At 42.2% G+C, this 120,625-nt stretch overlaps 3 protein-coding genes across 3 annotated transcripts; 1 reads left to right on the top strand and 2 right to left on the bottom strand.

The window, feature by feature from the left end:
• Window positions 1-5,227: 5,227 nt before the first annotated feature.
• On the top strand, window positions 5,228-6,570 carry ASCL4 (achaete-scute family bHLH transcription factor 4). Its single transcript, XM_003405646.3, has one exon. It carries the CDS (start codon window positions 6,049-6,051, stop codon window positions 6,568-6,570), a length of 522 nt encoding a protein of 173 aa, XP_003405694.1. The 5' UTR covers window positions 5,228-6,048.
• Window positions 6,571-30,667: 24,097 nt separating this feature from the next.
• Window positions 30,668-53,197, bottom strand: RTCB (RNA 2',3'-cyclic phosphate and 5'-OH ligase). The gene is made up of 12 exons (XM_003405316.4): window positions 53,017-53,197; window positions 50,916-50,994; window positions 49,435-49,502; window positions 48,240-48,339; window positions 45,900-46,056; window positions 41,657-41,813; window positions 39,907-40,066; window positions 38,507-38,682; window positions 37,807-37,995; window positions 36,788-36,898; window positions 35,317-35,436; window positions 30,668-32,524 (listed from the first exon to the last, which is right to left on the bottom strand). The coding sequence occupies exons 1-12, from the start codon at window positions 53,107-53,109 to the stop codon at window positions 32,417-32,419; spliced, it is 1,518 nt and encodes a 505-aa protein (XP_003405364.1). The 5' UTR covers window positions 53,110-53,197; the 3' UTR covers window positions 30,668-32,416.
• A 1,958-nt stretch (window positions 53,198-55,155) lies between these two features.
• On the bottom strand, window positions 55,156-111,369 carry BPIFC (BPI fold containing family C). Its single transcript, XM_003405317.3, has 15 exons — window positions 110,949-111,369; window positions 103,641-103,761; window positions 97,877-98,005; window positions 96,606-96,761; window positions 96,402-96,465; window positions 93,086-93,146; window positions 88,382-88,473; window positions 86,978-87,154; window positions 84,594-84,647; window positions 83,561-83,731; window positions 81,761-81,828; window positions 66,591-66,633; window positions 63,771-63,834; window positions 62,957-63,033; window positions 55,156-55,836 (listed from the first exon to the last, which is right to left on the bottom strand). Exons 1-15 carry the CDS (start codon window positions 111,070-111,072, stop codon window positions 55,714-55,716), a joined length of 1,524 nt encoding a protein of 507 aa, XP_003405365.1. The 5' UTR covers window positions 111,073-111,369; the 3' UTR covers window positions 55,156-55,713.
• Window positions 111,370-120,625: the final 9,256 nt, after the last annotated feature.

Here is a 120,625-nt window from a genome sequence, read left to right as displayed (position 1 = left end):
TTGTGTCATCTGCATATTGCAGGTTATTAATGAGTCTTCCACCAATCCTGATGCCATGTTCTTCTTCATATAGCCCAGCTTCTCAGATTATTTGCTCAGCAGATAGATTGAATAAGTATGGTGAAAGGATACAACCCTGATGCACACATTTCCTGATTTTAAGCCATGCAGTATCGCCTTGTTCTGTTCTAACTCTTGGTCTGTGTACAGGTTCCACATGAGCACAATTAAGTTTTTTGGAATTTCCATTCTTCACAACTTTATCCATAATGTTATGATCCACACACTGTAATGCCTTTGCATAGTCAATAAAACACAGGTAAACTTCTTTCTGGTATTCTCTGCTTTCAGCCAAGATTCATCTGATATCAGCAATGATATCCCTGATACCACGTCCTCTTCTGAATCCAGCTTGAATTTCCGGCAGTTCGCTGTTGATGTACTGCTGTAACCACTTTTGAATGATCTTCAGCAAAGTTTTACTTGTGTGTGGTATTAATGATAGCATTCGATAATTGCCACATTCTGTTGGATTACCTCTTGGGAATGAGCACAAATATAGATCTCTTCCAGTTGGTTGGCCAGCTTTCTTGCCAAAGACAAGTGACTACCTTCACTGCCGCATCTGTTTGTTGAAACACCTCATTTGGTATTCCATCAATTCCTGAAGCCTTGCTTTTCGCCATTACCTTCAGTGCACCTTGTACTTCCTCCTTCAATACCATTAGTTCTTGACATAAGCTTCCTCCTGAAATGGGTGAATGTCAAGCAGTTTTTTTTTTTTTTTTTGGTATAGTGATTCTGTGTAATCTTTCCATTTTCTTTTGATTCTTCCTGCATCGTTCAATATCTTGCTCATAGAAGCCTTCAAAATTGCAACCTGAAGCTTGAATTTTTTCTTCAGTTCTTTCAGCTTGAGAAATGCTGAATGGTTTCTTTCCTTTTGGTTTTCTAACTCCAGGTCTTTGCACATTTCATTATGTTGTGGTTGTCAGGTGTCGTGGAATCGGTTCCGACTCATAGCGACCCTATGTACAACAGAAGGAAACATGGCCTAGTCCTGCGCCATCCTCACAATCGTTGTTATGCTGAAGCCCATTGTTGCAGCCACTGTGTCAATCCATCTTTTTGAGGGTCTTACTGTTTTTCACTGACCCTCTACTTTACTAAGCATGATGTCTTTCTCCAGGGACTGATCCCTCCTGATAACATGTCCAAAGTATGTGAGATGTAGTCTCGCCATCCTTGCTTCTAAGGAGCATTCTGGTCGTACTTCTTCCAAGACAGATTTGTTCGTTCTTTTGGCAGTCCGTGGTATATTCAATATTCTTCACCAACACCACAACTCAAAGGCGTCAGTTCTTCTTTAGTCTTCTTTGTTCATCGTCCAGCTTTCACATGCATATGAGGCAGTTGAAAACACTACTTGACAAAGTACTATAATACATTTCAGTACAGTACTTTACTTTGTCTTCTTGAGCTGCCCTTTGAAATGTTCTGTTCAGCTCTTTTACTTCGCACTGGCTTGATTTAGCCAGTGGTGTGGGATACATCTTTAAATTTGGAGAGAATATTTATCTGCGTTAAAACTGACTTAAGGGTGATTGAGTGTAGAATAGCCTCTTCTGATGTCTTACATAAAGAAGGTAGGCCTCCCACCCCTTCATGTCATGGGAGCAAAACATTTCTGACTGGGAAAACCACTTATTTCTAATGCATTTATACCTTGAAAAAGCATAGGAAAGGTTCCGTCAGCATTCTTTGTGGCCATGCAGTGACATCATAACATTTTTCGGATCCTCTATAGGATATGACCTTTTTCTTAATTGTGGAAAAATACATAACATAAAATCTCCATTTAAAAATGTACAATTCAGTGGCATTTAATACATTCACAATGTTGTGTAACCATCACCACTATTTTCATCACTCCAAAAGGAAATCTCATGCCCATTAACCAGTCAGTGCCCTTTATCCCTGACCCTAGCCTCTGGCAACCACTAATCTAGTTTCTGTCCCTGTGAATTTGCCTATTCTGGGTATTTCGTATAATCATACAATAGGTGGCCTTTTGTGTAAACTGATCATTTTTGATTGTACTATTCATATATTTTGTAAAAACCCCTGCAGATATTTATTCCTTAAAGACAGTTTAATAATGTATAAGGAGCTAGAAAACCTGGTCAAAGGGCTTTAAATTATAATGATTGTTAAAACAAAAATAACATTAAACAAATAATGGAAATCGATTGAATTTCATTTAATACTTGATTTGCAAATTGGGGGCAACATTTCTAACTACAGAGTTGGAAATGATCCAAAGAAGAACAATTTTTCACAGATTTTTATACTCCAGTTTATCACTAGTGATTATACATTGCCATGGAAACAGGGCCAGATTAGTGCTTACATAATAACTACTGGACATGCAACATTTTCTTGAAGAGCAATTCAGATAATTACTGAATTACTCTAAAACATAGCTTCTTGTCTGACCTTTGGAATTGCTGCTTGTTGAAACTGACTGCACCTAGGTAATTCTATAAGAACACAGCGCCCAAGGCAAAACATCCTTTACTAATTAAGCTAGACAAAGATGATTTCAGGAAACCAGTTTCCTCAAGGTTTAAGGTTCAAACATTATGTCAAGGTGATAGTTTGGGTAGATCATTTCAAACTCCATGGAATCCAGAAATTTCAGTACCATGAGAACTAAAAACTTCATTCCTCGTAACACATTTGTTGGTTTGGGTCAGATCAGGGTGTCAGTTGAGTTTCTATACATTTTCTCTTACTATTTTAAACATTGTTAGATTAAAAAAATACAAAAGTAATACGAATTTTTTGTAATAAGTTAAACAGTAGAGAGATCTATAAAGAAGAAGTAAACAACCTCCCAATCCTAAATGCCACCCTTTTTAGCAACCAGTGACAAAAGTTTGGTGTGTGTCTTTCCACATTTTTCTCTGTGCTCACTCAAACACATATGAAGACATACACATCATATAGAACTGTTCATTGTTAAGTTCATGTTACATACATTACTTGGCTTTTTTTTGTCACTTAACACGTTACGGACACATCTAACTCATTTTAAGTATCTAAAAGTACTAACCTTCTCCCTATTAATGAACATTTAGGCTGTGTCCTTTTTTGTTTTTACTACAAACAATGCTGCAATAACTATTTTTGTACATACAAATTCATACTGGTGCTTTTATTTTTGTAGGATAGATTCCCCAACGTGGGATCTCTGAGTCAAAGGATATGTAACGAGCACTATAATTTAAATAGTTACTCTTCCAAAACCTTCTAGCAATTTGTGCTTTCACCACTTTTCCAAAATACATGCCTATTCTGGATGTTAGCAATCTTTTTCATTTTTGCCAATTTAAGGATGGAAAATAGTATCTCCTAACTGTTCTCCTAGCATTCCCTTTTATTGCGCTCCAATCTACTTTCCACTCAGCAGATAAACCAATCTTTTTTTTTTAATTTTATTTTATTTTGTTGAGACTATACACAGCAAAATATATATCAGCTCAACACTTTCTACTCATACAATTCAGTGACATTGACTACATTCTTTGAGTTGTGCAGCCATTTTCACCCTCCTTTTCTGAGTTGTTCTTCCTCCATTAACATAAATTCACTGCCCATTAAAGTTCCTACCAAATCTTTCAAGTCACTGTGGTCAATTTGATCCCAGATAAAACCAAAAAAACCAAACCCACTGGCATTGAGTCGACTCCAACTCATAGCAACCCTATTGATAGTTCTTAAAAGGGATATGCCCGAGGCAGACATTTATTGGTTAAGCTAAACTATTTGGTTTTAGGAAGACTTCAGGGGTTATTTTTGGTTTAAGGTTTAACGATTATCTCAAGGCAATAGTTTCAGAGGCTTATCGAACCTCCATGGCTCCAGAAAGTCTGGAATTCATGAGAATTTGACATCCTGTTCTACATTTTCCCCCTTTTGATCAGGATTTTCTATAGAATCTTTGATCGAAATGTTCAGTAATGGTAACAGGACACCATCAGACCAATCTTTTTGAAACATGTCTCACTATCACTTCTCTATTTAAAAACTTTATTATCTCCCGGTCACTCTTAGAATAATAGCTGAAATCTCTGACATGGACGGAAAGCACCTGCCTCTCCAGTTGGGCTTTTCTCCCAATAACCAGTTACTAACTGCCATCAAGTCAATTCGGACTCATGGCGAGCCCGTATGTGTCAGAATAGAACGGTTCTCCACAGGGTTTTCAATGGCTGATTTGGGGGAGCAGATCACCAGACCTTCCCTCCGAGGCACCTTCGAGTAAACTCGAACCTCCAACTTTTGGGTTAGCAGCAGAATGTGTTAACTGTTTTTGCCACCCAAGGATTCCTTTTTCCCAGTAGGAAGGGCTTTCTCCTAATTGTTCCCAACTCTTCTGAGCAATCAAGATGACATATTAGGGTGTTTGCCAGTACGAGCCCCATAGGGAGTTACACCTTTTAAAAGGTGACTTATACCTGAAAGGAGTAATTATTTCTATTTTTATTTGCCTTGATGTAAGTGTTTTTCCAGTTGCTCCAGGCAGATCATTTAGAGTAAACAGGGAAGCGCAGGACTTGTCAAAAGAGCATGTTAGGGCGACACCTTGGCTCACGAGGAAAAAACAGAAGTTCTGATCATAAACGTAGGGGGTTTTTGCTTCTCTTGTTTTCAAGCCAGACTTTGAAAGCAGAAGATGCCCTTAATGTGCTGGTTTGCAGAACAGGAAATCTGATTTTCAGGGCGATAACACATTCTCTGACCTTAACCGGTACAGTTGGATTTTTAATGACACTTTCATCTTCAAAGCCCTTTACCAACACTAATGGATTAATTATTCATTTTTGGTTGTGTGGTAAAAGATAAATCTTCAAAGCCATCATCCTTCTCCTTGGAATCAGGGCTCTCCAACCTTCAAATGTTGCTTTCCTGCCCCCAAGGGAGAAAATAAATGAGCAATGCATTTTTTAAGACAAAGAATACAATAGGCATGTACTCTTTGCGCTATGGAGAGATGATGTCCCTATATCCTGGGTGGGATTAGAGGAGGTCTGGAAGCAGGGTTTAAGCTGTGTGTACAGTAAGCACAGTGAGAAATCACTCTGGCTAAAAGTGTTACCGTTCGGTCTTTTGATGTGCTCTTAAAAAGCAGTACATATACCTGGAGCGCCCAGCATACATCGTAAGTTGGTGAATAAGAATGAGAACCCTTCTATGCGTTGCTTGAAGTAAAATTTTTCTGGTTCTCTTAAAAAGTGACTAATTGGGTTTTTTTTAAGGATTTGGTGATGAAGAAAACCTCAAATCTTTGCTGGGGTCCTCCTTGGCTTGACATACATAGCCACAAGGGAGCAGGCTTTCCTTTGATGACGTCTTCCCTCCACCTCCCCAGAAATGCAACAGCAAGCAGCAAGTGTAATTTTGCAAACAGTCTAAAAGCTCTTTCCTCTGGACCTGGATGCCAGAAACCACAAAGGCTCCAGTCAAGTTTTGATTTTCAAGGAGAAAGCCTCTGGTAAAAGTTCGCTCAGCTACCAGGAGATCCTTAGGTTCCTGGGAGGAGCTCTGCAAACCACTCATCTCTCGAAGACCCAGAGCGGTGGATTACAGTAATTGAAAATCTTTGGTGGTTTTGGAAGATTACTTGGTGTTTGGAGTGAACTCATTTCCAGGCTAGGGGACCGAACAGAGGAGCTCCTTTGTTACCTTTTGAAAGGTAGGGGAAGACGGAGTTTGAAGTGTGGTTTAGGGAGTCCTAAGTCTTTGCCTACCACCTCAGCCTGAATCTTTATAAAAAAGATCGAGGACTGCAATGAGCTTCGGAAATCATGCAGTTTCCTTGAAGTCTGTTCTGGAACCTAGCTTTTGAATCCAGAATCTTCTCCAAAGACGGGCCTAGCGTGGCAGAGTCTGGATCGGCCGGCATCAATCTCTGGTCTTAATATATTGAGGCCCATCTTATGAGAAATTATTTTCTTGGGTGACTTGTTTGCTTTTCGGCGAATAATGGAGAAACGTAGACCGGCTGGACTGCTGACCGCCTTGCCCTACCACCTCCGCGCTGCGCCTGTGGGCATACCAGGGACCCCGCCGCGACTCCCCCTAAGGGACCCCTTCAGGGTCTCCTTCCGTCTGGACACCGAGAGCTGGGACCGGGCGCACGGGGGCTGCCCACCAAGACGGCCATACCTGCCCCTGCCGCTGGATGGCGCCCTCGAGCCCACCTTCCTTCGCAAGCGCAACGAGCGGGAGCGGCAGCGGGTGCGCTGTGTGAACGAGGGGTACGCGCGCCTCCGAGACCACCTGCCACGGGATCTGGCGGACAAGCGCCTGAGTAAGGTGGAAACGCTGCGCGCCGCCATTGGCTACATCAAGCACCTCCAGGAGCTGCTGGAGCGCCACACCCGGGGGCAGGAGGGCCCGGCCGCCGCTGGTCCCGAGGGCAGGGCCGACTGCAATAGCGACGGCGAGTCCAAGGCGTCCTCGGCGCCCTCGCCCTGCAGCGAGCGGGAGGAGGAGGCCAGTTAGGGGCGCCCGCGCGGGGCCGGCCCCCAGGCGCACTACGCAGCACGCGTTTGCGGCTGGGGCCTAAGGGTCTTCCCGAAGGTGCTTTCCGTTTTTAATCTAGTTTCTTCTCCAGGCCTACGTTTTAGGAAAAAGAAATGAGTGCCACAGGGGAAAAGATATTTTGACATTTTGGTTGTTTTTCCCCCCTCTTATTTTTTTTTTTTTTATGTATGGGTTTACATGGAAACCCTAGTGGCATAGTGCTTATGTGCTACGGCTGCTAACCAAAGGGTTGGCAGTTCAAATCCACCAGGCGCTCCTTGGAAACTCTATGGGGCAGTTATGCTCTGTCCTACAGGGTCGCTATGAGTCGGAATCAACTCGACGGCAACAGGTTTGTTTTTTTTTTTTTTTTTTAAATGGATTCCATGCCTGCAACTTCAAGGTGCTTATTAAGGAAACTCTCCTCCAGTACTTCTAAAATGCGAACTGTTCCAAGTCAGATTTTTGTTCACTTTAATGTGAAAGTTTGTGTGTGTGGAGGAGGGAAGGGAAAGAATAGATTCGCAGACCCTCATTCTAAAAATAATTTTTCTGAAAACTCAAAGGGCAGTCACAACTGCGGTTTCCCACAGTCGGTGGTTGTGGCTAAATTATACACATACGTATTTAAATACATCCAGTCTTAATCAATGAAGAACTTAAAAATGACGGCCCTTAAGATGAGAGGAACATTTCCCTGCATTCCTTTCTTTGGGAATTGTATTAGGAATTTAATTGACACCATGCTTTGGCGTGCTTTGACTCTAAGCTTGCACTGGAGAACCAATTTGCCAGCGCCTGGTGCCACACTTCAGTGCTCGCTGTTGACTGAATAGGTGAATGGTGGTGGTAAACAGAAGACCACTCTATATTTGATAGATACTATTTTATCAAGAAGTGGACACTTGGAGACTTTATACCATTTAGCAGATTATAAAAAATCTTAGTGTTAATGTTCTCTTTGGAAGAGAACCCAGATTTGTATGAAAACTTATTTTTCTCTTCAGTTACTTTTTACCACTTTTTTTTTTTTTAATTTTCCTTTTCTTGACATTCTTCTTTGTAATTCTCACTCTAACCACCTTTGGTTAAATTAAAGTGACACTGTGACTTAAAAAAATTGGAACTACTTAGAAGTGCCTTTGATGATTGAACCGGGCGGGGAAGGATGTAAGGTAAGGGAGGTGAATTGGGGTTGGTACATTTTCACAATTTTTTTCACCTTAAGGGCTTCCAGGTATATTGAAATTACACTGGACTTAGGCTTTGTTTCTGGTATTTAAAAAAAAAAAAAGTTTGATTCTGATTATTATTTTTCTGAGAAACAATTATGAATTCAGTAGATAAGTCAACTGCTTGATGACATGTGAAGATAAATTTCCTCTCTAAAATTGTTTTCTGATATGAATTGCCCTTTCCATGAAGGCAACTTTGATATCTGGGGAAAGAAGAAAACGGACAAGGAGAGGGAACTAACATTGGTGAATGCTTTCCAGATATTATTTCACTTAACTCTCACACTTAATTCTCACGAGGTAGATTTATTGTCTCCTTTTTTTACAGATGTGACAACCAAGGGAAGCTGATGTTCAGTGAACATCTTTTATATGCCAAGAATTTTGTTGTGTGCTTTCTAAAAAACATTTTGTCCTATTTAATTCTCATAAATCTGTGAGAGTATTACACATATGTTATGGTTACCATATTTTATAGTAAACAAAAATGAGGTTCACGGACATCGTATACCTTGTCCAGGTTAGCATTGCTGGGATTATTTGAGTTGAGATTCAGTCCTGAGTCCTCCTGACTGCAAAACCAGTTGCTATCAAGTCAAAATCAACTCACGATGACCCCATGTGTGTCAGAGTAGGGTTTTCAATGGTGATTTTTCATCAGTAGATTGTCAGGCCTTTCTTCGGGGGTGCCTTTGGGTGGCCTCAGGCTTCAGACATCTCTGTTAGCAGCTGAGCGTATTAAGCATTCGCAGCAACAAAAGATTCCATTTGGAGAATGTTGTTGTTGGGTGCTGTTGAGTTGATTCCAACTCATAGAGACCTTCTCTACGACAGAATGAAACATGGCCTGATCCTGCACCGTCCTCACGATCGTTGCTAGCTTTGAGCCCATTGTTGGCAGCCACTGTGTCTGTCCATCTCGTTGATGGTCTTCTTCTTTTTTGATGACTCTCTATTTTACTGAGCACGATGTCCTTCTCCAGGGACTGGTCCCTCGTGATAGCGAGCCCAAATAAGTGAGATGAAGTCTTGCCATCCTTGCTTCCTGGCTTGGAGAATAGAGGCCAACTGGAAATGATGGGTAGGACCAGGTCCTAGAAGGCATTAAAAGCCTGGCTAAAAAGTTTGAACTTTATTGTAGGCAATGGAGAATTGCTGAAAAAAATAATTTGTTTTTAATTTGGGGAGAGGCTGAAATGTACAGTGCTGTGGTTGAGGATCATTTGGGTGGCAGGATGCAGCAGACCAATGGGATTTTGCAGTCATTAAGAGAGGAAGTGAGGGCTTTAAATAAGGCAGTGGCACTGGGAATCGAAAGGAAGGGATGGATTGGGAGACATCATGGAAGTAGAATTGGCAACTCAGCAGATGGGAATGGGGGATGAAGAAGAGGGAGAAGTTAAAGACAACTTCAGTGTTTTGGGCTCTGGTGAATTCCTATCAACTGAAATTCAAGAGTACCACTTGCCGTCAAGTCGATTCCAACTCATAGTGACCCTATATGGCAGAGTAGAACTGCCCCATAGAGTTCCTAAGGAGCACCTGGTAGTTTGAACTGCCTACCTTTTGGTTAGCAGCCATAGCACTTAATCACTATGCCACCAGGGTTTCCAAAATTGAAGAGAAGCATATTTAATAGGTACAAGTCTTGTTTTGGAGATGCTGAGTTTAAAATACTGATAGGCTGTTCTGTCCACAAGCTATTGTCAATGCTGAGGTCAGGAGGGAAGTCAAGGATAGATAATGATTTGAGAGTCATACACCCATAGGTAATAATAAGAGTTGACCAGATCTCCAAGGAAGAACATTATTAAAAACAGGGAAGAAATCTGGGGTAGGCCTACACTGAAGAAGTGGCAGGAGAAGAAATGTCTTTAAGAGGACTGAGAATCAGGAGCCTGAGAAATTAGGAGAACCAGGCTAGTACTAGGTCCTGGCAATTAAATGGGGATATAGTTTTATAAGAAGGAGGGAGTGTTTGATAGCATTATGTGAATCAGAGGTGTCAGGTAGTTTAGGTATGAAAGGAAGCCATTGGATTTGGCCATTAAAAGATCACTAGAGACATATGTAAAAGGATAAAAGAGGCAGTGGACTAAAGAATAAGTGGGAGATGAGAAAGTAGAGGTAAGGTGGAAGACTACCCTTTCAAGCGTTGTACAGTGAAAGGAGAAAGAGAGCTGGGGTGATGTAATAGGGAAGCTGGGTGGAGTTCCCAGCCTAAGGTCTCACCAGTTGTCGTAGACTTGATTCTGACTCATGGAGACCCCATGAATGACAGAGGAAAACTATGCTCCACAGGGTTTTCAGCTGCTGACTTGTTGGTAGATTGCCAGGCTTTTCTTCTGAGGTGCCTCTGGTAGACTCAAACCTCCTACCTTTCAGTTAACAGCCAATCATGTTAGCATGGATTAGCACCCAAAGCCACCTTGGAAGAAAACCTGGTAACTTACTTCTGAAAAATCAGCCATTGAAAACCTATGGAGCACAACGAAGGTCCTAGAATGGGAGAGATTCACCAGCTGGGAGGACAGGTGGTTGGAAGGCCAACAGGTGAAATCTGAGGTAGTTGCTTAAGTCATTGGAGAAGAGGGAGCAGGGTCTGCCATGTGCAGATGATGGTGATGAAGATGAGGAGAGGTAAGTTTTAAGAAGAATATGGCCGTATGGGCTTCAGATTATCCCATAGGTTGACTGGTTTCAGAAGCATTGAGTTAACAGTTTTTATTGACTGGGTTTAAAAAGTTGCATAAATCTCTGTGCTGACCCAAAATTTTCAATGATATTTATTTATTTATTAACCATTTAGTGCCTATAAGTAAGTCTGGAAAGTTCTGTGCTGTTTACCAAATGAGATTATATATATAGCACACCTTGCGTAAGAGTCTGGCAGCAAATAATAGGTGCTCAAGAAGTTATTAATTTTGTTTTGCTTGTAGCTTCAGGGGTCAAAGAAAAGTAGTCTTCTTGTATAGAAAAACTTCAAAAAAAGCAACAAGTACAGAGTAAATGCAGTGGACGAAGCAATAGAAAGGAAAAACATTTCCTTATTTTCTTTCCTTTGCGGAATTTCTGGAGACAGGGTAATAAAATAACCTAAGGAAGAAAGAACAGGGCTTGGAGGAGAGTAGAACTGAGACCACCCTTAGTCATCTAGATCTAGAGAGATGAGTCTGCTCCTTTCGCGAAAGTTTTCAATCCGTGGGCAACATAACTTCAGTCCTGGACTCTTGAACTGAATTTTCGTCCTCCTAACTCTAGGTGCTGTAAGCCTTAAATTGAATTTGAGAGCAAAGTCCCATCAGGCCAGGGAAAGCATTTCATAGGATGAGTCAGCGTTACCCAGCTACAACCAAGTCAGCAAAGGTTTCTAATGGATGGTGCATTTCAAAACCTTTCTGAGCTGGTTCTGTCAGGACACAGGTTTTCTTCAAAGCTCCCAAAGTGGATCATTGTCATCTCCAAAAATGGATGGCAATCCTACTTGTCACGAAAGGAATGAAACTTTCGATAGGAATGTGGACCCGCAGAATCCTCTGTAGAGTGAGCACTAAAAAAGCAGGCTTTACCCCTCGGCAGGCCCTCTCAGCGCTTCTCCGTCAGCCATTGCCAGCCCTTTCATCTCCACCTCAGGTAGACGGGCCGCTGGGAGAGGGCAGAGGGCCTGAAGTTGTTTTTTTATTTTCTTTATTGGGCCATGAAACCATAGAACTGTTTCCAGCTCTTTGATTAGTATCGCTGTGTTGTATGTGTGTGTTTTACTCGCAGGTAAGGTTGGTTTTTAATCCATCCCTCGCCGTTTAGCAGCATCCTTTGGTGAAGAGCTGTCGGTGGCCTTCTCATTTTGGGTTACTCATTGTCATTAACCGTGGCCAGAGTGAAACCGCAGGTACTGTAGAAGGAAGTGCATCCAGACGGGAAAACTCTCCAAACTGGTTTTTGCCCGTAGAGCAGATCTCAGGGTGGCCACTCCTGGAGATGGTTCTTATTTCCCTGACAGTGGAAAAATCTCTAAAGAAGGAACCCTACCTCACAGTCATAGAGCTAGAGAGGGTCTTGGCAAATGACCTGATCTGACCTGGGGATTTCAGTGAAATGATTTTTATTACCATTGTTTTTTTTTTTTAATTACCATTGTTGGTTGCTGTTGAGTTGATTCAGACTCATGGTGACCATGTGCGTTACAGAGTAGAATCTGATTCTTAAGATTTTTCTCGGGTGTAATCTTAGTGGAAGCAAATCACCAGGCCTTTCTTCCATGGTACTGTTGGGTGGGTTCCAATCACCAACCTTTAGGTTAGCAGTCAAGCACAAATCATTTGCGCCACCTAGGGACCCTAAAAGACCTCTAACAACAGAAATTTTCCTACCACCTAACATTTCCTAAGGGCCTACTGTGAGCCAGGCTAGCCCTTATAGTATTATTCTCATCAGATCTTCACATCCATCCTGCAAAGTGGGCATTATACATCACTTCCACTTTTAAAGCTGAGGAAACAGAGGCTTAGAGAGGTTAAGTACCTTATACAGATAAGTAATAGTAGCATCAGGATATAAACCCTGTCTAGTTGTAAAATGTAAAAATATATTCTCTGAGGCACTGCTGTGTCATTCATTTGGTCGTCATCTGTCCATCCATCCACCCATCCACCCATCCGCCCACCCACCCATCCATCCAGCAAATATTTACTGATTGACTAAAGGCCACCACCATCAAGTCAATTCCGACTCACAGCAACACTATAGGACAGAGTAGAAATGCCCCAAAGGGTTTCCAAGGTTGTAAATCTTTATGGAAGCAGACTGCCACGTCTTTCTCCCACGGAGTGGTTGGTGGATTTGAACCACTGACTTTTTGGTTAGCAGCGGAGTGCTTTTAACCATTTCACCACTAGAGCTCCTTACTGATTGAGTACAAGGATATTAATTTTAATAAGGGGAAGAGAGCCAATAAACAAGTATAAATATATAATAGTTCAGGTGGTGATAACTGCTGTGAAGAAAAATAAAGCAACGGCCTTATTTTCAACCAGAATCACTCCTTTCCCTGTTTTATACAGCTCTCTGAAAATTCAAATAACTAGATAACTTTTAATACTAGAAGCATGTATTTTTTAAAAAAAAATACTGTGTTTTAGGTGGTAGTTCACAGAGCAAATTAGCTTCCCATTCAACAATTTGTACGCAAAGTGTTCCATGACATGGATTGCAATCCCCACACTGCCAGGCACTCTCCTCATTTCCACCCTGGGTTCCCTGTTTCCTTTCCTCTGGTGTTCCTACCCCTTTCTGCCTTCCCATCTTTACTTTTGGGCAAATGTTGCCCTTTTGATTTCGTGTAATTTTTTGTTCTACAGATCATATTCCTTACAGGTATTATTGTTTATTTTATAGGCCTGTCTATCGCGTGGCTGGAAGGTGGTTTCTGGGCATGCTGTAATTCCAAGTCAGAGGGGTGTCTTAGGGCCATGGTCTCAGGGGTTCCTCCAGTCCTCTATCAGGCCAGTAAGTCTGATCTTTTTTTATGAGTTTGATTTATTCCGTTACGTTTTTTTTCTGCTCTGTCCGGGGCTGTCTGTCGTGATCCCGGTCAGAGTGGTTGTCTAGAGAAGCATATTTGAAGACTGAAATAAAGTCTCCCTATAAGTGTTCTTGTTTAGGCTAAACCAGGGGTCAGTAAACTTTCTGAATGGGCCACAGAGTATATATGTTGGGCTTTTGGGGTCACACAGTCTCTGTCACAGCTACTCAACTCTCCCCTTGTAGTGCAAAAGCAGCCGTAGATAAAACGTGCTAGGTAGTGTACACAAAGGTAAACTAATGACCGTAGCAAGGACCCTTGGTGGTGCAGTGATTAAGTGCTTAGCTGCTAACTGGTCGACAGACAGTTTGAACCCACCCACCGTGGTAGAAAGACCTGGTGGTCTGCTCCATAAAGATTACAACCTAGAAAACCTTATGGGACAGTTCTCCTTGGTCACCTGGGGTCACTAGGAGTTGGAATCAACTTGATGGCAGCCAATAACGGTAATACATTCTTCCCAATCATAGAACTTATCTGACCTCCAAGGCAGACAAACCTGAAACCTTGTAGAAGCACTGGGTGCAACTGAAAGTCCAGGTCCTATGGAGCGTGTGCAGTTTTTTCCATCAGATCCAAACCTGACTGCTCATGGTCCAGTGACTTGTAAACCAAAAGACAAGCTATCCTCACCCACAACACACATAGTTTATAATGATGCTGTAGGACCAGAATAGCCACAAAACACTCCCATTCAGAAGTAAAGGGCAGAATGAGAAACTGGGGACACTCATTGATCCATAGCAGTGATGGAATCCCACTGGGCAAGAGTAGCTGAGGCCTCTCACAGCCCTTGGTTTGCTTCTCCAGAATGATGTCACTCATCCTTTGTCCTCAGAGCCCCTGGCTCTGTCCTCTGAAAGATTCTTCCTCATCCATTATCTTCCATGGCCATAACGCAAATGAATTTTGGAGATTGTGCCCTGACTGGGGGCTAGATGACCAATCATAGCTTGCTTTCTGCTGGTATAGATTGGAAGTCTTGGGTTGTTTTAGGGACAGATCAATCTCAGACTTTTGTAAAGCCATACAAAAATGGTTAAGCAATGCACGTCCTTCAGAAATTCAGTAGGCTTCTGATCCGTTTGCTTCCAGTTACTTCCATGTACAAATAACCAAAGCAAATAGCTTGTCCTGATAAATTTTTTAAGCCTAAAAACTCTGGTGTTTTATCTGTTGGCCTTTGTGCTCTGTCCATCTTCCTGTCCTCAAATCAATGGTGCCTTCCATGAGGACATCTGAAATAGTAGGTTTGGGTGAAGGCCCTGACCCTTAATGTTGTCTCTGCCATAAATTTCTGCTTTTGTATGACAGAGCATTGATATTATCTCTTCCCAAGGCTAAAACTTAGCAGCCACCTCTTACTACTGCTTAGTTTGGGGTACAGAAACAATGACTTTTTGAATCCTGCATAGCTGCAAATTACAGGACTATTGGTCACTGTAGATTGCAGGCTTCAGGCAGAGAGCTCCTCTTTCCAGTGAACCATATGACTTCCCATCTCTGCTTGCAAACTCACTAGCCCTTGCATGAGTTCATCTCTGTCTCATAGGACTTGGCTAAAAGCATCAAGAAGCGGCAATCAGCAGCCACCGATATTCTGAATCATTCTTAACCATTCCCCCCTAATGCTACCCAACTTTGTTTAGCTTGTGGTGCAAACAGTTAACTCACTTGGCTGCTAACTGAAAGGTTGGTGATTCAAGTCCATCCACTGGTACCTCAGAAGAAAGGCCTGGGATATCCATTTGCAGAAACATGAAACAGGATCCATACCTCAAACCATACACAAAAACTTACTGAAGGTGTATCAAAGACCTAAATGTAAAACCTAAAACCGTAAAGATCATAGAAGAAAAAATAGGGGCAAACCTAAGGAGCCCTAATTTATGGCATAAGTAGATTATCAAATGTAACTTAAAAAGCACAAACAGCAGAAGATAAACTAGATAATTAGAACCTCCTGAAAATCAAATACTTATGCTCATCTAAAGTCTTTTCCAAAAGAGTAAAAAGGGAACCTATGGACTGGGAAAAAATTTTTGGCTACGATATATTTGACAAGGTTCTAATCTCTAACATTTATAGAAAACCCCAACAACTCAACAATAAAAACAACCCAATTAAAAAATGGGCAAAGGACATAAACATATACTTCTCCAAAGACATCCAGACAGCCAACAAATGAAGATACGCTCGTGCTCATTAGCTATTAGAGAGATGCAAATCAAAACTACAATGAGATACCATCTCGTACCAGTAGTAATGGCATTGATAAAAAAAACAGAAAACAACAAATGCTGGAGAGGCTATGGGGAAATTGGCATTCTCATTCACTGCTAGTGGGAATGTAAAATGGTACAACCATGATGGAAAATGATATGGCGCTGCTTCAAAAAGCTAGAAATAGAAATACCATATGATCCAGCAATCCCACTCCTAAGTATATATCCTAGAGAAATAACACAAGTGACACAAAGAGACATATGCACATCCATGTTCATTGCAGCATTATTTACACTAGCAAGTGGGCCCAAGTGCCCATCAATGAATGAATGGATACACACAATGGAATACTACACAATGTTAAAGAATAACAACGAATCCATGAAACATCTGACAACATGGATGAACCTGGAGGACATTATGCTGAGTGAAATAAATCAATCACAAAAAGACAAATATTGTATGAGACCACTATTATAAAAAGACAAGAGAAGGTTTTCACACAGAATCATTCTTTGATGGTTACCAGGGATGAGGTGGGGACTACTAACTAGATAGTAGACATGTACTAACTTTGGTGAAGGGAGAGATAATGCACAATAAGGGGGAAATCAGCACAACATAATCAGGATAAAGGAAGACACTGAGAGGTATGCAAGAGTAAAAGGCAACAACAGTAAATACTAATACAGTCCTGCAACAACAGTAATAACAGTAATGTACAAGTGGACACACAGATGTGTTAGCTAAACAGGGATGGGAGAGCATATGGAAGTACATCCACATATATATGTGTACATGCTACAAATATACCTATGTATGCAATAGTGCACACAGGGGACACAGCCATGAAAACTTCTTAGCCATGACCTTACACCTACAGGGACTGAGATACTGGGGTTGAGGGCTGGGGCCATAGTCTTGGGGGACGTTTAGGTCAATTGGCATATCATAATCCATACAGACAATGTTCTACATCCTACCTTGGTGAGTAGCAACTAGGGTCTTAAAAGCTTGTGAGATACAATTGGTCTCTTCCTATCTGGGGCAAAGAAGAGTGAAGAAACCTAAAGACTCAAGGAAACAAGTAGTCCAAAGGTCTAATTGTCCATATGAACCACGGCCTCCACTAGCCTAAAACCAGAACTAGATGGTGCCCAGCTACCAGTACTGACCACTCTGATCAGGACCACAATAGTAGGTCATGGACAGAGTAGGAGAGAAATGTAGAACAAAATTCAAACTCATAAGTAAGAGTAGACTTACTGGTCTGATAGAGACTGGTGGAACCCCCAAGACTATGGCCCTTAGACACTGTCTTAGCTATCTAGTGGTGCTATAACAGAAATACCACTAGTGGTTGACTTTAACAAAGAGGAATTTAGTCTCTCACAGTCTAGGAGGCTAGAATCTAAATTCAGGGTGCCAGCTCCAGGAGAAGGCTTTCTCTCTCTGCCGGCTCTGGGAGAAAGTCCTTGTCATCAATCTTCCCTGGTCAAGGAGCCTCTCAGCTTACGGACCCTGGGTCCAAAGGATGTGCTATTCTCCTGGCTTTTTTTTCTTGATGGTGTGAGGTCCCCCGTCTGTCTGCTTGCTTCTCTCTTCTATATCTCAAAAGAGATTCACTTAAGACACAACCCAATCTTGTAGATTGAGTCTTGCCTCATTAACGTAACTGTCACTAATCCCATCTCATTAACATCATATAGGTAGGATTTAGAAAACATAGGTAAATCACATCAGATGACAAAATGGTGGACAATCACACATTTTTTGGGGGGACACAATTCAATCCACAACAGATACCCTTCAAACTCCTGGAGATCACATTATAGCCATACAATAGACAGGCCTATAAAATGAACCATAACACCAGTAAGGAATGTACACCTTAGAACAATCAACTGTAAGAGACCTAAGAGGTAGCATTTGGCCAAAAACAAAGTTTAGAAGGACGGTAGGGGTAGGAAAACTGGGTGAATGGACACAGAGAATACAGGGAGGAAGCGGGGAGAGTGCTGACACCTTCAGGAGTTTGCAACCAATGTCCTGAAACAAGGTGTGTATAAATTGTTGAATGGGAAGCTAATTTGCTCTGCAAACTTTCACCTAAACAATAATAAAATATTCCAAAAAAGGAAGATGAAGAAAGGCCTAGTGACCTACTTATGAAAGATTTCAATCAGTCATTGAAAACCCTATGGAGTACAGTTCTACTCTGACACACATGAGGTCTCTGTGAGTTAGAGTCAACTCGAAGGCAACTGGTTAATGTAGCCATAGGACCTCACCTCTACAGAATTTATTCTAGCTCAGTAAGACTGGGGTGGGGCCCAGGATTTTTAGTTTGACAAGTTCCCCAGGTGACTCTGATGATCAGCCAGGTTTGGGGAATCCTGGTGGCATAGTGATTAAGAGTTATGGCTGCTAACCAAAAGGTCGGCAGTTCTAATCCACTGCATGCTCCTTGGAAACCCTATGGGGCAGCCCTACTCTGTCCTATAGAGTCACTATCAACTGGACTCCACTCGTTGGCAGTGGGTTTGGTTGGTTTGTTTTGGCCTAGTAGTGGATGAGTCATGGGTTGCAGAGGGTAGAAGGGGAGACAGGAAGGGTGGGTAACATGAGGGTGGGAGCTTGACCTAAGCACGAGTGCCTATATCTTATGCAGAATTCCCAGCAGCTCTGAAACTCCCCAGTGTGTCTGGGGAAAGGGAGCCAGGTAAAGGGAAGGACAGAATAAGGAAGTAGCAGACAAAGATATTAAGGTCCAGGCTGGAAGAGAAGTAATCCTAGGACCCTGGTGATTTATACAGCATAAACTATACCCAACAGAGATCTGTTATTGCTGAGAAATGAGATGCAGTATATGGGGACTAGGCTAAGTCCGCCTAAAGAAGCTAGTCAGGAGGCTTTGCGTGAGCACTTCTTCATTCACCCATCTGTCCATCCATCCATTCACCCCTTCAACATATACTTATTGAGTGTCTGCTATGTACTGGAGACTCAGCCTCATCAAAGAGATTTGCAGTACTGTTTTGCTGTTTTTATTGCACCTGTATTTTCAAAGTAAAACTGATTATGTCCCCTCTTGCCCCTAGTCCCATTAAAATTCTTCAGTGGCTCTGTTGTTGCTAGGGGCCATCGAACTGATTTTCAACTCATAGCCGTCCCACGTGAGAGAGTAGAACTGCCTCATGGGGTTTTCTAGGCTGTAATCTTTACGGGAACAGATCACCAGTTTGTTCTTTCATGGTGCTGCTGTGTGGGTTCAAATCGCCAACCTTTCAGTTAGCAGCCAAGCACTTAATCTTTTCACCACCAGGGCTCCTTTCAATTGCTCTGCTCCAGGATAAAAATGAATATCTTAACCTGGCCTGCTAAACTAAAAACCAAACCCGTTGCCATCAAGTCGATTCTAACTCATAGCGACACTAAAACAAAAAAAAAAAACCAAACCTGTTGCCACTGAGTTGATTCTACAGAGTAGAACTGCCCTGTAGGATTTCCAAGGAGTGGCTGGTGGATTTGAACAGCGACTTCTTACTTAGCAGCTGAGCTCTTACCACTGTACCACCAGAGCTCCATAGTGACTCCATACCTGCCTATTTGGGCACCTCCTATCTTTTCTGGCAGAAACCCTGGGGGTGAAGTGGTTAAGTGCTACAGCTGTTAACCAAGAGGCTGGCAGTTCAGATCCACCAGGTGCTCCTTGGAAACTCTATGGGCAGTTCTACTCTGTCCCACAGGGTCGCTATGAGTTGGAATCGACTCGACGGCAGTGGGTTTGGGTTTTTTTTTTTTTTTTTTTTATCTTTCTGGCTGTGACCTGCCTCCTAACCAGAGCTCTCGCTCCACTGGCCTTCTGTCAGTTACTCTAATGCTCTGAACTCTTTCTTGTCTCATGGCCTTTGCACATGCTATTTCCTCTGCCTGGAAATTTTTCCACCCCACTGTCCACCTGTCCTACACTCTTATTCATCTCTCAGGTCTCTGTTTCAACGTATTTCCTAAGGGAGCCCTCCATTACCCCTAGGCCAGGCTGTGGTCCTCCCTGGTTCTCTGTCATGGCACCTAACAACATAGCCATTTCTGTGGTTATTTGCTTTATGTGCTGCCTCCAATAGACTAAAAGCACCATGTGTGCAAAGACTCTTTTACCTACCACTGTAGACCTGAAGAAGGAGCCCTGGTAGCATAGCGGTTCAGTGCTCGGTTTTAACCTACCGGCTGTTCCGAGGGAGAAAGTTGTGGCAGTCTGCTGTAAAGATTTACAGCCTTGGAAACCGTATGGGGCAGTCCTACTCTGTACTCTAGCGTTGTTATGAGTTGGAATCTACTTGATGGCAAAGGGTTTTCTGGCCACCCAGAATGAATGAATGAATAAATGAAAGCCCTTTATGATTCAATCTCATTTTACTTTGGTGGAGTGGGATAGACAGCCTAGTGCGGGGGGAGGGGGGTGGAGTGGGGAGAGGATTGACACTGAGAAGTGAATAAAGTATTGAGCTCACATAGAGTGATTACTGCAACCACAATGGAAGCATCACGGTACACTTGGTCTTTTCTGTGGAGGACTCCAGTAAAAATAGAATAAACCCAAAACCTGTTGCTGTTGAGTCGATTCTGACTCATAGTGGCCCTATAGGACAGACTACAACTTCCTCCTTAGGGTTTCCAAGGCAGTAAATCTTTATTGAAGCAGACTGCCCCATCTTTCTCCTGCAGAGCAGCTGCTCGGTTCGAACCACCGATCTTTTCGGTTAGCAGCTTCACTTAACCACTGCGTCAATGGGCTCCTTAGAATAAACCACCTGGTTTCCTTAGAATAAAAAAAAAAAAAACCCAGTGCCATCGAGTAGAACCTTCTAAATCCCTCTGCTTATGCTCACTCTTGGTACACACCACCTAGTAACAAATTTTAAACATATAGTTTAAAAACATACCCCTTGTAACTACCTCTCCTCAGGGCAGCCATTTTTGGAGCCAAGTCCTTGTAAGAGGCAGAGTTATGTTTTCAGAATAGGCTAAGTAATGCTGAAGTAACATGCAACCCCCAAATCTCAGTGGCTTAAAACAAAAAGGCTTTTTTCTTCTCATTTATGCTACACACTCATGATGGGGCGGTGGCTTTGCTTATCATGGTCACTCAAGGTCCCTGGCTGGTGGAGGGTCCACCTCAACACGGGCTTCCACAGATCAGAGACAGGGAAATAGAACATTTGCCTGCTCTTAAATTTTCTGCTTGGAAACTTGGCACTTACCCTGACACTTCATGGGCCAAAGCCAACCATGTGGCCATGCTTGAGTATAACAGGACGGGAATAGGGTCTCAATATGGAGAGACAGTGAATATTTGTGAGTAATAATAGAGCCTACCATGCTTGTTGTTTGAGTGGAATAATGATCAATTTCAGAGGTGTTTTGGAGTTTAGCTGCAGTTATCTGGATTATTCTTAGTTCAAATGTTCTGGATAAAGGTTCAGCTTTCTCCTTCACATAGTTTTCAGAGCTGATCTGAGTGTGATTCTGAGATATTCCCAAGAGAAAAATATTATCTCTTCCAGAGAAAGCTCAAAAGAGCTTGGCCGAGGTAAAGGCTTTGAAATATAACAGATATTATAAAGATCCAAATTTCTTTCGCTTTCTCAAAAACTTTGCCGCTAGGTCCAAATCACTTTGACTTAATCTTTCTGTTTCCTTGTATGTTTGTCTCGACTCTCTGTTACGATGGGGTGTATTGTTGGTTAAGTAAATGGGACTGAGTTGAAAGGGGAAAGCTGAACTGAAGAACGTCAAGTGCAGTCATGTGGAAGAAGTAGGATAGCATACAGGATAAAACATGAACTTTGTAGCCAAACATATTGTGTTCAAATCATGACTCTGCCACTTACTTGTGTGTGACCTTGAGCAAGTTACTTATCCTCTCTGAGTGAGCTCCCTCACGTATGGACTAGAAATACTATGTACCCCACAAGTTGGCTGTGATGGTTTCATAGGACTTTGGTAAAGTGTCAGCATTTAATAGGTCCTCAAGAAGCATTAGGTGGTGGTGGTGTTGTTACTGTTAATTAAAGAGATTATGAAAATAGAAGATTCTGGAAAGGTAAAGTGAAGGGTGGCATCAACTATTGTAAACCTGGTGGCTCCCCTGATTAATTTTTTGCCTTTAAGGAGGCTGTTCACAACCTATAAAACAGGGAACCATCAGATGAGCCACTGCCATAATTGCATAAAACTCCCTCATGAACCAAGTTCCTGGAGGGCTGGGTCAGTCCAACAGAAAATTACCCAGGTCTGCTTATGATGTATGTGCCTAGTAAACTGAAAGACTCACAGCGATCCTGTTTCATGTGGGCAGGATTGCTGAGAAGGCAAGGTGATGGACTTGGAGGTAGAAGTGGTCTATTTTACTCAGATTGGCTGAGGCAGGATCTCAAGAGCTATTGGCATAATGTGGCTGAGCAAAATTCTCTCAGAATGAATAGACTCCAGAGAGGCCTGCACACCCGATGGCACTACTCCCCAACATCAAGAGTACCATTACAAGGTGGCTGATACTGTCGTTAGTTGCCATCATGTTGGCTCCAACTCATGACAGCCTTATGTATAACAGAACATAAAGTCGCCCAGTCCTGTGTAAGGTGATTTCTTGTTCAGTTGCTAGATATTATCATTTAAGGAATTAATAAAGAAGTAGAAATATTCAAAGGCTGGTCTTTCGCTGAACCTGCACTTAGCAAGTTCAGCTTCCTGGGGATTTTTTTATTGGGTTTGTACTGGTGTAGAATCTTTGTTAAGGGCATAAGTCATTTGGAAATTACATGCCTATCACCTTGAGAATCTTCCCAACTCCTGCTCTTAGAAAAACTTGTTAGAATAACGTTTATGGTGTTAGGGCAAGCAGTTGTAAAATGAAAATAATGCTGTGTAAAATAATAGCATCTACTTCGAAGAACTGGTCTGAGGATAAAGTGAGTTAATGTATGTAAAAGGCTTAGACGGTGCATGGTACATTGTAAATGCTAGGTAATGTTAGCTGTTGTTATTATTATTAAAATAGCCACTTGCCCACGTAGGCTAATCACTAAATTCAATGGCCCTTTCTTAGGTCTTCTTTTCTCTATAGCATTGAACAAGGTATATTGAGAAACTCCCTTTTTTTTTTTTATTAACTTTTATTGAGCTTCAAGTGAACGTTTACAAATGAAACTCCCATTTTTATGAGCTCATACACTTACCACATTGTTTTTTTGTTGTTGTTTTTAAATCTTCAAAAGGATTTTCCAGCTTTACAAAGTGTATCATGTGGACTAAGGACATAAATGTTTCCATTACATGGTTTGAATTAGAAAACAATACACACTTTCTCACATTCAAGTACATGAAGTCAAAAGAGTGTTTTTGGTTTTTAAAGTACATTGTGTATAACAAGGATAGGAAAATTCCCAGCACGTTCTTGGAATGAGAAAACAAGGTACTGTTTCTCCCATTCAAGTACATGAAGTCAAAGAGTATTTTTGGTTTTCAAAGTACATTGTATGTTACAAGGATATGAAACCACATTGTTTTTTAATAGTCTATGCATCTGTTTCCTCTTAGACCACCAGCTGTGAGTCCTTGGGGGTTAGCATGTCACCAGCCCCAGCATATAGGACAGGGCCTGGCTCGGTGGTGCTCAGGAATTGCTGAATGAATAAGTGATTGAAGCAAAAATGGTTCTGTTTGCCATTGTGTCCTTATCTTGGCTTCTCCTTCTCCTCCCTCCCCACAAAGAGAGCTGTACTAAGGTTCCTTCTGTCCTTCACTTTATACTGGTTCTCTTGCAAGTCTTGTTTGCTGTGCTATCCAGCGCTCCATTTAGAGCCTGTCTTCCTGTAACGCACCTTCCATTACCCCCTGGGTGTCTTGTAGTATCTTAAATTCAACATGTCTAAGGAGCCCTGGTGGCACAATGGTTAAGAGCTTGGGTGCTAACCGAAAAGTTGGTGGTTCAAACTTACCAGCTGCTACATGGGAGAAAAGACCTAGTAATCTGCTCCTGTAAAGATTACAGCCTAAAAACCCTATGGGGCAGTTTACTCCGTCACAGAGGACTGCTATGAGTCAAGTCTGACTCGACGGCACCTAACAACAACAACGCCAAATTCATGATCCCTTCGGAATCACTTTTTCTTAGCATTTCCACATTTATGATAGGGAAACTATCTTCTTTTCAGTAAACCAGGCTCAGAATCTGTAGATTACTATTGATGGCCTCTTCTTCCATACTTTCCTCGTCTTATCACTTCCATACTTCCCTCGTCACTGTATCACTGTATCTTTTGGTTGTAAGAAAACCCAACTCAAACTGACTTAAGCAGAAAGAGAATTTTCTTTTCTCATGTAATTGGGAAGTCCAAGGGTATCTTCGTTATCTAGTGCTGCTATAACAGAAATACCACAAGTGGATGGCTTTAACAAACAGAAATTTATTTTTTCACAGTTTAGGAGGCTAGAAGTCTGAATTCAGAGCACCAGCTTGAGAAGAAGTCTTTCTGTCTCTTTTGGCTCTGGAGGAAGGTCCTTGTCTCTTTAACTTCTGCTTCCTGATTCCTTGGAGATCTCCATGTGTCTTGGCATCTATCTTACCCCATTTCTCTTGAAAGAGATTGACTCAAGATACACCCTACACCAATCCTGCCTCATTAACATAACAAAAAACCAATTCCCAAATGGGATTATAACCACAGGCATAAACCAAAAACCCATTGCCATCAAGTCAATTCCAACTCATAGCGACCACAAGTATAGAGGTTAGGATTTACAACACATATTTTGGGGGGACATAATTCAATCCATAAGAAAGGCTATCCTGATTTCAGGCACAGATGAGTCCAGGAGCTCTAATTATGTCATAGGGACACCTGCTTTTTCCACCCCTCAGCTCTGCTTTCCTTTATGTGGGCTCCATTCACAGGTGTAATGGGCTATGATGATGGTCAACAGCTCTAGGCCTACATCATAGCCTCTTGGCAACACCAGAGGAAAGAGCACCTTGCTCCTGGGCAACATAAAAACCCTAGGTTAGCTTTCACTCTAAGTGAATCGTGTCCCATTCCCTCAACCAATTCTTAGGGCTGGGGGCATGGGGTGGGGGAGATGATGTTCTGAGTAAGCCTGAATCTAGGGGTGGAGTCAGCCCACTCAAATCACATGAACCAAGAATGGGTGTGGGGTGGTTCCTTAGGAAACACATGGGTTTGACTGCCAGAGGAAAAGGTTTATGCTGGGCAGGATACCAGCTAAAGAGACACTGCCATAGTCCAACTGGGAGAAGAGAGGTAGGATCTAAACTAGGGCAAACCCCCAAAACACAAACCCATTGCTGCTGAGTTGATTCCGACTCATAGATACCTTGTAGGAGAGTAGAATTGGCCCATAGGGTTTCCAAGGCTATAATCTTTACAGAAGCTGACTGCCACATCTATCTCCCACAGAGCAGCTGGTTGGTTTGAACTGCTGACCTTTTGGTTATCAACTGAGTGCTTAACCACTGTGCCACACAGGCTTAGGTGAAAACTAGGGCAGTATCACTGAAAATGGAGAGGGGAAGGCTTTAGAAATATGTAGGAGTTAGTAATAGCAAGATCTGAAGTAGGGTAAGGGAGAGGCAGGCATCAAAGATGACACTATTTTCTGGTTTAGGTGATAGGTGGATGGGAGTCTCAGAGATTTTAAAGGGATGAAGACAATGAGTTGAGTTTATGTGTTGATTTTGAGATGTTATGGGCTCTTTAAGTGGAGATGTCTGGCAGATGTGAGCTGGAGTAATGAATGTGGGGTCACCAGCGACAGGTGATGGTTGAAGTCATAGGTTCATGAGAGTGAAAATGAGCCATAAAGAATGTACATAAAGAGGAAAAGAGGGCCAAGAACTCAGCCCAGTGGACACCATGTTTTAAGGGAGTGTTCCAAGAGAGTAGCTAATAGTATCAAATGCTGCAGAAGGCAAATAAAAACTAAATTGGGTCCATCTAATGTAGCAAAGGTACGCCTGACCCAAGCCATGGTGTTTTCAATCACCTCATCTGCACATGACAGCTGGACAATGAATAAGGAAGACTGAAGAAGAACTGATGCCTTCAAATTAAGGTGTTGGCGAAGAATGTTGAATATACCACAGACTGCCAAAAGAACAAACGAATCTGTCTTGGAAGAAGTAGAGCCAGAAAGTTCCTTAGAAGCAAGGACGGCGAGACTTCGTCTCACATACTTTGAATGTGTTATCAGGAGGGACCAGCCCCTGGAGAAAGACATCATGCTTGGTAAAGTAAAGGGTCAGGAAAAAAGAGGAAGACCATGAACGAAATGGACTCAAGAATTACAACGACGTGAGGTTAGCGCAGGACTAGGCAGTGTTTCGTTCTATCGTACATTGGGTCACTATCAGTTGGAGCCAACTTGGTGGCACCTAACAACAATAACAACGATGTAACAACTGTAAGGTAACTGGCAACTTTGGTGAGGACAGCTTCACTGGAGTGGTAAGGGCATGAGCCAGGATTAAGGAGAACCAAGAATGGGATGGGAGCTGAGGAAGAGACGCTTTGAGGACACGCCTCTGAAGCAGGATGGCTGTGTAGGGAAGATGGGCCTTTTCTCACAGTGCCTTTTGTCTACAGACTTATTCTTTCTGCCTATTAATCAGTATCTAAATTGCTTCTGTTTTTTTTTAACAGCACAATTTAGTGACATTGTTTATATTCAAGTTGTGCAACCATTCTCACCCTCCTTTTGAGTTGTTCCTCCCTCATTAACATTTTTTACTGACCCCTAAGGTTCTTATCTAAGCTTTTGAGTGGCTCTTGTCAATTTGATCCCATATAGATAGTTCTTAGAAGAGCATAATGCTCACGGCAGACTTTACTAGTTAAGCTAAACTATTGTTTGGTTTTAAGATGACTTTAGGGGATATTTTTCATTTAAGGTTTAAAGATTATCTCAGGGCAGTTGTTTCAGGGGCTTATCTACCCTCCGTGGCTCCACAAAGTCTAGAGTCCATGAGAATTTGAAATTCTGTCCCCCCCCACATAACGATTCTTCTGTGGAATCTTTGATCATGTTCGCTAGGCACCATCCCATTCTTCTGGTCTCACAGCAAAGGAGGCAGTTAGCCACACATTGCATATCCTCCTCCTATTCCTGACTGCCTGTCTGCCTCTCTTGCTCCAGGTGCATAGACACCAATTGTTGTGCCTTGGATGGCTGCTTGCAAGCTTTTAAGACCCCCAGACACTACACAACGAACTAGAAGGTAGGACAGAAGCACTAAAGACAATATTAGGCCAAATAACTGGGACATCCTGTGAAACCATGACCCTTAAACCTCTAATCCAAGGAACCAAATACCATGAAATGTTTGGTTGTACGTAAGCAGCCACAGCACCTACTTTTTTTCTTTTTTGTCATTTTTGTAAATATACCTATCAACAACTTTTGCCAATTCAACTTTTTACAGGTATACAACTTATTGACAGCAATTACATCATCAGCTGTGGAACCCTACACCCTACTAATCAATGTGATTTTTCCATCACTCTTAACTCCCTTTTCCCCCTTCCTCCTGCCCCTGGTAACCACTAATAAACTTTTGTCTCTAATACATTTGTCTTTTCTCATCTTTTTATATAAGTGAGGTCATACAATATTTGTTCTTTGTGATTAGCTTGTTTCATTCAGCGTAGTGTCTTAAAGCTCCGTCCATACTGTAGCACGTATCAAGACTTCGTTTCTCCTACTGACTTAGTGTTGCACCGTATTTATGTGCCACATTTTGTTTATCCATTCCTCTGTCGATGGGCATTTAGGTTGTTTCCACCTTTTGGCTATTGCGAATAGTGCTGCAGTGAACACTGGTGTTTGAGTCTCTTTTTTAGTCTCTGCTTTCAAGTCTTTTGGGTATACACCTAAGAGTGGAATTGGTAGGTTTTTTTTTTTTTAGGAACTGCCACCCTGTTTTTCCCCAACGGCTGTACCATTTTGCATTCCCACCAGCAATGGATGAGGGTTTCATTTTCCCCACATTCTCACCAACATTTGTTATTTTCTGTTTTTTGTTTGTTTAGTCACCCTAAAACCAAACCAAACAAAAATGCAAACCCACTGCTGTTTAGTTGATTCTGACTCATAGTGACCCCGTAGGGTTTCTGAGGCTGTAAATCTCTATGGAAGCAGACCACCACATCTTTCTCCCATGGAGCTGCTGGTGGTTTTGAACCGCCAACCTTTCCGTTAGCAGCTGATAGCTTTAACCACTGTGCCACCAGGTGAAATGGTATCTCATTGTGGTTTTGATTGATGGATGATGACACTGAGCATGTTTTCATGAGTTTGGTGGCCATTTGAATGTCTTCTTCTGTTAAATGTCTGTTCAAGTCCTTGCCCATTTTTTGATTGAACTTTTTGTTAAGTTATTGAGTTTTATGTGTATTTTGGTTATTAGATTCTTGTTGGATCTATGGTTTCCAAAGATACTGTCCCAGTCTTCCCACTTTTTTGGTAAACTCTTTAGATGAACAAAAGATTTAATTTTTATGAGGTCCCATTTATTTGTTGTCTTTTGCTGTTTGTGCTTTTGTTACTAGATAATTGTTGAAAACTAGGCCTGACAGTGTTGCCCCTGCTTATTCTTCTAAAATTTTATGGGTTTAATTTTCTTATTTAGGCCCTTAATCCATTTTGAATTTGTTTTTGTGTATGGTGTGAAGCATGGATCCTGTTTCATTTTTCTGCATGTGGAAACCCAATTTTCCCAGCACCGTTTATTGAAGACTCTTCTTTCACCATTGAATGGACTTGGCACCCTTGTCAAAAATCCATTGACCATAGATGTGTGGGTAAATTGCTTTTGTTTTAAAAGCATGCACATCTGTTCCACATCCCCAATGACTGTTAAGTTCTTAAAGGCAAGGAGTAACTTAGTCTCTGTGAACCCCGTTAAGGTCCTAGCACAGTGCTTTGTCCACAGTAAGAACCAAGTATTTGTTGGTTGATAAAACACTGATTTGGAGGCTGGAGTAAAGGGTTTCCCTTCAGTAACTTGGACCAGTGTCTTGGTGACTGACTATACAGTTTTTCTTCCACTCTGGGAAAGAAACGTCTGGCAACTGAGGTGAAGCAAACCCCATAAAAACCTTGTGAAGCTCAATGTGCTTAAACTCTACAGGAGGGGCAAATGGTTCCAGGGTCCTGGGGTCCTCCTGTTTAGAGGGCTACCTGGAATTTACTGATTTGTGGAGTATAAAACAAGGCAAAAGGAGAGGCCTATGGAACAGAATAAAGCAGAAAAAAACCCTTCAGCTTGCATCACAGAATCCTAGTGGCTGTCAGCATCTCTGATCTGCCTCAACACGACCAAGCAACAGGACATAAAGTCTATCAACACTGTGTTAATGTCAGTGCTTTTGAGAATATTACAAACAACTTTAGAGGCCTTTAAAAAGGGTCCAAGATGGGTACAGTAAGACATGCTTCATGCTTGAAAACCCAGACAATGCTCCAACAGGACTGTTTGAAAAGGAAAAAAAAAAAAAAAGCTGTATGCACTTACACAGCCTGGGAATGCCCGCCCTTCTAAAGGCTCTGCGTTAGTTTTTTTCTGGTACTTGTATTGAATAGGAAAAACAGCCCACATGGTTAAATGAAGCTGTGCGACATCAGGAAAGCAGCATTAAACTTGACAGTCAAAAAGCCTGTCCCCCTTGCCCAACTTTGTCACTAGTTGGGTGCCCTCAGACAAGCTGCTAGGCCTTTCTGAGGCTCTGCTTTAATCTGTAATGAGGTGATAATACCTACCTTCACAACCTCATTAAATCCCAGTGAGTGGCTCACACAATCCTCCCTCCCTACTTCATTAAGGACCAAAAATGTTTGTGAAAATGTTTGATAAACTGCAAAGCACAAATGATGGTAATCTTGAACGTGTTAAATACCTGCAGTGTGCCTGGCACTGATTTACTGCCTACCTGCAAGGCCCAACTGAAATCATCACTCATGCTTTCCTTTCACATGCCCCCTTATAACATCATCTTTTTGGATCACCGGGGTTTCAGGTATCAGTTTTAGAGCAAGAATTTTTAATGATCAAAAATCTATCAAAAAAAAAAAAATCTATCAAAACCACCTGGCATCCTCTATATTCCCTGACCGACATTTAACAGCATCTTCAGACTCAACAGATCCAGACAGACGCAAAGGCTTCAGGCTCTCTGGACACCATGCGAATGCCACGTGGTCAAGCACTGCAGCACATGCCAAAAGGACTTAAGAAATAAGACAGAATGAGCTGAGTGGTGCACTGGAGTATCAGGGACAGAGTGGTAAATGTTTCAGCGAAAGGTGATGCTGCTTGCAGAGAATTTTCAGAAATGACAGAAAAGGTATAAAATGAACACGAGGAAAAATATAATCTTAAGCAGAATAGGAAAAGCTGAAAAAGCATGTTTAGTTACCTGGATTTAAGATTTCAAAGGTTACATGAAGTATAAAGACTGAAATGGGAGCATCTTAAGATCTGCAAGACACTGTTCAGTGTTACTCCCTTGCTGCTCCAGGAAATATTCGTGCACAATTAGAGAACGAATGAGTATCTCTATTTTTGTTTATGTCTCATGAACTGGTTTTCCCAACGATATGCTGATGACATGAATGGTAATGTCAGGGTTTTTGAGAATGTGAATTATAAACCAAACTTCAGAGGCCTTTAAAGTGGCCCAAGATGTGCAGTTAAGACACGCTTCATGCTTGAAAGACCGTGACAATGCCCTTTTGAGAGGCATTCCTAGGTCACACACATGTGTCCAGCCATGGAGTTTGTTTACATGGGGTAATAAAAACAATTTTACTTCAGCTTCAGTTGAACATTTATTTTTAAGTGGCTCCTCCCCACCCCCATGGGAAAATAACATCTTTAGAACAATTTCTTTTTTTTGAACTTGAAGTATTAGACATTGCTTTCTATGGTTATGTGTAAGGCCAAGTTCACTGGAGAAGCTACATACAAGAAAAGTTTATTGAAGCAGGAAACTCCATGGCATAAACCATTCTTTTCCTTATTTCTGCCTTCCTACCTGCTCCCGTCTCCAGTCCCCAAACAGTAACTTTCAGAGCACCTAATAAAACTCAGTTGTACGTATTTAAGACGATCTAAGCATTTCCCGCACTGACATCAGTTAGCTTTGGGCGGGCCCCTTGCTTTGAGTTAGGTTTGCCTGGTGTGTCATTAGGTAAGCCCAGCTATGCTGAACCTATATGCAGACACTCCAATCTTGCCTCATCTGTAGAAAATCTAGCGCCTGCTAGGGCCTGCAAGTGCCTCCTGGTGTTTGGTCGTAGGTTTGCATCCTAAGTCATCTGTGTACAAGTGGCTGATTCAGTATGAGGACATGAGTAATCCATAAAGATTGCATTAAAATTTCTAACTTACTTATACCTTTCAAACTCTACCATCGAAAAAACACTGAAGTTACTGAGTGCTCCGAGTAAAGAAATGGTATTTCATGTCTCATACAATTTTCTGGGTAAGTCTACTCTTCCCCAGCCTTCTAAATGGCAGTACCTAGAAGATACCTCAATGGGGGTTTTACGCTGAGGGGTAAGTCTTAGGAAAGAATATTTTTAGGCCGAGTCTCCAAAGGCAGCCTGGGAGAAAATCAGCGAAAAGCCAACACTGCCCAAAGTGAATCAAGTACAAATACTAATTTTCTTAAGCTATAAAATACTAAGCACAACATATAAATATATTGTAACTTTATTAGATTTTTCTATTTTACTGGCTGTTCAGACTCAACCAAAGCTTCAGTAACCTGTAGCTATGGTCCTTTAACTCTTCAAGGTGTCACAGTACGTAACATGAAATGATTAGGTGGCCCAAGACTAGTCGACCTAACGTAGACCAGCCATTAATGCCACAGCTCTGGTCACTTAATGCTTTTATAATAATTCAATCAGGAAATGTAAAGATACTTGGTATAACGTGTGGGTTCTCTGCTACTGCTGTGCATGGCATTATTCAAGAGGAGTTTGCCAGGCCAGGTCTAATCAATGACAGATTTTGATTAGGTGCCGTTTTGCAGGTAAGCCAAAACTCTGCCTTGTATTTAGAATGAGAAGGTAATAAGCCTCTGAAAAATTCCCCCCCTTGGGCTCCTATTCCTATGCTTCCACAACCACTCCCTCAATTTGTCCAATTATCCATTCATCTAATACCCCAATTATCATCTTACTTTGCAAGTGAGAGTGGTATTTAGAGTTCTGCTCAGCATGGGGGGATGGCATGGGTAGGTAGGTGGGTGGATGAATGGACAAACTGAAGAAGGGACAAGAAGAAAGTAAACATTCCAAAATTTTCTTGTTTACTAGGATATCTTTCATGACACTTCTTGAGATGTAAACAGAGCCTGGTGTAAGGAAATTAATTCTGACCAAAAATTTTATGACTGAGTAAAGGCAATTTCTTAACCCATCCCCAACTCCTAAGAGATTTTCCTAAAAATCTATGGCCAACCAAAGAAGAAGTTTATCTGCCCCTTTCCAAATGGGGGCGACGTGACTCCTCCAAGGTAACTTCCAACACTGGCCCCAGAGAGCAGCAGCCTCCTGTCAGCCATTTGGGTCAGGAAATTAGGGCTGCACGCTTTGGAAACGGCCAGGTCTCTCAAGTCTGAGGTCTGAAGAGCGTTTCAGTCCACTTCCACTTCAGGGCTGGTGAGGGTTAGGGTGTCGGGGGGCCCTGGTCAAGGTTCTAGCCTTTGATAACAGCAATTGGCCTCAGTTTGATGGTCTTCTTACTGATTCCAGCATCATGGCAGGTGTTCACCACATCTGTTACATTCTTATAGGATTCAGGAGCCTACAAGGGAGGAATTAAACACTTTAACAGTCCACTCAAAACGGAATCTTTAGAAGCATTAAACTTCGCTGGTAATTAAAGAAATATAAATTAAAAATACTGACTTTTTTTTGGGGGGGGCCTATCAAATTAACAAAGATTAAAATAATGATTACACTTAATGTTGGTATATCTTTTCTATTATTTCCCAAATTTTCTCCGAAGAACATGTATTACTTGCATAACTAGGAAAAACAGTAAATATTACTGAATAAAACATAAAACATACACACCAATACCTGACTGAAAAGAAATGCGCCAAACCATTATGTTAGTGGCAATTATCTCTGGATGGTGGAGTTACTGGTAATTTTAACGTTCTCTCTTTATAAATTTCTACAGTTGCCAAAATTACCACAATGAACATATACCCAAAACCCAGTGCTGTTGAGTCGCTTTATACTACCTCTATAATAAGAGAAATTAAAATATAAACTATTACTTGTGTGTGTTTGTGTGTACAGATAGATTTCTCTGGGTTCCTAACAAGACCCCCAACCCCCCTCCCTCCCACCCACACTCACTGTCTTGCCAACTTTAGAATTCATCTCATCACCCAAACTCTTTATCCCTCATGTCAACACAAGCAGCTCAGGCCTCTGAGACCATCCCAACAGGGCTCTGTATACACTCTTCTTGTACTATTCCATTTCCTTTCAGTTTCTGAAACTTCTACTGTGGCCTTGGGAACTCCTTCCAGTGAGTCAAGTGCAAACTCCCTTCCATCCTCCCCCTCTGCTCTGAACATTCCCTTCACCCCCCTGTTCCACTGAAACATGGCTCCCCTGAGAGTATTGCATCCCCCTCCAGCTTTTCTGAAGTGGTGGCTGTTTTCCTTCCCAAACGGGGTCATGCCGTTGGACTCAGAAGTGGGATAAGTGTCCTTGCTCTCCATGGTGGTTTCCAGGCCATTCTCCCTCCCTCCTCCCTAAGACCTCCCAGTTTTGAATCTTGTAGTCATCATATTAGACTACCTACCACCTCTTCTTGTTGTAATTATATACTAGACTGTGAATCACTCTCCATTACTATTTGAAGATGGTCAACTCTGGCTCTCTGCCACCCTCTCCTGCTCTAATTCTGAATGATTTCAATACCCAGGGAGCGGATCCTTCCGGTACATTGATTTTGCTCCCCCAACCATCCACTCTCAGGGTCATACCAGAGCCTGTCATTACCAAGGATCACAACTTCTCTGTCATCTCAATTCCAGGCACCCCAGGCTGGTGACCATAGCCTAGCTTTCCAGTGCACTCCCCCTTGTAGCCCATCTCCAACAATCCCTTTGTATTGCCCTCAAAAGCTTGCTCCTTTCACTGTGCCATACCTGCCTGGCCAAACCACACATCTGGTTAAAGCTAACTGAACCACCTAATTTATGCCTGCATCCAATCACTGAATTCAAGTGGGCTCTGGGTGCTGCCTGACAATCATTTGAAGTTCCACTGGGCCAATTACTCTCTCTCAGTTGACTGTTTCAGACCTGCTTGCACATCCCCTTAGGTACTAACACGTTTGCTATTGCACTGAAAAGAGTAGAAGCAACCAGAATACAATTTCCATAAACTTTCTCTCCATATCTTCCCTGCCTATCTGCATTTGTGCCTTCTCTTCTTTTAACAAGAAAGCACTGTCATACCATTTGCTGCAGTAATTCTACTTTTGGGATCATACTGTAATTATTGAACATCTGGAAAAAAGCTTCATGCATGAAGATACTCAGAGCAGTTTATATTTATAAAACAGCAAAAATTTATAAAACAGCAAAAATCCTTCTTCTGTCAGGATTACAGACTAGGAAGCCCTATGGGGCAGTTCTACTCTGTCATATAGGGTTGCTATGAGTTGAAATATTTAACTGCTCACTAACATGAACAGAAACGTATAGCACTCTGCTGGGTGGAATATTCAGCAATCATTAGAAAACAACACTTATGAAGTCAATATAAACTAATATACATTAAAAATGGACTCCAAAATGTTTGTAAACTACCATTACAACTAACTTAAACAGATCTTACAGGAAAAAATAGCAGTGAGTATCCCCAACCGGAAGTGTAGTTGCGTTAGGGGAGCCCTGGTGACACAATGGTTAAGCACTTGGCTGCGAACCAGAAGGTACGAGGTTCACATCCATCCAGGGGATCCATGGGAGAAAAGACATGATCTGCTCCCGTCAGGATTACGGACTAGGAAGCCCTATAGGGCAGTTCTACTCTGTCATATAGGGTCGCTATCAGTTGGAATTGACTTGACTGTGCACAACAACAACAGCTGTGTTAGGGCACTGAGCTTCTTGATGACTATCTTTTCTCTTAAACATTTTAGAAAGGAGTTATGTTGCTTCTAATTTAATTATCTGTATGTGTACATATACATACAGATAATTTAAATCTTTACTGCCCTGTGAATCAAACAAAACTACATTTTCCCAAACATTTCCTCTCCTTTTCAGAAGATTGCTTCCAAGCGTAAACAGTAAGTAAACAGTTATGCAAAAGGAGGTTTATAATGTGTTAGTTCAAACTACCTTTAAAGTTTAACATGTACACAGAGACTGTACATAGGCGGTAAACATTTTTATGGACTTGGCTTATAATAATCTCCAAACCAAAGAGCAGACAATGATAAATCCTAAATGAGGCCATTTTAAGAAACAAACCGTTTCTAATAATACCAAAAACCGTTGTTTCAGTATGCTGGCACAAACTGTGAGTAGTTTTCTGCTGAAAAATTATAAAAATTTCACTTACCTCTTCCATTACTAGTTTGGGTGAGGCCACACGGATTGCAATTCCCATATCTGCCAATTTATCCAAGACATCCTGGAAGTCTAAATTACGCCGAGATTTCGCTCGAGACAATGCACGGCCCTAGAATGGAAAAGGATGAACTTCACTTTGTACACGACAGCTGCATGTTATGCTCGATCCCAGTAACTATGGGGATCCTTAGGAGTCCCTGATCCGTTCAAGCTAAAAACAGTTAATAAAAAACAAATTTGTTCTACTGTACCAAACTTATTATGTGTCTTTTGTTGTAAATAACTTCATATCCTTTTGGAAAATAAATTTCTACTTATACAAAAGCATTTTGTATTTAAAATGAAGTTCTGTGTATTTGTAACTATTGTTGAATTAATGATGAATTCAATATAAATATAATTACTAATTATCAAGAATATGCCTGTTATTAAAAAACTTTGTGCTCTTTGCGGGTTTAAAAAGGTTTCTCAACCTCAGCATTACTGACGGTTTGGACCAGGTAATTCTTTGTGGGGGCTGTTCTGTGCATCCCTGACCTCTACCACTAGATGTCAGTACCAGCCCCCTTTGTGACAATCAAAATTATCTCCGAGGAGTGGGGCAAAACTCAGATGTTGTCAAATGTCATCGAGTGGCGGTGGCACAAAATCCAATTGAGAACCACTAGGAAAAATTATAGTTGGGAAGCAGCTGGAAATCAGAAGGATCAGAGAAAAAAAAAATGGTTAAAACGTATCTTTGAGGGTCTGTTCTATGAGAAGACTATTCTGGACGGTTTCTATTTCCCACTCCAGTACCAGCTAGGCACTCTGATGGCTTAGGACAGGGGCTGGCAAACTACAGGCTCGAGGGCCAAACTGGCCTGCAATCTGTTTTTGTAAAGGAAGTCTAACTGGAATATAGCCATGTCCATTCTCTTTATGGATTTTGTCTATGACTGTTTCCTTACTAGAATAGCAACGCTCAGTAGCTGTGATAGAGACTATATAATCTACAAAGCTTAAAATATTTACTACTTATCCTTTACAGAAAGTCTGCTGATTCCTGGCTTAGAAGGTAAGAGGCAACATGATGAAATGGGTGTGCAAACCAAGCCCAGTGGGCTCTGGTTTGCAAGCAGGGGACACCTCCCAGATCTTGAGTGGATCATCTGGTAGGAAGGAGCCAATTTGGCAGACGATCAGCTCCAGGGAATCACTAAGATCTGCAGTGATGTCAATCTGCACCCGCTGCAGCTGTATCAGTTATCAATGGTAAGCTCAGCTAGTGTGACAATTTTCCAGGCTGGATTTTCTGGACTTGCACAGATCAAGAACAGACCTTCGCTCTTAAAGTAGGAGACTCGACAGACCCAAAACTCCACTGTGTTAATGATCAGTCAGGTACATTTGCCTGTTCAAACACAAAATCATTACTAAACTGAAGAGACCCATTTCTAAGTAGCTTCCATTTTCCTTACCGCTCCGTGACAGGTGGTTCCAAAGGTTTCAGTCATGCCCTGTTCAGTGCCAGTAAGTACATAACTGCAGGTTCCCATGGTGCCACCGATGAGCACCGGCTGTCCAGTGAGCTGAGGATGCACACACGTCAGACATGTTAGATTTCAGAAAAGCCTAAGTTTTAATGCCTGAGATATGAATTTCTCCTTGCACTGTGGGACTGTAGGAGAACCCTGGGCCTCTAAACCCAGTGTCTCTTACACTGGTATTAAGAAGTTATGTTCATTCTTTGATAACTGGCAAGAGGGAGGGGAAGCAATAATGTGAGGACCAGCAAAGATGCAGAAGACGGACTGAATGTAAAAGCAAAGCAAAATACCAATGTGTAGTGAAGAGTTACTATAAAGACCATCCTGGGCAAGGCACCCGCCCTCGCTGGGCCTCAGCTTTCTCATCTATAAAATGTGAGGGCAGGCTAAAGGCCTTTCAACTCTGCTACAGCCAGACACCTGAAAGGTACGAGGAATTCAACAGACAATTCAAGTTTAACCCTGCCTTTGTAATATTCTAGGAAGTCATCCAGTAATTCAAAGGCCTTAAGAAGATCATCTGAATTCATTTCAACCCACTGCCGTAGAGTCAGTTCTGACTCACAGCAACCCCTGAGGGTTTCTAAGGCTGTAAATCTCTACGGAAGCAAACTGCCACATCTTTCTTCCTCGGAGCCACTGGTGGTTTCAAACTGCCGACCTTTCGGTTAGCAGTGGATTGCTTTAACTGCTACACCGCCAGGGCTCCTCCTAATTCATTTTAACACAGTAAAATATACCTCAACGGCAGTTTTAAAAGAGCACAATGCAAGCACAAACGATGCGGCGGGGGGAAGGGGGACAGTCACTGCTTCAGAGAATGGGAATCACGGTTCTCAAGGGAAGAGAGACTGTTTTCTTTTCATAACTGCTGTTTGTAAATTCATCCATATGTAGAACTATCTAAACCACGCCTCCAATCTTAAAACCACAAGTGCAGGGCTCTGTACCTGGTAATCCACGGCAATGAGGGGGTGGTGAGGCGGGAAAGCCCGGGTGGATCCCTTCCTGTGCACCAACAGCGTCCGCTCCTTTCCGTCCACAACGTGCTGCTCTATCTTGGCAATATTGTGAGAAACATCATAGATCACATGTAGGTCCAAGTCATCAGGGGTTGTGTTGAAGACCTTGGCAAAGGCCTAAGACAAAAAGCTTCAGTTAAAAGCAGCCAGAACTCTTCAGACTCTATCTTATTGATTTTAGCCAGTCTATTCTTGAAGGCAGTGAGGGGTTTAAGAGTTCAAATGTGTCGTACTGTTAACTGCATAAAGGACAAAAACTGCCTCTGAGACCATATAGTCCATTCTTGGGTCCATAAATTTCAACTATGGTTGAAAAGCTGCCTGGCTATTCTTGATCCCAGAGCCTTCTCAATCTCAGTGAATGGCACCTCTGTCTACTCTGTTGTTCAAGGCAAATTCTGGGAGTAATTCTTGATTTCTCTCCTCCGTTACACTCCACACCCAATACCAATATCCTGCTGATTTAGTTTATGAAGACACCAAAAGCTTGGACACCTTCCTAATATTCTATTTTGTTATGTATATTTCCAGAGCAAAATCCCACAGGCTTTGATTTGACTATTCTATGTTTTCAAGCACTTAACTTCACCATAACCAACTAGGACTAAAAGAGCAACTTCAGCAGCACCTGACGGGTTAAGAAGGTCATGGAGGAGCGGTTAACCCAGGCATAGTTCCCAGCTGCAGCCATTCCCTTCAGGTAGTCCTGACCCTCCGTGGAAGCGATTCGAGCACATGCCAGCTGACGGTCATTGACTATAATCTTGTCTCTCTTCATGGCTTTTTCCATGGCTACCAGTGCATCTGGAACCAGAGAGAACAGACCCACATCAGCCAGGTGTCCCTTTACAATTCAGATTTACTACACAAAAGTAGGCTACAGTTAAACCCATAATACAACAAGAAAAATACAACTTTCCCTGTAAAGTATTTCTGAGCCCATCTGTTTGCTCAGTCAAGATTTGGTTATTAACAACGTTCTCAGTTAGAGTCCTATGACACACGCCACGTGGGTTACAAAGATAACATCTGCCCTCCAGGACCTCTTGGCCTTCTAAGGGGAAGAATGAGATGTGTACATAAATAGCAATGACCTGGTCTTAGTTACTGTATTTCCTTCTGGATGAGAATGAATGAGAATAGAAGCAGTAAAATACATTTCATTACCATCAGGGTTTTAAAAAAAGAAAAATTTTTTTAGTGCCTTAATATAAAGGAGCTAGAGACCAGTTGCTAGATCTTAGCTCTTCTGTAGGAGATTCAAATCCATGATAAGGTGCAGAGCACTGTATTTGGGAGAATGTTAAAAAACACTAGTCAGTGCTCCCTGTATTTGCTAGATTAAATACTCTCCAGGCCCAGCCTAGCATAAATTATTGAATTCTACAAGGATGAAATGCACAAACAAGACTAAATGATAACATTAGATTTATTTAAGCTTACAGTAATTTCCATGTAAGTATATAATTTCATGTATTTCCAAACCCTCTCATACACCCTATGAGCCATCCAAAGTAACCTGCCCACTCTTGTCCTGTCTCCTGCTTTTGTTCATGCTGTCTTTTTGTCACAACTGCCCTTTGTTTGACTGTCCAAACTGCAAGGCCAGGCTCAAATGTTCTGTGCATGAAGCCATCCCTGAAATCTTTTTCTAAAGTATGTTATATTTATTTTCTCTCTCCAGTAGTACTAATTCCTACTTTCTTTTTTTTTTTTTTTTAAATAAGTATGACTCACGAGACAGTTTGAGGGCAGAGTGCTGTCTGAATCACTGATTCCATCATAACACAGTACCTTGCAGAGTAGGTACCCAATATATATTTGCTGAAGGAAGGTCTACTTCACAAACTCCATGATATCAGTATTTTCTCACTAAAAAGTAACCAGTAATGGTAAACACGACAACTGGAGCCAACAATTTATCCAGTGTTTACTAAGCATCAGGCATTGACTTAAGTGTTTTACACATATTACTTCATTTAACTTCCCACAACACCACTGTATGAAATAATTATGTACCGAATATACCTGTGGCTACTTGGTGGCCCAAGCCTCTGCTTCCGCTGTGGATCATCACACACACCTGTCCCTTGTGGTCGATGCCCATTTTCTTAGCAGCATACTCGTTGAAAATCTCATCCACAACCTGGATTTCTGCATAATGGTTGCCAGCTCCCAGGGTCCCCAACTGCAAATGTTAAGAAGGTCTGATAAAATGGCTTCTAGTTCAGTCAAAAAAAAATCATTTTAAAAACAAAGAGTTGTAAAAGCAAGACGTAACAATTCCCAAATCGTGTTTTACAGAACAAACACATTTCTAAGCTTCAGAAACGCCTCACTCATTTAAAGCAATATTCCACACAATGGAACGAATGTAGGCAAGCTCCTGAAGTTATTATAAATCTAGTTAGGGTACACATACATGAAATACGTCACAAACCAAGACAATAGCGAAGATCATCATGTGGCTCATAGGACATTTTAAATGACACGATGAGAAGGGTTAAATTTTGTGATCGACTCTGGTAAATGGCATCTTAGAAAAGGTCCAAGTTCAAATAGGATTTTTGAAACATCTGAGTTTAATGATGCTCACCATTACCCGTCACTGAAAAACTATATCCTATACCTGAGGCTGGGCACCCCTGGTTGGCACAAGTAGTTAAGCGCTTGGCTGCTAACCGAAAGGTTGGCAATTTGAGCTCACTCACAGGTAACTTGGAAGAAAGGTGTGGTGATCTACTTTTGAAAAACCAGCCATTGAGAATCCTATGGGGCAGCACAGTTATACTCTGACATACATGGGGTCACCATGATTTGGAACTGACTCGATGGTAACTGATTTGGTTTGGTTTTGGTTTAAAATTGAGGCTAATGGACGATTTGGAGAATCAGAGTGCCCTGCTGGGAGAGACTTTAGAAGCCAACTACTTTTAACTATCCCAGTTTCAGATGAGGGAGTTAGATCCAGAGAGACAAAGAGACACGCCAAGATCACAGTGAACTAGTGGCAAAGCCATCACAATTAGTTGGAGCCCTGGTGGCAATTTGGTTAAGAGCTCGGCTGCTAACCAAAAGGTCAGCAGCTGGAATCCACCAGGCACTCCTTGGAAACCCTGGCGGGCAGTTCTACTCTGTTCTACAGGGTTGCTATGAGTCGGAATCGACTCGATGGCAATGGGTTTGGTTTTTTTGGAGTGTTCTTATCTCATGAATACCACTCACTGACACGGTGTCCCACTTTCCATCTCAAATCGCAGCAAGCACTGGGCCCAATTTATACATCGTCAAAATCTATACTGTAAATACGTAATGTTGGCATAAGTTATAAACCTTATATCGTATCCCATTTTTTCCCCATTCACTTCTAACTCATGACATTTTGTTTTATTTTACAAACATTTCCAACCCCCTGTCATCTTTTTAGAATAAGAATGAGGCATAAACAAAATAAGTTTCTTCCTTCGACCCAGAAACCCTCATCCATTTATTTATTGTGGTAAAATACATATATATATATATATACACACACACCAATATATTTTTCACAGATACAGTTCAATGACGTTATGTTCATCATGGTCTGCAACCATTATCACTATCCTTTTCCAAATGATTCCACCAATTTGTACTCTTTTTAATATAACCAAGAAAACCAAACCCACTGCCGTTGAGTCAATTCCGACTCATAGTGACCTGGGGATATATGGAAAATAGAATTTTTTTCAAACAAAAACAAAGTATAAACAAACAGTGTGTTGCCCTTGAAGAGACTTACCTGAGGGAGGCCCCTTTTTTTGGCCCTTGCAGAAACCTTGTTGGGGTCAGCCTGCAGCATCCTTCCATACTCCTCACAGTGCTCCTTGTCTTCGGCCCAGGCATAGCCTTCTCTCAAGGACCAGTCCACACCCATCTCCAAGGCCTCCTCCAAGTCTCTGAAGTAAGTAATAAGGTGCTAGTCATTTCACAGCAAAGAAAGGTCAAAACCTAAGACTGCTCCAGAAGATAAGCTAGATAAGCGGGATCTCCTAAAACTTAAACACTTATGCTCATCAAAAGACTTCACCAGAAGAGTAAAAAAGAGAACCTACAGACTAGGAAAAAATTTTTGGCTATGACAAATCTAACAAAAGTCTGATCTCTAAAATCTACAGGAAAATCGAACACCTCTACAACAAAAGGACAAATCGAATTAAAAAAACGGGCAAAGGAAATGAACAGACACTTCACCCAAGAAGACATTCAAGCGGTTAACAGACATATGAGCAAATGCTTGCAATCACTAGCCATCAGAGAAATGGAAACCAAAAATACAATGAGATACCATCTCACCCTGGCATTACTGGCACGAATCAAAAAAACAGAAAATAACAAATGCTGGAGAGGCTGTGGGGAGACTGGAACTCTTACGTGCTGCTGGTGGGAATACAAAATGTACAACCACTACGGAAAATGGTATGGCTCTTCCTTAGAAAGCTGGAAACGGGAACATCATATGATCCAGCAATCCCACTCCTAGGAATATATCTTACAGAAATAAGAGCTGTCACATGAATAGACATATGTACACCCATGTTCACTGCAGCATTTTCACAACAGCAAAAAGATGGAAACGACCTAGATGCCCATCAACAGATGAATGGATAAACTGTGGTACATACACACAATGGAATACTACACAACGATAAAGAACAATGATGAAATCTGTGAAGCATCTCACAACATGGATGAATCTGGAAGATATTATGCTGAGTGAAATAAGCCAACCACAAAAGGACAGATATTGTATGAGACCACCACTGTAAAAACTCACGAAAAGGTTTACACAAAAAGAAAACAGTCTTTGATGGTTACCAGTACTTGCCCAGGGCAAGGTCATGGAAGCTCCATAGACACATCCAAACTCCCTGAGGGACTGAATTACTGGGCTTAGGGCTGTGGGGACCATGGTCTTGGAAAACATCTAGCTCAATTGGTGTAACAGTTGATAAAGAAAATGTTCTACATTCTACTTTGGTGAGTCGTGTGTGGGGTCTTAAAAGCTTCTGAGTGGCCGTCTAAGATACTCTGCTGGTCTCATGCCATATGAAGCAAGGGAAAGTGAAGAAAACCAAAGACACAGTGGAAAGACTGGTCCAAGGGACCAGTGGACTGCAACTGCCACAGCCTCCACCAGACTGAGTCCAGCACAACTAGATGGTGCCCGGCAGCACCGACTGCTCTGACAGGGATCACAATAGAGGATCCCAGACACAGCTGGAGAAAAATGTAGAACGCAATTCTAACTCACACCTACACACAAAAAGACCAGACTTACTGGCCTGACAGAGACTAGAGAAACCCTGAGAGTATGGCCCACAGACGCCCTTTTAACTCAGTAATGAAGTTAATATTGAGGTTCACCCTTCAGCCAAAAAATATCAGGCAGGCCCATAAAACAAAATGACAGTAAATGGGCACACTAGCCTAGTGGCAAGGATGAGAAGGCAAGAGGGGACAGGAAAGTTGGTAAGAGGGAACCCAAGGTTGAAAAGGGGAGGGTGGTGACATGTCGTGGAGTTGGTAACCAATGTTACAAAATGTGTCCTAATTGTTTAATAAAAAGCTAGTTTATTCTATAAATCTTCATCTAAAGTACAAAAGGAAAAAAAAAAAAAACTAAGGGTGATCACATCCCCAAAGGGCAATCACATCTCCAAAAGGCAGAGCAGAACACTAAATTTATTGACTAGTTCCAACAAAGCAAGTATTGCTAGGGGTTAGATAGAGCTTACGTACTCAGTAACTCAAGTTTATGGAGGGAAGCAGTTTGATGAATAATTGCAAAATCATTTATGCCCTTAAGGAACTCTGGTGTACATGTGGGAGTTAAACACATAAGTAACTGTAATATAAAATGGTAAATGCCATATTAGGAAGGACTAGAATTCTACCTGGGAAACCCTGGTGGTGCTGTAGTTAAGAGCTACGGCTGCTAACTAAAAGGTCAGCAGTTCATATCCACCAGGCACCCTTGGAAACCCTTTGGGGCAGTTCTACTCTGTGCTTTAAGGTCGCTATGAGTAGGAATTGACTCAGTGGCAATGGGTTTATAATTCTACCTGACATTTATAAACCCCTTGTACTTCTTAAAACATTTTTACATTAGATTTGCCTCTCTGATCCTGAATTCTGTGAGGTGGTTCTCAAGCAGCCAAAGAAAATTTATAAACATAATCATGTAGCAGTATCTACCATGAACTTTATCAATTACCTGCTTTCATTAATAATTTATGAAACATTACAGTCAAATGATAAATTAAAGGTATCTCAATTTCCTCAAGGAGCCCTGGTGGTGTACTGGTTAAGAGCTTGGCTGCTAACCAAAGGGTGGGAGGCTCAAACTCACCAGCCACTCCACTGGAGAAAGATGTGGCTGTCTGCTTTCTTACAGACTGCGGCCTTGGAAACCCTTCGGCGCAGTTCTACTCTGTCCTATAGGGTTGCTATGAGTTGGAATGACCCAGGTTTTAAGACCCACCCCCACTCTGATAGAAGCACCACGTGGCTTTATTGCACCCGCATTTTGAAGCTGAGGTAAGCATACATTAAACCGTTAGAGAGGAAAAGCTTTGACCTTCATTTCAGTCAAGGCCTATTCCAAAACACTACAAAGACTGTATTTTCAATGTTCTTTCCCCATGACCCCCACTCCCCCATATGACAGACTGTTTCAAACGCTGCTGTTGCTGGTTGCTATTGAGTCAGTTTGGGCTTGTGGAGATGGCGTGTTTCAAACGTTACTAAAATTCCTATCTAAAATATCTGTAAAGATGCTTGGAATTTATGTTCCATGTATGCTTTTCAAAGTGGGGCTGCACATCAGGGTCACATGAAGCCACAGAACAAGCATCTTCCAAATTTTCCAGGAGTGCAAATTTTACTTCTTTACGTTGCAGGGTGCAGCTGTAGTACGAGGTAATAGCACCTTGATAGAAAGGCCTGCCAATTTATTGCCACAGATTCAGCTAGTGAAAATCCCATGGAGCACTGTGCTACTCTGACACAAATGGGGTTGCCATGAGTAGCAGCTGACTCGATGACAACTGGTGGTGGTAGCTGAAAACATTCTAATGTTAGCATATGCCTATTTGAAAAAAAATGTAAAATTCACATGAATTTTAGAGATAAAACAGAAGACTGCAAAGGAACATACTTGTTGGGCACACTCTTTGCTATTGAAGTACCCTGCGAAGTTTCAGGTGCGCTGCTTTACATAAGCTACGACACAGCACAACTGTCAACGGCCACCTGAACGGTATACTGTAGCTTTGTGATTAATTCTCTACTTTAGAAATATGTAACACCCTAGCTGAAGAACAAGAAGTCCTGGTGGCGCCATGGTTAAGCACCTGGCTGGCAACCAAAAAGTTGGTGGTTTGAACCCACCCAGTGGCTCTGTTGCAGAAAAGACCTGGTGATCTGCTCCCGTGAAGATTTCAGGCTAGGAAACCCCACGGAGCAGTTCTACTGTCATATAGCATTACCGTACGTTGGAACTGACTCGACAGCAAACAACAACAAGCTGAAAAACACATTCTATCGTCTAAGATGGAAGGTTCTGGATGAATTTATCAGGTTGACTGACAAAAGGCAGTGGAGTTCAGAATACAGTGTCTCAAGTCAAAGGATCCTTGGTTTGAACTAATTAATTATTTCTCTAAACCCGTTTCCTTATAAATTAGGGATAACATTAGGATTATCTTCTACATGAAATATGATGCAGGTACACTATGGCACAGGGCCTTACATATAGCAAGTGCTCAGTAAGCATCAGTGGCTATTGTTCCATTACAATGAGTATCAGTTAACTAAAGTCTCTAATAAACAAGGTGGACCTAGCACTTAAACAATTTGTTACCACTTCCTAAAAAGTGCCTGAACACTCCACCACCTCCCAGGTGTCCCACACTGGCTGTGAATGCGATGGCCATTCAGTTATGACCGCTCTCATTCCATTTACTGGAAGCTTGTGCTCTTACTTGGCATTCATTGGGATGACACCTTTTGATCCCACCCCAACAGGAATGTGGTCAAACATAGCTTGGGCAAGTTGCTCCTTCACAGGCTGAACATCACTTTCATCTAAATTGGTTCTCAGCAAACGGACACCACAGTTGATATCAAATCCGACGCCACCTACAGAACAGAGAAAAGTCAGTCAATTAACAAAACCAAGCGGTTGGGAATTGCTACCTACAGCTTCTATTAATATAGGGTTAAAAAAGACAGTCATTTTAGTGAAGATAACTATGTTTTACAGTGCCCATCAAAATGGTTTTGTCGGGGAAAGTTTGATGACACCAAGACAATCAAAAGTAACAAACATATTAAGGGTAATTTATGGGCCAGGAAGGCAGTAATGAACAACCATTAAGGAACACCTAGGAGAGATGAGATCAGAATGTGATTTAGGTGCCTTTCTTCTTGACCACTCTTGACAGAATTATAAATTCTATTAATCTTTCCAAACAACCAACTTTTGACTTTGTTGATCTTTCTATCGTGTATCTATTCATTTAGTAACATTTGCTGTTATTTCACCCTTTCACTTTGCGTCTAATTTGTTGTTTTTTTCTCTAACTTTTTCAGATGAATGCTCAGGTACTGATATTTCCGCTTTTCTTTTCTCCATTTGTGCATGTAAGGCTATAACTTGCCACCTAAGCAGGGCATTAATAGTAACCCACAAATTTTATACAAAAGTATTTTTTACTAAAGGAGCCCTGGTGGTGCAACAGTTAAGCGCTTGGCCACTAACCCAAAGGTTAGTGGTTCTAACCCACCCAGTGGCTCTGGGTGATCTGCTCCCGTAAATATTGCAGCCAAGAAAACCCTATGTGACAGTTCTACCATGTAACATGAAGTCGCTATGAGCTGAAACCGACTCGACAGCACCTGACAACATTTTTTATTAATGGAATCTCTGGGTGGTGTAAATGGTTAAGTGTTTGGCTACTAACCAAAAAGCTGGCAGTTTGAATCCACCCAGAAGTACCTCAGAAGAAAGGCCTGGTGATCTACTTCCAAAAGATCACAGCCATTAAAAACCATATGGAGTGCAGTTCTGCTCTGCAACATTTAGGGTCACCATGAGTCTGAACCAACTCGACAGTAACTGGTTTGGTTTTATCAAACATTAGAAAAACGTTTTCTAATTTGTTATTTTTCTTGCACTACTGGTTATTTAAAAGCATACTGTTTGATTTCCAAATATATGACTTATAGTTTTTTTTTTTTTGACAATTTCCAACTTAACTCCAGAGATAACACCCTCTGTATCAGTGGTTCTTAGAGTGTGGTCCAGAAATGCCTGGGACGTGGGAGGGAAAGACCCTTTCAGCTCTGTAAGACTTAACTTTTATAATACTGCTGAGACATTATTTGCATTGTAAATTCTCATTCTCTTACGAGTGTAAAGTTTCCCAAAGGCTACACAATACGTGATGACATCTTTGTGCTGATGGATAACGAAACATGTACTTGTGTATTCTTGTTTTTATTTCTAGTATGGCAAACATTTATGTTCACCCAGCCTTTCTAGTTATCTTCAGTTGGGATTGGTCTGAAGGAACTTAGTCTACCACTGCCAAAGGCAGTACTCTCAAGATGCAATTTAAACTTTCATTTTTAACTCAGACCTTCAGAAAGCAAAGATCTCAGTTCTGGCATGGAATGCTGTCAGTGAGAGAACCCCACAGCAGAAAAGATGCACAGGAGATGAGTAACGATGAGAATAAACACTTACTGAACACTTCCTACGTACCTAGCCCTGTTCAACATATTTTACGTGTTTTTACTCATTCAATCCTCGCAATAATGCTATGTGGTAACGTTATTAGCCCTGATTTGCCCATGAGATAACTGAGACATGAAGGCAAATAATTTGCCAGAAAAGTGCTTCAGTTTGTTTTGTAGCCTGTACCTGAATGTTGCTGTTGTTGTTAGGTGCCACTGAACTGGTTCCGACTGATAGTGACCCTATGTACAAGAGAAAGAAACACTGCCCAGTACTGTGTCATTCTCTAATTGTTCCTGTGTTTGAGCCCATTTTTGCAGTCATTGTGTCAATCCGTGTCTGAACAATGCCTGGCATATAGTAGGAGCCCAATAAATTTTCAATAAATATATATGCTTTGTTTGATACTTAATAACCTCTGAGTGATCATAACCAACTCTCTCAGTAAATGAGAGGAAAAGAAATGACAATATGATGACACTGAGGTATACAAAAAGAGAAGCTGTGCCTTGTTTCAGAAAGATAAGGCTCATGGAGAGAGGCCGCAAACCTGACAGCACACATGTGTACACAGTGAACTTACCTGGTGAAACCACTGCGTCAGGGTCATTCATGTCAAAGGCTGCCATATTCCCAATAGCAAACCCATAGCCTGAGTGGACGTCTGGAAGACCAATGGAACGCTGAAAGAGAACCAGAAGATGAAACAGAACTTTCTCACTCTGGCACTGATGGACCCAATAGTGGTTCCCAAAAAGGCTGCAGGCTGAAGCTTTCCCAAAAACCAGATTCCATTTCCATGAAATCTCTATTGGAGGAAATTAGGTGTGAAAACTCCTAAGCACAAAGCAAAATATATGAGAAAATCCTTTCCATAAAGTCTGACCACTAACTAAGAAACCCCGAAACAGAAAAGCTTCAGAGTAACATGATGTAAGACCATATACCGACTTTAATGTATTATCACATTTTACAGGTGATCTTAAAGCACTGATAAATTGTGCTCATGTCAGTTAACAGAAGGGGAACAATCTGTGTAGGTCTGGAGCATTTAAACCATCACAGACAAATGTAACCCATTTGATCTTATGAATATACTTTCAAAATCTGGAGCCTGGAGAAGGATTCCAACCCAGGAAGAACGTGGGTCAAATACAGAAAGATATGGAGACATCTTAACACTTATGATTTCCTTAAATGCACAAGCCAGGTCATTCTATTTCCCCCACAAGTGGCCAGCACTGCAATTGGCCTAAAGACCTCAAAAAACTGTTTGCTGAATAGACAGATTCTTTTCCAACATCTACCTCTAATGGCAGAATGTGAATGTGGGGTTGCACCATCCAGCTGTCCACGTTATTGCCACCACGCTCCTTTTCCAATCATGTCCAGAAGAGCTATGCTGCCCTCTCTCCCTCCACTCAGACTTAACCCTTAAACCCTTTTCTACTTATTCTCCAACCCTCCTCTTGAACAGGGCTACAGTGAAACTTACGATAGCGATACACTGATCTAGGAGTAATGGTGTATTACGAAGAAACAAGAAAACCTAAGAACCACTTCTAAGTTCTTGAGAGTGCATAGGTTCTAGCCACAGGAACCAGAAACTGAGCTGTTATCCACACTAGATGACTTCTTTAAGTCCACAGTTATTTCAAGATATTCGAAGGTCACTGCCTAGGTGACACCACTATCAGTCAAGCATGACCTCATATTCACCCAGTTAACAAACTTTCAGAGTAAGAAATAAAAATGATTAAGACTCTGGACTGACTCACATGAACAATCCCAGGCAGGGCTGCCACATTGCCAATCTGTTTCATGGCTGGCAGGAAGCCACCAACACCTGGAGATAAAGATTCAACATTAGGAAAGAAGACATGTTTGATTTTCAGCATTAGGTATACTCATGCATTTCTAGATTGCATTAAATGAAGGGGAAGTGGATAGGGCCACTAAGGCAACAAAGCATAAAAAGATGTCTGACAGAAGTGGGAGGGAGCTTCTCGAAGGAGGAGTCGTATACCCAGGAAAGGTGGTGAGCGCAACCGACTAATCACACATGCTGCCAGGGTTCTGTGTAAGCCACAAGGAAGTCTGCAAATGCTGTCCTGGGAGATGTGAAACATAACTGTTAAACTTTACGTTGTCAATGTAAAAAAATGTAGTCATTCAAAAATTCAAGTTATTAAAAAACAAAAACAACGGTGGTTTGATCTGAAGTGACGAAGAAGGACAATGTGGCAGAGGAGGGGAATTGCTGGGGAGACAGCCGGGGATTTGGGTTTCACTTGGTAGCTGTGTCACCCTAGACCTGGGGAGAGGGGTGCCGACCTAAAATTAGTTTGTTGACCTAAAACAGAAAAGGGTTAAAACTAGATGATTTTTACTCCTCCACCACCGTTAGAAGGAACCCTGTGGCGAAGTGTTTAAGCGCTTGAATGCTGACAAAAAGGTTGGCAGTTCGAACCCTCCTCAGGGGAAAGATGTGGCAGTCTGCTTCTGCGAAGATTACAGCCTTGGAAACCCCATAGGTTTCCTGCTTTCCTACAGGGTTGCTGAGTCAGAACTGACTTAATGGCACACACCACACACACACCATTGCTAGAGCATATCAGAGCTTTATACACTTATCTCTAACCCTCGCTGCAGCTCTGTAAGGCTGGTGTAATAAGCCCTACTTCACAGATGACATAACTGAAGTTCAGTGAGGCTGGTGTAATCAGCCCTACTTTACAGAGTTCAGTGAGGCTAGTGTACTGCTGGGAATCTCTGGGTGGTGCACATGGTAAAGCGCTTGATTACTACAGGGAAGTAGTAATGGTTCAAACCCACCCAGAGGTCCCGTGGAAGACAGGCCTAACGATCTGTTTTCAAAAGGTCACAGATTTGAAAACCTATGGAGCAGTTTCCAACTCATGCACGAACTCAATGGCAACTGAAAACAATGGTATACTGGTTAAAAATACTGAAGTCAGACACTCCTAGATATGAATTCTGATTCTAAAGTGCTCACCACACAGTAAGCTCTCAGTAAACGGTAGTTCTTGCTACTACTGAGAAATAAACCACTAGGCACAAGGCCAAGTGGCTAACTGATTGTGATTGTAAATAGGTAAAGCTTTTTCGCCTCATTTCAAGTCTTGATCGTTGCTTGACAATATTTCCGTATTTTAAAATTGCATTTGAATTACTGTTTTCTCAGGCCACAGGGAAGACACTGCTTGTACCACCACACGTGATACTGTAAGGTACTCACCACCACCTCGGCAGGCATTCCGCAACTCCTCAAACATTAATTTTTCCAAGGCATCATTCACATAGAAAACTCCTTCCACCTGGCACCAAACAAAAAGAAAGGCTATGTTCAAGCAAGTGTACACAACAGACAGGCACTGGTTAGAATACAAACACTGCATGTAGTGCTTATTGACTTTTTTGCTTTACTCCTTAATAAAACACTTCCATGTTACCTTCAACAAGCACAAAACTTCTTATCAAAAACTACACGATGCTCCCATCTTTAAATATACCTTTAAAATGTATTCTGCAAAGTTCACAAATTGTTTTGTGTATAGATAACACTTTTCTTCCCTTTGTGATAAAGAAGTCTTCCAACTATACCCTCATCAAGGCAAAAGGTCTCAGTACTCTTGTGCTTCTAAACTATCAATGGGTTTTGAAGATACAGAAGAATTACAACTCAAATTCTAAAATAAAAACAAAGTCATCTGACCTTAGTGTGTTTTTTTCTGTCTTTAAATCAACAGCAAATTATATTTATTGTGTCCCACGCTGATTTACAAATCTATACTTACATAGGAAACCCTGGTGTCACAGTGGTTAAGAGTTACAGCTGCTAACCAAAAGGTCAGCAGTTGGAATCCACCAGGTGCTCCTTGGCAACTGTATGGCGGCAGTTCTACTCTGTCCTATAGGGTCACTATGAGTTGGAATTGACTCAAAGACAGTGGGTTTGGTTTTTTTGGTTTTATATTTACATAAATAATGAGTAAAAATTCTAACAGGTAGCTGTGTGCTCAGTGGTTAAGAGCTCGGCTGCTAACCAAAAGGTCGGCAGTTTGAATCCACCAGCCCCTCCTTGGAAACCCTCTGGGGTGGTTCTACCTTGTCCTATCTGTCCTATAGGGCTGCTATAGTTGAAATCGACTTGATGCTAATGGGTTTGGCTTTTTTGTTTTATATAAAAAACTTCGGTTTTTATATTAAAGAATTGCTGCTGGACAATGACAGTGTGTTATCACACTCTTAACATGGTGGTACTAATTCTCTTTTTCTTCCTTCAGGGACTCTGATTCCATACAAAGATCTGGCCAAATAGAAAACAGCAGAAAGGAGTCTTATCACTGTGGGCTTCTCTCTCCTCTCAGTATCTAGCTCAGTGTTTTTCACTCATAAGGGACATTCGCTAAGCGTTAAAATTGAATAAAAGTCAGGATTTTTTTCACCCAGACACAGAACTGCAAACTTTCAGTGCACTTGCCTGGGCATCTTAAAGGATTTCACAGGCCATTTAATAACACGTGCACCAAAACCTCACACCTGCTTTCTTTAACAGAGAATACTGAGCACAAGTGGTGATGAAGCCCAAGTCACACGGTGAGGCCAGGCTTTCACACGTTCTGGGCTTGGGTTCCCAAGTCTCCATATGGGAGGCATCATCAGTCGGAGGAACACGAGCTGAACTGGGCATCAGGTCCTGGCTGAGCTTCTTACTAAGCGGGGAGAGGATTGAGGTCGCTGTTACTCATCTGACCCTCAGAGTCCTTCTTCTGTAAATGTTTTAAAAAACCCACCTCTACCCTGTTAATCCTCTACGCTGCTGTAAGAAACAAAATACTTTTTAACAAAACCCAACTTGGAGCAGCGAACGCCAGTAACTTGGTTCAGCCAACAGTCTGTAAGCGTCACGTAAACGAGCAGCATGACTCAGAAGGCTAAGTTCCAGACGCAGCAGCTGTACCCCGATCGGCTGTGCCACTCAGGACAAGACTGATGACGACTCTGAAGCTCAGAGACATTAACACACCCTCCAGTGCTTTTATAACAATTAACTCCTGTGTGAAAACGGTTTGCAAGCGCCAATTCCGTATGTACTCGGATTCCCCTGACATATGCTGCTCCGCTTGTCCCTCGTGGCTTGGGGACCGCTCCTGTGGAGAAGTGGAGTCGCCGCAGGGTGCGCTACCCCGGGGTCGGGAGGAGCCGGGGTGGGGGCAGTGGCCGGCCCAGCTCAGGGGGGCGCGGAGGAGGCAGGAAGCCGGGCCGGGCCCGGGAAGGAGGCGCAGGGGGCCCCGAACCCGGAAGTTCCCGCTGCCGGGTCCCCTCCCCCACTTCACCTGCATGTTAGGCACGAAGCCCTTCTTGATCCTCCAGCAATTTTTGTTGATTTTATCCAAGAATTGCAGCTCATCATTATAGTTGCGACTCATGGCGGCGACTCCCGCGTCCGCTCTGAAGAGATGCCGCGCTATACCGCTGCCTCAGGAACAGCCTTCTGGCCCTCAGTGCGCAAGCGCGGTCGGCTCGGCCGGCAGGGTGGGCAACGGCAAGCGCCGAGGCTCGAAACTCTTTGCATCACTTTCTCCCGTTAGGTTAGACTGCCCTCTAGTGTTTATCTTTTTGAACCTCTTCTGGTTGTTTTCTTAAGCTAAATCGTAGTTGGTAGTATTCGCTAGTTACCCTTTGTTTTGGAAGTGCTTTTCTGAATCATGAAAACATATTAAATTTGGGTCAGGTCCAACTGCTCTAGTGAATATACGTGTTTGGAGTTTACATTGTAGCCGGCTCTTTCTAGCAGCGGAAGGAAAAGTATACGCCTGCCAGCTGTGAAAGAGAAAGGTTTAAATAAATATCACAACTGAAAAATTGTAATGTTTCAGGAGGAATTTGTGGAGATGCATGAAGTAACTTTTCTGTCCGAAGAGAGCATCCCAGAGAATGTAGCATGACAGTTTATTATCCGTTCCAACAAACACTCACAGAGACATCTATTATGGCCAGGCATATGCTGTAAAAATAGCAAATCACTGTCTCTGTGGATCGTCAGAGCTTCCCAGTCCAGCCTTCTTTGATGACTGAATCCTCCGTGATCATGGTTTCATACTCAGTATCTCTTGTTCATAGTTGGTAAATGAACTTTAAGTGATTTCAGCTTCCAGTTTTACCTCACACAAAAAGCAACAACTTCGGAATCAGAAAGACTTGGATTCAATTTCTACCTGTTATACTAGCTTTTTGTCATTAATCCCTCTGAATCGTCATCTATAAAATAGGATCATAGAGTGATTGTGAGGTTTAACCTCTTGGGGTAACCAGAATAGGGCTTGGTGTGTGCCTTCCATCCCCCCGCTAGATTTTAAGCTCTACAAAAGCAAAGTTTGTGTTTTCTATTCAGCTTTTACATTATCCATAATTGTTCCCCCTTCCTCTTCCCCTGACCTAGTTTCACCCTATTGCTAAGGTGCACTAACAACACAAATACCACTATCAACTATGAATTATCTAGGTTTAGTACTCTGAACTGCCATTTCGTTAGTCTCTGGGTGGAAATGTTACTGGAGAATGGCCTCGGTTCTTGTCTGCTGTGTAAGAAAGAATTCAAACACTGAGACAAACAGTGCCACATGAGCAAAGGTTTACTAGCAAACACAGGGTTAGCAGTAAAAGTACACTTGACTAGGGAGTGTCAAGCAGGCTACTCAGATACGGAGAGAATCTGAGAGCCCCATAGTTGTTTTCTTAGGGTTTTATACCCTTTTTGTCTTTTTATCTGTCTCTATTAACATTTAAAAGCCAGGACAAGACCCCCCTATGAAGACTATTTCCTTGGCTTAAGGTTTAATTACTAAGTTAGAGATCTTATCAAGTTAGGAACTTTATCAAGTTAAGGACTTTATCAAATCAAAGACCCCTGTAAAGATAATCTCCTTGGCTTAAAGTTTAACTATGTAGGGACCATCTTATTGAGGAATGCCACTACCCCATCTCTTCCTTTGTAGGGATTGTCTTATTGAGGAACGTCACCTCCCCCTGCCTCTTCCTCTTGCCGAGTGCAAGCTCTTCCCCTCCCCTTTACAGAAACACATCTAAAACCTTAAAAAAGAGCATTCCGGAAGTGATACGATTTCTAGAGTTTCCTATGATCACCCTGTTTCTTAGTGAAAAAAATTAAGAGGCATTCTTAATTCATTCAATTCTTTTAAACCAAGCCTTGAAATCTGTACAACCTCAGTTTTGGTCAGTGTTAAACCAAAACCGAACCAATTGCTGGGCTTGATACCAAGTCATGGTGACCTTATGGTGACCCCATGGGTGCCAGAGTAGAACCGTGCTCCGTCAAGTTTTCATGGCTGTGAGCTTTTGGAAACAGATCACCAGGCCTTACTTCTGCAGTGTCTCTGGGTGGGGTTCAACTGCCAGCCTTGGGTTATGTAATCAAGCACTTAGCCATTTATGGTGCCCAGGGACTCCTTTGTCGGTGTTAAAGACACTAAATTTCCTTCTCTTTTTCCCTGTCTTATTAAAAAAATTGGATCAGGAAATTCTCAAATAAAAAGACAAGGTAGACATTGATAGAAAACAATTTTTATTAAATAAAGGGCATAGTAACAGTAAATACAAAACATAAAATCCAGTATGCAGGAAAGCGGAAACCCGTAGAGAGTTGAAGAGGTCTCCACTGATAACAACCAATTCAAACGTGTACTAAAAGAGTTTCTTATCCACCTCGTTAGGTGGACATGCCTAGCCCTTGACCCCAGAATCTTAAAAACACAGATGGCTACATCATGCACACGCAGACATTCAAACACCCACCTCCCCACACACACACAGAGGTGCCTCCCTCCCCCATTCAGCTCTTTAACCCAGTTTGTCTCATTCTAGGTCCCGGAAGCCTTGAGAAAGAAACCTTTTTGCCTAAGCCATTCATAAGGGCTTTAAAATCCCAGGGCACACTGTCTTCCCCTTCCGGGTTTATAGCAGCTGTGGGGTAAAGGGCCATTTACTTCTTGTGGTGGTTTACAAACAGGAAATCAAGGGGCTGGCTTCCCACTCCAGTGTCCATTTATCAGGTTCAGAGCTTCCCAGCTATGGATTCTTGGCTCCTGCTTTAAGTTTGGTTCATACTTCAGGTCGGAGGAAATCAAAAGGAAACCCTGGAAAGGATGCAACAACGAAGACAATGTCAACCTTTGGGCACTTGCAGCCTCAGGATGTCTGGGTTTGCCTGAAACCTCCACTGCACCGCGCCTCTGCCAACCTCCCTTGAGAGTGCCTTAGACATAGAGCAGGCCTTTTTTTTTTTTTCTTGACTAATTTTATTTTTTTTTAAATGTGACCCTGATACTCCCCACCATGTTTTTTCCTTCTCAAAATGGGTGCCCGAGAGCTTGACATAACTAACGCTGTGATGAGCCTATAAATTTTTCTTCTTCCCCTGCCTGCTTCCTCCTTGGCTTACCTTTGTTAATGACTTTGTTTTGATCTAATGCTAATGATTCTGTTCTTATGCTGATGACTGGTTTTGTTCTCTCCGCCACCTGTGATTTAGACCCTCCAACATGGAGATTAGAGCCCGGGTGTCTGACATGAATATCTTTAGCCTGGTAAGGAGACTTCCGGGCATGTATTTTTTATCTCTTTAGTCTGATAGTCTCATGTCACTATCTTGTAATGAATAACTCCTCCGTGCTTGCCATCTGTGGGCTACAAAGACACTTCTAACCCTCGTAAAAATTCTATGTAAGCTCTAATGAAAAATTGCTTTTTGGGACTCAATAGAGACAGTCTGCGTTACTCTTGGATCTGTGGTAGTGTCCCTTCCTAAGTAAACCTTCTTACTCTTTCTGACTTGGAGTAGGTTTCGTTGGCTTGACTGCTCCAGGGCATGGACCCTAATAGGGCAACAAAAAATTTTATTGTGCTTTAGGTGAGAGTTTACAAAGCAAATTAGTTCCCATTCAGCAGTTTGTACATGAAGCGTTCCATGACATTGGTTGGATTCCCCTCAATGTGTCAGTACTCTCCCTATTTCCGCCCTCGTTCCCCCGGCCCCAATTCCTTTTATCTGGATTTTCTACCCCTTCTTGCCTTCTCATCTTTGCTTTTGGGCAAATGTGGTCTTTTTGATCTCCTATAATTGGTTGTTCTAAAAACACATTCCTCTTGGGTGTTATGGTTTATTTTATGGGCTTGTCTATTGTTTGGCTGAAAAGTGGTCTCCAGGAATGGCTTTAGTTTCAGGTCAGGAGGATGACTTAGGGCCATAGTCTTGGGGGTCCTACAGTCTCTATCAGACCAGTAAGTCTAGTGTTTTTTTGTGAATTTGATTTTTTGTTCTACCTTTTTTTTCCAACTCTGTCCGGGACCCTAAGTTGTGATCCCAGTCAAAGCAGTCAGTAGTGGTAGCTGGGCACCATCTAGTTCTTCTGGTCTCAGGGTCATGTAAGCTGTGGCCCATTAGTCTAGTTGCTCCCTTGAGTCTTTGATTTTCTTCACTCTTCTTTGCTCCAGATGGGAAGAGACCAACAGTTGTATCTTAGATGGCTGTTCCCAATCTTTTAAGACCCCAGACACTACTCACCAAAGTAGGATGCAGAACACTGTCCTTATGAACTATGTTGTCTCAATTGATGTGGATATCCCCTAAGTCTATGGTCCTTCACCATTGAGCCTAGGAACTTCATACTGTGTGGTGTTTGGTTATGTCTAAGAAGTTTCCATGATTGCCCCATATGTGCTCTATTGTCCAACTTAATATATGTGCAGCACCTACAATTATGTATGTAGAAGCATCCACAACTAAACCTATATCTACAGGTGGGTGTGCTGCCTTACACCCTCCCACTCTGAACAGGCCATTTTGGATTACTATCACCTGATTTGACTTAAGCTTTAAGTGTGTATGGGTGGGCATTAGAGTATGGGAGAGAAGAAGGGAGTCAGAGGGGAAAAGAATGTAAGAAATGTATGTTGTTGTTGTTGTTAGGTGCCGTCGAGTCAGTTCCGACTCATAGTGACCCTATGCACAACAGAACGAAACACTGCCCAGTCCTGCGCCATCCTTACAATCATTGCTATGCTTGAGATCATTGTTGCAGCCACTGTGTCAATCCGCCTTGTTGAGGGTCTTCCTCTTTTCCGCTGACCCTGTACTCTGCCAAACATGATGTCCTTTTCCGGGGACTGATCCCTCCTGACAACATGTCCAAAGTATGTAAGACACAGTTTCGCCATCCTTGCCTCTAAGGAGCATTCTGGTTGCACTTCTTCCAAAACAGATTTGTTCTTTCTTTTGGCACTCCGTGGTATATTCAATATTCTTCGCCAACACGACAATTCAAAAGCGTCAACTCTTCTTCGGTTTTCCTTTTTCATTGTCCAGCTTTCACATGTATATGATGTGATTGAAAATACCATGGCTTGGGTCAGGCGCACCTTAGTCTTCAGGGTGACGTCTTTGCTCTTCAACACTTTGAAGAGGTCTTTTGCAGCAGATTTGCCCAATGCAATGTGTCTTTTGATTTCTTGACTGCTGCTTCCATGGCTGTTGATTGTGGATCCAAGTAAAATGAAATCCTTGACAACTTAAATCTTTTCTCTGTTTATCATGGTGTTGCTCATTGGTCCAGTTGTGAGGATTTTTGTTTTCTTTATGTTGAGGTACAGTCCATACTGAAGGCTGTGGTCTTTGATCTTCATTAGTAAGTGCTTCAGGTCCTCTTCACTTTCAGCAAGCAAGCCTGTGTCATCTGCATAACGCAGGTTGTTAATGGGTCTTCCTCCAACCCGTTCTTCTTCATATAGTCCAGCTTCTCGGATTATTTGTTCAGCATACAGATTAAATAGGTGTGGTGAAAGAACACAACCCTGACGCACAGCTTTCCTGACTTTAAACCAATCAGTATCCCCTTTTTCTGTCCCAACAACTGCCTCTTGATCTATGTAAAGGTTCTTCATGAGCACAATTAAGTGCTCTGGAATTCCCATTCTTCACAATATTATCCATAGTTTGTTATGATCCACACAGTCGGATGCCTTTGCCTAATCAATAAAACACAGGTAAATATCCTTCTGGTATACCCTGCTTTCAGCCCGGATCCATTTGACATCAGCAATGATATCCCTGGTTCCACATCCTCTTCTGAAACCGGCTGAATTTCTGGCAGTTCTCTGTTGACGTACTGCTGCAGCCATTTTTGAATGATCTTTAGCAAAATTTTGCTTGTGTGTGATATCAATGATATTGTTCTATAATTTCCACATTTTGTTGGATCACCTTTCTTAGGAATAGGCATAAATTTGGATCTCTTCCAGTCAGTTGGCCAGGAAGCTGTCTTCCATATTTCTTGGCATAGACGAGTGAGCACCTCCAGTGCTGCATATGTTTGTTGAAACATTTCAATTGATATTCCATCAATTCCTGGAGCCTTGTTTTTCGCCAACGCCTTCAGAGCACCTTGGACTTCTTCCTTCAGTACCATCAGTTCCTGATCATATGCCACCTCTTGAAATGGTTGAATATCGACTAATTCTTTTTGGTATAATGACTCTGTGTATTCCTTCCATCTTCTTCTGATGCTTCCTGCGTCGTTTAATATTTTCCCCATGGGATCCTTCACTAGTGCAACTCGAGGCTTGAATTTTTTCTTCAGTTCTTTCAGCTTGAGAAACACCGAGCGTGTTCTTCCCTTTTGGTTTTCCATCTCCAGCTCTTTGCACATGTCATTATAATACTTTACTTTGTCTTCTTGAGACGCCCTTTGAAGTCTTCTGTTCAGTTCTTTTACTTCATCACTTCTTCCTTTTGCTTTAGCTGCTCGACACTCAAGAGCAAGTTTCAGAGCCTCCTCTGACATCCATCCTGGTCTTTTCTTTCTTTCCTGTCTTTTCAGTGACCTCTTGCTTTCTTCATGGATGATGTCCTTGATGTAATTCCACAACTCGTCTGGTCTTCAGTCACTAGTGTTCAATGTGTCAAATATGTTCTTCAGATGGTCTCTAAATACTCAAGGTTATATTTTGGCTCTCGTGGACTTGCTCTGATTTTCTTCAGTTTCAGCTTGAACTTGCATATGAGCAATTCATGGTCTGTTGCACAGCCAGCCCCCGGCCTTGTTCTGACTGATGATATTGAGCTTTTCCACCGTCTTTTTCCACAGATGTAGTCAGTTTGATTTCTGTGTGTTCCATCTGGCGAGGTCCACGTGTACAGTCGCCGTTTATGTTGGTGAAAGAAGGTATTTGCAATGAAGAAGTCGTTGGTCTTGCAAAATTCTATCATTCGATCTCCGGCATTGTTTCTATCACCAAGGCCATATTTTCCAACTACTGATCCTTCTTCTTTGTTTCCCACTTTCACGTTCCAATCACCGGTAATTATCAATGCATCTTGATTGCATGTTCGATCAATTTCAGACTGCAGCAGTTGATAAAAATCTTCTATTTCTTCATTTTTGGCCCTCGTGGTTGGTGCGTAAATTTGAATAATATTCGTATTAACTCGTCTTCCTTGTAGGTGTATGGATATTATCCTATCACTGACAGCGTTGTACTTCAGGATAGATCTTGAAGCATTCTTTTTGACGATGAATGCAACACCATTCCTCTTCGAGTTGTCATTCCCAGCATAGTAGACTATATAATTGTTCGATTCAAAATGGCCAGTACCAGTCCATTTTAGCTCACTAATGCCTAGCATATCAATGTTTATGCATTCCATTTCATTTTTGACGATTTCCAATTTTCCTAGATTCATACTTCATACATTCCAGGTTCTGATCATTAATGGATGTTTGCAGCTGTTTCTTCTCATTTCGAGTCGTGCCACATCAGCAAATGAAGGTCCAGAAAGCTTGACTCCATCCACGTCATTAAGGTCGGCTCTACTTTGAGGAGGCAGCTCTTCCCCAGTCATCTTTTGAGTGCCTTCCAACCTGGGGGGCTCATCTTCCAGCACTATATCAGACAATGTTCTGCTGCTATTCATAAGGTTTTCACTGGCTAATGCTTTTCAGATGTAGACTGCCGGTTCCTTCTTCCTAGTCTGTCTTAGTCTGGACGCTCAGCTGAAACGTGTCCTCCATGGGTGGCCCTGCTGGTATCTGAATACCAGTGGCATAGCTTCCAGCATCACAGCAACACACAAGCCCCCACAGTACGACAAACTGACAGGCACGTGGGAGAAACGTATAGGATTGGAAAATTCCATCAGAAACTTATTTCTACCTCCCCAAACAAAAACGTGCCAAAAAGGAAGAAAAAAAAAAGGTGGTCTGAAATTAATTAATAATGATAAACCTGGAAATAGCCTCTGACAGATCTCTGAACCCAGAGGAGGGAAAGTTCACGAACTGGGGTATCAGGAGAGCCAGTCTGAAGATGGAAACAACCTAAATGCCCTTCAACAGATGAATGGATAAACAAATCATGGTACATACACACAATGGAATACTGTGCAACGATAAAGAACAATGATGAATCCGTGAAACATCTCACAACATGAATGAATCTGGAGGGCGTTATGCTGAGTGAAACAAGTCAGTCACAAAAGGACAAATATTGTATAAGACCACTATTATAAGAACTCAAGAAAAGGTTTACACACAGAAAAAAGCATTCTTTGATGGTAACGGGGTGGGAGGGGGGAGAGGAAATCATTAACTAGATAGTAGACAAGTGTCAACTGCCGTGAAGGGCAGGTCAACACACAACATAGGGGAAGTCAGCACAACTGGACCAAAGCAAAAGCATAGAACTTTTCTAGACACATCCAAACACTTTGAGGGACCAAGTAGCTGGGGCTGGGGCCTGGGAACCATAGCCTCAGGGAACATCCAGGTCAACTGCCATAACATAGCTCATAAAGAAAATGTTCTACATCTGACTTTGGTGAGTAGTGTCTGGGGTCTTAAAAGCTTGCAAGAAGCCATCTAAGATACATCTATTGGTCCCATCCATCTGGAGCAAAGGAGAATGAAGAAAACCAGAGACACAAGGAAAGTATTAGTCCAAAGGACTAAGGGACCATGTGAACCAAAGACTCCACCAGTCTGAGACCAGAAGAACTAGATGATGCCTGGCTGTTCTGACAGGGATCACAACAGGGAATCCTGGGCAGAGCAGGAGACAAATGTAGAACAGAATTCAAATTCACAAAAAAAGACCAGACTTACTGGTCTGATAGAGACTGGAGGAACCTCTGAAACTATGGCCCCTGGACAGTCTGCTAACCCAGAACTGAAACCATTCCCGAAGCCCACTTTCCAGACAAAGACAGTCCTACAAAACAAAAAATAACACACATGAGGAATGTGCTTCTTAGTTTAATCAATATACGAAACCAAATGGGCAACTCCTGTCCAAAAGCAAGCAAGATGAGAAGGCAGGAAGAGACAAGAACGGGATGAATGGACACAGGGAACTTGGGGTGGAAAGGGGGAGTGTGCTGTTATGTTGTGGGAATTGCAACCAATGTCACAAAGCAATATGTGTATAAATTTTTGAATGAGAAATTAACTTGAACTCTAAACTTTCACCTAAAGCACAATAGGGAAAAAAAAGATGAAGACGAGCCAGTCTGGTCACTGCTGCACCCTTTCCAGCTGCATGACACTCTTCGCTTTTCTGAGTCTTAGTTTCATCGTTTATGTTGTTATTGTTAACTGCCATCGAGCCAACCCCCAACCACCTGGTTCTGGGCCATCCCCATGATCGGTTATGGATAGGACTGTTGTGGTCCATAGGGTTTTTAGTGACTGACTTTTGGAAGTAGATTGCCAGGCCTTTCTTCCTAGCCTGTCTTAGTCTGGAAGTTGCACTGAAATCTGCTCAGCATCATAGCAACATGCAAGCCTGCACTGACATGCAGGTGGTGGCGTACATGAGGTGCACTGGCTGGGAATTAAATCCGGGTCTCCGGCATGGAAGGTGAGAATTCTACCACTGAATGACCACTGCCCCCTCCTCATATATAAAACGGGACTAATAACCACAGCCTTACAAGCTTTCTTGTGGAATAAATGAAATAAAGCACCCAAAAGTACATCTTCTTGTACTGTGGAGTGAATAAATTTGGCTGCTAAGTGAAATTGGACTTGGTCTGATTTTTAAACTCAAGTTTAAATGCTATCCAATGTTAATTGCAAGTTTTAAGAGCTAAATGCTTTGTTTATGAAACTCCCTGAGCTGGAAAAAAACGAAAGTAAATAAAACAGGAAGAGACTTATCCTACTACGAAAGGAAATTGGTAAGTTCAGAGGAGATCTGCGTTCTTACCTCAAGAACCTCGATATCTGAATTGACGAATGAGATTTTGTACGGGTTGGGCAGAGGAAACCCTCGCTGCAATTTTGCTAAAACAGAAAAAAGACGTAAAATAACCGTGTCTGGGCACAGAAGTTTTGGCAAATTTTTAGTAAGAGACTAATAAGCAGGTTTTTAGTAATTTTTTTTTGTACTCTTCCTCGCTCTGTGTTTTCCTTCTCTGAGTGATATGTCCCTAGCATTTTCCTGGAAGAACTGTTAGTTAATCATGCTTCAGAAGAATGCACTGTAATTATGTGAAAAATCTTGGCAATTTGCCGATTTATTGTTGACACTTCTAAGGGGCCCCTGTTGGCAATTTGATTTCCAACATAAAAAATATTTTAAGTGAGCCATATTCAATAAGCTACAGTTTGTCAACAATGGCTGTGCAGGGTAAGGCCCAGGATTGCCATTCATTTAAACTATTTCTGCCCAGAATGTGGTCCCTGCATAAGAATCACAAAAATACCCCCTAGGGAGAATAATCTCATTTCCCAGGTGATCCGAAGGAGGCTTTTTACTGCCTGAGGAGAATGATTTCAATTTCCTTCACTCAACCAGAGTCAGTCCTTCTTGCTGAGCCTGCAGATAGTGTTGCTAACAGAGCTTGGACCTGGAATAACTAATTTCGCAACCATATCGTTGATGATACAAACTTCATAATTTCTGGCTTTTGCCTGGGCTCACAAAAACACTCTAGAAGTACAAGGTGTGGAAAGCCAAAAACAATCTCCTCTGTTTAGCCAATATCCCTGAGATATGTTGTTTTCCAAGAATGCCTTACCGTTGACCAGTGGAAGCACTCCAAAGTGAAGAATTGAAGACAGAATATTCTCAAACCTCAAGACCTAAGATGAGTAGGGGAAACTGAGTCATTTATCAAAGCAGGGCACTACGAAACTATATTGCGTGGTTTTAACATGCACTTGTCCAGACCTTGTCAGGATAGAGAGCAATAACTAGAGTCTCCCCTCGTGGGTACACTAACTTTGCAGACCTCTTTTCCCTCTTGTTCCCCTCTGTACTGGATCATGGTGAAGGCAAATACAGAGGGATGACATGGTGGCAGCAAACAGCTTAGATATCTACCAAATAACACAATCCAGAGCACCTAATAAATTCCCCAATTAGTGCTCTTTATTTATTGGGAACTCCTGCCACAGGAGTTCCTTTGCATTTTATTATGCTTTGAAATTAAGGGTAATACTCAATCTATCTTTAATAAACTGTGGGAGCTGTGTAATCTAAGCAGAGCATTGGTTCCCAGGAAGAGTCATGTATTAAAAATAAATGGACTATGATGAACAGCATTTCATTCAACGAGTATTTTTTGAACATCCTATATGCTTAACAATAAGAAAAGCCTCTTTGTAGTTTAGTAATGCTGGCTCCGAAGCTAGACTTCCTAGGTTTACCTCTTGGTTCTATCACTTACTGTGTGCTGTTGGGAAAGTAACTTAACCTCTCTGTGCCTCAATTTTCTCCATTGTAAAATGAAGATAATAGTACTAATTTCATAGGATTAAACAAGTTAATACTAGCAAAATGCTTAGGCCAGTGGTTGGTATATATTATTTCTGTTATTTTTTCACCCTGGTGACACAGTGGTTAAAAGCTCCACTGCTAACCAAAAGGTCAGCAGTTTGAATCTACCAGCTGCTCACTGGAAACCCTTTGGGGCAGTTCTACTCTGTCCTATAGGGTCGCTATGAGTTGGAATTGACTCGATGGCAACGGGTTTGGTTTTTGGTTTGGTTATTTCTTCAGAAATGTCATGGTTAGCACAACTTGTTGTCGATCCTAAGCAGTTTACTTGGGTCTTCTTGGAAGACTTTGACTGGGAAGCCCCTCTCTGGGCTCAGGAAATACCATTTATGAGAAAATCAGCTATGCATTCTCATTGACTATCATTTATCATCTACCAAATGGTTATGCCAGGGGACAGTGCATGAAACAATACTGGTATTTTAGACCTCAATGTTGGCATGAAAGGTATGGCCTATTTCCCACCTGTTGACACTATTGCTATTGAATCCTAATTTTCCCAACCTGAAACTCAGGATGTTTCTGTAAAATTAAAAAATAAACAAATATTTTGTTTGGGATTCTGGCTAAATTCTCTGACTTCTTGCCTATTTTCCCCAGATCTAGCCTCATCTTATAGCTGTTCTGGTGGAACAGGGTAATAATTAAATTTAGTATTTGCCATATAATAAGCCCTGATGTGTACAACGCCATACAGCCAGTCAGTGGGATTTGAACTCACACAGTTTGGCTTCAGAGTTTGGATATGCAGCCATTATGCTATACCATCCCCCAGACATACAGATGACAATAATTGAAAGAATTATTATAAATATAAAAACAATGGCCATCATTTATTTAATATTTACCATGTAGAAAATGTGCTAAGTCCATTTCATATATAATCTTAGCTAATTCTCTCAACAACCCCAATGTTATAATCCCTTGTTCCATATCTACCTGGCTGTCTATTCTCTTGCCCTGCTTTATTTTTCTCTTTATTTTATTTTCAGCACCTACAATACATATTTGGTTGTTTATTGCGTGTCACACATGCATACACGTTCTAGAACAGGGTTTCCCAACAGTGGCAGTATTGACATGTTGGCCCAGATAATTCTTTCCTGGGGTGAAGATTGTCCCACGCATTGCAGGATGTTTAGTAGCAACCCTGGCTTTTACCCACTAGATACCAGTAGCACACCACCTCCCAAGTTGTGACATAAAAAATGTCTCCTGGAGTGGGGGTGAGGGGTAAAATCTTCTCTAGTTGAGAACCCCTGCTGTAGACTGTAAGCACTGTAAGAGTAAGGGCTTAATCTGTTTTATTCATTATATAGAATGGTGCCTGGCTCAATAAGATTTGTAAAATGAATAAATATTGATGCAATTAATAAGTAATATTTGTATAAGACTGACCATGAACTAGGCACTGCTCTATCCTGGAATTCTGACACTAAAATCCATGTACTTAACTTCTTTATGGTAGTGTCATCCATGAATAAATTAAGTAGACCTATACCTGGATCAAAATACCACTTAGTGTTTTGACTGATCTTTCTGAAAACTAAAGGGTGGGAATTTCCAAGTTACATGTTAGGAGAGGGGGTCCTTTTCTAACAGGAGGTCACTAGGTTGGGATGATATCTACATTACCAGCCTTGATCCAATTTTAGAAGATGGGTAGAGGGCCTTCAAGGCCAAACCTAATCGTGGCCTGATAATTTACATTCAGCCTCTTCCTTTGGGATTCTGGACCTTAAATTTAACAACGGGGGATTGTTTTAGCTAAAAAATGAAATCTTTCTGAGCATTTCTGTTCTTCTGGCATTACACGTATCTTAAAAGCTCTTCAAATTATTTCTTAAGTCATTCTACCTAGGTAAAAGTGAATGGGAGAGTTCCTTTCTTGCTTAACATTAAATGGGCTTTGCAGATAGAAACCACATTAGAAGCTTTAAAGTTAAAACCTATACCCATGGAGAAATTAAGTGCTCAGAGACATAGAAAACAACCATCCAGCATAAAGGAAAATGAGATTCTTCCCTTTCCAGGGAACTCTGAGAGCTCTGATTCCTACCTCAATACTGCTGCGATTGGATTCTGGCAAAGAGAGGCGGAATCTGAAAGGAAACAGGAAGAGGTTAAAGGAGGGTAGATGGAAAAACAACGACCTTAATAGAAATAGGAAAAATAGAAAACGATTTCTTTAGGTCAATAAGTCACTACCAAAAAAACACACAAACAAACTTGCAAGGACACAGTATTCTACTACACCTTCCACTATATTTTGCTGCTTAAGGAGTGGAGCAGGAGTAGAAGAAGGCTTGGGTTCGTAATCCGGGTGGGTTCACCAAGAGCATTAGTTATGCACTACTTATTGTTGGCAACTTGGAATGAATGCTGAACAATATTAAGAACCAGTTTTCCGGTCTTCATGCTCTGAATTCAACCTTATAACTTCAATGAAGCAAGCTAGTCCCTTGTGAATAAATACGACAATAACGAAGACAATGAGGATGATGGTGGTGGGGTTAATGGTGATGGTGATGATACTTTGTGACATGTACTTGTCTAGGAACTTTATAGACATTTTTAAAATTTAGTCTTCACAATACCCTTTGTGATGTTGTCGTTGTTGTTAGGCACCGTTGAGTTGGTTCCAACTCACAGTGACCCTTTGTACAATAGAACGAAACACTGCCCATTGCTGCAGCCTCTGTGTCAGTCCATCTCATTGAGGGTCTTCCTCTTTTTCACTGGCCCTCTACTTTACCAAGCATGATGTCCTTCTTCAGGAACAGGGTGCTATTATTGACTCTTATTTTCAAGGTGAGGAAACCGATATTTAGAGAGGACAAGTAATTGACCCAAGATCACAGAACCAGCAACTACTGGATCCAGATGAGAAATCCCAGTTGGTTGTTATTAGTTGCCATGGAGTCAACTCTCACTCAGTGACATTATGTATAACAGAGCAAAATGTTGCCCAGTCCTATGCCACCTTCATGATCGTTGCTATGTTTGAGCCCATTGTTGTGGCCATTGTGCCAATCCACTTCACTGAGGGTTTCCCTCACTTTCACAGGCCCTCGAAAATCCTGATGGCGTAGTGGTTAAGTGCTACAGCTCCTAACCAAAAGGTTGGCAGTTTGAATACACCAGGCGCTCCTTGGAAACTCTATGTGGCAATTCTACTCTGTCTTATAGGGTCGCTACGAGTTGGAATCGACTCAACAGCAATGGATTTGGTTTTGGTTTTCATGGGCCCTCTACTCTACCAAACATGATGCCCTTCTCCAGTGATCAATTCCTCCTTATGAGGTGAATCTCAGAGAATGTTCTGTAATCCATAAGGTTTTCATTGGCTAATTTTCAGAAGTTGATCTCCAGGCCTTTCTTCCTAGTCTATTTTAGTCTGGAAGTTCTGCTGAAACCTGTCCACCATGGGTGACTTGGCTGGTATTCAAAATACCGGTGGCATAGTTTCCAGCATCATATCAACATACAAGTCACCACAGTATGACGAATGTATAGATGGTGGTGAAGTCCTAGTTTACTTGGTTCTAAATCCCATGCTTAGTGTAGGCTACACTCCCTTCCTCAGGGGGCCATATTACCCACGCTATATATTTTAGCTGCTTAGTTCTAACACATAAATGCAATGCTAGTTATGATAGCTATCTGACGTGAGAGGCAGGGCAGAATAATTGCTATAGGGTCACTATGAGTTGGAATGTTTACCTGTGTTTTATTGACTGTGCAAAGGCATTTAACTGTGTGGATCAAAACAAATTATGGATAACATTGCAAAGAATAGGAATTCCAGTACACTTAATTGTGCTCATGAGGAAACTGCACATAGCCCAGAGGTAGTCCTTTGAACAGAACAAGGGGATACGGTCTGGTTTAAAGTCAGGAAAAGTGTGCGTCAGGGTTGTATCCTTCCACCATACTTATTCAGTCTGTATGCTGAGCAAATAATCCAAGAAGCTGGACTATATGAAGAAGAACGGGGCATCAGAATTGGAGGAAGACTCATTAACAACCTTGCTTGCTGAAAGTAAAGAGGACTTGAAGCACTTACTAATGAAGATCAAAGACCACAGCCTTCAGTATGGATTACTGAACATACATCATTCAACATAAAGAGAACAAAAATCCTCACAACTGGACGAATAAGCAACATCATGATAAACGGAGAAAAGATTGAGGTTGTCGAGGACTTCGTTTTTACCTGGATCCACAATCAATACCCATGGAAGCAGCAGTCAAGAAATCAAAAGACACATTGCATTGGGCAAATCTGTTGCAAAAGACCTCTTTAAAGTGTTGAAAAGCAAAGATGTTACCTTGAAGACTAAGGTGTGCCTAACCCAAGCCATGGTATTTTCAATCGCCTCATATGCACACGAAAGCTGGACAATGAATAAAGAAGATTGAAGAATTGACGCCTTCAAATTGTGGTCTTGAAGAATATTGACTACACCATGGACTGCCAAAAGAACTAACAGATCTGTCTTGGAAAAAGTACAACCAGAATGTTCCTTAGAAGCAAGGATGGCGAGACTATGTCTCACATACTTTGGACAGGTTATTAGGAGGAATCAGTCCCTGGCAAAGGACATCATGCTTGATAAAATAGAGGGCCAGCAAAAAAGAGGAAGACCCTCAATAAGATGGATTGACACAGTGGCTGCAACAATGAGCTCAAGTATAACAATTGTGAGAATGGCTCAGGACCAGGCAGTGTTTTCATTCTGCTGTACCTAGGGTCACTATGAGTTGCAACCAACTTGACAGCACCTAACAAAAACAACATGAGCCGGAATTGACTTGACGGCAACGGGTATGGTTTTTTGGTTTTTAGGGACTCTTGGCAGAAGGCCTGGGTTTGAATTCCATGTCTACCTCTTACTAACTAGACAGAGTTACTTAATTTCTCTGAATCTTAGTTTTCTTATCTATAAAATAAGAAAACGAGTAGTACCTGTCTTATAGGATTGTAGTGAAGATTGAATGAGATAATGCACATTAAATGCTTAGAGCTGTGCCTGGCATATAAAATGCTAACAGCTAGGCCAGGACATAATATTCATGATATTCTTTGTGGAACACCAACGAAACCGTAGGTCCAAGTAGTAGAAGCCGTTCTACGTGGCTCAGCAAGGCTGGGTGACAGCGTGTCCTGGTGCATATTTTACGGGGTTTTCTGTAAGAAAGCTAAAGATCAGCATTGTCTCTTTCCCAGTTTTGCCAAGGGCTGATCCATTCGCAGTCCTCCTAATACACACACCAGATTTTTCTATGCTCCTTATCAATGAGGCAATAGTAACCTGCAGGTAGACTCCTTCATTTTACAGATGGGGAAACTGAGGTCCAAAGACAGAAAACACTAAAGGTAAGTTGGGAATGAAACTCAGATTCCTTGATGTCGAATCCAGAACTCCCTTCTGTTATGGGATGCTTTCCCCCCTTATCCTTCTACGGCTCACTTTGGCCCCGATCCAGAGCCTTGCTTTTGCATCAGCCTTCTAATGAATTACCCTACTCTGGTTTTGACCCCTCTAATCCACCTTCCACACCATCCCTAGAGTGAGCTATTACAGGCATGTCTCACCATCACTCTCATGTGCAAATTCTTTAATGACTCATGATGAAGGCAAGGTCACTTTATATGGCATGTGAGACTTTCCATACCCTGGCTCCCAGCTGCCCCTTCATCCTCATCTCATTTTGTTCTCTACTTTGGATTTTATACTTAGGAACCCTGAACTGCTTAATGTTGCACTGTTTTATTTATCAGGCACCTGAGAGAGAGAGAGAGAGAGAAAAAAAAAAAAAAGTCTATTGGTTTCAAGAAGCCCTGATGGCGTAGTGGTTAAGAGCTCGGCTGCTAACCAAAAAGATTGGCAGTTCAAATTCACCAGCCACTCCTTGGAAACTCTATGGGCAGTTCTACTCTGTCCTATAGGGTCGGTATGAGTCGAAACCGACTTGACGGCACCTAACAACAACAACATTGGCTTCAAAGCACATACCAAAAAATCCTGACAATTGAAATGAACAAATACCTAAATAAATGTATATGTAAAGTAACATTGTGCTCACTAGTTGCTGCAACCATCTTACTCATAATTTAATATAAACTGTATTTAATATGGCATACATTTTAACACATGCAATATATTTTGGGCTGGAGCCTCCAAAAACTAGAATGACTAGGGCTATAAAGATCTTATGATCTAAAGATCTTAAAGATCCAGAAACAAGGTACGTGTAAAGTATTTCCTTGCAAATACCCTGATGCTTCTGGTGTCCATACTTTTGCTCATGCCGTTCCCACTAGAATTGCCCTTCTCCTTCCTCTTTGATTAGTTAACTCCTTTTAGTAACTTAACCTTAAACACAGTGGCTACCTCTTCTAAATTCTCTGTCTTCACATTTAAAGAGCAGATATTCACAGAAGAGGTAAGTTTGGATATTATCAGCCAATACCACTTTAGTATAAATTAGGTTTTGAGATAGTTTCGAATTGAGAACTAAAAGTAAAGACCTGAAGGGCAATTAAGTCTGACAAGGATTGGAGATGATATCAATAACACTGGTTGAAACTGATCAAAAGATCACTGGCAAAAAGTGAGGACCAGAACCCTTAGAGCTTCTTTAAAGGAAGTAAGCTGAGCAGCTGAACGAACAGCTGAAGGCAATGCTGAGGAAATGTGAAAAGGACGCCTGTCCCTGGCCACACCACTCCTTGTGATGGGCAAATCTAGTCCAGTTTAGGAATTCAGCTTCTATAAAGGTGGAACACACCTGTGAGTTTCCTTTCTCTTCTTTTAGCTCAACCCCAAACCAGGACTGCTGCACCTTAAACCACCTGCTGGGCACCTGCTGTGAATGAGCTTGTCTGGGGTCTCCCATGAACCAGAGTATCCTTTCCTCCAAAGGCCATCTTCTGTCTCTTCCCTTGGTCCCAAGGCATACCTGCCAGGTTAATTTGCTAATGTACACGTCCCACTAAGAGAAGGGACAAATGGAGCAAAGAACAAACTCCCTGCCTTGGTTCTGAATTGACTCAACATAGTGGGTTCAGTTTTTTGTTTTTTGGTTCTGAAAAGCACACAAACTCAACTCAGACCACTAGGTGGCGTCCAACTTCGGTCCTCTGACAGTTCCAACCTCCACCAGCTGCCACTGCGTCTGTTAAGACTCATGACGACCTCATGAGTGTCAGAGCACAACTGGGCTCCACAGGGTGTTCAATGGCAGATTTTTCGGAAGTGGATTGCTAGGACTTTCTTTCCAGGCGCCTCTGGGTGGGCTCCAACGACCAGCCTTCAAATTAGCAGCTGAGTATGTTAACCATTTCTACCACCCAGGGACTCCTTTCATTTCTACCAGGTCCCTAACCTGTTACTTAGAGCCCTGCTACTAGGAACTTTCAGTTTCTAGTGGTTCTTACTACAGAACCACCGAGTAGTTGGGGATGGGGTGGGGTGGGTTTGGGGGAGGAAGCTCAAACAGCCCTACCTTGTAGACATGAAAGTACAGCCTATTTAAGAAGTTTAGAGAAGGTTTATTGGCCTGGTTGAAAAGCAGAACTAAGGTACAAACTCTTAAGCATGGGAAAAAGCCCTTCGCGATCTGGGTCAAGATAGCAAATACAACATCATGAAGGTCAAGCCGATCAGAACACAGACGCTAACGTTGCCAATCCTCCAACCTAGTGACCATGGCGGACACTGCAAATAAATCCCACCATGATAATTGTTTATCTCTCTGCCCCCTGACTGTGAACTCCTCAAGGGTAGGGGTGCAGTATTAATCATCTTTGTATTCCCAGGACTGAGAACTGTGCAAGGCACATTCTAGACACTTGGTGTTTGTTCATTCATTCGTTGATCCCATCCAGCAAATAATCTATTGAACACCTGTGTCAGTGTTGTGACAGGTGCTGGAGATATGATTGTGAGCAAAACCAGACACAATCACTGCTCTCTTGTTGCTTACAGCCTAGTGGGGAGGCAGAGATTGATAACAGAGTCCTGCTAATGAAAGTATAACTACAACTTGAGTTAAATGCTCTGAAAGAAAGAAGCAAGTTCATTGAGGCTAATGACAAAGGAACCTGACCTAATTTGGAGGGCACAGGAAGGTTTCCCAAAGAAGGGATCCTCGAGCTGACATGTGAAGAATGAGTAGGGATTAAAAGGCAAAAAGGGGAAGGAAGAGAGGAGGGGTCCAGACAGAGGTTGCAAAGGTCCCATGGAGGGAGCAAAGACCTAGGGGGAGAAGGCGTACGCTGTTGCTAGAAAGGCAGACTGGGGTTGACCAGGCAGGGTCTCTCATACCACATTAGGATTTTGATCTTTATCCTAAGAGCAAGGACTCTATTGAGGGTTTTCAGGAAGGGAGATGATGGCTGTCTTTTGTAAAGCTCACTCTGGCTGCAGTGCAGAGAACAGACGGGCAGGCCGGGAAGTTTTCCAGGTGTGCACTCTATGCTCCGTAATGTGCCAGGCAATGTGAAGAATTTAGTTTATATTTATGAGCGATGGACAAGAGTTATACATACAGGAAATAATCAGAGAACAATACCAACAGTGTGTATTCAGGTGCTACACACTTGTTACACACCACATAGGCTTGCTCCTGTATTCTGAAAAGGTGAAGAAACTAGGGTGGGCTGGAGTAGTATGTGAGTGTGTGAGTGAATGTGCGTGTGTGTGTGAGTGTGGGCATGTGAGTATGGGAGTGTGTGTTTAGTGTGTGAACCTGTATGCATGAATGTTTGTGTGTGAGTGTGAGTAGGTGCACGTGAGAGTGTGTGTGTGGGGATGTGTGTGTGTGAATGATACGGAGGATATCTTGGGGGAAAATAAATTGCCCCTTGAAAGAAGCACTAGGTACACATTTCAACCACTATATCCCTTAGCATCTAGTATTATAATTGCCCAGTAATCTGAGTGTTTCCCCCCTAGGCTGTTGACCTGGAAGGTAGGAACTATTCTCTCTACTCTCTGTATCAAGAACAGTGCGTGGCATGTAAAAGGTGCTCAATAAATTCTCATTGACTGGATACAGGAATAAATGGATGGATAAAAGAGATGGGTGGGAGAGTGTTGGTTGGAATTGGGGTCACTTTGGGGATGAGCCACTCTCAAGCAGAATGTCCATTTTAGGAAGCTGTGGGAGATAAGGTTGGCTCGCTTGAAAGGTAGGACCTGGAGATGAACAGCTTAATCTAATGATGAAAGGTTTGGAGGGGAGGAAAGTGATGAACCATCCCAGTATTAAAGGACCCTCTTTATGAGAAAGAGTCCCCCATCGTTTTAACCTCAATGCCTCATGCAGTATATAAATTCCCCCGATGAGTTTGGGAGAAGGATCCATTAGGGGTTTCCTCTTCCAATGGTGATCACCCCACTTGGAGAATTCCTGTGGCCTGGCTTCCACAGTAGCTCAAAGAAAGGGTGGAGGGGAGGCCAGTCCAGGTGCCAAGCTCCAGCTCTGCTGACTTGGCTGCCAAAGCATGGCTCCAGTAGAAACCGTGATTTCGTTCTGCCCAAACCTGTTCTCCTTTCCAAGTTTCTCTCCGGATGGCTCACTTTGGGAAATGTTTATCTGCCTCTGCTATGAGGAGTAGAGTTAGGTAGTGATTCCATCTGCGTGAGGTCAGATGTATTTGCATTTTCTGTGTTGCAGGGCTTGTGAGCATGCATGTTTATGACAGTGGGGTGGAGTGCAGTTTGGGAGCGTCCAAAACCTCAATTATGGCAATGTTAAATGATGTTCCAAACTTCTAAATGGTTCAGCAATGGTGTGCATTTTATTGCCTGGAGCTTTGCACACAATTAAAAAACAGAAGGTTAGAATTAAGTCAGCTGGATGAGAACCAAGAAAGGAAAAGTGTTGTCTAACTTGGCCTCTGAATTAATCTCAAAAAAAATTTCTACTGTGTGGACCAACTCATAGTGGGATTACCTGTGCTTGGAACAAAAGTCTCAACTTTAAATGGCACAATAAGAATCTAGTTTATCATCTCGAGGGCCAACTCTACAGCTTTTGAGATCACTCTGACTTGTCAGGTCTCTTGGGATCAATTTTTTTCCTTTTATTTTGGTCAAACTTTGATCCTCAGATGGGAAAAGAGAATGAAATACTACTAAGAGTAGTAACAAATATTTTTTGAGCACCAACTACATGCTGGGCATTGCGCTACGTGCTTTACGTACCTAATCTCATCTACCCAAACATCAACCCTATGGAGAAGTACTCTGTTTTGCTGATGAGGAAATTGAAACTTAGAGGGGTTAAGTAAGTTGCTCAAGGACACACGGGTAGCAAATGGCTGAGGGAGAATTCAAACCTAGATGTGCCAGACTTCAGAGCCTGTCCTTTTTAGATTTACCCAAAGAGGCCAAGTTTATTATTAAGACTTCTAGTTTTGCTTTCTTTATCTTTTCCTCCACTCTGTTCCTTAAGACAATGAGAAAAGGGCTGTGTGCTTTTTCTATTTCAAGACACCCATTGCTGGTGTCTTTTCTCTTTTCTATCAAGACTTCGGAAACACTGGTGGCATAGTGGTTAAGAGCTACAGCTGCTAACTAAAAAGGGTCGCTGTGAGTCAGAATTGACTGGACAGCAATGGGTTTTGGTATCAAGACTTAATACACACACACACACACTTATTGTAGTCAAAATATATATGGGACAACGTTTGCCAATTCAACATTTTTTACATGTACAATTCAGTGACATTGGTTACATTAATCATGCTACACGATCATCACCCATATCCATTGCCAAATTTCCTGTCACCATTAACAGATACTCACCACTTCCTAAACAATGACTCCCCCCTTTCCCTGCTCCCAAACCCTGGCCTCTATACATTTGCCTATCCTAGGTATTTCATATAAGTGGGGTCATACAGTATTTGTCCTTTTGTGAGTGACTTTCTTCTCTCAGTGTGATGTTTTCAAGGGTCATCCATGTCATAGGATGTGTCAGGACTTCATTTCTCTTTATGGCTGAGTAATAATCCATTGTATGTATGTACCACATTTTATTTATCCATTCATCTGTTGTTGGACATTTAGATTGTTTCCACCTTTTGGCTATTGTGAAAAGTGCTGCAATGAATATTGGAGAACAAGTGTCTGTTTGAGTCATGGAAGATTCAATCTTGAGAAAGGACGTGCTGCCAGTCAGCTTGAATTTAGCATGGCTCCGTGCTCGTCAGTTTCTTCTTCGAGGCCAGGCTACTTGATGTCTATGTCTCAGGTCTAAGTCTTATTTTCTAGGTCTTAACCCTTCACTATATCAAAAGGTGGCATAACGAAATGAGGAGACACTCATGGCTTTGGAAACAGACTCACCAAGGTTCGAATTCTGGTGCCATCGTTCAATAGCTCTGTGGCTTTGAGTAAGTTATTTTACATCTATAAACCACGGGGATAATGGTACCTACCTCCAGGATTGTTAAGTACTGAGCCAAATCCTGGGGATATGGCATTATAAGATTTAAAAGAAAGTAATATATGGAAAGTGCTTGGCACAAGACCTGGTAGAGAGTACAGGCTCAATAATAACGAGTTTCCAGTTACAGTCAAGTTGATTCCAACTCATGGCAACCGCATGTGTGTCAGAGTAGACTGTGCTCCATAGGGTTTTCAATGGCTGTGTTTTTTTTTTTTTTTAATTGTGCTTTAAGTGAAAGTTTACAGTTAAGTTAGTTTCTCATATAAAAATTTATACACACATTGTTATGTGACCCTAGTTGCTCTCCCTATAATGTGACAGCACACTCCTCCTTTCTACCCTGGATTTCCTGGGTCCATTCAACCAGCTCCTGTCCCTTTTTGCTTTTCATCTCATCTCTGGACAGGAGCTGCCCATTTCGTCTCACGTATCTATTTGAGCTAAGAAGCACTCTCTTCAGGAGTATCATTTTATGCCTTATAGTCCAGTCCAATCTTTGTCTGAAGAGTTGGTTTTGGGAATGATTTCAGTTCTGGGCTAACAGAGAGCCTGGGGGCCATGTCTTCTGAGGTCCCTCCAGTCTCAGTCAGACAATTAAGTCTGGTCTTTTTACTGCAGTTTGAATTCTGCACCCCACTGCTCTCCTGCTCCGTCAGGGATTCTCTGTTGTGTTCCCTGTCAGGGCAGTCATTGGTGGTAGCTGGGCACCATCTAGTTCTTCTTCTCTCAGGCTGATGAAGACTCTGGCTTAGGTGGTCTTTTCTGTCTCTTGGAAACAGCTGGTTTTTAAGAAGTAGATCACCAGGCCTTCCTTCTGAAGTGCCTCTGGGTGAATTCAAACTTCTGGCCTTTGGATAATAGCTGAGCATGTTTTAACTGTTTGCACCACTCAGGGACTCCAAAGCTAATAATAAAGAGTAGTAATAATTGTAGAACAAAAGGCTATTGCTCTCATAGGCATCGCTGGGTAGGTGACAGAGGAATGAGGTGTCTTCTGAATGTGGGGACTCTTGAAATGACCCCCTCCTTTTTCGGGCTGAGGCCATTCCTGACTTTCAAATAATAGTAATAGCAAACCATTCATTGAACACTTAACATAAACTTTACATATACTAATTCACATATTCTTCACAACGACCCCCTGAAGTAGGTTTTGTTAAATCTTTATCTTATAGGTGAGGAAATGGAGGCCCAGAGAAGTTAAGTAACTTGCCTAAGTTAAGACCCCATGGGGAACAAATGGCAGACCTGGGATCTGAACCCAGCTAGTCTGACTCTATCACCCCTCTCACCCCACTGCACTGAACTGCCTCTGAGTCTGGCCTCTCATTTCTATGGAGGCAGCCCTGAGCAGCCCCAGGAAGAGATGTATTCAGGTAGAATGAAAAGGCCGTGGGTTCTAAGAGTCCATTTCAGAGACCCAGAGCCCCTATGTCTCCACTTCCTTTCAGGGACGTTCCATTGCTCCCCACCCACTTTATACCCTTTCCTCCTGTGTCTCTGTGACATCACCTGAGACCAGACCAGCTCATCCTGAAATGCAGCTCCTGGGGAGCCGAGCACTTGAAGAGCTGGCTGGGGCAGCTGGCTAGGACAGCCTGTGTGGGCGAGAGGGCTGCTGCTCTTGCTGCCAAGGCCTGAGGCCTCTGCTTGGCACAGCCTCTGTGGCTCCTTCGCACACTCTTGACTCTTGGTTTGGCCGCTTTAGGCCTGGGTGACACACGGACCACTGCCTTGCTCCCAGTCGGATCACTGCCTGAGTTTTGTAGTATAGTACCTAGTGCAGGAGACACCCTCAGACTCAGGGACCTGTGCTCAGAAGGGCCCCGTGCCCCATTAAATGCTCTGCTGTTGCCATCTTGAAATTCTTAATATTTGAGCAAGGGGCCTGCCTTTTGACTTTGCTAATTACGTAGCTGGTTGTGCTCAGGCTCCACTCAGGCACTGGGGGCACAGGGAGCCTCCCCAGCACACAGATCTAAAGGAGACCAATGGGAGCGGGGAGCCAGCAGAAGGGCAGGCGTCCTAGTTCAGGGTTAGCACTCGCCAGGTTAGTGCTCAGCATGCTTGTGGACAGCAGGAAACTGGAGAACGGATTCACACATTCCTTAGGATGGTGTGAATTTAGCAGATTAAAATCAGTTTTTTTCAGTTACTCTCACATAATACCCACTGAACGTGCCGTTTCTTACTAGCAGGAACATTAGCGATGAGGGTCAAGGTGAGCCTGGTCTCTCTGCTCCCTGCCTGAGGTCACTGGTGCTTTGCTGGTAGTGTTCTTGCCCTCCATGCGGGAGACCTGGGTTCCATTTCGATCAATACACTTCATGCTCCGCTGCCACTTGTCTGTCAGTGGAGGCTTGTGTCTTGCTATGATGCTGAACAGCTTCCGGTGGAGCTTCTAGGCTATGATGGGCTGGGAAGGAAGGCCTGGCGGTTTACTTCTGAACATCAGCCAGTGGAAAACCCATGGGTCACAGCCGTCCGATCACAACTGATCATGGGGATAGTGGTGCAGGACCTGGGAGCATGTCGTTTTGTTGTGCGTGGGGTCTCCATGAGTCAGGACCGAGTTGACAGCAGCCAACATCAAAGACCTGTCTGATACAGTCCTGAAATCCTGTCATTATGAAACCCTTTCCTTGGATCTTGCCAGTTAATCAGATATCTGTTCAAATCCAGACGTAGCTCCTCTAGAAGCTTGCTGCCTCAGTTGTCAGCCCGTCCCCACTCTGTCCCCGTCACTCTAGATTTCCGGCCTTTCCTTGCCGACTGACCCTTTCTCCCCAGCATCCAAACAGGCTGAGGTCTCCCTGTACTCACAGTCCTGGTGCTCAGGCAAACTGCAATCTAAATTCTCTCCTTCCTCTCCTGTGCTACCTCCAATGGCGCCAGTTCCTTGCCCCTCATGCTCCTGCTCTCTGGCGTCCATCCTCTCAACTCCATTAGAACTGTGATCTCAAAGATCATCCGTCAATGGTCCACACTTTTGTGAGCTTTGATCTCCTGGGGCCATACACAATTTAGGGCCACATTATGACTTTGATGGCTTGAGACACTTTTGCCTTTGGAGGCCCTTCCCCTATAAAAAATATTGAGAATGGTATTTTATGACTATAAAGGAGTCTCTGGGTTGTGCAAATGGTTAACATGTGCAGCTGCTAACTGAAAGGTTGGAGGTTTGAGTCCACCCACAGGAACCTCTGAAAAAAGGCCTGGCCATCTACTTTGGAAAAATTGGCCATTGAAAATCTTACGGAGCACAGTTTTACTCTGACATACATGACGTCACTATGAGTCAGGCTTGAATTGATGGCAACTCGTTACTGGTATAAAGAGTCTGGATTGTATTGGTTTTTTTTTTCCTTATTTTAAAAGATATTAAAACTTTTTCATGGGTTCTTAAAGTATCGTGGGCCCTAGGCTCTGAGCCCACTGAGCCTAATGGAGAAGTTGGCCCTGCTTTGAAGGGCTGGGTAAAGTTGAGTAATGCTTTCTTGAAGCTTTTTCTCTCTGGAAAACCTTTTTTTGATTTTGTTCCTCTTACTGGTAAAAGAATATATTTACAAAGAACATTTTAAAGAATTAAAAAAAAAACCCACTGTATACTAACACAGCTCTTTTTGTTTGTGCGATTCAATTCCTTGTCCAGCTGCAACTATTTTCCACAGCTGACCACTGTCATGTTCACGCAGTTTTGTATTCTGCTTTTTCCATTTAACATAGTTTCATTGGCAACATTCCTAAGTTTCTGTAAAAGTCTTCATAACCATCACACTGACTTGTAGCGTTAGAATAACTTTTTCCTCCTGTCAGTTTCCTGTTCAGACTCTGCTTTCTTTGTTTTATTGCTTCCTCTTCTTCTTTTTTAAATAATATTTTATTGTATTTTAGGTGAAAGCTTACACAGCAAATTAGGTTCCCCTTTAACAATTTTTATACAAACTGTTCTGAGCCGTTGGTTACAGTTTTTATAATGTGTCAGCATTTTCATTATTCCCATTCTGTTCTGTTTCCATTGATCCAGCCTCCCTTCCCCTCCCTGCGTTCTCACCTTTGCTCTTGGGTAAATGTTGACCGTTTGGTCTCATATAGTTCATTGTTTAAGGGAGCACATGACTCATGGGTGATACCGTGTTTATTTTATTATGTTGTTGTTAGGTGCCATCAAGTCGGTTCAGACTCATAGCAGCCCTATGCACAACATAATGAAACACTGCCCAGTCCTGCGCCATCCTTACAATTGTTGCTATGCTTGAGCCCATTGTTGCAGCCACTGTGTCAATTCATCTCACCAAGTGTCTTCTTTTTCACTGACCTCTACTTATTTTATAATAGCATCTATTACCAGATGCTATAATAGATATTATTTTATAATAGTATCTATTATTTGGCTGAAAGATGCTTATAGAAATAGCTTCAATTTCACGTTCAAAGGTTATCTTAGGAAGATAGTCTCAGGGATTCCTCTAGTCGCTACTGTTCTACATTTTTTTTTCCCATTCTATTTGGAGCTTTCTATTGCGTCCCTGGTCAGAACAGTTGGTAGTTGTAGCAGGGCATCATCTAGGGCCTCTCTCAGGTTAGAAGAGGCTGTGGTTTGTGTGGGCTATTAATCCTGTGGATTAGTTTCTTCTTTGAGCCTTTGATTTCCTTCGTTTTCTTTTGTAAGAAAGACCACTGGAAGCATCTGACTACTCCGCCATCTTGGCCCTCCCCTCATTCTCTTTTGATCCTTGAGAGAAGAGACCAATAGTCGTATTTTAGATGGTTGCTTTCCAGCTTTTAAGACCCTAGACTCTACTTAGCAAATTAGGATGTAGAACATTATCTTGTGAGCTATGTTTTGACAGTTGAATAAGCTGTCTCCCAAGACTCTGGTCTCAAGCCCTTAAACCCAATAAACCAAACACACAAGTTATTTGGATATGTCTAGGAAGCCTCTGTAACTGTCCCTCTATGTGGTTTGTTATGTGTGTGGATATATGTTAGTGATGTCTCTTTTTCTTTTGCTAGATTGAGTCTGGTCCATCTGATCTTTCTGTATATTCTCTCCCCAGAGTCATGGCTTCAACTGTCAGCTTTATAGGGCTGTGGAAAATGGGCCTTGAAGATGGTTCTTCTGAATGGCAATTAATGTTCAGGAATTTGTTGTATTTGACCTGCTCGAATCCTTTCCCACCGAAGGGCTTACATTTGGGAGCCATTGAGGCCATGGGGCAGGGTCTTGTTAAACTCTGTGTTCTAGTAATGGGACCAGGGTATCAGAGACTGAAGCCTCCTTAGAGATGATCCATTCCAACTGCATTATTTTACAGGTAAGAAACTGAGGCTCGAGGTGGTTAACAGACTTGATCATGGTTACAGCCAGTGAGCAGGGACTTGAAATTTGGGTCCTTTGATTCTAAAGCTTTATACTCTTTCCTCAACAGCATGCTTTCTGAATTTGTTAAAGAAGAACTTTAGTTTATATTGTTGCACCATTAGAATGCACATTTATCTTATACAGTTATATTTATAATTATTTTGTTCCCCATTTTATTTAAAAGTACGTTAATGGGAGAAGAAAATAAATACTCCACAACACAATCCTTAGCTAAGTTCACACTTTGAAATTATCTGGTCTATTACAGGAGTACTTCAGTGATTCACGTCCTAGACAATACTACCATCACTTGTTTTCTTAAAGTTGGCTTTGTCTCCGGGGGCTTGTTGACTTACTTATTACTAAGGTTTCTAACAGTCAAAGTCAATTAATCTTACCTGTTCAGAGATAAGGAGCAGACCAGTCTTTGTCCCAAAATCACCAGGCCGACACTGGTACTAGCAACCTGCAGACAACAAAAGCGTTCACTACTAAGAGGAGTGAATCTGTCCATTTTTGGCCACAAATTGGAGCCTTGGTGGTGCAGTGGTTAAGACCTCGTCAGCTAACCCAAAGGTTGGCAGTTCGAATCCACCAGCTGCTCCTTGGAAATTGGAATTGACTTGATGGCAATGGGTTTGGCTTGGTTTTATAGTGGAAACATCATATGCCCCACTTTCCTTCCCATTCTGAGAAATACTGGAAAGAAATAGCTCTAAAAATGCTGTCTTGCACATCTAGGTCAATTGGCATAATACAATCTATTAAGAAAACATTCTGCATTAAGAAAACTTTGGTGAGTGGTGTCTGGAGTCTTAAACGCTACCAAGCGGCCATCTAAGATGCATCAATTGGTCTCAATCCACCTGGAGCAAAAGAGAATGAACAACACCAAAGACACAAGGTAATTATGAGCCCAAGAGACAGAAAGGGCCACATAAATCAGAGACTACATCAGCCTGAGATCAGAAGAGCTAGGTGGTGCCTGGCTATAACCGATGACTGCCCTGACAGGGAACACAACAGAGAATCCCTGATGGAGCAGGAGAGCAGTGGGATGCAGACCTCAAGTTCTGGTAAAAAGACCAGACTTAATGGTCTGACTGAGACTAGAAGGACCTTGGAGGTCATGGTCCCCAGACCTTCTGACAGGGATTGGACTGGACTATAAGATAGAAAATGATACTTGGCTCAAGTAAGACACATGAGACTATGTGGGCAGCTCCTGTCTCAGGGGTAATGAGAAGGCAGAGGGGTACAGGAGCTGGCTGAATGGACATGCAGAATAGGATGTGGAGAGAAGGAGTGTGCTGTCTCATTAGGAGGAGAGCAACTAGGAGTACATAGCAAGGTATATGTAAATTTTTGTATGAGAGACTGACTTGATTTGTAAACTTTCACTTAAGGCACAATTTAAAAAAAAAGAAAAAAAATGCTGTCTTGCAGGCAAGAAAACTAACTGAAGATTTTTGTTTGAGAATTTCCTTTAAACGATTTTTTCTTTATTCCTAATCTCTTTTTTCCATGTACTCTGTGTGTGTGTATGAGAGAGAGAAAGACATTTTGCTTAGATTCATCATATTAATATCCTTCTATCAAATTGCACTTGGCCTTCATTGGCTCAAATAAACTTGAGTTCCACCTTGGTTGACTCATTTCAAGCTATCAATGTAATGAGAGCAGTGGGAAGGGCATATAGGAAGGGGAGAAGGGTGAGAGAGATATTTTACAACATATGGGGGTGTGAGGGAGCCCTGGTGGCACAATAGTTAAATACTCAGCTGCTAATCAAAAGGTTTGTGGTTCGAACCCACCCAGCAGCTTTGACGGAGAAAGACCTGGCGATCTACTCCTGTAAAGCTTAAAAACCCACTGCCGTTGAGTCAAATTCTAACTCACAGTGACCGTACAGGAGAGAGTAGAACTGCCCCACCCCATAGGGTTACAGACTGGAAAAACCCTATTGGGTAGTTCTACTCTGTCACACGGAGTCGCTACGAGTCAAAATCAACTCAATGACACCTAACAACAACAACAACATGGGGGTAGGGGTATTGGCTTCCTATCCTCCATCCTCAAACTGCCCTTCTCACTTTTAACTCATGTATCATCCCCCACCCCTCCAAGCAGTTGGAAGCTGCTGGTCAGTCAATGGTCCAGGACAGGAACAGATTGCCCTCTTAGCTCCACCTACTTACAAAGTCCATGGAAACGATGGTTTCAACAGTTGAGTTCTTGGGTTGGGTGAGCACCATGATGGAGGCAGGGATATCCAAGGTGAAATTACCCGGTTGTAAATTGATCACAGGAGGCTCTGTTGCCATGATCTGGACCATGAAGGGCTGGGACAAGATGTAGATCTCTGCAATCTGCCCATCCCGGGAAAGAAAACAAGAATCAGGAGCTGTGAGTTGATGGAGGAAGACATAAATTTGGGGTGACACTTAGTAAATAAATTTTACATCATGGAGAATAAGAACTATTACTTGGAGTTAGAATAGACAAAAAAGCTCTTTAATAATAATAATAATAATAACAATAATACACACAAACCCCCCAATAATAACAGCTGACATTTACTGAACATATACTGCATGCCAGGCACCACACCAGGCCTTTATGCCTTAGCTCACTTCATCTGCACAAACTCCCTGTGAGGCAGGTGCTCTCAGTATCTCTGTTTTGCAACAGAAGAAAGTGAGTCTTGGAGAGGTTAAGTAATTTTCTCAAGGTTCCAGGCATGAAAGTTGTAGAACTGGAATTCAGTCAGGTCTGTCTGACTCTCAAATCAAGATGCAGCACAAATATCTGTTGTCCTCGAAGGCAAAGCCTGTGCCTCTCGGTACATTATGTCCAAAACTTAGCTATGCTAAGGCATAATATGCAATGAAGGCAGAATATTAATAGCTGCTTTTTGGTTTTACCAAAGTCACGAAAGATGGAAACTAGTCCTTCACTTTCTGTTTAAACCAATTATTTCTAAAGTGGTAGAACCATGCAGGTAAAACAGATGATTTATTTTGTGAACTTTCAATGCCCTGGTGAGTAACTTGTACTGCTCAGTGAATAGTTATAGATATTTGATTAAAAGAAAAAAGAAAAGAACTCTTAAGAATATAAAGATGGACTCATGCTTGGACCAAAGAGGGATATAAAGAACCTACAAGTCTTTTGGAAATACCTGTAATGAAACCAAATTTAGTACCAAGGAGTCAAACCCTTAGCACTCACCCGGGACAGCATGTTGCCAAAACCTTGGGAGTTTTGAACTAAATGATTGGAAATCTGGAAAAAAAGGATCATCATATTAGTGTAAGATTTTTTTACCTGACTTTGTTTTATAGTGAAAATGAAGTGTTCCCTATAATTTTATAAATTATGAAGCTGTTGTACCACAAAATGTTTAGTATTTGAAGGCAACCTATCATCCTATAGCACAACTACAGGAGATCTGAGACCCAGAGAAGTAAAGTGACTTCTTCAAGGTCACATAGGAAGTTACTTCCTTTTCAGTAAGTGTCTGTTAACCTTGGGAACACTGTATATCTCATATACGTATCATCCATGTATATAAACATTTTACAGTTATTAACAATAAGCCTTGTATTACTGTCCTCATTTTTAGATATTATTGAGGTACACGATGCTTAAGTAATTTACCTTCACAGATGAATGGGTTTCAACTGGGAAGTTAGAAGTGTCTAATCCTCACCACTGCAAGGTAGCTGGTGCTACCACACTTAGAACGTTGAACATATGGTTTATAACTACTCGTATAAGTGAAACCAATAGAGCTGAGGTGTGATAGATCACTTTCGTGTGAGACCTTTCTAGCCATGGTCTTGTGACTTCCATCCAAGTGACGGGGCGGGACTGTCTGATAGGGCAATTGTAGCCCACCAAAGGGGTCGGTCAGTTTTGCCATCCCTCTGGGCTTGAAATTAGCCATACCAGAGGCAGGAAAGGAGGAGAACCCTACCACCACTAGGGAAGAATAGCCGGGAGCCAGAGCATTCTTTGGGCCTGGGATCCCCGTACTGAGAAGCTACTGGAACCAGGAGACTGAGAGAGCGAATGAGCTGTAACCCTGAAGATGCTGAGAAGTGGTGGCAGGAGAGACTTGGCAGGAGAGACCTGGCAGCAGAGGCCTGGCAGCAGGACAAGGGGCAGTGGAACTCCCAGCCCGGCCCAATGAGAGAGAAAGCTGAGCGCTTTTGGGCAGAGCCCTAGGGCCAGGGAGAGACATGTCTGCTCAACTGGGAAGAGGCTGTCCTGATGGAAGAACTGTATCCTTGAGTGTTCCTGAGCCTGTATGGTCTGTGAGTTCTGTGTGGCTGTTGCAACGAATTATCAAACTCAGCAGAGAAGTAGAGAATGCTGTAGGAGGAACAGTGGGTGTCAGAGCTAGTAAAGATGGCAGAGAGAGTAGGTATGTCTGACTTCCACCGCATGGGAATCAGTCTTGGGCTATTGATCTTGATTCTCCTTCCCCCTCATGAAGTTAGAGGAGATCAGATGCCACCCCCAAGACTTTTTTACAAGAGTGAGAAGAATTATAAGGGATGTCAATAAATGTTGTTGGTTGACTGGCGGGAGAAAGTGTTCTCTTTATAAGAAGGAGGCACATGGCAAAGAGAAATCAGTGAGTGTCTGAACTAGTACTGGTCACTGTGGATAAATCAGTCGCAATTGCCAACAGAAGAGTTTTTTTTTTTTAATCTGGTGTGAAAATGTATATATATATACATACAAAACAGAATATTTGCCAATTCAACAATTTTTCCATGTATAATTCAGGGACATTGATTATGTTCATCATGTTGTACAACCATCACCACCATCTGTTTCCAAATTATTCCACCACCATTAACAGAAGCTCAGTGCCCCTTACGCAATGACACCCCTTTCCTTCTCCTCCCAGCCCTGGCAACTACCAATAAGCTTTGGTCTCTATACATTTGCCCTTTTCATATAGGTGGGATTATATAGTATTTGTCCTTTTATATCTGACTTATTTCACTCAGCATAATGTTTTCAAGGTTCATCCATGTGGCATGCATCAGGACTTCAGTTCTCTTTATGGCTGAGTAATGTCTTATTGTATGTATACACCACATTTTGTTTATCCAGTCATCAGGAGAAATCTTTATGTTGGCATAATGTAATGATAAGCGACACTTATTTAGCACTTACTATTTGCCAGGCATTAGTCTTCATGCTTTACATGTATTTAAACCTCTTTAATGCCCGTATTAGCTCTATGAGTGTGGAACTATTATTATCTCCTTTTGCCAGATGAGGAAACTGGCACAGAGAAGGAAAATTTAATTGAAATTGCTCATGGTCACAGGTAATAAGTGGCAGAGGGGGAATCTTGACATTCTTTAAGGTCAATCTAGAAAAGTCTCCAGGTATCACGAAAAAACCTGACATTAGCAGACCTGGAAACAACTCCTCAACTAATAACAATATTCACTTCATAATTCCTCAATTCACTGTCCTGCTAGGAATGTCAGTTCACAAATAGAAACCATGACCTGGAAGTCTTATGATGGTGTACTTATAAAAAGGATAAATAACAGTGCCAATTGCCATCATCTGTTCACTCTACTCACCTCCTTTGTGGAGAGTGTGACATTGAAAGCCCCAGCTGTAAAGTGAGCAAAGGATGCAGATTTAAAGAAATAGTCGGAGATCCCAACGTAGAGCATAGAGTCACTGCGTTCAGGAAGTGTAAATGGAACTGGTGAGAAGGGAGGGTCAGTAAGGTTTTCCAGTGGGTAGAATGTGCCCTGTGGGAAAACACAGAAAGAGCGATGTATCAGGTAAAACCTCAAATGTGCAGGATTAAAGAAGGTGGAGTCTCTCAAGTCAGAACAAGGGAAATTCCAGAAACTTGGTAAAAACAACAACAACAAAAATAAACCAGTTCCCCGTGGAGTCAGTTCTGACTCATGATGACCCTGTGTGTTTCAGAGTAGAACTGTGCTCCACAGGGTTTTCAATGCCTGTGACCGTTTGGAAGTAGATCACTAGGTCTATCTTCTGAGGTACTTCTGGGTGGACTCGAACCTCCAAACTTTTGATTAGCAGCTGAGCGTGTTAACTGTTTGCAGGAATGGCCCAGGGATTCCAGATACTCAATAGGAATGAGAAAATGATCAGGTTTTCTGTCTTCTTCACCAGTTATTATGTTTAAAAGCTTTGATGACTTCTTGAGCATATTTGAGCATGTCTGTCTACCCTGGGGTATAGCCCAGTGGGAAAATCTTTGTCGGTACATTTCTCTGAGAGAGGAAAGTAGGGGCATTTATCTGGAAAGGACCAGTTCTGAAAAGCTCCTACGGTGCCATGTAGAGATGTCAAACTCTTGACCTTCAAAACCTGTGACTGCTGAGCACTTGAGGAGTCAGAAACTCAGAAGGACCCAGGACTCCAAATGGTTTAAAGCTTTTTTGTGGTGTTCCTAACTCTGTTTTCATTAGTCTTGGGTGTTATTGCAAAATGTTGTCTTGTGTAATATTTAGCTGATTTGAATGACTCTGAATGAGTGAAACATAACCCAACGTGCATTTTTAAAAGCAACATTAGCCTTGGGACTAAGACTAAACATAAACACAATTAATCACTTTGTCAGAATCAGCAAACACATTTTCATGTGCTAATGGCTCTGAGAGTTAAGAATAAAAGTATTAGTGTGTGTAATCTCTTTATGTATCAAGTTCTAATACATTCAGACTACGCTTCTCGCTGTTTTCTAGCCTTGAACTTATTCCTAGATGCAAAGATATCCTGATCCTTCTTGTGAAGAAGGCAGACATATGTTGTGCCTTCCAAATAATGCTTTGCTGATCAGGAGAATGTTCCAGAGTCTTCAGAAAAAGCATAAACATGAAGGAATTACTTGAAAGGAAACAAAATTACTTGAAGAGCATGTGTGTTGATTTCCTTATTTCCTTTTGTACATATTGCTCCCCAAATACTGGCTATTGACAATCAGGATGAGATGATAAAGTTACCTTCAAATTCAGGTCCATGTAATTCTCAGTAATTTCTGGAGAATTGATCAGGGAATAATCCAGCAGAGTATGGTTGTTGATCTTGGTTAGAACTAAACAACCAAGGGAAAAAGGTAGTCTAAATTCAGTAAAAGCATAGTATAGTATTAATATGTAAATAAGGTCTATCCATGGTAATGTAATTTTTAATCCTGTTTTTAAAATAACAATTCTCCCCTCCATAAGTACTTTTGGAAAACCCAGGAAAAGCAGATAAGTCAAAAGAGAGTGAAAATCCTTCATAATCACGTTACTCTGAGAAGCATCAGTAAAACTTTGGAGTATTCTCCTAGACATGTGTGCAGGTGTGTGCACACACTCAACATATACTGTTCTTAAAAAAAAAAAAATCAGCACAAAGTCCCTTATCAATACCAAGCCATATATATTGAGCTGGTGTAATAAGAAACTTTCAACCTTTCAAGCTCTATGTTATAGATGTAGCTAGAACTTTTTTTTTTTACAATGAGTATGCCTTACTGTTTTAATTAGAAATACTTTTAAAAAGGAGATATTGTATGTGTGTGTGTGTGAGACAGAGTATAATCCACTAAATTGGAGAGGCCAAGAAAATTCCCATGCATATAGTGCTACTAATTTAAGAATTTTTTAGTATCATTTTTAGTGCAGAGCAGAAGGGGACCAGGGAATAGTGGTAGAGTTCTCCAAAACAAAACAACAAAACGAAAGGTTGCCATTAAGTTGATTCCAACTTATGGTGACCCCATGTGTGTCCCTGAATAGTGCAAATGGTTAATGCACTTGGCTGCTAATCAAAAGGTTGGAGGTTCAAGTCCATCTAGAGGCCCATTGGAAGAAAGGCCTGGCAATTTGCTTCTGAAAAATCAGCCATCGAAAGCCCTATGGAGCACAGTTCTACTCTGACACATGTGGGGTCACCAGGAGTTGGAATAGACTCCCCGGCAAGGGATTTTAGAGTTCTCAGGAAGCATGAATCTCAGGGTCTGAAACAGGTTGTATGTGGGGTGGTGCAGTGCTTGGCTTTCCAACTCGGCTGGGGAAGAGTTGCTTTCCTGATCACCACCACGTCTTCTGCGATAAGAAGACTTCTTCCCTGTTCTAAAGGAAGGTACCTGAGTATCACATTTTCTTTTCTTGTATGTCATGTTTGGTTTTTGCTATTTGATCGAGAGGAGAAGCAAGAAGAAGTGAAGAGACTTGCTAAGGTACAGGAGTAACTGGTGGCACAGTGCTTAAAGTGATCAAGTGCTAACCTAAAGGTCGGCGGTTTGAAACCACCAGCAGCTCCACGGGAGAAAGACGTGGCAGTTGGCTTCTGTAGAGACTTACAGCCTCGGAAATCCTACGGGGTTGCTATGAATCAGAATCAACTCATGGCTGCGGGTTTGGTTCTTTTTTAGTTTGATTTATGTCACTATAGTTTTAAAACTGCTTTCAAATCTCAACCTCAATGGACCCCCATTGTCACTCTATGGGGGAAGCAGGACAGCAGCCCTTTCACAGGCAAGGAGACTGACATACCCAGAGGTAAAGAAATTTGCCCAATATGAACCATTGTTGTTAGGTGCTGTTGAGTCAATTCTGACTCATAGTGACCCCATATGACAGGGTAGAGCTGCCCCATAGGGTTTTCTAGGTTGTAATCTTTACAGAAGCAGATAGTCAAGTCTTTCTCCTGTGGAGCTGCTGGGTGGGTTTGATCTGCCAATCTTTTGGTTAGTGGCCGAGTGCTTAACTATTTGCGCCACTAGGGCTCCTCCAAGGCAAACTAGGACATGGGAATCCTTGTCTAGTTCTTTCCGCACTATATCTTCTTTCTGTTTCCCTCCCTCCCCAATCCATTCATTTTCTTTCATCCATCTGCATTCACTCATCAGTGTTTCCCTCCATCCATCAGTCCAATATTTATTGAACTGGTAGGTCCCTAGATGGCACAAATAGTTTGTGCTCGACTGCTAATTTAAAGGTTGGCAGTTTGAACCAGGGCTTTGAACTGGTTGGATCCTCTTCGAACCCCTGTTAAAAACTTGCATTTCTAACAAGCTCCTTGTGAGAATTCGCATTTCCACCCCAGATATACTGAGTCAGAATCTACATTTTAACAAGATCTCCAGGAGATTCTTATGTATAACCTCCTGGGAACTTGTTAGAAATGCAAATCCTCAGCAGGGGTTCGAACCAGAAGGAACCAATTCTAAGCCCTCGTTGCAACACACCCAATAGCATAGTGGAAGAAAAGGCCTGGCGATCTGCTCTGTTTCTGTTAAGAATATAGCCAAAAAAATGCTATGGGGGAAGTTCTGCTCCACAATGCATGGGGTCATCCTGAGTCAGAACTGACTCCATGACAACTGTCAAGAACAAGAGTATGGGCTAGGCACTATGCCTGGGCCTGAAAACATGGATGAGTTGGACCAAGTTCCTGCCCTCAAGGAACTCGTAGTCTGATGGAAGAGACAGAACATATAAGTTGGACATTATAATACAGTGTGGTAAGTGCAGATCTAAAACTGATTTCCTGATAGTTCTACAACAAATCCATTTTTCTTAGTCTTCACCATCTCAGTAAATGCTAATTCCACTCTTCCAATTTTACAGTTGCTCAGGGTAAAAACCTGGCATCATCCCTGACTCCTCTTATGAGCTACATTCAATCTGTCAGAAAATACCACTATCTCTACCTTTATAGTATATCCAGAATCTGAACGTTTCTTATCACCTTCATCACTCCACCTAGGCCAGCTGCTATCATTGATCATTTGCATTGCTGCAGTAGTCTCCTAAGTGGCTCTAACCTTGCCTCCTTCTTCTATTAGTAACACAGAAGCTATAGTGATCTTGTTCAAATATAAGTCAGATCATGCCAGCCCTTGCTCAGAACTCTCCAAAGGCTTCCCGTCTGACTCAAACTGAGTAATAGCCAGTATTTGCAGTAAGTACAGACCTCTGAGGAAACCCTGATGGCATAGTGGTTAAGTACTACGGTTGCTAACCAAAAGGTCAGCAGTTCAAATCCACTAGGTGCTCCTTGGAAACTCTATGGGGCAGTTCTACTCTGTCCTACAGGGTCGCTGTGAGTCAGAATTGACTCAACAGCAATGGAATGGGTTTTTTTCAGAGCTCCGAAGATCTAAACACGCTGTTTCACCATCCCCTCTCTGATCTCACCTCTGACTACTTCCTCCTCACTCCCTCTGCTCCCAATACTGGCCTCGTCCCACTTCCCAACACACTTACCATGCCCCTGCTTCTGGGTCTATACACTGTGGGTTCCTCTACCTGGAAGGAACATTCTCCATGCAGATCTAGGAGAGGCTCACTCCCTACTTTCTTCAGGTCTTTACTCTAACATCACCTGCTCACTGGTGCCTTTTCTGGTCATGCTATCTAAAAAGAAAACCTCTCCCCAGTTCCTTCCTTACAATTATTTTTCTTCTTGGATATTATTCATTTATCTTTCTTGTTGACTGTCTCCTCCCATTAGTGCTTTGAGGGCAGGGATCTTTGTCTCCTAGGTTTATTGCTGAATCCCCAGACCTAGAACAAACTAAAAAAACCAAACCCGTTGCCATCAAGTCGATTTTGACTCATAGGACCTTATAGGACAGAGTAGAGCTGCCCCATAGGGTTTCCAAGGAAGGGCTGGTGGACTCCAACTGCCAGCTCTTAACCACTGTTCCACCAGGACTCCAGACCCAGAACAGAGCCTGCCTATTATAGGTATGCAATACATCATTGGTGAATGCATAGAGGAAGAAGTGCAAAGAGAGAGATGCTTCCAAAGTATCATGGGAACATCAGGAGAAAGAGGTGGCTGTCTGCTCCTGTAAAGATTACTGCCTTGGAAACCCAATGGGGCAGTTCTACTCTGTCCTAGAGTGTCACTATGGGTCAGAATCCATTCGACAGCAACGGCTTTTATCATGGGAACGTAGAGGAGGTGTGACTTTTTGGGGTGCAGGCTGTCAGGTAAGATTTCTTGGAAGAAATTATGGCTGAGCTGAATCTTAAAAGATAAAGAGGAGTGGACAGAACAAGAGAAAGGTGAGGGGTAGAGAGTGGAAGGACAGGGCTTACCACAGTACTGGCACAGAAATAGGCACTCATTTAACATCTGTGAAATCAATAAATGAGTGGAGGGGAGAGAAAGCTCTGCCAGGCAGAGAGAAAAGGCAGGAGATGTGGGGGGCAGGAGAAGCAGCTTGATTGCTGGAAAAGTGTGAGATGTAGCCCAGAGAGGAGCCAGAGCATGGTGAGTCTGTAGTCCATGCTAAAGCCTTTGGACTTGATCATGAAGACAGCAAGGAACCACTGAAGGGGATAGAGCAGGGGAATAACCTGGTCAGCTTAGCATTAATCATTCTGAAGAGGATGGATTTCGCGTCAGAGCTGGGATTAAAGCTCATGAGCATTTAATTCCCTGACTGGTATCTAGTCCCCAGGAGCCACCCTCTCCTGCAGCGGATGTGAAGTTGGACTTGCAGTTGGTCAGTAGCAGAAGAGAGCATACCCCATACACAGAGCGTGTCCTCCCCAGGCACCCTCCTGAGGCTCCACTTGGCAGAAGGTAAATAAAGCGTGATGAAGAGCTGGAGCTGTACTGCATTGAAAAGCAAACCTAGAGACCACAAATATCTGAAGGTGGGAAGAGAACCATGCAGAAGAGACACTTCTAAGACTCACCCTCCAGCATGCTGAGATTAGCACTTAGTGCTTCGACCTCATTGGTGATCATGGGACAGAGCTGGCCACAAATGAAAAAAAAAAAAAAAAAAACCAGGTTATCATATTGTACTAGAAACTAGAAACCCCTACTTACGGCCCTAGACTCTGCAAACAAAGGCCATCTGTTTAGGAGACGATCTCCCTTTGGTCATCAAGACTTTCCCTTAAATTAGTTGATGCCTGTGGGCCTTAAATTACTTAAGCCACACGTCACTGAATCTTCATAGCAACCCGGACTACACCCTGCTAGCCCGATAAAAGTGCGAGACCTTTGTTTTTCTCTCTGTGGCATGACAGGGCACGTGTCCCAGTCCATTCTACTGCTGTCACACCTGAGGAACCTGCTGCCCAACAAATGTGCCTTTCTCCTCTGCCAGGGGTGCTGCCCGTCTCCTGCCTCTTCTGGCAGTGGCCCCACACCCAGCCTGGAGTATTTAGATCAGGTGCCTTTCCTTTTCCCCTGGGCTGGTTTGAGAGCCATTTTGTAGCTTCCCTCGCTTCGGAATCAGAAAATTAGCTTTTAACAGATTAAACTGTATTTGTACAAGGGTGAATAAAGAGCTTGGGCGGTGCAAGCAGTTTGCAGTCAATTTTTAACCTAAAAGTTGGTGGTTTGAATCCACTAGCAGCTCCACGAAAGACAAGGCCTGGCAATCTGCTTCTGTAAAGATTACAGCCAAGAAAACCCCATTGAACAGTTCTATTTGGTAACACATGGGTCGCCATGAGTTGAGGCTGACTTGATGGCAGCTAACAACAGAAGGGTGCTAACCAAATAATGCGCTCAGCTGCTAACAGAAAGGTTGGAGTTTCGAGTTCCACCCAGGGGGAACTTGGAAGAAAGGCCTGGCAATCTACTTCCAAAAAACCAGCCACTGAAAGCCCTATAGAGCTCAGTTCTACTCTGATGCCCAGTCTACTCTGATGGCTGTCCACGAGTCAGAGCTGACTTGACCGGCAACTGGTGTAGAGGGGTGAAGACCACCAACACTGATGTACCTGCTGTGTGCCAGGTGTGGTGCTAAGCATTCAGTGTAACGATTAGGAGCAGAGTCTGGCTGCCTAGGGCTGAATCCCTTGGCAAGTTACTTGTATTCTCTGTCCTCAGTTTTCCCATCTGTGACATGGGGATAATAACTCTAACTACCTAATTAGATTGTTAAGAGTGGAAATAGAGGTAATTCACGTGAAATTGCCCAGCTTATAGGAAGCATTCAGCAAATATTACCTATTGTTGTTTTAGCCTCATTTCATCCTCATTACAACCTTGAAAGGCAGGTACTGCTGTCTGCTACTTACAGATGGGAAAATGGGAAACTTAGATAAAGCAGTAGTACGCAGCTATATTACTAGAAATTGAAATTTGATCTAGCGCACCTATACAGCTGAGGGCTGAGCCTTCTTTTCTACCTTCTGGTGGCACAGAGGCCATTCTCATCAGTACAGTGGTGAATATCCCAGCCTGTCACGTGGGAGACCAGAGTTCGATTCCCTGACAGGGAGCCTGAGGTCAACTTCTTGGAGCCCTGGTGGCACAGTGGTTAAGTGTTGGGCTGCTAACCAAAAAGGTTGGCAGTTCGAATTCACTAGCTGCTCCTTGGTGACCCTATCGGGCAGTTCTACTCTGTCCTACAGGGTCACTATGGGTTGGAATTGACTTGACAGTAATTTTTTTCTTTTTTTTTTAATGACACAGAAAATTATAGAAGCAAAGCATCTATTCTCTCTAAGCAGTATATTTAGACTCCACGCAAACTTTACTGGCTATCTGTGTGTGTTGGATGCCACTGAGCTGACTCTGACTCATAGCGACCCCACGTGACAGAGTAGAACTGCCCCATAGATTGCCAGGTCTTTCTCCTGTGGAGCCACTGGGTGGGTTTGACCTGCTAAATTTTCAGAGCAACTGTCTGAGGCCATAGAACCATGCCTCCTTTCAAACAGAGGAATGATTTAGTGTGGGGTCCTTGAAGGTGACAGCACACTGTTTAATATGGCACTCTATAATACGCACATTTACAGCCCTCAGCACCTGCCAGGTAAGGAAGGAGAAAGACTGTGGGGAAAAGAGCAAGCTCTAGAGTCCCCTTTCCAGCTGTGTAACTTCCTTGGACAGGTGCTTAGTATTTCTGCGTATTGATTTTCTTGCTGGGTTTCACGGAGCGTCTACTCCCTGCCAAGGACTAAGCTGAGCGCTTGGGAATTGGGAACAGCCAGACACTATCCTTGCCATCCAGGAACACCGAATCTCCCTCCTTTTCCAGTCCTCTTCATCCCTGTCCTTTTCTCCCCCAGAATGCAGGGAAAGGGTTCAGGGAAGGTATGGGCAGCATTGGGAAGAGGGCACACAGACAATTATGTCTTCTTCCCTGACTTCTAGAATTAGATGCTTATAGCTTTGGAAGGCATCTGAATTTACATTGTTTCTGTTTGCTGGAAATATTCTTCCTTCTTCCCCACTCCTTATGTATGCAAACCCTACTTATGTTTCAAGGCTCAGCTCAAGTCCTGAATTCTCTAAAAAGTATCTCTCCATGAAACCTCCAGGCCCTATTTCTTTTTTGTTCGTTTGTTATTGAAACAATAACAAATATAGCACCATGTTTGCCAAGTCAACATTTTTCACATACACAATTTAGTGAGATTAATGACATCAGCCATGTTAGGCAACCATCACCAATATCCTTTGCCAAACTTTTTATCTTTATAAACAAAAACTTGACCCTTCCTAAACAATAATTTCTTCTGTTACCCTCCCTCTAGCCCCTGGTAACCACTGTTAAACTCAGGCCCTATTTCTGTAATTTTTTCCATTTCTGTGTTCAATCTAGTGATCATGTCACCAAGTACCAAATTGAAGTGCTTGTTCAGTCATTGTTTCACTAACCTGAGTTTGTTTCTCCAACATAGATGTTAAGTTTATTCTTTTATATCCCCATAAGACCCTATCCCAAAGCTGGGCATGCTTAGGCAAATAATAGATAAGGTCTTGTTGATTGTGCACCACCCTACAGTGAGCAACTAAAGGGAAGGAATGTTGTTTTGTTCATCTCTGCTTCCCTTGTCCTACCACAATGTTTGCACATAGTGGGCACTTGAGAAACTAAGTTGCAAAGGATACTGTGTGTGAAAGAGCCTAGTATGGTGCCTGGAATGCAGTAGGCACTCAATAAAGATTTATTGACCAAGAATTGATTAAAGGATGACAGGAGAGCTGCTGATGGCATTTTACGAATGGCATTTTATCGTGGTTGTCTAACCTCTAAAGACTTACCATTTCATTTAAGTTCTTTAAAATGGGTTTCTCCATGGGCTCAGCAAAGGGGTTATACAGGACACTAAGAAAACAAACAAACAAACAAATAAATAAAGGCACTTACTCAGAGACCAAAATCTGCAGGTTATAAACCTCCCGCAAGGGACTGCCTGAGAATCTAGCCCCAGGCCAGCCACTGCCTGTCATGATTCTCTTCCTTACCTGAGTTCTCCAGAGAACGAGACATGGGCGTGGCTCACTTGAGCATGGCAGTCTTGGAGCTTCAGGGTTGGGTGACCAAAGTCATTTCGGGACAGGATGAGGATACCAGTGAAGAAGGCCCCAGAGAGAAACAGATCGGCTCCTCCTGCATCTTGGCTGTTCAGAGATAAAGTGCAAGGTTATCCCATCCTGGGCAGGGGGTGGAGCTGGATCTTGGTTCTTCAATTACCCACAGGATCTATGCTTCTTGAGGGCAGGAACTTTGACACGGCCACCTCTGGATTCCTGGCACCTACCACAGGGTGTGGCTTAGAGTAAGTGCTGAAAGAGTATTTACTGGATAAGTAAAGTAATGAATATATGAATGAGGACAGCTCTAGGGACCCTGTGGTTACTCCATTCTGAGTGCTCTTGCCCTCGTGGTGGTTGAGCACATATTGAGCTGCATACATATACAATGCTTGCTTGGAGAGAGAAGGTCAGAAGTAAGGTTGGCAGCACCTTCCTTATTCAGGAGGGGCATAGTCCCTGGACGGGGAAAGTGACACTTAGATATGATCTGTGAACTCCTTAAGGGAATGGACTGTGTGTTGTTCATCCTCATGGCCTGACACAGAATAAGCACTTGATATGTGGTTGATGGCTCAGTGAATAATGAATGAATACATTCATTTTCATATGTTGTTTATGGGGTGGGGGAAGGAGCCCATGTGTGGCACAAACACTTAGGTGTTCAACTACAAGCTGAATGGTTGGCAGTTCAAACCTACTCAGAAGTGCCTCAGAAAACAGGCCTGGTGATCTGCTTCAGAAAGGTCACGGCCTTGAAAGCCCTATGAAGCACTTCTACACTGCACACATGGGGTCACCATGAGTCAGAATCGACTCTACAGTAGCCAACAACCACCACACAGATGGGAAGTGTATTGAACGATGTGCTCAAGACCATTCAGTGATTCACTGCTGCATCTAAAATGCTGAGGCACACGTTCGTTGCTCTGACAGTCGGGGATGTCTAACTTTTTGAGAATCTTAAATGACATTTTGATCGATTGTTCTGCCTGTAGGGAAAAGATGCTTTTCAGAACCACCAGAGTGAGGATACTCTGGTTTAAATCTCTCCTGGAAAAAAAAAAAAAAAAGCTCTTGAGAAGGATTGTTAATGACTGAGGGGAAGAACCCTAAAGTCAAAAACATTGGCAAGTTTTTAGATTTTCCATTTTTGCTCTATGTCTTCCCAGGACTTTAGCAGACTTCAAAGAAATACTTACAAAAGTGGAGACTTGACTTCCCAGTGTGTGCTGATGTTGGCTGTGCCGTGATTGGTGAGCACTTTGATTCCCACTCCAGGCACAAAGGCTAATGAAGTATTTGGAAATGAAAAGGCCTTGATTTTTATGCTGTAAAACAAGAAACAAAACAGAGGAGTTAGTGCAACTCTTCTAGCACTTCCTTTGCTTTCTAAGTAAAGCAAAATTGGAAACATGGTTGTAGAACTCCTGATGGTCAACTGTGAATTCCTATAGAGGAAGGACCACTACCCATCTGTCAATTGGTTGCACTTTGGTGGCTTGCCTGTTGCTATCATGCTGGAAGCTACACCACTGGTATTTCAAATACCAGCAGGCTCACTTGTGGTGGACAGGTTTCAGTGGAGCTTCCAGACTAAGACAGACTAGGAAGAAAGGCCTGGCTATCTATTCCAGAAAACTTTATGGATCACAACAGAACATTGTTTGATTTGCTTGCCTTGGGCATGTCACTGGGGGGATCAATCATTGGAGGAAGACGTCCTGTTTGGTGAAGTAGAGGGTCTGTGAGGTTGAGGGAGATGGATTGGCATAATAACCACAATGATGGACTTCAACACGCCAGTGATCATGACGATGTTGCAGGACCAGGCAGCGTTTCATTCTGTTGTACATAAGGTCGCCATGAGTCAGAGCTGACAGGATGGCAGCTATCCATCCATCCATCCGTCCGTCCGTCCATCCATCCATCCACCCAATCTATCTCATCTGCAGTGCCAGTTCTGTGCACCACCTTATAACTCCCCTCAAGCCCTTGGCAAGAAGCCCCTTGTGCCAAATTAAGGGAAGAAATGAACATATGTTGAAATAAATTCACAAATAATAAAATAATCTAATTCTTTATAGTCTCTTTAAAAACAAAAATGTACAACACTGCCACCATTATTTTTTTCCTTCAGCTGTTCCAGAGCTTCTTAGTGGAGATGATGTTAGTATTTTGGATGGGACTGTTTTTGTAGAGGACCATCATGCACCTTGCAGGTTTTTTGACATATATGCCAACTAAATGCCAGCAGTGCCACCTCCCAGTCATTGGGACAACCAAAAATGTGACCCCCTTCCTCTTTCCAAATGGCCTCTATGTGAGCAGCATCTCCCTTAGTTGAGAAACTTATTTTAGAGACTTAACTTCTCCTAGGATTCTCTAGATTGTTGAACAGGTAACTAGGAGGCCATAGGTTGCATGTAATCTCCATAGATAGATAGCCACATGCTTTATGATAACTTATTATTATGGACATCTGTTGAATGATTACTTCCTGCCAGGCACTGTGGTAAGCACTTTACATGCCTTACTTCACTTTAACCTGCACAACAACCCTCTAAGGTAGTTGCTGTTTTTTGTAATCTCCAGTTCGTAGATGAGAAGATAAGGAACTTGGCTGAGGTCACATATAAGCAGTAGAAACAGACTTGCAACCCTCCTCAATCAATCTCCAGACTGAGCTCTTAACCACCAGGCTGTGCTACTTCATGCGTTGGGCACTTGACATGGAGCCACGTTTGGTACTAGGTGTGCAACCTTGGACAAGGTACTTAAACTCTTTCAGTCAATCACTCAGAGAAAGTATTACTCACGGGTAGGTTGGGAAGATAAAATGAGATCATGTGTGTGTAAGTACTATATAGGAGAAAAGCATTGTTATGAACCAAGATTAGGAAATTTTTTAACATAAATATGATAGCTGGTAAGAAACGATTATTTGCTATTTCCACTTTTATGCATCCCTTCCTACATATTCCCTGTCACACGTTGTTTTAGTCATCTAGCGCTGCTGTTACAGAAATACCACAAATGGATGGCTTTAACAAACAGAAATTTATTCTCTCACAGAGCTTCTCTGTGCAGGAACCTTGAGTCCAAAGGATGCGCTCTGCTCCCGGCACTGCTTTCTTGGTATGAGGTCCCCATGTCCCGGCTTGCTTCTGTCTTTTATGTCTCAAAAGAGACTGATTTAAAACACAGCCTAATCTTGTAGATTGAGTCCTGCCTCATTAACATAAAAAAATTTTTTTTAACTGCCACTAATCCCATCTCATTAACATCATACAGGTAGAATTTACAACACATAGGAAAAACCGCCTCAGATAACAAAATGGTGGACGATCACACAACACTGGGAATCATGGACTAGCCGGGAACACAATTAAATCCATAACACACGTTCTGAGTCCCAGTGTCAGAATAGCATGGCAGATATTCACTTAATATTTTTCGGAAATATTTTCATTTTGAAAATGTAGATCTAATCCATTCTTTGTAACTGCTACAAAACATTCCAAGCTGTGGATGTATCATTAAAAAAAAATTATTCCCTTGTTGATGGACATCTAGGTTGTTTGTGATATTTCTGTACTATAAACAATGTAGCAATGAACATCCTCATACATGCTACTTGTGTGCATGTATTTATCTAAAGAGGTGCTGAGAAATGGTCAAAGGTCATGCAAATTAAAAAAAAAAAAAAAACTAGTAAATCAAGTCCTAAAACGGTATTGTCCAATAGAAATACAATGCGAGCCACATCCATAATTTAAAAATTTCTAGGAACCACATAAAAAGGCCAAGAGGCAAAATTAATTGTATTAATATTTTTCATTTAACCCAATATATCCAAAATATTATCATTTCAACATACAATCATCTGAAATTATTAATGAGATAGTTTCAAAAATCTTTTCCAAAATAAATCTTCAAAATCTGCCATGTTTTTTTTTTTACTATTTTACACTTATGATACACCTCAATTCAATGGATTTTCATTGGAAACACTTGACCTGTATTAAGATTTTATAAAATTTACAGTTGAAAAAGCCTATTCACATACCAAAATTGTTCCAAACATACTTATATGTTTTCCACTAACTGAATTGAGCATCAGTTTTAAATTAAAATCAAAATGAAATAAATGAGAAAGTTAGTTCCTCAGCTGCACTAATCACACTTCAAACACGCAATAGCCACATGTGGCTAGTGGCTACGGTTTGGACAGCACACACCCAGAATTATTGTACCAATTTATCTACTCTCACCTGCGATGAACGAGAGTATGTGCACTTGGTATTATATAATTCATCCTATATTTTACTGCTGTGGCGTTATCATCATTTTAATTAGATCGTTTAATGTCCATCTCTCCACTGGACACCCAGGGCACAAGACATACCTGTGTTGTTCACTATGCTATCCCTTACACCTAGATAAGTAGGTGCTCAATAAATACTTGTTGAAAGGCTGACTTTATACAAATTAGGATATTCACTAGGAGCTTCCCCTAGGTCACTCTCCCAAGAAACAAAACAAAAATGCTTGGTTTTACAGAATGTCATCCCTGACAGCAGGGAAATAATGACTCCAAAGGGTTGGAGTGGCACGGAATTATCACTGGGTGGATAAAGCGTTGGGGCAGATGGTGAGTCACAGTCACAGAGGACTCCTTATACAGGCCTGACTCTCCCCTAACCTTTAAGGCTGAGCTCAAGATGGGCAGAGGCATTTCCTCCCTGCACTGTCTTTGGGAATCTTGTTGGCAACTATGGCAGAGGCTGCCAGTTGCTGTATGAACATCCATTTCCCTTCTTCTTTCCTAAAACATCCCTGAATTTGTTGGGGATGAAAAAGTTGTCTGGTTGGAAAACTAATTTCCCAGTCTCCCTTGCAAATAAGATGACTCCATATGACTAAGCTCTGTTTGATATATAAACAAACAAAATCCAAACAACAACAACAAAAATATACCTGTTGCCATTCCAACTCATAGCGACCCTTATAGGACAGAGTAGAACTGCCCCATAGGGTTTCCGAGGAATGACTGGTGGATTTGAACTACCAACCTTTTGGTTAGCAGCCGAGCTCTTAACCGCTATGACAAGAGGACTCCATTGACACACAGGCCTATTAATACATTAGCAGAATATTATTATGGTGAAGCTTCAGGGGGAAAAAAAAAAAACTTATTAAAGAGGAGGTTGATTCACTTTATAAGAGCCTTTACTCTTGTCTTTTCCTCCTTCCAGCTACCTGAAACATGAATTTGATGGCTGGCACTGCAGTAGCCATATTGGACCATGAGGTAACCAGGAGGATAGAAGGATGTTGGAGGAGAAAAAGGTAAGGAAACTGTACTCTGATGAAATTATGAGGCTTCCATAGGACCCCTGGACTGTTTCATTTGAGTCTCTTATATGTGAGAATAAAATGAATCCCTGTTATTTCTAAGTCACTGTAATTTGTATTTTCTGTTATATTTAAGTGCACTTTATTCCTAATTGATAAAACTTCAGAGCTGGGCTGGATGAAGCAATGTGATAATTCCATTGTTCTTACAATGATGTCCTTATGTTGTCACTATGGATATCAACTAACACTTGTCCAGTAATTGAAATTTTATGAAGTACCTTAATATTTATTACTTTGTTTTTTACTGCTAAATATTTACATTTGATTTTATTACTATAACATGGTAGAAAAGATTCTAAACTTAAACAGGATTATTTTTAGGAAGAGAACTTTACTGGTCGGAAAACTATGTTGAAAATCAGGTAGGGTAGAAAGAGAAATAGTTTGATGCTCAGGTGTGGACGGAATTACTTTGCATGATACTAGGAAAAGAAATTTTTGTGGCTGTAGAGAGGGAGAAGGAAAATGAAAGATAAAAAGCGAGGGGGTTATCTAGAAGACCATGTGCCCTGTGGTCCATTCATATGACCTCTGAAATGTAGACTAAATTACTAAGATTAGGAAAGGCTTGATGAGAGTAATTTCTTTTTGAGACTGTGGTTGAATTCTACATCCAGGTTTACAGGGGTAGGAGGTGGGTGTGATGGATTGAATTGTGTCCCCCCAAAATGTGTGTCAACTTGGCTAGGCCATAATTCCCAGTGTTTTGTGGTTGTCCTCCATTTCGTGATCTGATGTAATTATCCTATGCATTGTAAATCCTTACCTCTAAGATGTTAGCGAGGCAGGATTAGAGGCAGTTATGCTAATGAGGCAGGATGCAATCTGGAAGATTAGGTTGTATCTTGAGCCAGTGTCTTTACAGATACAAAAGAGAGAAGCAAGCCAAGAGGAGAGACACCTACTATCACCAAGAAAGAAGAGCCAGGAGCAGAGCGTGTCCTTTGAATCTGGGGTCCCTGTGCTGAGAAACTCCTAGACCCAGGGAAAGATTGCTGACAAGGACCTTCCTCTAGAGCTGACACAGAGAGAAAGCCCTTCCTGGAGTTGGTGACCTGAATTCAGACTTCTAGCCTCCTTTACTGTGAGACAATAAATTTCTGTTAGTTAAAGCCAACTACTTGTGATATTTCTGTTATAGCAGCACTAGATAACTAAGGCAGTGGGGATGAAATGAATAAGACTTTCATTTAGAACTCAAGAGGCAAGGTGGCCTCAGCTGATATCTGTGTTGAATTAGAATGTTCATCTTAGAAATGAGGACTGAGTTTCAGAGCTGATATGCCAGGTACACACAAGGAGTGTGCAGCCAAGAGGCAACTTGGACTCTGGTGTTCTGACCCAAATGCCACACTCTGTCAGTCGCATGACACTTTTTTCTTGGGTTCTTTATCATGTCAGCCAACTAGCTGAGAAGCCTTTCCCAAAGGTTAACTGGTACTCTGCAGGCCTAGACGTGCTACCAGACCTTATGGTAGTATATCCACGACCCTGAGATTTTAAAGATTAATTTCACTGCTAAAAATGCTCTCTTCTTTTACTTACGTTGAAAAATTGTAGCCCACATAATCAACCTTCAGAAATTCAAGAGATTCAGAACCTTTTAAATCTGGGATGCTCTTTTCCATTATCATTTGCTCAATTGTCTCCATCCCAGCTTGAATGCCTGTGAAGGAAACAAAGGAAGTGTCCATGGATAATAACAAAGGTGGTAATGATGTAATAGCGTTAGCCACGAACGTGTAATTTACTGGTGAGGTATTCTCTCAGATACTTAGAAAACAGCAACTTTGCAAAGAAGGTATTATTGTCTTTGTTTTACAGATGAAAAAAATGGATCCTCAGTGAATATAAGTCACTTACCCAAGACCACAGAGCCAATACGAGAAATTTTCATTGTGTGGCTAGCGCTAAAGGACTTGATCACAGCACGGTGTAATAGGAAAAGTATAAAATATTCTTCAGTGGATAAAATTATTATCATCATCAACATTTTACAGATGAGGAAACTGAGCCTCAGGGAGATTAATTCTACCCCAAGCCACATGACTAAGAACTGGGCGAGCCAGTAGTCAAATCCGGGCAATTTGGCTCCAGAATCTATGTGCTTTGGCCAGTTCCAGAAAGTTATCCCACATTCTCTATTTCTCCCAGATTCTTTAAGCTCAGGAATTTTTAGCCTGAGGTCCAGGGGCTCCAGAAGACTTCTGAACTCCCTGAAATTCTAATGAACTACTGTGAGTGGGTTATACGTGTATGTGGGTGCGTGTGTGTGCCTCATTTTTCAGGGGAGAACATGTACATTTCATCACATTTTCAGAGCATCCTAGGACTCCAAAAAGTTAAGGACGATGCTTTTGTTTAATTCTGGAACAACTCATCAGGCTTTATATTATAGTGCCACTGACTACCTTCCTCTGAACTCAAGGGGATAAAGAGCCCTCTTTCACTTTAAGGAAACCCTGGTGGTGTAGTGGTTAAGTGCTACAGCTGCTAACCAAGAGGTCAGCAGTTCAAGTCTGCCAGGTGCTCCTTTGAAACTCTATGGGGCAGTTCTACTCTGTCATATATAGTCACTATGAGTCGGAGTCAACTTGATGGCACTGGGTTAATTTATTTATTTTTCCACATTAAAGAGCTTGAGAAAAGTAACTGACACAATAATAATAAGTGGTATTTTAATTTTAACCGTGGTCCCTTAGTGGTATTTGTCATGGATTGAATTCTGTCTCCCCCAAAATGCGTGTATCAATTGGGTTAGGCCACAATTTCCAGTATTGTGTGATTTTCCTAAGTTCTAAATCCTGCCTCTATAAAGTTAAAGAGGGAGGATGGGTGGCAGTTGTGTTAGTGAGGCAGGACTCAACCTACAAGTCTGGATTGTGTCTTGAGACAATCTCTTGAGATATAAAAGAAAGAAACAAGCAGAGAGGTGGGGGTACCTCATACCACCAAGAAAGCAGTGCCAGGAGGAGAACGCATCCTTTGGGCCCAAGGTTCCTGTGCAAAGAAACTCTTCGTCTTGGGGAAGATTGATGAGAAGGCTGACATATGGAGAAAGCCTTGCCCTGGAGCTGACACCCTGAATCTGGACTTTTAGCCTACTTTACTGTGAAGAGGTAAATTTCTCTTTGTTAAAGCCATCCGCTTGTGGTATTTCTGTTATAGCAGCACTAGATGACTAAGACAGAATTGTACTGAAATCCTGCTTTCAGTCCTTTCTTTGCAACTTAAGCTCATTTCCATTTATTCTATCTTTGTTGGAGACGAGGAGGGGCAGATTTTATCCTCTATAATCCCATGAATAACTCAAGGATGTAAAAATAGAATATAAAAGGTATAAAGATAGAACCAAAGGTACTATCAGACAGCATGGGTTTCAATCCCAACAGTGTCTACTAGCTTATGTGACCGTGCAATTTACATAATCTCGCTGCCCTTCACTATCCTCGTTTGTAACACGGGACCAATAGTAACTGCATGGGTCTGTTCACACATGTGAAAATAACAGTAGCCAAGATTTGTTGGGTACTTGCTATTGCCAGACCCTATTCTAGACCTTATAGGACAGAGTAAACTGCCCCATAGAGTTTCTAAAGAGTGCCTGTTGGATTTGAACCACCGACATTTTTGGGTAACAGCCGTAGCACTTAACCACTACACCACCAGGATTTCCATTCTAAGTGCTTTATATGTGTTCATTCATTTATTTCCCACAACAACCTGGGTAAGTACTATTATTATCAGCTGCATTTGAATAAATATCTTGCAGGTACTTCTAATGATAATAGAAAGGGGGCAGTGGTGGTTCAGAGGCAGAATTCTTGCCTTCTAAGCAGGAGATCTGGGTTCGATTCCCAGCAAACGCACCTCAAGTGTAGCCACCAACTGTCTATCAGTAGAGACTTGGGTGTTGCTATGATGCTGAGCAGGCTTCAGTGGAGCGTCAAGAATAAGACAAACGAGGAAGAAAGGCCTGGCAATCTATGTCCAAAATCAGCCAGTGAAAACTCTATGCATCACACCAGTGCGATAAGATGGAGGGTGACTCGCCATGAGTTAGGGGCCAACTTGATAGCAGCTAACAACAACAACAAGAATAGCCATGTCAAATCTTTTTCTGGAAAAATATGGGGTCATAAGTAATTGGTGAAATAAAAATAATAATAGACATTTTGTATTGAGTGCCTGTATGTGCTGGGACTGTCTACACTCTCCATATATTCTCTCTTTTGATTGTCACAGAAACCGAATGATATAGGTATTATTCCAAGTTCACGCAGGAGGCAGCTGAGGTTCAGAGAGGTTCACTAACTTGCCTGAGAGCCCACAGCTAGTGGGCATCATTACCTAGGGCTTGGAGGACTCGGGAGCAGAAGACAGAGCAGAGGTGTTGGGATCAGGCAGAGGAGACCTGAGTTCATATCTTTCACTGGGGTGTGACTTGGGAAATTCAGTTCAGCCTCTCTGAGACTCAGATCCCGCCCCTGTGAAGCGACAACACCTTCTTCATAGGGGGAAAATTGGAAATAAATCAACACAGGTCCATAAAGCGCACATCACAGTGCCTGGCTGTAGCAGACTGTCAAGAAATGGTTCTGACTTCAAAGCCTGTCCTTCTCCATCCCATGCTATATTCACACAGCTTATCTCATTTAATCCTCACGTTAACACTAGAGGTAGGCACCCTTATTATCATGACCCCCCTTTTCCAGATGAGGGAACAGGCTGGCCCAAGGTCATGTACTAGGAAAGGGCAGAACTAAGATTCGCACCCATGCGAACTGAATTCAGATCTGCTCTTTTAACTGTTCTGCTATAGATAATGGAATAAAATGTTTCAACAACTTTAATGTCTTCACAAGATTTCTATTTTTGATATATATTTCTATGCACATCAGCATATCAATGCAGTAATCATCAATAGAGTACCTATATATATATATTCCACTGATCATTTTATAACTTTGCTTTATGTGTATTTCTGTTTAAAGACACCTTACTTAATATGTATTGTTGATTCATTAACATTGAACTCATGGCCAAGAGCATTATAACTCATTAATGAACCAGAAGAATGAGATTTGGACTCCCTGGTGCCTGATGTGATCTTGCACAAGTCATTCAGACTCTCTAAGCCTCAGTATCCACCTGTCTAAAATGGAAGTAAGATGTTGTGAATTTTGTAAATGGTTGTTGTTGTTAGGCTGCCGTCAAGTCAGCCCCGACTCATAGTGAACCTATGTACAATACAACAAAACACTGCCCCAGCCTTGCGCCATCCTCAAAATTGTTACTATGTTTAAGCCCAGTGTTGTAGCCACTGTGTCAGTCCATCTCATTGTGAGTCTCCCTTTTTTTGATGACCCTCTGCTTTACCAAGTATGATGTTCTTCTTCAGGAACTGGTCCCTCCTGATAACATGTTCAAAGTACATGAGATGAAGTCTCCCCATCCTCACTTCTAAGGAGCATTCTGTGTGTACTTCTTCCAGGATCGATTAGTTTGTTCTTCTGGCAGTTCATGGTATGTTCAATATTCTTCACCAACACCATAATTCAAAGGCATCAATTCTTCTTCAGCCTTCCTTATTCATTGTCCACATTTTACATGACTCTGAGGCGATTGAAAATACCATGGCTTAGGTGAGGCACACCTTAGTCCTCAAAGTGACATCCTGGCTTTTTAACTCTTTAAAGAGGCCTTTTGCAGCAGACTTGCCAAATGCAATATGTCTTTGGTTTCTGGACGGCCGTTTACACGGGCATTGATTGTGGATCCAGGTAAAATCAAATCTTTTACAACTTCAATATTTTCTCTGGATATCATGATTTTACTTATTAGTCCAGTTGTGAAGATTTTTGTTTTCTTTATGTTGAGGTGTAATCCATCCTGAAGGCTGTGGTCCTTGACCTTCATCAGTAAGTGCTTCAAGTCCTCTTCACTTTCAGCAAGCAAGGTTGTGTCATCTGCATATTGCAGGTTGTTAATGAGTCTTCATTCTTTTTTTTTTTTAATTAATTTTTATTAAGCTTCAAGTGAACATTTACCATTCCAATCAGTCTGTCACATGTAGGTTTACATACATCTTACTCCCTTCTCCCACTTGCTCTCTCCCTTTGAGTCAGCCCTTTCAGTCTCTCGTTTCGTGCCAATTTTGCCATCTTCCCTCTCTATCTTCCCATCCCCCCTCCAGTCAAGAGTTGCCAACACACTCTCCAGTGTCCACCTAATTTAATTGGCTCACTCTTCATCAGCATCTCTCTCCCCCGCGCTGACCAGTCCTTTTCATGCCTGATGAGTTGTCTTCGGGGATGGTTCCTGTCCTGTGCCATCAGAAGTTCTGGGGAGCATTGTCTCTGGGATTCCTCTATTCCTTCATTCTTGATGCCCTGTTCTTCTACATATAGCCCAGCTTCTCAGATTATTTGCTCAGCATACAGATTGAATAGGTATGGTGAAAGGATACAACCCTGACACACACCTTTCCTGATTTTAAACCACACAGTATCCCCTTGTTCTGTTCAAATGACTGCTTCTTGGTCTATGTACGGGTTCCTCGTGAGCACAATGAAGTGTTCTGGAATTCCCCTTCTTTGCAATATTTTCCATAGTTTGTTATGATCCACACAGTTGAATGCCTTTGCATAGTCAATAAAACACATGTAAACACCTTTCTGATATTCTCTGCTTCCAGCCAGTATCCATCTGACATCAGCAATGATATCTCTGTTTCCGCGCCCTCTCCTGAATTCAGCCTGAATTTCTGGCATTTCCATGTCGATAAACCACTGTAGCCACTTTTGAATGATCTGCAGCAAAATTTTACTTGCATGTGATATTAATGATATTGTTCAATAATTTCCACATTCTGTTGGATCACATTTCTTGGAATGTGCACAAATATGGATCTCTTCCAGGCGGCTTGCCAGGTGGCTGTCTTCCAAATTTCTTGGCATTGACAAGTGAGTGCTCCCAAAGTCATATCCATTTTTTGAAACATCTCAGTTGGTATTCTATCAATTCCTCGAGCCTTGTTTTTCACCAATGCCTTCACTGCAGCTTGGACCTCTTCCTTCAGTACCGTTGGTTCTTGATCATATGGTACCTCTTGAAATGGTTGAAGGTCAATCAATTCTTTTTGGTACAGTGACTGTGTATTTCTTCCATCTTCTTTTGATGCCTCCCGCTTTTTTTAGTATTTTGCCCATAGAATTCCTAAATATTGCAACTTGAGGCTTGAATTTTTTCTTCAGTTCTTTCAGCTTGAAAAATGCTGAGTATGTTCTTCCCTTTTGGTTTTCTATCTCCAGCTCTCTGCACATGTAATCATAATACTTTGTCTTCACGAGCTGCCTTTTGAAATCTTCTGTTCAGCTCTTTTATTCATCATTTCTTCCTTTTGCTTTAGATACTCTACATTCAAGAGCAAGTTTCAGGGTCTCTTCTGACATCCATTTAGGTCTTTTTTTTCTCTCTTTTCTTTTTAATGACCTCTTGCTTTCTTCATGTGTGATGTCCTTGATGTCATTCCACAACTCGTCTGGCCTTCAGTCATTAGTGTTCAATACATCAAATCTATTCTTGAAATGGTCTCTAAATTCAGGTGGGATATACTCAAGCTTATCTAACACCTGTATTTTCTCCCTAAGCCACAATACTGACTTCTTGTACTTAGCAATAGTAGTAGATAGCACTTCAGCACTACACTTGGGGTGCATTTTTAAATAGCGAAATCACCAACAAAAAACATAAAAAATGCAACAAATGTGACACCAAATTAACCAAAAAACCCAAACCCACTGCCTTTGAGTTGATCTGACTCATAGCGACCCTGTAAGGACAGAGTAAAACTGCCCCATAGGGTTTCCAAGACTGTAAATCCTTACGGAAGCAAATTGCCACATCTTTCTCCCTCGGAGTGGCTGGTGGGTTCAAACCATCGACATTTCGTTTAATAGCTAAGTGCTTTAAGCACTGCACCAAAGTCATACTTTGGCTCTAGTGGACTTGTTCTACTTTTCTTCAGGTTCAACCATGTTTGTGATATATATCATACATACATATTCCTGACATGTGTGTCTACACACATAACACATAACAATTGTGCAAGATGATTTAATTTTAGAAGTCTTGTGCCAGATGAAAACAAACAAATCCATTGCCATTGAGTCAATCCCTACTCATAGTGACCCTATAGGACAGAGTAGAATTGTCCCATAGGGTTTCCAAGGAGTGACTGGTGCATTTGAACTGCCGACCTTTTGATTAGTAGCCAAGCTCTTAACCACTGCACCACCAGGGCTCCAAATACAGTGGTTCTACTCTGTTATATAGGGTTGCTATGAGTACATCTCCTTGATGGCAATGGGTTTGGTTTTGGTTTGGTGGCAGATGAGGAGATGGGGAAAAGACATGGAGTTGCCTAAATGTCAGTTGGGTTGTTTTCCACAGTAGGGACTAGATCACCCCACAGTAGTGACTGGGACACCCCACAATAAAAAGCAACAAAACCTGTTGCTGTTGAGTCAATTCGAACTCATGGTGACCCCAAGTGTTAGAGAGTAGAACAGTTCCATAGAGTTTTCTGGGCTGCAGTGTTTATAGAAGCAGATCACCAGGACTTTTTTCCATGATGCTGCCGGGTGGGTTCAAACTGCCTTTATTTAGGTTTGTAGTCAAGTGCAAACCATCTGTGCCACTCAGAGTCCTTTACCCCACAGTAGAGACTGAATCACCCCAAAGTATAGTTTGTCCGAGTCATGAGACACCTCAAGTTATGAGCTGCTGAATTTGTGTTGTAGATCCCACCTTGGTGGGCTGTATTCTGGCTTCTGAGAGCATCCAACTCACCATAGTCCAGTGTCCGCTGAGTAATCCTTGCCTTGATTCCAGGGTAAATGGTCTGAGAAGGTGCGATGTTGAGATTCCACAGAAGGAAGCAGCCCCAGAGGACTTGGACCATCTCTGTATGCATCTGCAATTAACCAACATTTATGGTTCCTTTATTATTCTTAACTTTCTCATTAGTTATCTCCATCCCACAATTCTAGGCTTCCTCATTTTCATTACTCACTTTTAGAACTCCATCCATCCATCCATCCATCCATCCATCCATCCATCCATCCATCCATCCATCCATCCATCCATCCATCCATCCAGTAATCATCTATTGACCATGCCCAAACATGTTCTAGGTGCTGAGGATACAGAGATGACCTACTGTGTTTTTACACAAATAGCTCATGCTTTCTATGTTTGTTTCCAACCTCGCCCTCCCCCCACAAGTTATTTTCATAACCACTGCTATGCCAATTTTTTTCTACATGTTGTTGTAAAAAAACTTAGCATAGCGTACTTATGAAAATACCTCTGGGGGGAGGGTGCAGTTGGCAAACAAACATAGAAGGCACACGTTATTTTTGTAAAAATGTGATACTTATGGCTCTTGACCTCTGCTTCCCACAGACTAGTGAGCGGGTCAGTCATACACACAGAGGATAGTAATGTAATAAGATACGATATAATACAAAATCATTGCAGCAAATGCAATGATGAGAATATTCCCCCAGAAGCATACTGGGGAAATTCTGGACAATTTTATAACAAACCAGTTAATAGTTTAGCAAGATGGCTTTAGTGCCCATAAGGTAATCACCCATCTGCATAAAGACCCTTTATGACTACCCTTTGCCCACAAAAAATGGGGTTTAAGCTCAGCATGGCAATCAAGGCCTTTCAATGACTGGCTCCAAACTTCTTCCTACCTCTCTCTCCCTCCTCTACTGTCCAAGTGGCAGTACTCTGGGCTGGCCATGAAGAGCTGTTTGGTATTTCTTAATTTGCCATTTCTCTCATCCATGTTTTTTTAATCCAACTCTGTTGATATAAACACACATGCATTTCCTATCTCCTTCAGGTAGCTTCTCAAGTGTCATCTTCTCAGTGAAGCCTCTTTCTAACCACAATCTACAAAACAAGCGCTGTCCCCCATAACCCTGGTAATCCCTGTGCCTCTCCCCTTTCTTTATTTCTCTCCAAGGACTTATCGTCATCTTGCATAGTATGTTGTTGTTGTTAGCTGCTATTGAGTTAACACCCAACTCATGGTGACCCCATGCATGAAAATCTTATGGATCACCAATGAAATGCTGCCTAGTCCTATACCATACCCATGAATAGTTTCAGATTGAACTGTTGTGATCCATAGGGTTTTCATTGGCTGATTTTCGGGAGCATATCTCCAGGCCTTTCTTCCTAGTCCATCTTCTGCAAACTCCACTGAAACCTGTTCAGCATCAGAGCAACATGCAAGCCTCCACTAATAGACGGGTGGTGGCTGCACATGAGGTGCATTGACTGGGAATTCAACCCAGGTCTCCTCCATAACCAAACCAAGAAACCTGTTGCTATTGAGTTGATTCTGACTCATAGGAACCCTATAGGACAGAGTAGAACTGCCCCCCATAGGATTTCTAAGAGGTGGGTGGTAGATTGGAACTGCCAACGTTTGGTTAGCACCGAACGCTTAACCACTGCACCACCAGGGCTCCAGATCTCCTGCATCGAAGGTGAAAGTTCTACCACTGAACTACCTCTGCCCAGATAACATAGTATAAAGTTACTTATTTGTTTATTGTGCATCTTCCCCCATTGGAAGTTTTAGGCTTCCTGGGGAAGAGAGAGGACTTGATTTCTTCAGCACGCAGAGCCATGACCGACACATAGTAGGCAATGACTACATTTTGAATGATTGATTGAATGGCTGAATTTATGTCTTCCACGAGGCTGTGAAGGGGCCAGGTGTGCCTTCTGGGTCCCATACACTGTAGGCAGACCTCATCTTAGGGTGTCCCACTGTGCATTGCAGTGGTCTTTCACTTGCCTCTCCTTTCGTCACAGGGATTGTGTCTTAGTTCTATAACTCCAGGGTCTAGTGCAATGCTTGGCACATGGTAGACACAAATTTTTTTCAATTATTTAAACATTCGCTCCAAGAGGAGGGACCATACTTTATTCACTATTATATTGCCAGTGCTTGGCAAATAGTAAGTGACCAATGTATGCCTGTTCAATTAATGGACTAAATGGATAAATGTTGCCCCATTTTCTTGAAGGAGGAAGCACAGGTATCAACAGCAACAGTGATATGGGTCTCTTTTAATGATAGCCAAGTAAGCAACACGTTCAGAGGCCTGTGTCTATGTTCTGGGAGTTTATAGTCTGGGTGACCTGTCCCTGCTGCACTGACACGTGCCATAGACCGGTGGGCAACAAGAACCCATTGAGTTAATACACAAACACGAAACAAATCAGGGAAGAGGAAGTTGTGGGAGCCATGTGTTTAGACAAAGGGAGGGGCCAGGTCAGGTTGGGGAGTGGGGCTGGGATTCAGGGGCTGTCTGAATGATGGGCAAGAGGTCATTGTAAGAGGTGGGTGGATGCTTGGCCAAAGGAAGTGAGGGGTTTGATACAGGCTGTTGTGTGGGCTTATGGGTGAGGCTGTGGGGGTGGGAATGGGATGATGTAGCCCAAGAGGGGTCCAGAAAACTTGCTGGAAAGGCACAGAGCCGTCTGATCAGGGAAGGGAATGTCCAGGCAGGGCTGTTGCCAGCCTATCTTGGGCTTTTGTGTGAGATGGGAAAAGGTGCCCCTCCAATCAACCCTGCTGGCAGAAAATGGGTCCAGTGGAAAGCATTTTAGGGAAGCCCCACTCCAGTGTATCCAGCTTGGTGGGGAGAGCAAGAGCTGATGCACTTGCCCCGTTGGGCTGGCCTTTTGAGTAGTGAATAAACTGCCCAGCTTACACAGTGGGCCTGTGCTCAGGTTAGTGAGCGCTCACACGGGCACTTTACTGAAGGGTCATGAGGTTGAGAATTAGGGTTTTGGCTCGTCTGTTCCATAACGCACAGGTCTACTTTCAGTTCTGAGGAGAAGTCAACTTGGTCAATCCGCTTACACCTCTCAGCTGATCTCCTTGGAACCCCCTCTGTGTGTTGTATCATACAGCCAAGTGGAACTCCTAAACACACACCACGTTTCCTGCCTAATGCCTTTGCTTATGCTGGTCCCATTTTACCCAGACCTGCAAAAATCCTGTGTATCCTTCATGTCCATTTCAAGCACAAACTTCTTTCTGAAGCTATTCCTGACTTCCCTAAGCAAAGCTAATCTTGTTTCTTTCTGAACCCTCTCCTGTGCTGATCAAAATATACATTTATTCATGTGTGTGAGTATTTTCTTGTTTATTGTCTGTCACCCCTATCAGAATACAAGCACCATAAAGGCAGAGACTCACCTGGTTTGGAGGTTCGAGAGCCTGGCTTACTGCCTGGGACACAGTGGGTGATTGGTAAGTGTTGGTGGAATGAATCAATGAATTAATAAACAAAGGAATGGCCCTTATCTTACTCTACATGTATTACAGTTATTTGCAGAGGTGATTAACGAAGTATTTATACTCGAATAGGGTACAGGCAAGGTCCCTGAGAGACACAAATGGTTTGTGCTCAACTACTAACCTAGAGGTTGTCAGCTTCAACCCACCTAGTGGCACCACAGGAGAAAGGCCTGGCAATCTGCTTCCATAAAGATTATAGACAAGAAATCCCTATGGAGCTCAGTTCTACTCTGTAACACGGGGGGTTGTCATGAATTAGAATCATCTTGATGGCAAAGGGCTTGTTTTTACAGCACAGGCACCCATCAGAGCAAATGTTGGCCACAGTCCTAGGGTAGGACTGGGAGGTTAGTTACTAAATTATGAGGAGGACAGGGAAAGTCGTGTTGAAGTGGCCAGGGTGATCAGGGCACTACAGACAAGGAGTGAAGGCTCAGAACAGTGGCTGTTTACCATTAGTTGCTGAATTAGTTCAACATTTTAACATTGGTGTGGCCTTATGAAGGAGCCCTGGTGGCACAGTGATTAAGCACTCAGCTGCTAACCGAACGGTTGATGGTTCAAACCCACCTGGCAGCCTGGCAGGAGAAAAGAGTTGGTGGTCTGCTTCCATAAAGATTACAGCCTAGGAAACCCTATGCAGCAGCTCCATTCTGTCACATGGGGTCATTATGAGCCGAAAATCTACTCGATAGCAACTGACAACAGCAACATGGCTTTATGTATCCAGTCAACTCAATGGCAACTGGTTTGGTTAATTTCAACATCTAATAATTAGAATGGATGCAGGTCTCTTCTGCAGGAGATAGGTCCAGCTGACCCCCGGCTATGCTACGCTTTCCTCGATCCTTTAGTTGTCCTGGGGGAATGGCCAGGGGGTCCTGGAGCAGGGGATAGGCAGAGGTGGATGGGACTATGGGAGTGAAGGATATTCCCAGGGCTTGGCTTATCTGCTGTTTGCCAGTTGGTATAGCAGTATTTCCATATTTTAACACACGGTGAGGTCATACTGATGTATAATTATGCTAACATCATTGTAGGCAAAGAATTATGAATGGATGTGTCACTCTAAAGCAGGCATCAAAGGAACCTTTTAAAAAGAAGAAACCATTTTCATAGCAATGGGCAACATTGGGAAACAGTATTAGACAAAAAGTCTATACCCATTAGATTGTATGCAAATTGAAGGCAGAAATTATGTCTTTATCTCCGCCTGGCACATAGGAGGACCTCAGTAAATGTGTGTTGACCAACGAACTGACCAGCTTACAAGATTTTGGTTAACTAAGAAAGGTACTAGAAGAGGTTGGAAAAAAAGTGAAAAACCGAAACATATACACAGCTCTCCATTTCCACAATGCAAAGACCAATAAACCAAACCAGAAATATTACTTACTAACAGAATAACCATGAAAATAACAAATGTGCATTGCCTTACCATTTACCAAATGCATGCCAAAGCTGGACAATGAATAAAGAAAACTGAAGAAGAATTGATGCCTTTGAATTATGGTGTTGGTGAAGAATATTGAATATACCATGAACTGCCAGAAGAACAAACAAATCGATCTTGGAAGAAGTACACACAGAATGCTCCTTAGAAGTGAGGATGGGGAGACTTCATCTCATGTACTTAGGACATGTTATCAGGAGGGACCAGTCCCTGGAGAAGGACATCAGGCTTAGTAAAGCAGAGGGTCATCAAAAAAGAGGAAGACCCTCAATGAGATGGATTGACACAGTGGCTACAACACTGGGCTCAAACATAGCAACAATTGTGAGGATGGTGCAGGACTGGGCAGTGTTTTGTTCTGTTGTACATAGGGTCACCGTGAGTTGGAGCTGACTTCATGGCTACCGAACAACAACAACCATTTAAAAAACTTGCAACATCTTACTTCCATTTTAAACAGGTGAATACTGAGGCTTAGAGAATCTGAATGACTTGTGCAAGATCACATCAGGCACCAGGGAGTCAAATCTCATTCTACTGGTTCCTAATTCTAGTGTATATGGATTTTTTTTAATTTAAAAACTCGCTAAGCTCTACATTTTTCATTTTCATCTGGAAATTTTAAGTAGGAGTTCCATAATGCCATCTTCTATGTGGAAAAACTCATTAAACATCTGGAAATTTAAGTAACAAAGTGCAAATCCTTTTGTATTTTCTTGGGCACAAATGAAGTTTAAATTTCCTTCTAGCAGAAAAATCTATTTTCCATTTTAGTTAAAGGAAGTTTCTGAAAAGAACCCCAAAATGCAGGTAGAAAGAATATGTTTCCTTTAGAAATTTTATGAGTGAATGAAATTACTGGGGTATAAGGGGATTGGTTGTCCATTACTTTCAGGTGAATTGTTTGGTTAGCGTAATAATTGACGGGCAGGAGAAGAAAGGAACCTTGTCAAGCAGGGAGATGACTCCTAAAAGGTTAAGTAATTTGGCTGACAAGTAAGGGCAGGATGAGTTCCCTGTTAAAAGAAAGGATCCAAGATGATTCAAAACGCTGCCAACAAGTTACCTATTTTGTTGCTTCTCAGGAATTGCTTCTTTCCAAGATTCAAGGACTCAGAAGTCATTACATTTCCATAACAATATATGGACAGAATAAGCCAAAAAACAAAATCGAAAAAAACCCAAACCTGTTGCTGTTGGTTTGATTCAGACTCAGGGCTACTTCATGCCCCGTGTATTACAGAACAGAGCTGCTCTATAGGGTTTTTATGGCTGTAATCTTTACAGAAGCAGATTGCCAGGCCTTTCTTTTATGGCTTTGCTAGGTGGGTTTGAACTGCCAACCTTTAGTTTAGTAGTCAAGAGGAAACCATTTGTACCTCCCAGGGATTTTATGGACGAAATTCTTGTTGTTAGGTGCCGTTGAGTCAGTACCAACTCATAGTGACCCCATGTACAACAAAATGAAACACTGCCTAGTCCTGCACTATCCTCACAATTGTTATGCTTGAGCCCGTTGTTGCAGCCACTGTGTCAATTCATCTTGTTGAGGGTCTTCCTCTTTTTTGCTGACCCTCTACTTTGCCAAGCACGATATCCTTCATGGACAAAATAAAACTCCTAAATTAAATGACTCTTGCCTGATCCATCCCAATGACTAGGGATTAAAAAAAACTCCAGTACAACTTAGAAAATTCCTGAGACTCATGGATCTTGGAGGAAAGTTTTGACAAATTCTGGTAAAACAAATTAGTTAAAGGAGTAATAGTGAGTGAAATGTAGCCGTCCAAATAGAGTCTCAGGTTAAAAAGTTCAACAGGTTTAAAGAAGACTATTAGAAAGGAGCCCTGGTAACACAACGGTTAAGCACTTGCCTGGTAACCATAAAGTTGGTGGTTCAAACCCACGCAGTGGCTCTGCGGGAGAAAGACCATGTGATCTGCTCCCATAAAGACTAGAAAACCCTATGGGGCAGTTCTACTCTGTCACATGACGTTGGTATGTGTTGAAAATCGACTCAATGGCACCTAACAACAACGGACTACAAGAACATTCCAACTTACCTGGTCTAAGAAAATGCCTGTACGTAAGAAGTCTAAATCAACAGGTATGGTGGATGGACAGAATTGGAGAATATTTCAAGGAATTCAGCCCACACATTTGATTTTTATAGAAAGAGTCCTAAAATTCATGCCAAGCCTTTCTTCCCAAAATGACATGTTTAACATCGACAAGCTAAGCAATTCAGGCAAGTGGGAGGGTAGTTTTGCTCTGGCAGGATCTAGGTCACAGCGTGGCTTAAAATCTGTCCTCAAAGCACAGAAATCACTGCACCTCCCCTTTATCCCAACCACGCCAACTGAGGGACAAGACAGAATTTCCCATCATTGTGTTGGGTTCCTGCTGAAATGTAGACAAAAATAAGTCCAGATCACTGAGCTACGGTCTTAACATTGCTTCAATGATGCAAAACTAAATATGAAGTCCAAATGAGCTTTTTTCTCCTTACAGGGTTCACAATCTTCACCAAACCTTTTGCCTAAGAAGCATCCAGTTGGGCAGACATGATATAACAAGCAAACACATAAACAAAACACAGAAAACTCCAGGCAGATCGTTATAGTAATTCAGGATACTGACTGTTCAAGGTGTCCTACCAGACTTGGAACTCGTTCAGCAAGAGGGTAATCCCTCTCTGGAGATCATGGTCTGGCAGAGAGCTGCAGTTTGTTCATGATTCTTACCTTAAGCTGAGGACGTGTCCACAGCTGGTGCGCACCTTCGATCCCCTCTGCCTTTGAAGCCAGAGCGTTCTCCACCTTGTGCCTTGAACTCAGTTGCTGCAAAGCCAGGGTAATTACTTCTGAATCATCTCAGTGGTGGCTTTTTTTTTAAATGCCTCTTTCAAAATGTGATACACAATTGCTTCACCACAATTACCCAATGGCATGAATGAACACTTTAGTCTCAGCCTCTACCTAGATGGGCAGACAATGCCGCCTATGCAATAATTACCTCCCTGCAAAACACACACGCACATCACACACACACACACACACACACACACACACATCACACACTTGTGAATTTGGTGTGACTACTTTACCAAACTTGTGAAATCAAGGTTTCCAATGTATTAAAAAGGGTATTGTTAAATTATATTGATTGGAAAAGGAAGAATTTTCTGTCCTGGGATGATAAGCCGTGTCTTCTGGGCAGACAGCCTAGAGCAGATGGTATCACTACGCACAGAATACCTTTTGGACTTTCAGTGAATCATCAGATCCAGTCTGAAAGCATGAGGCTCGATAACAGGCTGACCTAGTTATCGTTTTTACGTTTCAGGGTAGGACCACGGATGGCGTCCCTAAGTGTCGGCTCCTTCTCAAATGTTGTTAATGACTTCCTGTCCCGGAATTCTTTGAAGTTGGATGGCTTCATGGACTATTATGTAACTCTGTATCTCTAGATTCTAAACCTCATCCTCACCCCACGCCCCGTGTTTTAGTCATTGCACTGTCGATGGCTGGGGATCTGATTTCTTGAAGTGTCTTCTGATTTATTTACAGTTTTCTGGATAAGATAGGGGATCAACTGTCCTGGTCTGCCTGGGACTGGGGTTTCTCAGGATATAAGGCTTTCACTACTAAAACCAGGACAGTTGCTGGCAAACTAGGAAAGTTGCTCACCCTGGCTAAGAACAACAGGCACATTCATTTGGCATTCTTTGTACTTCTGACAGGTTTTCATGCCTCACGTCTAATGAATCTTGGGTTATATTTACCTGTTTAATCTGAGTTTCCTTAGGCGTAAAATGGAGATAAAAATAGCATCTATTACCCTAGGTTCTGAAGAAGTTGATAATGTATGAGAATGTGCTCTTAGAACTATAAAGTGTTGTAAAATTTGTTCATTAGCATGTGGCCATATCAATGGTGATATGAGCTTACAGACACTCCTCTCACTAAATCATTTATTCAGCCAGGCATCAGAGACAAATTCATTCATTCAATTAACAAATACTGATTGAGCTCCTACTATGTGCCACATCCTCCAGCAAAAAAGGCAGAGTCCCTGTCACATGGATGGACAGTGGAGGCAGATAATAAAGAACAAAATAAACTAATGTAACAGATTGGGACATGTGCTATGAAGAAAATAAAAGGGTGTGATTAGGTGGTAGTCTTGCAGTTGGTGGTGGTGATGTGTACAGTTGAGTTGATTACAACCCACAGTGACCCTATAGGACAGGGTAGTAGTGTTTCCAAGGCTGTAATCTTTACGGAAGCAGACTGCCACATCTTTCTCCTCTGGAGTAGCTGGTGGGTTTGAACCCCTGACTTTTCAGTTAGCAGCCGAGCACTTAACCACTGCACAACCAGGGCTCCTACTGCAATTGGTAAGGTGATGTAATTAGAGGAGGGATGTTTACTGTGTTAGGATGGTCCAGGAAGTCTTCTCTGAGGAGGTGATGTTTTAAGCTGAGATCTGAGCGTTAGAAGCCAGGCAGGTAAAGCACTGAAGAGAGAGATGGAGGAAACAGCAAGGGTGGGTCAGTGTGTCCAGAATATAGTGAAGGCGGAAATAACGGCATTAGATTCCTAACTGGCAATGTCAAGTGGGCAGTCAGAGTTCAGAGGATAGGTCATCTAGAAATGTAAATTTCCAAGTTATTAT

Source organism: Loxodonta africana, chromosome 4 (genome assembly GCF_030014295.1).
Source record: "Loxodonta africana isolate mLoxAfr1 chromosome 4, mLoxAfr1.hap2, whole genome shotgun sequence".
In the NCBI taxonomy this organism is placed as follows: Eukaryota; Metazoa; Chordata; class Mammalia; order Proboscidea; family Elephantidae; genus Loxodonta; species Loxodonta africana.
This window is presented reverse-complemented; position numbering and strand designations above follow the sequence as displayed.

Bases quoted from the DNA above. Each gene is read 5' to 3' on its own strand.
- ASCL4 (XM_003405646.3), top strand. From the start codon at position 6,049: ATGGAGAAACGTAGACCGGCTGGACTGCTGACCGCCTTGCCCTACCAC.
- RTCB (XM_003405316.4), bottom strand. From the start codon at position 53,109: ATGAGTCGCAACTATAATGATGAGCTGCAATTCTTGGATAAAATCAAC. The intron at 49,503-50,915 runs GTGAGTACCTTA...CTTTATCTCCAG, and splicing joins GAATGCCTGCCGAGGTGGTG to GTGTTGGTGGCTTCCTGCCA. The intron at 36,899-37,806 runs GTACAGAGCCCT...GTGCATCCTCAG, and splicing joins TCATTGCCGTGGATTACCAG to CTCACTGGACAGCCGGTGCT.
- BPIFC (XM_003405317.3), bottom strand. From the start codon at position 111,072: ATGCATACAGAGATGGTCCAAGTCCTCTGGGGCTGCTTCCTTCTGTGG. The intron at 87,155-88,381 runs GTAACTTTATCA...GTTTTCCCACAG, and splicing joins ACATGGACCTGAATTTGAAG to GGCACATTCTACCCACTGGA. The intron at 63,835-66,590 runs GTAGGAATCAGA...TACTCATCTTAG, and splicing joins CCAATCGCAGCAGTATTGAG to GTCTTGAGGTTTGAGAATAT.